This window comes from Adiantum capillus-veneris, chromosome 8 (assembly GCF_014529385.1).
Source record: "Adiantum capillus-veneris isolate H3 chromosome 8, ASM1452938v2, whole genome shotgun sequence".
Taxonomy (NCBI): Eukaryota; Viridiplantae; Streptophyta; class Polypodiopsida; order Polypodiales; family Pteridaceae; genus Adiantum; species Adiantum capillus-veneris.
The window spans coordinates 85,200,117-85,344,295 of NC_140938.1; positions in this window are offsets into that span (position 1 = coordinate 85,200,117).

Sequence of the window (144,179 nt, forward strand, 5' to 3'; positions counted from 1 at the left end):
ATGTTGTGAAAGATGTGGGTATAAGCAATTTGCTTATTGGCATTTGTTGGCGAGGCTTCCTATTCTAAGCAATGTAATGGTCTTTGAAGCTCCTGTATTGTTGCTTGATTGAAGCGACTTGATCTCTTCTAACTGTACTGTAATCGTAGGAAGAATTGTAAGAATTCAATCGGCGATGCACTGATAGCAGTTTTGTTGTTCTTCTTTGGGATCCATTTCTTTGCGATTATTGGTTGTTTTGCTGCTGGCTCTCGTTTGGGAACCCATACTTGCCTGTGCTTCGTTTGTGTTTGAAGAGATTTCTTTGGGATCCACCTTTTTGTTGTGTGAGTCAACAATGGTCTTTGCTTCAACCCTTGTACGCTTGGTTGGTGACGGGATTCAGGCTTTGAAAGTTGATACTGTGGTTGTTTTGGAATCCAAATGAATTCCTGAATTTTTTGTGCTTGAATCAACTTCTTTGGAGCCCAAACCTGAGTTGTGAAAGCTTGCGACTTTGTGATATTCTTACCCGTTCATGCACGCTTTCCTTGTTTTTGTTTTGGTGTTGGATGTGGTGATTTGTCATTAGAGATCTTTGTCTTCTTGATCCATATCTCTTTTTGGCCGATCTGGCTTTTTGGTATCCAGATTTGTCGAGCTTTTTGGCTTTGGCTTGTTGTCCTGTTCTTTTGACTTGTCATGGTTGTTGCTGAAGGGGTTGGTGATAGTGATGGCATGAGTTGATGATAGGAAGTTACTGTCTGTTTGCTCGTGGGTGGTAGTTTCTTGGAGGACTTTTCTAGCCCATTGATTAGAGCATTGTTAGCTCGTTGCTCTGGTCGTATTCCTCCTAGCTGAGTCTTTGCATCCTTATTAGGAGCCATGTATGAGGATGCTTGTGGTGGTTGTGTCTTCACCGAGGACTTTGGAATCCACTTTTGATGCACTTTATTCATGTAGCGATAACATTGATTCTCGGGTCGTTGATCTTCTTGAAGCTCGAAGTGTTCTAAAGAGTCATAGAACTCGTCGTCTTCTTCATCTTTTGATTCTCCACATTTCTTTGTTTGCTCCTTATTTCGAGAGCTTGTTGATGTCTGGTTCTCTTCGTTTTCCTGGATTACACTCACTGCAAAATAAGGAATGACATCATAGCCATGTTCATCACAAAACTTTGTTGTGGGAGCATCCTCCACGGCGCACACGTCCAGAGTAGCCAAGATGTGTTCCCATCCAAAAGGCTCTAACTCTTCTTCAGGAAATGGTTCTGGGATATAGTCCATATCCTCTATAACCCGTTCTAGGATACATTCCTCACGCTTCAAGCTACCACATTGTGAAGCTCCACACATCCACAGTTCTTTAGGCTTACCCAACCAAGCTGGAAGTTCTGATCCTGCTACTGTGGCGGAATCAAAATCCTCAACCGGTGTTCTCGTCACATCCCTATAGGTATGGTCCCTCAAGTTTACCTTTGTTATGGTTTCCATATGTCTCAGGTATATATGGTCATAACCCCAATCTTGGACCATTTTCAATTGTCGCATGAATGGTCTTCCCAGAATGATTTCATAGTTGTTTTTCTTGCCAAAGTCAACAACATCAAAAGTGTGTTCATATTCAATGCCACAAGAAGTAACAAGTACTTTTTCTAGTAGTCCTAGGGGCTTTTCCTTGTGTCCATCTGCAAGCTGCAGGGTCATTCGTGTGGATCTCAAGGCAGGTTTTCCCCACTTTTTCCAAACCTCTTTGGTTGCAACGGCCACACCAGCTCCACTGTCAAGGATTGCCATGGTTTTTACACCATTGAATTCCAAAGGAAGGGTGGTGTTTCCATCTTCTCCCTCGTAATACTCGCCTACCTTGTTTAATGGCACTGGCCTAGTATTTAGTTGAGGCATTTCAAGCTCTTTGATGCCTTCCTCGATTTGAGTCACATTAGACCCACATTAGCCCACATGTTTGGTATTATTCTCAGCAACTCGGCTAGCATTATTGTACAGGTGACTGGGGTAGATAGAATATCAACTAGCCCCTTTGAATCGATGGCCTTGTTGGGAGACAGTCCCTTTGATGGGACTGCAACCACATCTGACTTGGTCTCGTACTCTCCCATGTAGGACGGTAGTGTTCTTAGCGAATGGGGTTGACTATCCATAGATTGTACAGATCCTATGTCGCCCCAATTCGAGTGCACGTCTAGATTCATTTGAGATCCAGTCTCAAATTCCTCTATTAGTGGTAGAAACACTCCTTGTTCATCACCAGTCTTGTCTACTCATCTTCTTAGGTCATCGGCTTCATTGGCCTCTCTTACTTGTTTCCACAATTTGTCAAGACCATCTATCTCTTTACAATCCTCAGGTATAGCTTGGTGAAATCCCTCGAAAGATTAATTTGTGGTATTCAGTACTATCCTTGGTTCTAATGCTGGGTCTTTGAGGTTTGGTGTGTGCTCATGACTAGAATCTGGCTCTTTTAGTTCCTGGTTTGGTGGGATTACTTGTGTAGGCATGACACGGATCACATCCTTAGGTTTTGCAACTGGTGGTTCTAGTAAAGCTTGGGCTGTTTGAATCATTTTATGGCAAATTTCAAAGTTTTTCTTTTCTAGTTCCACATAGGGATATGTCATCCACCTTTGCTCTTGGGTTTGGTTGTTTTTGAGCCTCACATCATAGGCTTTCAAGAGGGCATCTAATGTCTCATTAACCTTCTCTGCCAACACAGATCCTCCTGAACTAGCACTTCTCGGTTTCTCATCCGTGGATGGTTCTTCTAGAGGTTTAACCATCTGTGTAAGAGAAGGTTCCTCCTTTTCCTCATGTTGTTTTATCTTCTTCTCAGCTTTGGTAAGCTTCTCAGCTAGGGATTTTTGCTCTCGTTCCCTGCGTGCTTTCATCCTAGTCTTTCTAGCTTTCCAACTATTTCGTTTGCTCTTGGTTTTCTGACTAGGTGCGTCTGTCTTTGGTCCATCATCTGTCTTTGGACTCGTGTCACTTTCCGTGTTCTTTTTCTCTAGATTCTCATCAGCTTTCTTTTGAGCTTGTGCTCTGATAACCACTTGCACTGGTACAACATTTTCATTTTCTGAGCTACTAGGTAGCTGAACAATCCCTGATACATTTTTCATGATTTTCCTGATTTGGTTTGGGTTTTTTGGGCAATCGGGGATCAAGTGAGTGATGCCACACTCAAGACAATAGGCATTTACTTCAGTGATCTTCGTATGAGGACATTGTTTGACCAAGTGGTTGTCACGACTTTTGTGACAATCTGTCTCTGGTTGAGGAGACTCTTTTAGCATTTCCTCTTGGCTATAAGCAAGCTCTGACCTAGATAAGCCGCTATTTGCAATGAATCGCAATGTCTTTTTGTCCATTTCATACCTTCTTTATTTTGATTGAAACCCAGGAGGTGGAGGTTGTACCGGCCTCACCACTCCATGTGTTTCTCTCACATTTTGTTGCTCCAAAGGGTAGTACCCACTTTGGTTGCTATACCACATTGTAGCTGGTACTGGCGTTGGGTTTATTTGATGCTTCCATCATTGGCATGTATCTCATGTCTACCGGAATTCTAGCACCTGGCCGCGGAGGTTGTTGTCCTAAGACAAGCTGTGCCCTTAAAACTTCTACTGGTCGTGGCGCATTCCCCGTAATGTATGTAGGTGGAGTAGGTGCTTCTGGAACAGGTTGTACATACCTCTCCCTAGCATTTTCCATGCTATAATAGCACTCTTCCCCCGTATGGTTCGTCCATTTTCTCTCAATTTCACACCACTTCGGCTCTCCCGAATCAGATTTTACAAGAGGAATCAACCTCTTGACCAAGTCGTCGATAAGCTTTTCTTGATCAATAGGTGCAGTTGGCTTGGCAATGGACTCACTTATCTGTGAAACACTGTGTTGAGAGGATGTGTCATCTCCTTGACTCTTTAAGTCCTTTTCTTTGTATGCCTCACAGTTATCCACTAGATAAAGAGCTTCTTTGATCAACTCGTTTAGCGTCATCCTCCTTATCATATGCAGATCCTTCTGAAGGCCCGCATCTCTCATTCCCTGGATAAAGATCAACATGAGTCGTGCTTGCGTAGGTAATTCCGCTCTCGGACAGAGATTAACATATCTCTTGAGCCGTAATGATGCTTTGCGTACTGATTCATCCTCTTTCTGTTTGAATCTATGGATTTGCGAGACCGTGTTGTGAGCAATGCCTTTTGGCAAGAATTCTTCAATAAACTCCTCAAACAGCTCATCTAGGGTCTCAAAATCCCATTTTTCCATCGAGTCAAACCATGTAGCTGCATCATCTTCTAGAGTCAATCCAAATCCCGCAAACTGTGTCGCAAAATCTGAAACTTCCTCTGCTCTAATCACTCTTCTAAAAGCCGCTACGTGATCTCTCGGATCTTTATCTCCGGAGTATTTTCTGTTTACCCATTTCTGGACTTGGGATGGTCTAACTCGTCGATTGTCTACAAGTCTAACCAGAGACTCTCCCAATCCTTCTCTCGTTATCGCTCTTGAAGGGAATCCTGGTGGGTCTCTTCTTGGAATTCCTATAGGAATTCTCGTGTTTGGTGGAGGCATTTGTGGTCCTTCATTGACCAAATATCCACCTCTTTCTAGTACAGTCTGTGGATTTGTTCTTTCTACAACTCTATATTCTCGTCCATACTTGTCGACAACTATAGATCTCCATTGACAGTTGACTCCGTACGTGTAAACATATAAGAGCTTGTAATCCGTTATCTCTTCTAGGTATGGATTTGAGCACCTATAAAGATTGACCTCATTGTCGTCAATGTATTTATATACTCCTTCACTCTCATGACCAATCATCCAAACTCTCTCAACAAGATGGGTCTTTATCAATTGCAAGTTTGGAAGATCCATTGTGGGAGGATATTCCTCTATCGTCGGGATCTCCAAGCTTGTGTAAGCTGCGTTTGAATCTAGGGTAGACATGATTTCTCGGCTTAAGAGCTTTTTCTTGGTTCAAGTAGACTTAGTCCACTGTGTTCAAGTTATTTGGTTAGGAAAAAGTCGAAACTATGTCCAATACCGCAACCGTTTCGTCACAATTCTCGCAAATTGTCGCTTTTAGACACCCCTAACTTGCGGATGAATTTTGAGGCCTTAAACGATGTTTATGGTTGCCGTAGGCATGCATTTAGATCAAGTTTTGCAGTAAGATCTGTAGAGCCACTCTCAAGCTACGTTTTGATATAAAAACTTTTCCGATCCGATACCGTTTGTGAAAGTTATGGCCAAAACAGTGAAATGCAGTTTGGACTGGTCAAAATGAGTCCAAATTCAATTTTGAAAAAATCTTTGGGATCTCTGTGACACTGTGAACACTCCTGTATGGTCAAAAGCACAGTTGGACCCTAAAACTGGCGTAGAGACATCCTACGCGTAGTTTGTCTATATGCTCAGAATTTAACAAAATTTGGTCCAGAGACCTATTTTTACAGCTATTTTTACTTTTTGATTCTGACACCTATAGGTTGGTCAAATGATCAAGAATCTGTTCCAGAAGCCCGATGTCTGTTCTGATGAATTCCTAAGTCAAATCAACTCCAAATTGGATCAAAATTGACTAGGAGGCTTGCTTAAGGCTATATGACAGCATGGTATGGTCACAGTAGAATTTTGGTTTCAGAATTATGCCTTAGACATCCTACGTGTAGGATGTCTAACTGCTCAGAATTGCTCCAAATTTGAACCACGGACTCTCCTTAAGGTGCTGATCACTGTGGTATGCTCAGAATTTTGTTTAGAGTCCAAAATCACACATAAGACATCCTACACGTAGGATGTCTTTTTGGCTTGTTTGATCCCAGACTTGTCCCACAGCTTCCCCTTGATGTCAGTAACCCAGTGGTATGCTTAGATTTTGGTTTGGATTTCAAAAGTCCCAAATTTTAGTTGTTCTTGCCTTTTTTCGTCAAAAATGCTAAAGTCTGTTCAATCTTCCTTTGACTGACCCAAATGAGATGAAATTTATCACATGCACTCAATACAACATTTAGATCATGCACATGAAGTCACCCTATGGTTTGGTCTCAAAAATTATGCCTTGGGCAGAATTTGGGTAGGATGTCTGGCAATTCTCGTCTTTTGGCTTTAATCAATTTCCACTTTCCAGGTGAAAATAGGCTAAAACTTACCTTCTAAACACACTGGTAACCTCAGATTTTCAAAATTTCCACCAAATCATCCTGTAGACATCCTACGCGTAGGATGTCTACTACTGATTTTTTCAGACTGAAGTGTCCCTGATGCTTCCTTATGCTCTCAGCAAGTGCAAGCATGCTTCACAATTGCAAAAACATGCAACAATCACTCAATTTAAACCTTTTTTGAATTTTTACGTTTTCTGACTCCGCCTTTTGGCTTTTGGTCAACAAAATTAGGAAAAAACACCCAAGTCAATATGTTACTAGGGTAAAACCTACCCTCTGAACACACTGGTGCAGTCAGAATTTTCAAATTTGGTCTCCAAAACTCCCTTGAGACATCCTACGCATAGGATGTCTATGTTTACAGAATTGCAGGTTTTCTTCACAGAACCCTTGCATATGCTCTTTTATATGCACAACATCAGTCAGTCATACAAAAATATCCACAAAAGCTTGTTTAATGCATTTTTACCCTCAAAAGCACACTTTTCCGTGATTTCAAATGCAATCAAGTACTTTAGCAAATAATTCAATGCTGAATAGCTCTAGATCAGAATCGGATCACTTACCTAAAGCTACTCCTACAAATCATATGGGGTTTTGCATCTATGAGTAGAAAAACGCTTCACTGTCACACACGGACTAGTAAATGCCTTTATCACCTCACAAATCACTCGACCACCAACAACTACTCTAATCCTCAGATCTTAACTAAACCTATCTACTCGCAGACCCTCGGCAAGACACACGCTTCCTGGCTATCCACTTGATTGCGGAATATCCTCTTCCGGATCCACTTAAGAAAAATGCTTTCTTTAGCTAAAACTAAATCAAGCAACCATCACACGAGTGTTAGTAGGAAACCTACTTAGGTCCTTGTGTCCCCGGCAGCGGCGCCAATGTTGGACGGGAGTGACTCACACACCCATGAAGTGCATGCAAACACTACCTAGATCAACATAATGTCAATCGAGGACAAAGATGACACGATAGGCACACAGAGGAAATCTCTTAAGCTTGTCAGGCTGAGACCATCCTACACATACAACACACAGGAAGGACAACTAAACCACAATCAAGAACTTCAGTGCTCTCAACTACACCACCTAGCCACATACACACATACGAAAGGTAACTCACCTAATCATGCCAGATTCCTACGAAACTTAAGGAACACCATCCCCTCACTAGGATGCACCTGTCCCTAAGCTTCTACACTCAAAATCCTCACTCTAAACCCATCTGCGGAAAATGCGTAGGATGACAGAGCTGAATTTTGAAAGTGCCCGAAACTGAAATTTATGAGTACCTATGCATAGCTTACGTCGCCACGATTCTATAGACTACTAGCACGCAGAAAACAGACATTGTTTGATACACTTACGGCCACAAATAGCTCGTAGATGCGTCGGCGTGTGCACTTCTTGTCGCGTGGAATGCTTGGCGTTGTCGCGTAGCTCTCCTTGAGCCTACAGCAATGGTGTAGTCGGATCTCCAATGCGTTGAGTGAGCCGGGCGTAGCGAGAGGATGAAGCTCACGCTCACTCTCTTTCTCTCTCTCACACAGTAGACGGCAGCGCTAAGTTTTGATTATGATAAAAGTCCTCTTTACAAAATGACCTAGGTACCTTATATACTAAGGCTACCTTAGGTTTAACCAAAAATGGGGTTGAAAGGGTCAAATGGATTTGTATTTACAATCTGGAAGTACCATTGCACCCCGGCTTCTGAAACTAGAATAACTACTCATTACAAATGACGTTTATAGCCATAATCCGCAGCATTTCATAACTCGCAAAAGATAAGACTTTGGTACGAAACTTGAGTTATGTTGTGTTGTTGACCCAACGGTCAACAGCTTCTTAAAAGGTCCCATAAAATCCAATCCCCATTTCATGAATACTCCCAATGGTTGTATTGGCATTAAGGGAGTCATGTCTGCAGCTGTTGGTCGGCCCATTCTCTGGCATATATCACAAATTTTACAAAAGCTTCTGACATCAGCAATCATTGTTTGCCACCACAGACCTGCTTGCAGAATCTTCTTGCAGGTTACTTCGTTGGAAAAGTGTCCACCAGACTCTCCATTATGTGCCTCTGAGATAACTTGCATTCTTCCCTCCATTGGAACACATCTCTGAAGTATACCATCCACACCCAATCGATAAAGTACTCCCCCAATGATGGTAAATTTCAGGCTTTTTATGATTAGAGCCTTCTTCTGATTTTGTTTCCAATCTTCTGGAAAGGCACCTTGGGAAAGGAACTGATAAATATCATACCATTCAGGATCCACTGATTCTTCTGCTTCTAGCTGAAATAAATCAGCATCCACTAGTTCATCTCTCAGAGGTGATTCTCAAAATCCTTCTGTACTTCTGGAAAGAAAGTCAGCTCCACAATGGTTTCGGCTAGGCTTATGGAAAATTCTGAACTGAAATTCCATAAGGAACATCATCCATCTTATCAGCCTGCCTTGAATAATGACTTTGTTAATCAGAAACAGAAGAGCTTGATGATCCACATAAAAATGGAATAATTTCCCCAATAGATAATGCCTGAACTTTGTAGCACTAAAAACCATTCCGAGGGCTTCTCTTTCAGTAGTCGTATAGCCTTGTTCAGCCTGACTGAATCTCCAACTAGCAAAATAGACCGGATAGTCTGTTCTGCCATCTGGCTGAGCCAATATTGCCCGCATTGCCAATCCCGAAGCATCAACATGTACATGAAAAATAATGTCCCAGTTCGGCTGCCTGAGGACTTTTACTGGTAATGGCTTTTTTCAGATTTTGGAAACTCTCCTCACACTCAGTAGTCCAATTGAACTTGCTGGTCTCCTTTTTAAGCTCATATAGTGGTACTGCTTGACAAGCAAATTTGTGTACAAATCTTCTATAAAAATTTACATACCCCAAAAAAGAACTCAACTCAGAAGCAGTTCTGGGTGCTTTAGCTTGCTGGACACACTGTATTTTGTCATTGGCCATTTCTATTCCGTTGCGGGAAACCACATGTCCCAGTAGCTGTCCCTTCCAAACCAGAAATACTGATTTAAATGGATTCAAGAAAATCCTTTTCTCTTGACAGCGTTTAAAAACCAGCTCTAGGAATAGAAGGTGCTGTTCCTCAGCTGAGTAAATAGTGAAGTCATCCATGAAAATGGTGAGGAACCGATGAAGAAATTCATTAAACATCTCCATCATACACCGCTGAAAAGTAGCTGGTGCATTGCATAGGCCAAAAGCATCACCAGATACATGAATGATCCCCACTCAGTGATGAAAGTGGTCTTGGACCTATCTTCCGGAGCAATCTGTAACTGGTTATAGCCGCTATAACCATCCATGAAACTATACATCTCATATCCTGCCATCTCATCAAGCAACATATCAGTAAAAGGTAAGGCAAATGGATCCTTAATGGTATGGGCATTTAGTTTCCTATAGTCGACACAAACCCTTAATTTTCCATTCTTCTTAGGAACGAAAACTATTGGAAATAACCAATCACTGCTTGCTACTTCCGTAATGAACCCAGCCTTGAGAAGATTATCAATCTCCTCCTTGACCTTCTTTGCATAGTTAGGGTTCATCCGGTATCTTTGTAGTCTGATTGGCCTAGCGTCCGGTTTTAGTGGTATTCGGTGCTGACAAACTTCAGGATCTACTCCCTTCAAATCTGTATGTTCCCAGGCAAATACATCTCTATAGTTCTGGAACATTTTCCGTGCCTTTTCCTTCATTACCGATTTCAGGTGCTTGTTGACTTTGATCATTCTGGGATTTTCCTTTGATGCTAGGTTCCATTCTTCTACTTCCTGATCATCTGGAAGCAACCAGTTGGGTCCTCCTCCTTTTCGTTTGGTCGACTCTTCAGCATAGTCCCAAGAAGGCCCATTCATTTTTGAATTATTATTATGATCAGGTGGATATTCTTCTGGACATGCTGATTCTTCCATTATATCAGTATCAGCTGGGTCCTCCATTCTTCCAGTTAGCTGAACGGTTCTTTCCCCTGTATTGACTTCAGTGAATTGGTCAGGGAATTGTTTCTTCTGCTTGTCAGCTTGCTCTTTGTTTAGTAGGAATGCATTCAAATCAATTTCTGCCAAAGGAAAGATGTTCATTGCTGCCAGCATTCGCTCAATTTTCTTAGCTCGGTATTTTTGACATGCACAACTCCTTTGGCCTCAGTTCCTTTTTCCAGCTCCTAGTGTTGTTGGTCTAGATTTTGATTCTGCCACTGGCCCCTTCTATGGTTAAAGTCTGGTTTGCGTAGTCATGAACAACATGTGCTGTTCTTAACCATGGGCGGCCTAATAGCATTCCATATGCGCCCTGCACATCCAAAACTAGGAAACTAGTTTTGAATTTTTCCCTCCCCACTCTTATCTGCATGTTTTCAATCATGCTCGTTGCTTGTACGACTCGATGATCTGCCATTCTTACTTTGAATGGTGCTGGTTTCATGTTGGTGATACCCATTCTTTGCTGAAGATGGGTTCCCATTCTATTGACTCCTGCTCCTCCATCCAGTATGACACTTGAGAGAGGTTCCCACTGCTTCCTGACCTTGTAATCTACCTGAATAAGTGGAACTTCATCATCCCGAACAGCCATCAGGTCTACTGTTCTGGCGTCTGCCTCAGTCTTCCTACGCTGCCTGATAAAGTTGGCCACCTTAGGTAAGGTCTTTCTTATATCCTCCAACTCTACAATCAGCTTCTGGATTCTATCACAAATTTTCACCTGAATTTCCTCTTGCTCCTGGTTAGACTGATTGTCAGAGCTTGAAGAGCTAGTGTTCTCATACTGCCATTCTTCTTTAGCAGTACTTCCACTCTTTCCTTCCTCTTCCATCTCACCAGCTAGTCTATGTACCACAGCCAGCATGGTCTCTGTCATGGCTGGTACTGACTGATCTTTATTAGTCGATTGGGCTGGTATCTTCTGAATGACTCTAGCCTCGAAACTTTCTGGCTGCTCTAGTAGCTTCTTAGGTATATCCTCTGTGATTTTAGCTGCTAGTTTCCGCTGCTCTTGCCACTCATCTACCACCTTTTCCTTACCCTTGGCCTTCCAAACTTCCCTTTGTTGGGCCCACTTGCTGCTGTTGGAGTTGGCTAGTACTTCTGAAATGTCTGGAATCTCTTCAATGATCACTCCTTTGCTCCTGGTAACTACTCTGACTGGGACTGGCTCTGGTGCCTTAGCCTCAGTAGCAGTTGTTACCAGTGCATCTGGACATTGGGCTGCAAAATGACCATACTTCCCACAGGTCTAGCAATTCATGCTTCTGGTCTGGAAGTTGCCTCTTCCTCTTCCTCTGCCCATTCCTGGTTGGTATCTGCCTCATCCTTGACCAGTACCACTGGTACCTGGTCCTTCTTCTTGGGCCACTTTGATTGGCTCTGTCTTCATTGGTTCAGTGTAGGCAACCACTGATAGATCCTTTCCTTTCTTAAAATGGTGAATTCGGATGCCACAATTATTCCATAGGTGACCGAAGGCCTTGCAGTAGGTACATTGTGAACATTCCGTGGAGATATGGTCCTTGGATTTACATCTTGAACACCAAGTCTCCATCTTCCGGACCGGCTGTCTTGTGTGGCTAATCTCTACAATCTGCCTAGCCATTTCTTCAAGTTTCTTGGTCCATGATCCTTTCTTTGATTTGTCCTTTGTCTGTTCATTGGAACTGCTCTCAGAACTACTGGACGTTGCACTAAAATCAGAAGCTTCAGTAGCCGAACTACTGCTACTCGTCCTTCGCTTCTTGTGGATTTTTTCTTTCTTAGCCTGCTGTTCCAGTTTTAATGCTCGTTGGACCAGGTCATTGAATTTCTTTGTAGGGGCTGGTACTTCCTGTTCTCTCAGCTTCTTGCTTCTGAACCCATTCAGAAACCATGCCCTTAATCTTTTCTCAGACGGTGGTTCTTGCAGTTGTCTGGTCAGTTCTTTGATCTTTTCTACATAGCTGCGGACTGACAAATTCCGTTGTTTGATCTGATCCAATTCACAGAGAATATCCTCATCTCCTCGATTGTCGGAATATTCCAACCTGAAGGCCTTAAGTAATTTATTATATGATCTCAGTTGGCATGCAGGGTAATGGTAATACCATTTCCTTGCTGCTTCCTTCAAGGTTTGTGGAAAGTATTCCCCTCAATCATCTTCATCAATGTTTTTTAGTTCAGCATACTGCTCAAAAGCTTGTATGTGAACATCAAGATCATCCTTTTTCCCTCCTTTGAACATGGGAAAGGAAATCTTCAGGGAAGCGGAGTAATCATGTCGATTACTGCTAATTCCACTAGTTCGCTTCTTGGCTTCAGACTGACGCTTGGGAGCCTTCTTGTAGTTGTCAGTGTCAGCATCCCAATAAATCTCAGTCTCTGTCTCAGTCTCAGCATCCTCTCTGTTTTGTTTGCTAGAAGTTCGGTGACTTCCCTGTCTGCCTTTGATATGCTCATCGTTCTGGAGAGACTGAGAACTCTTGGAACTCTTTGCCTTTCGTGCTTCCCGTTTTGCCCGTCTGCGTCGAGAATGACTGGAATGTTGTGAGTCCTGCGCCTCATCAGCCTGACTATGCTCCTCCTGAGCCTCAGTGTCAGTCATTTTCTCTTGCTTGGGATCAGACTCTCTTCCTGACTCCTCAGGAATGGGGTCCACACGATTGGTAGATTTCCGGCCACGATTGGATTTTGGTGCCATTGCTGAAAACTTCAACTGGGAGAAGAGTCTTTCAGTCAACGAGCTTCAGCTCTAGCCACCGTGATCGCCAAAATGGAATTGGAGCTGATCTCTTGAGACAGCTAATTCCAGTGTTGAAGGATTTCAGCTACTGAGAGTAGGAAGAGTTCAGACAGCAGACTAGACAGAAATCAGTGACTAGATTGAAATATGAATACTGAAATGAGAATCAGACTTAAAGACTGGAATAAATTTCAGATTCAGATTCAGAAAACTGTTGAGAAGTCAGCATCACTGGAATATATATATATCATGAGTGAGATTATAGTGAACATGATTACAGAGAGAGAAAGTGTAGCCGATGATACTGCCACTGATGCTTGAGTGCAATTATAGCCCAAAGCGCTAATGCAAGTGATAACAATGGCCAACCCGATATCAAAGTAATGGGCCCTATTTATATGCTTCGGGTTTACCGTAGTAATTACTTTAGTAATTACTAAGTGATTCACTGCCCATCTTCTAAGAACACGTTTCCACATGGTGACACGCCAACCGTCCACAATGCACTTGAAGGTGCCCTTCAAATACAGTGAATTTACCAGAGTGATGTATCGCTTGGATCAAGGGTGGAAAAGGCATCCCCTCCTGACATGCGACTAAGCTGGGAGAAGCTTGCCAAGGTCAAGGAGGTAGTGATGAATGTGCCCCACATTATGCATGCTCTTGTGGATGGCATGGCAGCCACACATATGGCGGGCATTATTTACACCGACCTACACCCATTCAATGTAGTGCTAGACTTCACTAAATATCTGAAGGCACGCATCGACATCATTGATTGGGGACTTCTGCTAGGAGTGTCCAAAATGCTATCTTCATTTAACTATGTGTATGAGGTAGAAAAAAATCCAGAAAAGGTGGCAGGGGCCCAATCCACTACTGAGTGAGAGCGACATAAGCAAGGATGGCTGGTGCCCAAGTTATATGATCCATTTCTTGAAGATGCCTATACTCCAGCAAGCGATGTTTTTGCTCAAGGATAATTACTACAAGTGCTATATGACTTTCAGAAGGCAATGCAAGAATTGTGGATGGGCAGCACTACCCACAAAAAAGCTACATGGAAGCGATACATTATAGAGTCAGAAACTGGATGTCCCTGCCGAATCACAAAGAGAGAAAATTTATGATGCAAGTGGCAGAGTTGTTTAGATCATTAAAGACCGAGCCAGTAAGGGTGCAACGCCCACTAGTCAAACTCTCTCTATCATTTAATCCAATTTTGAAATTGAGCATGGTTTTTGTATTTCTTTGAAGAAAGACTGATGTGCTTAAGATAATTTGAAATGTGGTTAAGATAATTTGTCTGGTCTAATATTTGAGGTGTAGTTGTCTTAATTGGATGCTTTCCAATGATTATTGCAGTCCATCTTTCAATCTTTGAGGGCAATGATCAGTTTGTCGTATGTACTAATCTTTTATTCACTGAGATCCTTATATCATCCATATTTTTGTAGATATGATGGCAGACGGACAAGATAACAAGCACCAGAAGTCTTCTAGAAAGGCATATGAGTGACTTAAAGCTCTTCCACAGGGTTTGACTACACGCTAGACAACTAGAACGACCTACAGATTGTCTAAATGGGCAAATCCCAGTCATGCCCAATGGTGACATAAGCAAACATGTTACAAAGGATATGATCAAAGAGATATAACCATTCCCATAAGGTGAGATTAAGAAGGGAAGATGGAATGCCAAAATAATGACATTAAACTTAACACCGAGAAAATCTTCCTGGAGGTGTACAGTCATCCGCACCATAATGTAGATGCACCTCTACTTTGCTAAAATTCTTTTTGTGAAATTTTTATCCTGGATAGACCAGTAACAGAGCCAATTTTGGAATCACCAATGTATTGAAGATTTGGCCTATGGACAAATCTCAAAGCGTTTTGAAATACCAAAGCCTTCCACAAGGTAGTACTTAAAAAGATCTTCTGAGCCATGCTCTCAAAATTTTGGCTAAAATTTGAATATAAGGTCTAATATTAAGCTCTTTTTGAAAGTGGAAATTGGGAAATTCCCAAATTCACTAATATGGTGTTCAATGGACTTCACATCGAAAGATGTCACCGTCAGCACCTATGAGGAGACAGGGACATTCACAAGATGAGAGCTTGCCCTTATGGTGGAAGGGGTTGGAATAATGGAGTTGAGAAAGTTCAAGGAAAGCTTGGGGGCAAGGGTTGCAGAGAAAGAGCAAGAAGCAGTGAGACTATCGCAAGCCCCCCCCCCCCCCCCCCCCCCCCCCCCCCCCCCCCCCCCCCCCCCCCCCCCCCCCCCAAAAAAAAACCATGGACCACCGCAAGGGTTGAAGGGCAACTTAACAATCTAAGTGAAGATGTGCATCAATGTTTAAATCCTATATGCCAAGGCAATCGCATCTCCCACTTTTTGATGCATCCTGAGGTTGTGGGAGTCTCAAATGTGGCCAACACTTCCTCCACCAACCACTGTCCCCTATGCTACAAAGTATTTTACAAATTCAATGAAACTGTTGCTTAATCTTCACTGCTGTCATCATTTTCCAACATTCTTTCAACTATGTCTACTTTGTCGCATGCTTGATTAAGCTCGTCTGAGTCAATATCAAGATTTTTCTCTATCTCAAGGCTTGCACAACACATGTCCAACGTCAAAGTGTTGGTCTTCTACATCATCACAATCATACATCCATAGATCTGGGCATCATATTCTTTGCTTTCAATGTGCTGCATCATTTTTCATTGCAATCCAAACAAGTTTATCTGGTCCATCTAGAAGAAGTCATTTGTGAGTAGTGCTGTGACTATATTTGCACATGCTCCAATTTCTTTTTGAGCTTGAATTTGAAGAACATTGGCTTAAAATCTTCATCGCAATGTTACACAACAAAGCATAGTATTCTCCACCATTCATCATCCACCATTTCCATGCAGGCTGCACTTTTGCAACGAGAAGGAAAAACATGCGCGTACCATCACTTCAAGATTTTACAGGCATTTTTGAAGTTCTTTGCATTGTCCATCACAATTTGGACTACATGTTTAGCAACCACTTCCTCTATCACAAAGGCAATTACATCAGCAATATAAATCCCAGACTTAATTGAGCTATGTGAATCCATAGCATGAATGAATGTTTTGCCTCTAGGTGAAAAAATCATTAAAATAATTAGTGGTTTTTGTTTGTACATTGGACCAGCCGTTGCTGACTATAGTACATCTTGAAAGCTCTATATTGCTAAGAATTACCCTTTTCACCCGTTCTTTTACGTGGGTATATAATTTCTCCAATAGATCATTTCGCATAGCATGGTACGTGGGCGGTGTTCACCACCATCATAGAACTCCTTGAAAAGTAAATTGCTTCAACAAGAGTGAGCTGTGCATCATCAAGTAGACCGCTATGTAAGATTTCTTGCAATGAAGTTTGATGCATAGACACCTTTCAAAGGTCAAAATGACGCTTCGATGAAGATGCATTGGGTAGATTTCTTTCTGGCTGCACATTGGGATTTAGAGTGCAAGCCATTGATGCTTCAAGAGTTTGTATATTGGAACCATGATGTTCAGGCATCCATGAAACATTAGTAGTAGATGTGTAATGTTTCCTAGATTCTTTTTTTTTTTTTGAATTTGTTCCCTCAAGTGTTTGACCACTGCAGTTGCACTGGGATGGGTACATATGCGACCCCATTTCTTGGGTCCACCAAGAAAATGTTCCCTTAGTCGAGGTGCCCCACCTGATTATTTTGTATGGCATAGCTTACACTCCCAATCTATGAATTGATCACCAATGTTAATTGCATATATCCACTCTATCCTAGGTGATTTCATTTTTTGCTATTTTGAATTTGGGTGCTATCACTAGGTCCAACGTTTTTATCGATCTCAAATAACCTATTCAAGAAAGCACGAAACAATGAATACATAACTAAAGTAACAACAAAGATACTCACGTACTACAAAAACGTACATCTCTACACAAAAATACATTGATTTTGATGATAAAATATAGCCACACAACAATTTAAAATTATTTTAAAAATTCGAGTGTTGTGTTTATTATGCTTTAACAAGAGATCCCCAAATGTGTTGTTTATTTTTTCTACTTTAACAAAGAATGACATCCATGACAACTCATGCTAACTCCAAAATATGGCTCAAAGTTTTAGATTATACAGTATTTTTCTTTTCAACTTACTTTACATGCATAGTCAAATATATAGGCCTACTTAATTGATAGTTTTGATGTTCTCTAAAATGTCCACATATCTTAGTGTTTTTCTTTTCAACTTACTTTACATGCATAGTCAAATATATAGGCCTACTTAATTGATAGTTTTGATGTTCTCTAAAATGTCCACATATCTTAATCTTTGTAGATTTACAAATATCAATTTTTATTAAGACCAAGCATCATAGCATGATAAATGCAAGTAATCTTTAAACCATACAAATGTGTGTTTTCAAATTAAGATACATGAAATTGATAGCATACATACAATGCACATTGCACACCCAATGAAGGATGTATTTTGTACCAAATTAATGATACTTTAAATCAGTCAAACCAAGGATCTATGTTTGCCCAATACTCTAGTATAAGAAAATAGACCCTTGTTTAATGTGGATCATATCAAATAACAAGAACCAATACTAGCCCCTAAGCAGGAGTCCTGCCCCATCAAATTGTTTATAAAACATCATAAGGGAGAAAGAAACATATAAATTATTTGGGATGCTCAAATGCAAACAAGTTCAAGTGACTCCAACTTTGTCCCCAAGTCTCCGCAAGTATTAGCTACAAAGCGCATTCTACCCACAATTCAAAGAACTGAAGACTGGTGGCTCAGGAGCCGTAAGCGAGCCTATAAGGAAATCTAATCATCCCTAAAATAAAGACGTTCTTCCCAAAAGGATGCTCCTAGCCAATTGAGAGTTCTAAACAAAGGCAGTCTTTCCCAAAAAGCTAAAAATTATGTCTAATCATCTGCTCTTTATTGTAATGACATAGCCCACTGGGACTTAAATATTCCTGGTGAGCCTTGTTGGGTATTTAAAATACCAGACCGACACCACCGAGAATATCTAAATCCTGGAGGGCTCATAGGCAGACCAAATTTAAGCTGATCATTGCAAAAGTTGTGTGAATTTAGATGTGATCACAACATAAATTATGTTATTAACGTGTTCACGCATTTGTAAACACGTTAATGAAATCCCTGTTAATAAACACTCCAAGTGTTTAACCATAGCCAAATATAGAGTGAAATCATCAAAAAATATTGCCATATGTTTTGTAAATATTCCTTAAAGATTTTTGTCTTGGCGTTACTAAGTACATGAATTTTTCCATATCTCTTATGAATGCCTTTTTTTTCTTCAACGTGCCAATGTAATCTAATTATATTTCTACTTGCTACTCTTGACTGTGGCTATAAACCTTATCTTTAAAAAATATTAATTAGTTATTCACCTTTAAATTAATAATGTACCTCTGCATCTTGATAGGCTTGTCATCAATCTTCAATAGAATCCCATACTGAGAAATAGTAGGATCTATACCTTTCATATCCGTATGATGCTGCACAAACATGTCATCAATGTATGCTGTGAACATGTCAATTAGTATTTCTCTGAACCCTCTTGGAATTTTCTTATTCACCTCGACTGCTTGTGAGTTCTATTCTATGCCTAGCTCTATCTCCTCAACTCCTCCTCAGTCACTTTGCCAATCAGTTTTCTCTCTTTGGGGGACTGCCATCTTTCTACTTGCTACTCTTGACTGTGGCTATAAACCCTACCTTTAACAAACTATTGATTACTTCTTCACCTTCAGATTAATAATGCACCTTTGCATCTTGATAGGCCTATCATCAATTTTCAATATAGAAACCCATATTGGAAAATAGTAGAATCTATGCCTTTCATATCCGTATGATGCCGCACAAACATGTCATTGTATGCTTTGAAAATGTCAAGTAGTATTTCTCTGAACCCTCTTGGAATTTTCTTATTCACCTCGACTACTTGTGAGTTCTCTTTTATGCTTACCTCTATCTCCTTGACTTGTCACTTTGCCACTCGGTTTCTCTCTTTGGGGGTTGCCATCTTTCTGGTGTCTTTGTGAATCTCTGTAAAATGAGACAGGAAACCCTTACTGATAATCCTCTAACTTCAAAGTAGTAGTGATTGTTTCAAATTTGATGTGGCCGAATGATATATATTGTTCTTAGCTCTCTTACCACATGTTTTGTGGACTGCTTGTGACAACCCAATTAAATTTCTTACAACAACTACCACTTTATTCCCCATTCATAGATTGATCTCATACATTTTCCAATCATGCAAATCTCTTGTTGCTATAAGACAAGGCCTCCCTAGTAACACAGTATAAGAATTTTCCACATCTAGCATGAAGAACACGAAAACTTCACTCCTTTGACTTTCAATGGTATTGAATCTACTGTCCCCCTGTGTGTTGGGCCTCTATTTGTAATTTATAAATGATGTAGTGACCATGATCAAGAATACTTTCATTTGGTGGCTTGAAACATGATATTTACACTAACTCCTCCATCTAGAGAGACATTCTCAATAATTTTTTAGTGCTTCTTGCTTTCTCTTTCAACATCAATAATGGGAGTGTGTTCAATGATTCTTGTATGATTCAATTCAAACATAGGAGTTGGTACCCCTTCCTTTGCCAACTCATTCTCCACATGAGGTAAGGCTTGAGAGAGTTTTCTTGACTCAACACTTGATTTAGTGACTCTCTTATCAATTTTTGTAAAGGGTACCTCAATTGGAGCTTTGAATGAATTGTGTTCTCCTTCAAAGTCTGTTAGTAATATTTTTGTGCTTGGAGTGCCAATCTTCCATGGATGCTCCCCCCATGACTACTACCACTTTTGCTTTCAGATCCGCCATGGGATTTCCAACATGTAAATCTGCAAATCACTCATTTGGAGATCTTGGAGGTCTTTTAAAGGCCCTTAGTGAAGAGGGAAAGAACGTGCCTCCAATGAGCAACAATTCTACATAGCATATAAAATACATGAAATAAATTAAAAATTAAGAAAAATATGCCCAAATCGGTAGAATCTCATATTCTTTGAAAGATAACTTCCTCTTTTTACAGAGTTGGCGATTCAATACGTGGGTTTGCTACCAAGAGAAGCTAATAGCTATCAAGTACAAAGAAATAGTGAATTTACTATAAATTGGAAGGTTATCTTTCTCCCTCCATCGAAAAGCTTTCAAAACACATTCTCCCTCCATTAACGGCTATCTTTCGTGTTAATCTTAGAAATATAACTTTTTCTTCTTCTCGCAAAAAAATTTCTAGGGGTTGCTTTACTCTCTCCCAACTAATCTGACAATGCATTTACTAGGCAAGCCATAGAATAAAAAAATCTCTATTTTCATTTCAAACTCCCTCACTACACATAATCAATGACAAGAGAAGACGATAACCAAAGGCTTTTGGGTTCTCATGCAACCAAGAAGAAGAAAAGGTTCTTGTGTAAAAAATATTTTTTATTCCACATGGGAAGAAAGAGTGATGAATTTTAAAGTGGAAGTTGGTAATAAAGAAGACTATAAAAGAGGTTTTAGTTCAACACATTTTCACTCACACTGATGTGATTTCTCATGGCAATAATGTCTCAATGGTATATCATCCATGATGCAACTTTAAGTGGATTCTTATATTAAGCTCTTTCATTTATAGATTCTTATCCTTCATTTTGTTCTCTTACATTTATAGATTCTTATCATTTCCCATATAGGGAATGGAAGCTTGTGGAGTGTATTATAGGCCTTATCTTTGTAACGGATACTCACAATGATATTTTATAGTATGCAAGAAGGACTAAAAAGAGCCTTGTAGATGAAGGAATATTCTTCTATTACCATTTCTATCAACTCAAGAAAAGGAATAAAAAAGAAACATTGGTAAAGGTTCCTCTACCAACAAAGTGGAACTTCATGGACTCGCTAGTTTTTAACACAACATTGAGTGAGGCATTGCGGAGTAATCTCCCTAGGAGTGTACAAAGGTCTCTCCAAAACTTTGTACCCACTAAATTGATGAAGCTTACAAATTTCTATCCCATTAGTATATCTCACACCTGTCACTAACACTATGTTATTCTATAAATTCCTTGATTCTTCCTTCTATAATAAGCTTCTCAATCGAGGTTGATATGTGAATGAGGGAGATGTAATATGCTTTGAGATTACACTTGACACTTTGGTTGTCAAATATATGATTTTCACTCAGTCGCTTATCACCTACTTTGGGTATAGGCGTTCTCACTTCGTAAGAAGTTGCTATGTGCCTATTGTTCTAGAGTTAGCAAGTTTAGAGAACACTGCTGATATAGATGTGAAAATGGTGGATAAATACCTCAATCTTGTGATAGTGATAACAATAAGAGAGCATTACAACTTGATCCAACTTGAGCATGATCCAATGGAGGAGATGGTGAATAACAACCCCTCAAAATTTTATTTTTTTATGGGAAAATGCAAAGTAATGCAACAAAGGGAAAAGAAAGTATTTTGTAGAGATCTTTGTGGAAAAGTTCAAATTGTGCAAATGTACTGCATCTTTGATGGATTTCACAAAAAAAATATCTTTTGGATAAATATAGATCTTTATTTCATGTGTGCATTAAGAGTGATAAGGATCCGATTCTCTCTCTCTCTCTCTCTCTCTCTCTCTACCTCTCTCTAACAGAACATTGAAACCATCTTGATAGTTATAAAGAATCATTTCAAATACAAAGGCACACAATGGACTTAAACACGATTGCTCCAAATATAGGATCAAAATGTCCTCTATGTAAAAATCATGAAGATACCCTTCAAATGAGGGTGGGAAGAGAGTTGTGCCAGGTGGATTAAGAAAATTCTTATGCAATGTATAATCTATCAATAAAGTATTTTTGGGAATCAAAGGCACATGGATTTGAAAAAAAAGTTTGTAAAATAGGTGTTCATTAGATTTTGTAGGGTGGTAGTGGCTCTCAATGACAACAAAATGTTTTTGGATATACACAATATTAAATTTTGAATTTTGCTTTTTGAATTCTTGCTTCTGTACAAAATATGGCTATCAACAGCTTGAGGTTTAGGGACTGCATTGAAGACCAAATTGCTACCCTGAATCGTAGAAGAAGAAAATAAAAAAATCCTTGGTGCCTACTGGACAAACAATAACCTTGCAATTGCCCATCTAGAAAGTATGCAACCCCATGTAGTCAACATCTTGTATATATGGATCTTGCAACAACAACACTCCATTGATGTCCAAAATAATCACTCTGTAAACATTGTGTGAATATATAAGTAGTTAGAAACTAAAATGACTCTTTTAATTCACTACATTGGATATCACCAAAATAACTATGTCTACTTGATTTAAATTATTTTGGACCAAGCTTACTTCTCAACTCATGTGGTACATGCACATAAGAAATATATCCGAATAATTTAAAATGTTATACATATGGTCTAAAGTTGCATTGTACATTATACAAGATACATATAATATGATTTAATTGGACGTTTTATACACAACAACCCCAATTATATGGACGTATAATATGGTGCCAATCCACAAAATCACCATTTTGTATAACTTCTTGGCAATTCGATCGTAGTATAGTTCAATCAAAACAAGTGTTCTATATTATAGTGATTTGCATGTCTTTTACCATTGTGGGCTTCTTTATTGAAAGGTTTGCCTTGAGTTCACCCCAAAATTGAACTCTAAAGCCTCAAAAACAAAAAAAGTTTTCTTTCATTCAATTTTCTTTTAATTAAAAATAAAGTCTATTCTAGTAAAAAATAATAATTTAAAATCTAGTTTAAATTGTGATATTTAGACATATTCGTTAATATATTTTGTGTAGAGTAAATTAATTAGAGTAAATTGAGTGGTTGCTTACCATTGTAGAAAACATTTAACACCTGGAAGTGATTTAATTTAACTTAAATTAATAGTTACTTCTTTGTGTAGATCCATGCTCACACTTAAAAGTAGCTTAGGTAGACTTAGCTCATGGTTGCTTGCCAAGCGTAGAGCAATGCTCACACTCGAGGGAAAAACCAGAAGTGTCACCATCAATCAACCTCTTGATGCCCTTCCTACTAGCACAACCAATGAACTTCCAAGCTCAAAAATAGCAGATGCATGACCATCATATGGAAAGAAGAGAGGATGAATAGTCATTGAAGAATTTGAGGAGTTCTCAGAAGAGAAGGAGAGTGAAAGGAGAAAATAGCAAGGTGGCAGTTTAGATTCTAAGTAGGGTGACTCCGAACGACACTCAAAATCATTTAGGTCGAGTCCATCTCGTGGTTTGAGATCCAATGTCTATCATATCCATCACTATTGGGAAAAGCGAGCATCCACCTACTTCCAACGAGGCCTTCTGGACCACTTGCTTCCTTTTGACTAGGTAAAAAACAAAACTAGAAGTTAATAAACTAATAAAAGGTATACATAAGGCTTCAAAATAAATATATCCATCACTATTGGGAAAATCAAGAGCATCCACCTGCTTCCAAGGAGGCCTTCTGGACCACTTGCTTCCTTTTGATTAGGTAAAAAACAAAACTAGAAGTTAATAAACTAATAAAAGGTATACATAAGGCTTCAAAATAAATATATTCACTACTTACATAGTGCAAGGACACTCTCAAGAGAAGAAAATCCTAAAGGAAAATTAAGCAAAGAGAAACACAAATGTAGTAATGTGCAGTGGATCATCTCTCTATATATAAACACAAAAGGTCTTTTGACTTTCCACTTTCGGTGTTCTTTTTGCTTCCTAAACTCACCCTTCACTTATTCTCTTTTGATGTTTTGAAAGCCTTTTTAATTTTCCAAGATCTGGGAGATCTAATGCATGATGTTTAAATGAAATTGGTTCCCAACAATTGATCGCATTTTGGATGTGAGACAATTTTGGAACCCTCCGACATAGAAATGGTAGAAAATGAGATTATTGGAGTGTTTCTTGTATATCTTGCAGTCCTCATTGATGTAGATCATCTACAAAAGGCGCTTATGGATCCAAAAAGAAGTCTTGAGTGAGTTTATAATGCTTTAGTATCTAATTTCTATTTTGCAGTCCTTGGACACTCATTCAATCTTCTTACACATGGTCTTATGCATCATAAGAGCCTTTGAGTGATCTATTTCTTGGTGGGGTCCCTCTCTCACACTAGCTTGGAGGGATGCGACTTGTGTGTGTGGACCTACCATCACATTACAAGCTTAGTGTTGGCATTGGTGGAATCCCCTAGTGGTTGAAGTCTCTATATATAGTTGTCATTGCATTGTCCACTAATGTACGTGTTATTCTATAGGTGGTTTTTTGCTACATTCACAAAGGTTGGAAACTATCTTGATAGATGTAGTGGCTTGGAAATGGAGTGTGACCATCTACAACAACATTGCATCAGCATCGAGCGAGACCAAAGATTATTTCTGGCACGTGTTTTACCACATAAGCGGCTTCCTAGTTGCTCGGGGAAGTCACCCAATAAAAATGTAACCTATCACGTGAGTTCAACAGAAGGGTATTTAAAGTTCTTGAAACTTACAAAATTATATATACAGAAGGGCATTATTTTTTCAAATTTGAAAAAAACTTACAGATTTTAAAAGAAAGGGGTACATTATATTCTTAACAAAATTCACAGATAAGGGGTTTTCCAAACATGTCTTGAACGCACGTGATATGGTAGTTTTACACATAGGGAACCCCCCGAGCCTAGTTGGCTAGGCTTCTTAGTGCGCTAGGGTCAACTCTTCATTTGGGCAACTTTTCACTTTGAGCACAATCACAACCACCCACATTGCCTTTATTACGTGCCCAGGAGTCCATGGTGCCATTTGTTCCACTCACGAGTAGACCACCACCTGTAGTACCAGGTTGGCCATACCATGATCAATCTGTCTACATGGCACTATTTCCCTTGCTACTCATGGGGCCCCCACCTACACGCACATCACCAACATAGCTACCAAAAAAACTATGAACACCAGGAACCTGAAACCCATCTTGTATTGTCTATTTCATATGTACTCATTTTCTATGTAATGCCACCTTCGCACTTGGTATTTGTTCTTCTCACTATATTTAAAATTTGCAAGGGTCGCTCTCTATTTTTTGATCAATGAGGTTAGTGCATTCATCAATAACCATTGGTTTGTATATAATTTAATAAAAGATGTTTAATCTTGAAGAGACATTTTTTTGAATGTTTTATTCTACTCAAAAAGCAGGTAGAGGACATGGTGTAAATGGTCTTGAAAGTACAGTCACTTAGGGTTTCCTACAAAAAGCCAAAAACTCACTAGTATCATTAATTACCAAGTTTCTCCGTACTCTTTTTCACGAGCTTCTCTTTCATTCAAAGAAGATGAAAGAGAAAATTCTTTGGAATCTTGCTAGTGAAGAGAAAAGGAGAGAGAGAGAATGAGGGAAACATTTGAACTATAAAATAGAGTCACCGTGTCTGCTAAACTAACATTGGAGGGAGGGTGGTTGCAATTGAGAGACCGTCAAAGAGCAAGAACTTTCTACATGCTATCACAACAAGAAGATAGATAGATAGATAGAGAGAGAGAGAGAGAGAGAGAGAGAGAGAGAGAGAGAGAGAGAGAGAGAGAGAGAGAGATAAGCTCTATTGCATAGCCTAAGAGAGAGAAGGAAGATCTCTGGTATAACAAGCAGTGAGTGAGAGAGAGAAATATTGCAAAATAAAAAAGGGGAAGAAAGGTTGATTATTACCTTTATGTATCAAGCCTATATCACCGCATACTCACCGCATACTCGAAGGACAAAAAACAAGGTAAAAATCCAAAAAAAAAGAAAAGTCACAAGCAAAAACAACAAGCCTATTAATAGAAAAAAAACAAGGCAGGGCTCTAACACTTGGGGCTCATAGTCTGCAGAGATGGTGTGGGAGGTGAAACACCACATAGGTGAGGACTCGAGGCAACAAAGGCAGCCCCACTGCATTGCTAGATTGTTGAGCAAGTGTACCATATGTCGAACGTAATTTTTTGATGAGCACATTTTTAAAATCTGACAAGCAGATTCTAAAAATATTCTCTCTCTCTCTCTCTTAACCTTTGATAGTTGAGGATCCACTCTTTTTTCCTCTCTTCATCCTCTCTCATCCTCATTCTCTCTCTCTCTCTCTCTCTCACACACACACACACACACACACACACACACACACACACACACACGCACACGCACACGCACACGCACACGCACACGCACACGCACACGCACACCCACACACGCACACACACACACACACACACACACACACACACAAACTCTCTCCCTCTCTCTCTCTCTAAATTTTTCCCTTGGCAAATACACCTTGATCAAACACTCATTATTTACAAATATCTCTCTTTTCTGCCTCTCTCATGTACACTCATATACAAGCAAAAAATACACCCAAATCATTACACACACATACTCTCTCTCTCTCAAACATTGCAACCTATGTCTAGAAACAAGTTTACCCACCAACCAAACAATGTTACAAGGCCCAATAATTCACAACAAGCAAAATCTAAGCGTGTTCAATACAAAATAACCCAATCCAGCTTTGTCTCGAAGAATCATGGGATGGACATCATTGAAATACTAGTGAAACATACCCATATAAATTAATATTGAAAATTGAAAGTGAACATATTAAAACAACTATAAAAAGATAGATATGGAGTGAAACAAAGAAGTACAATATTTTGATATGGATTCATGGGCTTTTTGGTCTAGCACTACCTACAATGGAAAAATTTAGTTGTTTTCATGGCTAGTGTCAATGTCCTCATTTTGGCTCCATTGGCTTGTCCTTGCAAAGCCATGTATGTCACCCACACTTCTACCCAAGCCTCCACATGTCTCTCGAAGGTTGCACACTCCTATGGGATGCGATATTCATGTTCCCCCGAAAGCATTATTGCATTATGGGAAAAAATAGCAACTTGCACAACATCCTCTTTAATTGGTTGTGAATTTTCATCAAGCTCATACATGGTGTTGAACAGGGACTTTTTGGCATCACCAACTACACAAAAAGCCTCCGTGTTGTTGCATGCACTTTGAGTTGTGCCTAAATTATTCATTGCATATACATTGTTAAGAATGTGATTATCATGCACATTGTTGATGGGTAAACATAGGGAGTAATGGACCACACTAAGAGCAAGTCTTACCATAGCCTGAGCGAGATTTTGCTGAGCAAACTAAAATTTGAGCAAAGATCTAAATAGAATGGACCCATGTTGTGCTATGTGGTAAAGTGAACCAATGTCAAAGAAGTCAACCCATCTCTTGCTCTCAACCCATCTTATCAACAACACGTGAGTATCCAAAAGTGTTCCAAAATAGATGAAGAGGATGGGCACATGCCGACACTATGCAAAGAAGAGGCTATCATCATCAAAACCACCACCACAAGTAATCCAGGTTCAGAAAGTGTGAAACCCTATTCTAGGAATAGCTCAATCAAAATATACCATTGTGAACATAAAAGACTCTTTCTTCATTGGGTAGAAAATGAAACATCTGATTGAACTTGAAAGCGTTCTCCTTGCCAGGAAGCTGCATGTTGTCGCTAACAAAGACAAACATACCACCACCTCGGAAGAAAGCTCGCAGTCTACTCTTGTGACATTGTGCCGTCAGTGCTACAAGGCAAGTCTTGTGAGCTTGCTCACAATGGTCTATGTTCCCATTAGCATCTACGTGCCCATGAGTTTATGCCCTCAATTGTTAGGAGCAATACCATCACAAAACTTCATGTTGTGAATCATCACAAGGTTCAGTTCAACATAACTATTCACCAAAAACTTCATGAAAGCATTGGTTAGCACATACCTTGTCTTCTTGTTTGATCCATACCTGATGTTTGGCATCAAAATGCATCCTTTTTATTTCCTCCTAACACGCAAATCGATACCCTTTGGTCTGTGCTAGTGTGGCTTGACACAAATATTGCAATCTCTTTAAACATGCTTGAACTTCCAAACTCACTTCTCCACAATTGTGACCATGGTTGCCGTTGTTTTATTTATCGCCTCCCACCTCTCACACCTATGCTAGCCTGTGTGTGTGTGTGTGTGTGCATCGCAACCCAGACATGTCACACACAAGAAGGAAAACCTTGTCCCCCCTTATCATTCACATCACATTGAACAATAGGAGGAAAATATCTTTTAGTTCTTCCATTATTGGCATTGTCATCAAAATATTCCCACATCATGTTCTTGAAGATTGATACCATTTTTATGAGCCGGTCAAGAAGATGAAGATCTTTCTCATTACAAATTTTCTTTTCATCGCCATGCCAGCCCAAGTTCCATAAAGATTGGAGTTCTTCCCACTCTGGCTTGTGGGAATTTAAGAGCAAAGCACAACAAAGCCTCCTCACCTCAGCATTACCATTAATATCAAGATTGAGTACGTGAAAACACATGCATAATGGAGCCAATTCCCTTGACCTATATGTCTCACTTTTCTTGAAGAAGCATTAGTGATTAGCTCTACAAAAATGTCCATGCCAACTGGTGGTCTTGCATTTAGGAAATCTTGGCAAGAGCCCATGAAAGATTCAGCCATTTTTCTACTAGATTTCTGCAATGATGCACTCCCCTTGCTAGAACTTCCCAAGATAGTTTTGGGTTTCTTGTGCTTGTTCTCTTATGCAAGAGAGAAAGCTTTTGAAGAGACCAAACAATGAATTTGGCGGCTTCCTTTGCATCATATGACCAAAATTCTCCTTTGAAAATTATGGGAGATCCATTTGCACCACCAAGCTCAAATAAAAAATTATGCAGCTCTGTGCACTCCTGCCCACTACTTGTGCAACGCCTTTGATAAAGATAATTTGAAATATAGGTAGCTACTAACTGCATAGGCGGGTTAATATCATTTGCACTTGAAAGTAATTGTGGTATATATAGTCTCTCTCTCTCTCTCTCTCTCTCTCTCTCTCTCTCTCTTTCTACACACAAACATGTATTGTCATAGTCACAATTGATGAACTCAATGTTACAATAACCAACTTCTAGATGACATCAAACATACAATATATACAGTTTTAACAAAAGCCTGCCAGTTAAGTCTTGATTGACACAATGAGTTAACGAAAAATTTAGCGAGATGCTGACAGTATAGAGACACCAACCTGATTGAAGATACCAAAGATTGGTGGTACAACCTCTATGCTATAGAGAGACACGACCCTAATATTCAGATCAAAGCCAAGAGTGGAAAAATATTTTGGGCTTGTTCTCTACAAATTTACCAGCATAGAGGGGCTAAGGGTTAGGGTTGGCAAATGAATCGCAAGCGATTGTAGCTTCGCCTCTAGTTAACAGTCTACACACAAGAGGGATGCATTTATTGGTGGGAGGATTCAAATTCAAGGGCATCTCAACCGGGTCTTGACGCACACGTCAAGCCTCCTCCATGGTAGCATCTACCTTGTCCTTCCTGATTTTCCTGAAGAAATCCCCAAAGATCAGAGAACGCACTTGCTTCACCATCACCTTATAAACACTAGTCATCTCTCTCTCTCTCTCTCTCTCTCTCTCTCTCTCTCTCTCTCTCTCTCTCTCTCTCTCTCTCTCTCTCTCTCTCTCTCTCTCTCTCTCTACTGCACAGGCCTATGTTTTCCTAATGAAGCATTCAAAAAAACAAATGACACCTTAAATATGAGCGCATGCCTCTATGGGAACCTAAAATTGAAAGGTCACTATCTGCGTTTCTTTGCACTGCACCTCCGTCACCACAGATGTTGCACCTGTCTCCACGAGCATAGTTGGCTCCTCCCTGCCTCCTCCTACCGTACCTCCCTCCTTCCTCGCCACACCTGCCTCCACGCCCGCATGCTGGCCTACCCTCGTGACTAATTGACATCACTTCTGTCAGGTGGGATCTACGGTCCCTATTAATTTGGGACAGCGGGATCGGTTTTGCACCGTCCGATGGCGGTTTAATCTCCAAGTGATCACCATGTGATCACAATTAAAGTGAACTCCAAGTAAATTCGATGTGAACATCAAGTGACCGCCAAGTGATCCCCATGTGAATCCCAATCGACATGTGATCACCTTGTGACCCCACCCATTACCAAGTGATTACAGTGTGACCCCCACTATCCCAAAGTGATTGCAGTGTGACCCCGTCCATCCCAAAGTGATCTCCAAGTGAAAACCATGTGATCTCCACCCCGTCATGTTTGCTATATGATTCTATGTTCACACCTCCATTTCAAGTGGCACGCGATAGCTTAATGGGAGAGTTGTGGCCTCCGGTTGTGTAGGTGGTGGGTTCGAGTCGTAGGGGCTCAACTGGCTGGAATCTTTTTATTCCTTAGAATAAATGGATGGTCCACATCGTTCGAAGATGCTGGACCGTAGATCCCACCTGACAAGGTGGTGTGAAATAGTCCCGTGGCCGGCCTACATTGCTATTTTGTTGTTCCATTGTTTTGCCAACAAGGCTCAAAATATGTTTTTTTTTTTTTTTTGGTAAACTTTGAAGAGTGAAATAAGAGGGTTTTCTCGTTCTCTGGTTGCTCCCTCTAAGACCTCGGAGCCAGATGATCCAAGAGGGCCTTGCGGCAGAGCAGGGGTCAAGATCGTATAGGATGTTGTGTGGGGTGATGGACAACGGCAGATCTGGGGTGGTCTGTCGAGCACGGTAGTTTGCTTCAATGATGCTCCTCCTTTGCTGGCACCCATCCCTTTTGGAACTTTGGGAGATGTCGCCTCTTTGTCTCCTCCTAGGGAGGGAAAAGGACATCATCATGATCTATTTTCTAGTCAGTTGGAGGGCCTATTTATGATCTTGCTTTGGACTCTTGTGGACACTGTTGAAGGCGGTGGCACTGCCTACTCCGATGGTGTGGAATCCAAGGTGTGTCGGCTAGTCTATTGTATGGTCTAATTCCTAGTGTTTTTTGTGGGTTTGGGGGCTCCCTATAAAACCCCATGAACGTTCTATGCTTTCGTGGGATGTTGATGCTATCTCTGGGAATTATTGATGCCTTGTATTGGAGTAGGGCTATACTTGTAATTCTTTTGGAGGTTTATTTTAACATAACACTCACACTCTGTGAGTTTTGAAAAAAATCGAAATAAGAGGTGTTTTGCCAAAATTTATAATTTTTTTCACCTTAAACGTTTTCTTGAAGGTAAATGTCAAATTTTGAAGTCGAGAGTACATTAAATCTAAGTATTTTTTAAGCTCTCTTTGCCAAGCAAAACTGATAATATTGTTCACGTCACAAAGAAGTCCCAAAAATTTCTTCGTGTGGACCTTTTCCAATCTTTGCACTGAATTCTAGATCTGCCATTTCATCTGTTTGCATAAAGGCTTAATTCCCACTTACATCGCTTGCCCATCTTTGACACAAGAGAATTTTCCACGGCACAATTGTGTTATTATGCTTAAAAAGGACCAATTGTGTTATTATGCCTAAAAGGCACAATGTTCAAACTATGTTGGTCCCGTTTTGGTCAACTCTCTTTTCCTCTCTCTTGTATGTGCCCTACTCTCCCTCTCATTACTTCTACTTCATGTGATGCTTTGAGCCTCTATACCTACCGAAGTCAGAACCTATCAAGGCTTATTGATAACTAAGCCTCACATGACATGCCTTTGTTGACTATGTCTTTAAGTTTTGGGCTTTGCATTGTAAGAGAACTCTAAGCAATAAAGTATTTAAACGAGGGTTCTCCATATTTTGAATTGCAAAGTTTGAGAGTTTATAAGATTCATATCTTAACGGCTAGTTTTGCCTTGTAAGAGACATGCTTAGGAAACTTTTGAGGATTAAAGTTGTGGATTTAAGTGCTATGTTCGATATCCCTTGACCCAAAATTGACAAGGAAAGGGTTGATTTCCTTAATGATGGTCAACCATATCACATGTCCATATCTTTTTATATTTGTTTGGCTCCGGTTATTGCTTGCTTGGAAATATTAGCTTGGGGGCCGGGATTCCTCGCTAAGAGACATGCCCACATTGAGCAGCTTGCCTATGCTGATTGCATTTTCCACATTTTCCCCTCAACATGGTGAATGTGTGAATGTTGCCAATATCTCTCTCTATTTCCTGCTCCTCCATCTTGTAGTTTTTTATTCTACAGAAACTCTCCCTCTTCTTGGTTTTGACAATTCACAAACTCTCTTCCCTCTATGATAACAATATGCTCAATCTCTCTTTAACTTTATTCTCTTCTTAACTTTGGTTCCAAAGCGAGACGCTCTCTCTCTACATCACACACACTACCACGCACATGTCTCTCTTGTCTCCTATTCAAATTGCAAAGATCTTTCTCTATCTCTCTTTCTTTTCTCCTGACTTCAATAAGAAACAGATTCATTTGTGCAGACATGAATGCATACACACATACCATAGTATGAGCTTGTGCTCACAGCTTCTCAAGAGCCCTCATAGTAACATGGGTTTCTCTCCCCTCTTTCTCTTCCATGAGCAAGCACAGCTTCAAAAGACACCCTTTCAATTCTCTTTTGAATACTGATTTTAAGAAAAAAAACCTTATATATTTTCCCCTTAACCAATGCTCTCATCAATAAAAAAATTGGTCCATCTATAAACAAATACTCTTTGGCACAAGATGTCTGGGGATTGATAGGATAAATTTGGTTCTCAAAATATTGCCTACCTATGTTGTCAGGATGCTTGAGCGGGTCATATATATAAAACATATATATCGCGTGCATTCAAGGACTATTTACAAAACACCTTAGCTATAAATTTTCCCCGGATAAAAGGGACCTTCATATTCAATCTATAAAGTTTGTTTCAAGTTCATTTTTCAACACCCTTCTGTATGTGAAAATATAGAAAAATAACTCCCTATTGTTGAACTGACTTAATAGGCATTTTTTATTGGAGTTACTCCCCAAGTCAAGCTCCCAAAGTTGTTGGTGGCACGTGTGGGAACTACAAAATGGAAAAAATCTTCCTTGAACAAGATTACGAGCATTGGTTTTATGCCAAAAGTAGTGCAGATAGTGATCAAATGTACACAAACAAAGACCACATTGCAAAAATACAGTATGTATGCAAACAAAATGCATGGAGTGGTATGGACATAAGGATAGTTCTGGCTCCAAGAAAAATGCAACATCTTCTTTGGAAAGTTTGATTGAACTTGGCAATTCATTTCTCAATCTATTTCAGATAAAAATCTTCCATAGCTTCTCTATTCATCTATAGGGCTTCAAGACAACTTCTCCTATCCTACAAAACATCTTTTTGAGTCATGTTAACTCACCATATACCTTTCAATGGGCCCAATTGTGCATTCACAAATAGGAATACCTCTTTGTCACCAACCAAATCAAATGGGGGAACTTTAGTATAAGAGGCTTTGTAAGCCCATAGAAACTTCATTAGACTAGTCTCACATTATTTTACCTACTTGTAAACATACTCCATGAGCATCTTGATGATCTGCCCATTTACACCCTCAACTAAACCATTGCACTAAGAATGGTAGGGTGAAAAAAATGTACGTTGGATGTGCAATTTTTCAATCAGAGCCTACATTGACTTGCTACAAAACCCTTGCTATCTATGAGAAATAAAAACCCAAGGTGTTCTAAAATGTAAAAGAATGTAGTCAAAGAAAATTTCTACTACTATGTGAGGGGTTACGTCTTTGAGTGCCTTTTCTTTGACCCACCCTATAATATGATCAATGTAAACAATAATGTACTTCTTACCACTAGATGAATTGGGAAGAGGACCTATGGCATCAAAACCCCACTTCCCAAACGCATTTTAAGTAATGATAGACCTCACTATTTCTCCTACTAGCCTTCTCTCTCCTATGATTTGGCACCTGTGGCAAGTATTACACCAATAATGAGCATATCATACAATATAAGGCACCAAAAACCTATTCTAAAAATATGTGAGAAGTATCTGATCCTTGCCTTGATGCTATAGAGTAAGCAGTGTGTGTAGAGTGCAAGGGAGAAGAAGAGTAGACACAAAAAGTGGGTAGAGTACAAAGTGAGTATAACAATGCCTCACTGCTCCTTACTCTATTCGCTATACAGAATAAGGTTAATGATGGGTTAGAAAGTTAGTGGGAATATGGCCAATTGGCATGAACTCTAACAATTTCCCACTTGAAGACCAATGTGTCCCAACTAGCCTATGTATGTAGAACCTCTACAACCATGAAGCACTTCAGTGGCTTCACCCTATGTAACATTTAATGCACTAGTAACTTGTGTGTAGCGGAGATTGATAACATAGTCAACATTTCATTGAGAACAAGTTCCTAATGAGCATAGAAAGAGTACTTAATTTGAGAAAGCAACATAGCAATTTACACCTAGCTAATTTGGCATTGACAATACTTGAAAAGAGAGAGAAATAGAACAATTGACAACAATTGAGGACCGGATTTACATGGAGCCGGCGCCCCCCCCTCCATAAAGGCTTTGTATTATAGCTTCTCCAATTAGGAGACTTTTGTACAATACAATTCTTGTGTTCCTTGACAAAACTTGTTATTGCAATGAAGATGAAAGATTCATGCACAAAATTATGCTTGAAAAACACACCTAGTGTCCCTAGCCTCAGTCCCAAGACCTCACACACCTTCAAAAATGGTGAGAGCTAGTAGGGAATGAGGAAAGATTGAGAGGAAGAAGGTGTATCTTACAAGAAATAAGTATTCTCCTCACATAATCACTCTGATAGCATATTTTAGCTTGGTAATTAGCATGGTAGAGGAGATGCGCATGCCATTGAAGCTTGTCTCTTGCTTGGATTTGCAATCCATAGCCAAGCGTTGTTGGTATAGGCCTCTACTTCTCAATGCTCAGATAAGGAGATGGAGTTCTTGCTCAACACATAACTTGTGCGTGTGTGTGTAGCAAAGCATGAGACTAAAAATGCCAAGCTTTCTCTCTCTTGGTCGACCCCTCTTGGTTTTTTCTCATGTTGAACTCTCATTGGCTCCTGCAAAGCTTAGGCAATCACAAATCAAAAGCATAATTGATATCCTTGTGACATGTGTCCCCCTTTCCCCTTTTGTGAGAGCTTTAAGTAATTAAATAATTCATCTAAACTCTCATTGGACCTTTTTATCTTTTGGCCAATAGAAATCAGGCAAGCCATTGGGCTGTTGGATGCTCATTAGACCCCTTGGTAGACTCTCCAATAGTCTTCTAAGGAGCTTAATTTCTATTGGTTCTTTTATCAAGCATTTTTAAGTTGATTAGACAAAATTTACTCTAGCCTAATTCTCATTGGTCCACCTCTATGGCCATCCAATAGGATTTGAGGAGCAACTGGGCTAGGAGCCTGACATGTGTCCAATATTCCTTTTGTGTAAAGGGGGAGCTTTGGAGAGTGTGTGTGTGTGTTTCTCTCTCATCCTCTACAATAAGGGCTCTCCCCCTCCTTCCTAGGGATGTGGGAAGACTTTTTAGTCTTCCCATGACCATCCAATATTTCCCCTACTTTATCCTTTGGAAAATACAATAAAATTAGGAACTTAAGTCTTAATGGGATTGAACCTTGGGTCTTGTGATCCCCATTGAAGCACATTGCTCTATTGCAGTCCCCCTTTGGATCCCTATTTTCCCTCCTTTGGATCCCTGACAGAGACAGGTCTGGCAACCTTACCAATATTCTAGCTTCTACTCCACTTGTACTTCCCCATATTAAATGATCAGTTTAACATGAGAAAATCATTTCGGAGTATTAGATATTAGCTTTTATGACATTACCTCTCTCTTGAGATCATAGTCGTCCTCAACTATGTGGTAGAAAAGATAAATCATAGTCATTAGTCCATTTGCTAGCGGGTAGAGGATGCCTATTTTACCCCACGACACCATTCCAGAATGGATGACTAGTCCATTTGGTGCTTGAGAGCATTAGCTTCCGCAAGCATGTCTGCACATTAGTCCGTATCAATCTTCCATAGTAGAGTGACAAGCTCTACTTGGTGTTCGGGAGATTTCGTCTCCACAAACATGATCCTAAGCATGCATACTCATTGACATTTGTGCACGATAAAGAAAAAGAGAGTCTTATAAGACAAAAAATTTGTTCATTTAAACATATTTACATTTGCTTAGTCTAGGGAATCATTGTAAGCATTGACAAGGTTATCCTTTGATTGTATGCCTTGCATCCATCTAGCATCTTCAAAAGGATAATTTATGAAATTGATAAGATATTTTCAGATAGTCTTATTGCCTCGTAATACCTTGTCTTCGTGTTGGAGAATGGACTCGGGCTACAACACATATTCTTGGTCCTCAATCTCTGGTGGGTCTTCAATGATTTCTTCTTGAGGTGGCTCTCGTTTGTAAGGCCTCAGTAGTTTCATGTGGAAAGCATTGTGTATGAGTGTTGGACGGAGAGAGACTCACACACCCATGAAGTGTATGCAAACACTACCTAGATCAACATAATGTCAATCGAGGACACAAATGACACGATAGGCACACGGAGGAAATCTCTTAAGCTTGTCAGGATGAGACCATCCTACACATACAACACTCTAGAAGGCCAACTAAACCACAATCAAGAACCTCACTGCTCTCAACTATACCACCTAGCCACATACACACATACGGTAGGTAACTCACCTAATCATGCCAGATTCATACGAAACTTAAGGAACACCATCCCCTCACTAGAATACACCTGTCCCTAAGCTTCTACACTCAAAACCCTCACTCTAAAGCCGTCTGCGGAAAACGCGTAGGATGACAGAGTCGAATTTTGAAAGTGCCCGAAACTGAAATTTATGAGTACCTATGCGTAGCCTTATGTCACCACGATTCTATAGACTACTAGCACGCAGAAAACAGACATCGTTTGATACACTTACGACCACAAACACCTCGTAGATGCGTCGGCGTGTGCGCTTCGTCTCGCGTGGAATGCTTGGCGTGGTCGCGTAGCTCTCCTCGAGCCTGCAGCAATGGTGCAGTCGGATCTCCAATGTGTTGAGCAAGCCAGGCATAGCGAGAGGATGAAGCTCATGCTCACTCTCTTTCTCTCTCACACACAGTAGATGGCAGCGCTAAGTTTTGATTATGATTAAAAGTCCTTTTACAAAATGACCTAGGTACCTTATATACTAAGGCTACCTTAGGTTTAACCAAAAATGGGGTTGAAAGGGTCAAATGGCTTTGTATTTACAATCTGGAAGTGCCATTGCACCCCGGCTTCTGAAACTTGAATAACCACTCATTACAAATGACGTTTATAGACATAATCCGCAGCATTTCATAACTCGCAAAAGATAATACTTTGGTACGAAACTTGAGTTATGTTGTGTATGTTGACCCAACGGTCAACATTGCCCCCTTCCGCGTTCATGTCGTCCCCGACATGACCTGATTCTCGATGGCGATGTGGTCTTTGCTGTCGTTTTGGCTTCATCTGTTGCACTCCTTGTAACCTTGTCCAGCCACAACAAGAACTATGATCCATTAGAGGGGACATCTATTAGCATAACCATTCATCTTTTGAGATCCTCTGACTACTTTTATGTTTGCTCTTCTTCATTGGGGACTTCTTTGTTCCTGTGCAATCATGTTGTTAGTGTTGTCTGCAGCGTTGTCATTGTAGGCCATTCTTCGACATGCCATTGAGGAGAAGTATGCTATGATCTGAAATTGGTGCTCCAATTCATTTGTCAATTGATTTGAGTAGCATTTCCTTATTGTTGATGTAGAAGGAATATGTACAAGAGGATGGTGATAGGTGTCTTTAAATTAGGGTCTAAAACCTGGATGACCAAAGGGAAAAAACCCGGTGGGAACAAAATGCCTTTGGTATACGCTATTATTGGAGTTGAGCAGTTGAACGTGAAGTACATGTTCATGAAAGGTGAGTACTTGGGTGAAACACGGAAAGAGTGCCTGATGCAAGTGCCAATTATGGGACACTCTATATGCATATGAGAAATTTGTCACCAAAAGCATGCAATGTGAAAGAAGGAGATGATGGGTGTTTCGAGGAATAAATGTAGCACATGTGACATCAAAAGATGTCTCAATAGCTTCCACCTTTCCAAGAAGGGTTTTCGATGTAGAAGTTTCTCCACTCGTATCTCACTGTGCTCAGTACGTGAGTGTCTTTTGGACCTTCTCCTTCACTTCACCAGACTTAAGTACTTAGACTTCGACTCTTTTGCTCACCTATACCAGCATGAGCGACACAACGTAAATATGCTCAACTCTTCCAGCTTGAGCAGTACCTAGAATAGCTAAGACGCTTAGACCACAGAGAATATTACTTGAAGCTTTGGGACTAACACCTCACTCATTTTGTGGCTTAGCTCGACTCTGACTTGTATGACTTGTTGGTTGCATGTTGACACTGCTTTGTGACAAGTTCTTTGGTTGTTGTAGTGGCTGCTGAGACATACTTCGTGAAGTTTCATCGTTTCCCTATACCTTCGTCTCTTTGTAGTGCTCAAACCTTTCGTCAGTCTTTTCTTCATGTGGATTATGGATTTTTATTTATTTTTCTTAATAATAAACAAAGAAAATCTTAAAACAACTCAACAAAAGAAAAATCATTCAAATAGAAATCTAAATGCTATGTACACTATACACATGTCCCTAGGGGCTCATATATGGATTTTGTCCCCCTACTCCTCTGTAACACTACTATGAGGGCATATACTCTAAATTTCGTCAAAAAAATTATCACAATAAAACGCAAGAATTCAATGCACCTCACAAAACATTGCCCTCTAATAGTCATAATATTAGGTCTGCATTCAGAATGCCTCCCCCCTTCCTATTTGGAGTCATCCTTTACGACAGGGTATCGCAAAGGGTATGTGTTGTGCTTGGGCAATTAAAAGTTGTGCCTATGCAGGCCTTGTAATTTAGCCCTATTATGCATACACAGTCAATGCATGGAAAAGATTTATGTTGTGCAAGATGTGGGTATAAGCAATTTGCTTATTGGCATTTGTTGGCGAGGCTTCCTATTCTAAGCAATGTAATGGTCTTTGAAGCTCTTGTATCGTTGCTTGATTGAAGAGAATTGATCTCTTCTAACTGTACTGTAATCGTAGGAAGAATTGTAAGAATTCAAGCGGCGATGCACTGACAACAGTTTTGTTGTCCTTCTTTGGGACCCATATCTTTGCGATTATTGGCTGTTTTGTTTTGCTGGCTCTCGTTTGGGAACCCATACTTGCTCGTGCTTCGTTTGTGTTTGAAGAGACTTCTTTGGGATCCACGTTTTTGTTGTGTGAGTCAACAGTGGTCTTTGCTTCAGCCCTTGTACGCTTGGTTGGGGATGGGATTTAGGCTTTGAAAATTGATACTGTGGTTGTTTTGGAATCCAAATGAATTCCTGACTTTTTTGTGCTTGAATCAACTTCTTTGGAGCCCAAACCTGAGTTGTGAAAGCTTGCGACTTTGTGATATTCTTACCCGTTCGTGCACGCTTTCCTTGCTTTTGTTTTGGTGTTGGATCTTGTGATTTGTCATTAGAGATCTTTGTCTTCTTGATCCATATCTGTTTTTGGCCGATCTGGCTTTTTGGTATCCAGATTTGTCGAGCTTTTTGGCTTTGACTTGTTGTCCTGTTCTTTTGACCTGTCAGGGTTGTTGCTGAAGGGGTTGGTGATAGTGATGGCCTGAGTTGATGATAGGAGATGTCGTAAGATTCATCACTATCGCTACTATCCTTAGCAAGGTTGACTTCTTGTACTTTCCCTTGATTTTTTGGCTGGTAGTGGAAAGTTACTGTCTGTTTGCTCGTGGGTGGTAGTTTCTTGGAGGACTTTTCTAGCCCATTCATTAGAGCATTGTTAGCTCGTTGCTCTGGTCGTATTCCTCCTAGCTGAGTCTTTGCATCCTTATTAGGAGCCATGCATGAGGATGCTTGTGGTGGCTCTGTCTTCACTGAGGACTTTGGAATCCACTTTTGATGCACTTTATTCGTGTAGCGATGACATTGATTCCCAGGTCGTTGATCTTCTTGAAGCTCGAAGTGTTCTACAGAGTCATAGAACTCGTTGTCTTCTTCATCTTTTGATTCTCCACATTTCTTTGTTTGTTCCTTATTTCGAGAGCTTGTTGATGTCTGGATCTCTTTGTTTTCCTGGATTACACTTACTGCAAAATAAGGAACGACATCATATCCATTTTCATCACAAAACTTTGTTGTGGGAGCATCCTCCACGGCCCACACGTCCAGAGTAGCCAAGATGTGTTCCCATCCAAAAGGCTCTAACTCTTCTTCAGGAAATGGTTCTGGGATATAGTCCTTATCCTCTATAACCCGCTCTAGGATACATTCCTCAAGTTTCAAGCTACCACATTGTGAAGCTCCACACATCCACAGGTCTTTAGGCTTACCTAACCAAGCTGGCAGTTCTGATCCTGCAACTGTGGCGGAATCAAACTCCTCAATCGGTGTTCTCGTCACATCCCTATAGCTATGGTCCCTCAAGTATACCTTTGTTATGGTTTCCATATGTCTCAGGTATATATGGTCATAACCCCAATCTTGAACCATTTTCAATTGTCGCATGAATGGTCTTCCCAGAATGATTTCATAGTTGTTCTTCTTGCCAAAGTCAACAGCAGCAAAAGTGTGTTCATATTCAATGCCACAAGAAGTAACAAGTACTTTTTCTAGCAGTCCTAGGGGCTTTTCCTTGTGTCCGTCTGCAAGCTGCAGGGTCATTCGTGTGGATATCAAGGCAGGTTTTCCCCACTTTTTCCAAACCTCTTTGGTTGCAATGGCCACACCAGCTCCACTGTCAAGGATTGCCATGGTTTTTACACTATTGAATTCCACAGAAGGGTGGTGTTTCCATCTTCTCTCTCGTAATACTCGCCTACCTTGTTTAATGGCACTGGCCTAGTATTTAGTTGAGGCATTTCAAGCTCTTCGATGCCTTCCTCGATTTGAGTCATTAGGGTTTTTACACCAAATTTCTCTAGACATTTACCCATATTAGCCCACATGTTTGGTCTTATTCTGAGCAACTCGGCTAACATTATTGTATAGGTGACTGGGGTAGATAGAATATCTACTAGCCCCTTTCAATCGATGGCCTTGCTGGGAGTCAGTCTCTGTGATGGGACTGCAACCACATCTGACTTGGTCTCGTACTCTTCCATGTAGGACGGTAGTGTTCTTAGCGAATGGGGTTGAGTATCCATAGATTGTACAGATCCTTTGTCGCCCCAACACGATTGCACGTCTAGATTCATTTGAGATCCAATCTCAAATTCCTCTATTGGTGGTAGAAACACTCCTCGTTCATCACCAGTCTTGTCTACTTGTCTTCTTAGGTCATCGGCTTCATTGGTCTCTCTAACTTGTTTCCACAATTCGTCAAAACCATCTATCTCTTTACAATCCTCAGGTATAGCTTGGTGAAATCCCTCGGAAGAGTTATCCATGGTATTCAGTACTATCCTTGGTTCTAATGCTGGGTCTCTGAGGTTTGGTCTGTGCTCATGACTAGAATTTGGCTCTTTTAGTTCCTGGTTTGGTGGGATTACTTGTGTAGGCATGACACGGATCACATCCTCAGGTTTTGCAACTGGTGGTTCTAGTAAAGCTTGGGCTGTTTGAATCATTTTATGGCACATTTCAAATCTTTGCTTTTCTAGTTCCTCATAGGGATATGTCATCCACCTTTGTTCTTGGGTTTGGTTGTTTTTTAGCCTCACATCATAGGCTTTCAAGAGGGCATCTAATGTCTCAATAACCTTCTCTACCAACACAGATCCTCCTGAACTAGCACTTCTCCGTTTCTCATCCGTGGATGGTTCTTCTAGAGGTTTAACCATCTGTGTAAGAGAAGGTGCCTCCTTTTCCTCATGTTGTTTTATCTTCTCCTCAGCTTTGATAAGCTTCTCAGCTAGGGATTTTTGCTCTCGTTCCCTGCGTGCTTTCATCTTAGTCTTTCTAGCTTTCCAACTATTTCATTTGCTCTTGGTTTTCTGACTAGGTACGTCTGTCTTTGGTCCATCATCTGTCTTTGGACTCATGTCACTTTCCGTGTTCTTTGTCTCTGGATTCTCAACAGCTTTCTTTTGAGCTTGTGCTCTCGTAACTACTTGAACTCGTACGACATTTTTATTTTCTGAGCTACTAGGTAGCTGAACAATCCTTGATATATTTGTCGTGATTTTCCCGATTTGGTTTGGGTTTTTTGGGCAATCCGGGATCAAGTGAGTGATGCCACACTCAAGACAATACGTATTTACTTCAGTGATCTCCGTATGAGGACATTGTTTGAGCAAGTGGTTGTCACGACTTTTGTGACAATCTGTCTGTGGTTGAGGAGATTCTTTTAGCATTTCCTCTTGGCTATAAGCAAGCTTTGACCTAGATAAGGCGCTATTTGCAATGAATCGCAATGTCCTTTCTTCCATTTCATACCTTCTTTCTTTCGACTGAAACCCAGGAGGTGGAGGTTGTACCGGCCTCACCACTCCATGTGTTTCGCTCACATTTTGTTTCTTCGAAGGGTAGTACCCACTTTGGTTGCTATACCACATTGTAGCTGGTACTGGCATTGGTTTATTTGATGCTTCCATCATTGGCATGTATCTCATGTCTACCGGCATTCTAGCACCTGGCAGCGGAGGTTGTTGTCCTAAGACAAGCTGTCGCCTTAAAACTCCTACTGGTCTTGGCGCATTCCCCGTAATGTATCTAGGTGGAGTAGGTGCTTCTGGAACAGGTTGTACATACCTCTCCCTAGCATTTTCCATGCTATAATAGCACTCTTCCTCTGTATGGTTCGTCTATTTTCTCTCAATTCCACACCACCTCGGCTCTCCCGAACCAGACCTTAGAAGAGGAATCAACCTCTTGACCAAGTCGTCGATAAGCTTTTCTTGATCAATAGGTGCGGTTGGCTTGGCAATGGACTCACTTATCTGTAAAACATTGTGCTGAGAGGATGTGTCATCTCCTTGACTCTTTAAGTCCTTTTCTTTGTATGCCTCACAGTTATCCACTAGATAAAGAGCTTCTTTGATCAACTCGTTTAGTGGCATCCTCCTTATCATATGAAGATCCTTCTGAAGGCCCGCATGTCTCATTCCCTGGATAAAGATCAACATCAGTCGTACTTGCGTAGGTAATTCCGCTCTCGGACAGAGCTTAACATATCTCTTGAGCCGTAATGATGCTTTGCGTACTGATTCATCCTCTTTCTGTTTGAATCTATGGATTTGCGAGACCGTGTTGTGAGCAATGCCTTTTGGCGAGAATTTTTCAATAAACTCCTCAAACAGCTCATCTAGGGTCTCAAAATCCCATTTTTCCACCGAGTCGAACCATGTAGCTGCATCATCTTCTAGAGTCAATCGAAATCCGGCAAACTGTGTCGCAGAATCTGAAACTTCCTCTGCTCTAATCACTCTTCTAAAAGCCGCTACGTGATCTCTCGGATCTTTATCTCCGGAGTATTTTCTGTTTACCCATTTCTGGACTTGGGATGGTCTAACTCGTCGATTGTCTACAAGTCTAACCAGAGACTCTCCCAATCCTTCTCTCGTTATCGCTCTTGAAGGGAATCCTGGTGGGTCTCTTCTTGGAATTCCTATAGGAATTCTCGTGTTTGGTGGAGGCATTTGTGGTCCTTCATTGACCAAATATCCACCTCTTTCTAGAATAGTATGTGGATTTGTGCTTTGTTGAGATGTCGAGCTCTACACCTTGAGCTGGCATCCACTACGGGTCTTGGCCGTTTACGGCATTTAATCACTGGCGCGTTAGGTGACCGACACGGAGGATCTCTGCCAGTGATTCTACAGCTGGACTACACTTATAGTGCCAGCCTAGTACGCTTCTAGCGAGTTCACACTTAGTGACCGCATGTACATATGTGCTACTTTTCAGCTTTAGCACTTAGTCATTTTGTACTCTCTTTTCAGTGAAGAAGAAGAAGAAGCTTTCCATCTCTGTGTGCTTTGTGCTTGTCTTGTGTAGCTCTCTTGCATCCTCATTCTTTACATGCTTTCTACAACTCTGTATTCTCGTCCATACTTGTCGATAACAATAGATATCCATTGACAGTAGACTCTGTATGTGTAGACATATAAGAGCTTGTAATCCGTTATCTCTTCTAGGTATGGATCTGAGCACCTATAAAGATTGACCTCATTGTCGTCAATGTATCTATATAGTCCTTCACTCTCATGACCAATCATCCAAACTCTCTCAACAAGATGGGTCTTTATCAATTGCAAGTTTGGAAGATCCATTGTGGGAGGATATTCCTCTATCGTCGGGATCTCCAAGCTTGTGTAATGTGCATTTGAATCTAGGGTAGACATGATTTCTGGGCTTAAGATCTTTTGCTTGGTTCAAGTAGACTTAGTCCACTGTGTTCAAGTTCTTTGGTTAGGGAAAAGTCGAAACTATGTCTAAAACCGCAACCGTTTCATCACAATTCTCGCAAATTGTCGCTTTTAGACACCCCTAACTTGCGGATGAATTTTGAGGCCTTAAACGATGTTTTTTTTCAAAGTTGAACCGCATGTAGTTTAAGTGTTGCTCTAAGATCTGTAGAGCCGCTCTCATGCTACGTTTTGATATAAAAACTTTTTCAATCCGATACCGTTTGTGAAAGTTATGACCAAAATAGTGAATTGCAGTTTAGAATGGTCAAAATGAGTCCAATTCAATTTTGAAAAAAGATTTGGGATCTCTGTGACACCGTGAACACTTCTGTATGGTCAAAAGTACAGTTGGACCCTAAAACTGGCCTAGAGACATCCTACGCGTAGGATGTCTTTTTGCTCAGAATTTAACAAAATTTGCTTCACAGACTCCCCTTGAGTCCAGAAACACAATGGTATGTTCAGAATTTCATTTGGACCTAAAAATGGCCTTGAGACATCCTACACGTAGGATGTCTTTTTGCTCAGAATGACTTGAAATTTTCACCTCAGCTTCTCCTTGATGTGCTGATCACAGTGGTGTGCTCCTAGGTTGGTTTGGAGTCCTAAATCAAGCTGGAGACATCCTACGCGTAGGATGTCTTTTTGCTCTGTTTCAGCTGAAACTTGCACTGTAGCTTCCCCTTGATGTGCTTAACTCACAGCTATTTTTACTTTTTGATTCTGACACCTATAGGTTGGTCAAATGATCCAGAATCTGCTCTAGAAGCCTGATGTCTCTTTTGATGGATTCCTAAGTCAAATCAACTCCAAATTGGACCAAAATTGACTAGGAGGCTTGCCTAAGGCTATACAACACCCTGCTATGTCCACAGTTTGAATTTGGTCTCTAAATCATGCCTTAGACATCCTACGCGTAGGATGTCTATATGCTCAGAATTGCCCCAAATTTGGACCACAGACTCTCCTTAAGGTGCTGATCACTGTGGTATGCTCAGAATTAAGTTTGGAGTGCAAAATCACACATATGACATCCTACGCGTAGGATGTCTTTTTGTCCTGTTTGACCCCAGACTTGACCCAAAGCTTCCCCTTGATGTCAGCAACCCAGTGGTATGCTGAGATTTGAGTTTGGATGTTAAAAGACCCCAAAACTAGCTATTCTGGCCTTTTTCAGTCAAAAATGCTAAAGTCTGTTCAATCTTCCCTTTCACTGACCCAAATGAGACGAAATTTATCACATGCACTCAATACAACATTTAGAACATGCCTTTGAAGTCACCCTATGGTTTGGTCTCAAAAATTATGCCTTGGCACAATTTGGGTAGGATGTCTGGCAATTCTCGTCTTTTGGCTTTATCTTGTCAAGATATTGTCAAATTTCCACTTTCCAAGTGAAAATAGGGTAAAACCTACCTTCTGAACACACTGGTAACCTCAGATTTTCAAAATTTCCACCAGATCACCCTGTAGACATTCTACACGTAGGATGTCTATTGCTGATTTTTTGAGACTGCAGTGTCCCTGATGCTTTCTCTTGCTCTCAGTAAGTGCAAGTATTCTTTACAATTGCAAAAACATGCAAAAATCACTGAATTAAGCCTTTGCTGAAATTTTACGTTTTCTGACTCTGCCTTTTGGCTTTTGGTCAATAAAAATAGGGAAAAACACCCAAGTCAATATGTTACTAGGGTAAAACCTACCCTCTGAACCCACTGGTAACCTCAGTTTTCCCAAATTCCTTGCCAAAAGTGCCCTGGAGACATCCTACGCGTAGGATGTCTACTGATGAAATTTTTGGCAGAATTCATCCACAGGCATCCCCAAGTCTTGAGCACTACTTTTCAAGTATTCCTAGCAGTTTTTATGCAAAATTGTGCTCACAATCTTAAGTTTCTTGTTTTCGCGTTTTTGACACTCTGTCTTTGGTCTTTTGGGTGTCAAGAGTTGGTCAAAACTCTAGTTTCAATGTATACTAAGGGTAAACCCCCCCTTCTGAACACACTGGTGGAGTCAGAATTTTCAAATTTGGTCTCCAGAACCCCCTTGAGACATCCTACGCGTAGGATGTCTATGTTTACAAAATTGCAGGTTTTCTTCATAGAACCCTTGCAAATGCTCTTTTATATGCACAGCAGTAGTCAGTCATACAAAAATGTCCACAAAAGCTTGTTTAATTAATTTTTACCCTCAAAAGCACACTTTTCCGTGATTTCAAATGCAATCAAGCACTTTAGCAAATAATTCAGTGCTGAATAGCTCTAGATCAGAATCCGATCGCTTACCTAAAGCTACTCCTACAAATCATATGGGGTTTTGCATCTATGAGTAGAAAAACGCTTCACTGCCACACACGGACTAGTAAACGCTTTTATCACCTCACAAATCACTCCACCACCAACAACTACTCTAATCCATAGATCCTAACTAAACCTATCTAGTCGCAGACCCTCGGCAAGAAACACGCTTCCTGGCTATCCACTTGATTGCGGAATATCCTCTTCCGGATCCACTTAAGAAAAACGCTTTCTTTAGCCGAAACTAAATCAAGCAACCATCACACGAGTGTTAGTAGGAAACCTACTTAGGTCCTTGTGTCCCCGGCAGCGGCGCCAATGTTGGACGGGGAGAGACTCACACCCATGAAGTGCATGCAAACACTACCTAGATCAACATAATGTCAATCGAGGACACATATGACACGATAGGCACACGGAGGAAATCTCTTCAGCTTGTCAAGCTGAGACCATCCTACACATACAACACTCTGGAAGGCCAACTAAACCACAATCAAGAACCTCACTGCTCTCAACTACACAACCTAGCCACATACACACATACGGTAGGTAACTCACCTAATCATGCCAGATTCGTACGAAACTTAAGGAACACCATCCCCTCACTAGGATACACCTGTCCCTAAGCTTCTACACTCAAAACCCTCACTCTAAACCCGTCTGCGGAAAACGCGTAGGATGACAGAGCCGAATTTTGAAAGTGCCCGAAATTGAAATTTATGAAAACCTATGGTAGCTTATGTCGCCACGATTCTATAGACTACTAGCACGCAAAAAACAGACATCATTTGATACACTTACGACCACAAACAGCTCATAGATGCGTCAGCGTGGGCGCTTCGTCTCGCGTGGAATGCTTGGCGTGGTCGCGTAGCTCTCCTCGAGACTGCAACAATGGTGCAGTCGGATCTCCAATGTGTTGAGCGAGCCGGGCATAGCGAGAGGATGAAGCTCACACTCACTCTCTTTCTCTCTCACACACAGTAGACGGCAGCGCTAAGTTTTGAGTATGATTAAAAGTCCTTTTACAAAATGACGTAGGTACCTTATATACTAAGGCTACCTTAGGTTTAACCAAAAATGGGGTTGAAAGGGTCAAATGGCTTTGTATTTACAATCTGGAAGTGCCATTGCACCCCAGCTTCTGAAACTTGAATAACTACTCATTACAAATGACGTTTATAGCCATAATTTGCAGCATTTCATAGCTCGCAAAAGATAAGACTTTGGTACGAAACTTGAGTTATGTTGTGTTGTTGACCCAGCGGTCAACAATGAGCCAATGGTTGGGAAACTTATGTTGATAGGTCATCTCATTGATTGGCCTTAGAATCTGAAAGGGACCATAGTACCTTTTTGCTGACTTAGCATGGGACTTTTGGTGTCCTGTAGGATTCTTGCATGTTGTGTGCCTTAATCGAGCCTTGGGAAACTTGAGCAAGACCCAATATATTTTTTAAAAGGTTAGGGCTCTTCTGTGCTGATCACCAGCAACCTTTTGCCTTTGTTGAGAGATGGATATAACATCCTTAATCTTTTGAAAAGATTCTTGCAGGTCCTGGCTATATTCATCTGCAGACAACAGTGAAGATCTTCCCATGTACCTTGAGTAGTAGGGGACTTTTTGATCTTCCCTCCATCACCTCAAAAGGTGCTTTTCCCATGGAAGTATGTACAGTGTTATTGTAAGCATACTCCACTAAGGGTAAGTACTTATCCCATTGGGACTTTTGATCTACTTCTGTGACATAATCTTTTAGTAGATCAAGAATTGTTAGGTTAGCTATTTCACTTTGGCCGTCCGTTTGGGGATGATAGACCAAAGAGAAGTTTAGCCTTGTATCTAAATTCTCAAAGATACCCTTCCAAAAATTACTGGTCGTTCTAGGATATCTATCCTACACTATAGACATTAGCAAGCCATGGTATTTGAAGATTTTTGATATAAAGAGGGCTGCCATTTGATGGTCCTTGATAGTCTTTTTGACAGGTATGAAATGTGCTTGTTTGCTTAACCTGTCTACTATTGTCCATATTCCCGTATTCCCATGGATAGACTTGGGCAATCCAAAGATAAAATCCATGGGTATGATCTCCCATGGTGAATTAGGGATTGGCAACGGTTGAAGCAATCCAGGTTGCTTTCCTCTATCAAACTTTGTCTTTTGTCATACCACACATTTTGAAACATACTCTTGTATGTTTTCTTTCATGGTAGGCCTAGAAATATGTTTCTATCCCTTTTAGGGTAGACTGAATCACTCTATGCCCCGCATAAGGAGGAACATGAGATTCATACATTACTTTCTCACATAGTGAGTTAGTAACACATAGTCTATTGCCATAAAGAAGATAACCATCTTGTAGGGTAAATGGTTCTTCTTCTTCACTAGTGCAAGGGATGAAATCACATCTCTAAAATTGAAATCGATAGCGTACTCATCTATCATAGAAGATAGATCATTGTGAGTTGCTATGGATACCGCATTTACTCTCGATCACCTTGAGAGTGAAAATGGCACTTGATTATGCTTGCCAGTAATGTGAGCAATATGAAAATGAAACTGCGAAAGGAAATTTGTCCACCTCATTTGTTTGTCGGAGAGCATGGTCTGTGTCATGAAGTACTTAAGGCTTTGGTGATCTGTTCCCAAAATGAAAGGAGTCCCCAAGAAATAGTGTTTCCACGAGTCTAGAGCATGTAGAACTGCTAAGAGTTCCTTCTCATATATGCCTAGAGCTTCCTCAACAGGGTCAAGCCTTTGACTTTCATAGGCTATAGCATGCCCTTATTGGAGCAAAACAGTTCCAAGGCAATCACCACAAGTGTCGCATTGGACCTCAAATGGATTTGAGAGATCCGGAAGTGTGAGCGCAGGTTCTCTTTAAGCTTTTTGAAAGCATTGTTCTCCTTGGTGGACCATATATACCTAGCATTTTTCTTTGTTAGGTCATGTAATGGTCCTATGCGAACTTTTCTATGAAGCGTCTATACTATGCACACATACCTATAAAGCTTCTTAGTTCATGCAGATTCCTTGGATTAGGTCATCCTTTTATTACCTCTAACTTTAATGGATCCATTTGGATGCCATCCTAAGAGATAATGTGATTTGAATACTAAATCTTTTGTAAGAAAAATTCACTTTTCTTTTAGTCAATAAAAAGTTTACTCTCTCGTAAAACTTGATATATTACCTGGAGGTGTTGCTTGTGTTTGCCTAATGAATAAGAGTAGATGATTATATCATCAAAGAACACTTTAGTAAAGGTTCAGTGAGTCCTGAATAGCTTATGCATCCAAGCGGTTAAATGTGACTGGTGCATTGGTCAAGCCAGGCATGACAATGTACTTGTAAAGACCACACGTAGTTCAAAATTCGGTGATGGTCAGAAATGACATGCCATATAGGGTGGCCTCTACACCACACATAGCCTGAACATCCCCAAGCATCTCATAAGAACTATCCATTTGATTGTGGATCAAAAAACCCTCAATTTTTGGCTTCATTTTGGATTTGTAATCTCTTGAAAGTAAGCTTATTAAGCATTTCCTATAATTGTGTGTGTGCATGCATGCAGGCATGTGTGTGTGTGAGCTTGTGATTGGCGGTGGGATGACCTCACCTAGATTCTATGCTTGAACAATTTTAGAGTGCACATGCTCTAGCCCCTCAAGGCTTGAATAGGTGCAACTAGTTGACCGATAATTTTTTCCACCTAAAACTTGCAAACCCTTGCACCTACACCTCACCATCACTGTCATCAATGACAACATCAAGCCTCACCATCTACTACCTACCAACTCAATTTCGTCATCCCAAAACTGGCCGTCAAGTTGTCTACAGTCACACCATAACTACGAAGGCTCCCAAACTGTCTACCATAGTTGTAATTACCCTCGTCATTGCCTCTCTACCTGTAGTAGCTGCCCAACCCCATTGGCTTCAACTTGTTGCAACTCACATACTTGGTGACTCCAAGCCTTGGCCATGTGTGCCCTCACATAACTTCATGCTCCATGCCATGCCTATTTCATATAGCTTGCCTACCAAATTAGCTTGGATAAACCTATCACAAGTAGGCTCCTCACGCTACACCATTGTCCTAGACATGTTGTTGCGACACCAGCACCTATGTGAAGTTTCACACTTGTTTCTATGTTTCCATTAGGCCCCACTATCCATGTTGTGCCACCCTATTCCCACGAAGATAAAACCATTAATATCCAAAAAACTTGACAAGATGGTCATTTCAAGCTATAAGGTAACTCACATAGAAGCCTATAGTGCTTCTTTATCATCAACAAGTAAGCCAATTTCGCAAAGCAAGAGAAAAGAGAGCATCACTAGAGTAGCACACCTTTTATGCATTTATGAACCACATTAAGTATCCTTACTTGGAACCCACACTTTATTTTGTGCACCCAAATCACAAAATGATTGCTAAAATTTAACACATATTTGATCTTGTATGATTTTAGGTGATGTATGGACATCTCCGATCTATGCCCAACCTTGTGAGAGGAGTAGACACTACTGTATGATAGAAAGACCTTCCTCGTGCACAAAAATAATGTGCATCATTGATAGGTATGTCATGCCTACATGGGCATTACTCCTTTATGACGAGCCACACTAGTCATTCCTACATGGGCATAATTCCTTTATGACAAGCCACACATGATTAGTCCAATAAAAACACACTACCAAATAATCAACAAACCAGATGTTCTTGTGTGAATTTAGAGAATTCCATTTTTTGTACATATGGTGATGCCATGAAGTGACATGAGAGGTCTTTATGAGTTTGTTTTGCGGTGTTTTTGGCTTGGCGTGTAAGGTACATGTACCATTAGGAAAAATTTGGGCTCTCAAAGGGGTCCTATAAGGACTTTGACTTTCTCTCTCTTATCCAAAACGGGTGCAAGGTAAAATTCTTATAAATGAAATCAAAACTTGTTGAACCTTTTGGATCTAGAATGTACTCACCGTGATCTATCCATTGATATATAGCATGCCGTCAGATTCCTTATGTTTTAGAAGATTCCATTTTTTCATGTGACAAGCCGTCTTATAAATAGAATCTCTCCCCACATTTCAACTTCTATGGGGAGTCCATAACTTCTACATATCAACTCAAAATTTGTCAAAGTTTATGGATTTATAACTTATTTTTTAAGATCTTTCCAATGATATGCTCGTTGAAAGGGTTTTGACAACACGTTTATCTACTTCACTGGGTTTCCCACTTTGCACAAGAAAGGAAAATTCAAATCTCCTTATAGGGTCCCTTTGAGAGTCCAAATTTTCCCTAAAGATACAAGGCAAGTTGCCTGTGTAGCGCCAGCTAGTAGATGTTTGTTCAGCTTGAAAGGTTTCTTGTATATGCATGATATGTGAGTTGTAAGAAAGGAAGGCGGTCACTTATTATCATAATTTTGTAGAAATTTGGCTGTTTTTCCTCCTCCATGCTTTGGAATGCAATTTTCTACCCTTGACTATCCTTCTCTCAGTGTAGTCGTGCTATGGAAGGTTGCTATTTGTGCCAATTTTTCACATAGCGGTACAAAGATTTGAAAATTGGTGTGCTCATAGCTTTTAATTCAAAAAACATAGATAAAATTTTAGGTTGAAATCACCCCATTTGAGGTTGTGGTTTGGAAGCTATAATCAATTTCTTGCAGTGGCAACTTGGAGGCAGTTTGTCTAGAGTACATTGTGAAAGCTTTCATGTTTTGTGGCATATGTATAGTTTGAAATTGTGGTTTTAAACAAGGTAATTCTTAAGGGGGTATCTTTTTCCTTGAGTTCATTGGTGGCATATGCTTTAATTCTATGCCAAGGCAATTGCTTTGTAGTTCCCATGGTGGTCTTGTGGGTGGGAGTGTGCTTGTAAATTCCCAAGGGATCACTTTCCTTTGAGTTGTGGTTTTGTGGATGCTCATCTTTTATGGTTTGTGGTTCTAAATTTGTTTCTTGAGCACTATTGAGATACTTTGGTATAGAGATGCCTCTTGTTCTTGTTTTCCCACAATGTTTTGGTGCCTCCCATTGAGGAGTGTTAACTTGTGTGAACAACCTTCAATATTTGTGGTTTATCCATAGAAGTAAAACCTTGGTCAAGATCAATGATGCATTGATTATAATGAGTGATGTGATGAATCAATTGAAACTAATAATCTTAGAAGAGTTGGACATGCATTACATAAAGTTTTTCTCTCTAAAGCAAGAGTTAGAGGTGCTTGAGGATATGGTTTTTGATGCAAAAGAAGAGAGGTTGTTATTCATTAGCATTCTTCCATTATGCTTACACATTGATGTTGCCTGCATACACAATTTGGATGTGAGAAGCAATGTTGATTTCTTAATGTAGGATGGATGTTTTGAAAATGTACATCAATCTTGTGCCTCTTCATGGTTTTCACATGACAAATCCTCTTTCAAAAATGATGATTGTAGCATTGATGTCGAGGTTGAGTTAATGATGCTTTTTATCTTGATGATGAAAACCTTAGTAAGGAGATATATGATGCTTGGACTAGTCCTCTATCATCTTGGGATATTTTGCATAGGGCTGCTCCACCTTCTTATGTGGAAGTAGATAATATTTTCTCTTTGGAACCTTATGAGAAGTCATGCTATCTAGATTTGTGGGCATGTGCGGGGAGCCATTTGGAAGGTTGAGATTGATATTAGTCATGTTGGTAATGCACAAAAAACATTGGCACAATCAATGACTTTTCCACCATGTGGCTCTCCTCATGCTGAGAGCGGCCAAGAAAAAACCTGTGTTGGTGCCCTCATTGGCACCAAAGTTTCTCCTACAAGATCCTCTCTTGAGATTTCCAAAATAGCCCCAAGAACTCCTCGTTGAGTTCTCCTTTGTCTTCTCCCCAAGAGAGAGACACCCCCCCCCCCCCCGCCCTCCCTCTCTCGCAAAAAAAGATCCCTTTAGGGCATGGGTATCCCCTCTTTTTTTGGTCGAACCTACTATTTTTGACTTGACGATGCCATCGATGCTCCCAACACTGTCTTCAAAAAACTTTTTCCCTCACCGGTGTGTGACCAAGTACCTATAAGACCCGCCATATCAGCGATTGCTCAACGCCCCATTAGCATCACCGTTTGCCACTGCCACCATCAAAACTAGTGCCATCAATGCCCTATGCAACCATCAACCTCACCATACACCGACAGAACAACGGCCTGCATGTCGGACACCATAGGCGCCTTTGCATGAGCTCCACGAGCTCACCTTATCCTTGTGATGCCTGAGGTGGGTGCACCCTCTAGAACATTTACCCCAAAATTGCGAGCATCGGCTCTGCATATGGGTTCACTAAGCCTACCACATGGCAGCCCAAGGATGATCCACCCCCAAAGCCCCACCAAAATCATTGAAAAAACTTTTTTCCTTCATTTTTCAAGTGCAGCTTGCCATTTATTGCCTGAGACTCCTACTGTCAAGCCACAAATTCCAACCAAAAGACCTGGTTCTCAGTTGTTGTAGGCATGAGTACGACCCCACTTCCATCTCATGGGGCCCTTGAACCGAGGCAATCAAAAGTGCAAAAAAACATATGGCAACTCTTGGCTAGCAGCATCTGCTGTCAATTTCAAATATCTGTATCTTCTCGACCCGGACTCCGGTTAACACACCGTCACTTCTTATGGCCTTCACTTGCCGCATAAAACTCAAAAAAATCCTGGAAAGGATCCAAAAATCTCAAATGGAACACCGACAGAGGCAACCCAACTGGCTCGAAATTGGCCCTCGCTGAAACTTCAGTTGACCATATCTTGGCATCCGAGACTCCAAATGACGATCTAAAAAGACTGACATGCTCCATATTTTTAGCTCTTTATAACTATCCACTAAATCCCACTTTGACCACCGGGCATCACCTGCCCAGTCTGTCTTAGATTTATAATGCATTGCAACTTCAAACTCAAATATCTTGGGATGTGTAGCTCTATTTGACGAACCGTCTGGACCTCACTTAGCGTTCCCAGCTCTACATTCCCAAGCAAATGTTTTTACCTTTAGACATCCTTCGCCTACCACCCCATCTGTACCATTTTTAATCTCTTTTGGTCTAAGAAACCACATAAAGCATACATCACAACAAGTGCCACTTGCTTGCCTAGGCTCTTCCCATCTTCACTAGCCCTCTGCCATGCATCCGTTAGCAAACATATCCATGCTTTTGCACTATGCTAGGATCAACAAACTTTCATTACACCATCATTGCCCAACCCCCTTGTTGAAAATTCAATGTTCAACCAAAAATTACCTTATTCCTCTACCAATTGCAAAAATTGGCAAACACTATTAGCATACCAAAAAACGCTACCATATGTGCTACCTCAAGTGGGTTACTCCACCCCCTTCATAGCATGACCTTTTGGATCAAACACTTGGACTTGTTCTCCTCCATCCATTTGCATCAATCTCCAATAGTACTTCACATAAGCATGTAACCAGCCATGTGTTAAGTATGGAGCTTGATTTACCCCATGTAATTTTTTGTATTAAAAACGCACATTTGTAAGGCCCTCGTTATGAGGAGAATCCATCATGAGTGAAGAAAAATCACTCGCCGAAAATAAAAATCACTCATCGGAATATTCCTTTTTGCCGGAATATTATGGTCGGGAAGGCGGGCGGAAAGTGGTCGGAAAACGACCGGCCAGTTGGTCGGTTGGCCGGTGGCTGAATTCAAAAGTGGACTTGTCTTCTCAAGGGCGGCCACACATGGGCGGATTGGAGGGTCCGATTTGGACTTATCTACACAAGGGCGGCTACACATGGCTGCCTCTCCTAAGAGAGGGCAGCCCTTTTGGCCTATAAAAGGAGGCCTCTTCTACACACAAAAATGGATTTGTGAAGCATTGTGGTGCATTGTGAAGTTGGTGTGAGGTGGTGAGAGTGCAAGGCGGGAGCTCTATTAAGGGTATAATCCCTTTGTAGCCTACTTCTTGTTTTGAAGTACTAAAGCCATTAAGTGGCTGCTTTCCCGTGGATGTAGCCTACATTGGGTGAACCACGTATATCATGTGTACTCTCTCTCTCTCTCTCTCTCTCTCTCTCTACTCTATAATCTCTTGTTTGTGAAAATTATCTCTCTCCATTAAGTAATCTACTCAATTATCTACTTAGCTACGTCATATTTCCTAACACCATGCACACAAAATGCCCAAAGCACTTCAACATCTCTTCATATATTTACCTTCCTTATCAACACACCTGGCCTTGAAAGCATACTATCCAAACCAAAAAATGCATCACATTCTGCAACCACATCGTCTGCTAACCCTCCCTCCCAACCATGTAAAGTAGAGCTCCTCTCCAAGGAACTCTATACTTGGCCGGATAGCAAACTGCACTGCCACAGAACCATGAATTACATATCTCTTTTGACAACTTGGACCCACTCTAGGCATCTCTTTCACTCTCATATGACATGCTTGATGCGGTGGAATTTCCACCTCCTCTGAATCCATGCTCTCCTCTTTGCCAGCACACTCTTTGCCAGCATCATCAAGCCCTTCTCCTTCAACCACCACCTCCTCCTCAAGGTTGATCCACTCCATCTATGTGTTACCTTCAGCTACGTGCTCTTCAATCACCTCTTCTACCGTTGCATCAGGCTCTGCCAAAGTAGAGAGAAACTCTCCCCACACTACATCACTCTAGTCCTCATTCATATACAAGGCCACCTCATCCCTTATGGAAAACTTTTGCATCATTACTCCTCCACTTGATACTCATCAAACATACGGGCTTGCATTGCTCCTTGCTCTTCACACATATCCACCGTATCTCCATGCACATGCAAAAGATCAAACTCTTCATACCTAAAATGGGTCCAGTCTTTTTCCCAGCTCGTATCTACATCCATAGAGCATCATTTGCTTGGCTCAACTTCATCTTCTGTCTCAAATTTGGAAATCTCCTCCTGCTTTATCACCTCCACTTCATCTACAAGTCATACCCTCTGATCTCTATCATTATTCAAAGGAGACCGAACAATTATACCTTGATTTGGTAGCACATCCCTTGCTTGATCGGGAACTATCTTCACCTCCTGCATAGCTGGAGCGGCCTTAACTAGCATTCTTGGCACAAGAATCACTCCATATCTTAGTAGCCACAAAACCATTGGTCCTTCTCGCATCAGTACATACATTTGCACCATCCTCTGCTCCACATTCACCTTTTGATTGGACTACACAACACATCATTTGATAGACGCTACTTGGATTTCCATTTCTTTAATATCTTCTTGGTCGGGCCTCTTGCCAACTCCACCACCTCAGCATACATCACAGGCCCATCCGTCTCCACTTTATTCCTGACCTCCTCGTGTAGGAAATAAAAAAACTTGCTTAATTTTAGAAAATCAACACTTTGGGTATCGGCGAGGTATCGGCTATCTCCAAAAGGCTTGTGATTCCCATATGAATGCCTAAAAATTCTCGTCTAGACTTTGATTCACACGATTCAACTTTCTCTTTACCTCATGTATTTGCAGCACTAGCAAATACTAACGTCCAAAAGTCACTTCCAAAGCTTCACAATCCATCTTTTCTTTGTTAGGTAGACCATCAAACCATCATTTTTCACTTCCATGACAGAACTAGAAAAATTTGTACCGCACCTTCTTCTCTTGTCAGCCTATTCTCCAACACGAACAAACCATAATCCTGCAGCCAGGTTGCCGCGTCTCCCACCCCAGTAAAAGTAGAAAAACTCGTCCAGTCCATCTTGCACAACATTTGCTCTTCAAAAATTGCACTTCATAAGCTCCAAAACAAGAATTTTGTCTTCAAATTGGAGCAATCAGATGCTCCTTCGTGGGGGCACCAAATGATGCATAGGGGGAAAGGGAACACACCCGAAACACAACACATATGCCTCTCTTATATAGCCCTGGATAATCACTTCACCCAAATCCACTAGAATTCACCTTGAAATCTCAAACAATTTGCATACAAATCACCGCATGTACACATACCAATGCATACATGCTTTTCACAATCGTCTGACAACACACCACAAAAAATTTTGCTGTTTATAGCAATCACGCAAAACACACTATTCTATCTTTCTCTCTCACACACAGAGTCTCGGGGAGGCACACACATCTCACACTAGCACCTAATGGTTAGAATAGAGCAAAGACGAGAAGGGGGGAAGGGGAGGAAACGGGAAAGAATCGGCTATGGTTTGCTTCAATTGCGATGAAAACACCTTCTACAAATTCCATGAAACCTCAACAGGCTTCATCAACATGACCACGAAGAGTGCAAAACATTGGGGAAGACACTCACTCCACCATTGTGTGGCTCTCGTCGTCACTCTAAGATCTACATTCCCAAGCAAAAAAACTACCCTTTGGACATCGTTCACCTACCATCTCATCTGGCCCTTTATGAAGCCCTTTTGGTGTAAGAAACCACATACATAATACATCACAACTGCCACTTGCCTACCCAAGCTCTTCCCATCTACTCTAGCACTATGACATGCATCTATTAACATACACATCCATGCTTGTTCCCTCTACATCATTCCACATTCAATGATGTGATGTACTCCGTTATGGTTTGCATGGAGCATTTTCCATTGATGAGCACATTGCATGTGCCATTGTGCATGGAAATTGAGCTTGCATTGCATGTTGTGTGTGTCATTGATGAGCTATTTAGCTATGTACATCATAGTGAATTCAATTATGTGATGTATGGCATGATGGTTTACACTGCATGGAGTATTTTCCATTGACAAGCACACCATTGCATGGAGTATGGGCTCGATTTGCATGTTGTGAGTGTCATTGAGATGAGATATTCATCTATGTTCAGCATGCTACATTCACATTTGTGATGTATTGCATGGTGGTTTAAAGTGAATGGATTATTAGCCAATCATGAGCACATCACATGTGCCATTTCATGGCTTATGGTAGATAGTATGTGTATTGTTGGAAAATAATATGTCCTATATGCCTTAGATATCTATTTATGTAATTTATTTCATAATGGTTTGCATTTCATGGAGTATGTATCATTGATGAGCACATTGGATGTGCCATTGCATGTAGTACGTGTAGATAATATCTAGTTTAAATTTTACTATCTTTATGCTACATAAAAGGCAAAATGTGCTATAAATTGACCCCCTGCTGTGTGAATAAAGTCTATAGGCTTGAATTTTGTTGTGTGCTATATAAGGATGCCTCATGTAGTATGATAGCTTGGTCATTAGTGTAGCTTGAGATGTTAATAAACTATTATAGGTCTATGTATGCATTAGCAAAAATACAAAATTTCTATGCATGAGTTATCTACCTTCCATACACTAATGTAGTAGACTATATGGTGCATGCTATATGGTTTATTGCTAAACTATGATAGCTATGTTGTACAATCCATGGTATATAGAACCATTATAGACTATCATAGTATTGCTATATGATGCATATGTACATTGTTGACGATCTATGATAGCTATAACTGTGTGTATACCACTTGATTATAAACTAAACTAATCCATTTGGGTGTGAGCAAGTGAACCCATCACACCTTTTAAAATTTCTAAGAAAATCTCAGCTAGCCAATAGTAAAGGTGTTGATGTTGGGAAAAAGGGGGGAGAGAGGTTGCTTAAAACAATTCAACACTTGCCCCCAACCATCAACATCAACCTCTCAACCTCTTTCCCCAATTTCCAAGCACACACTCACCTAGACTCTCTCTCTCTCTCTCTCTCTCTCTCTCTCTCTCACACACACACACACACACACACACACTCTCTAAAAGCATAGAATTAACAGAGACAAGCTGTAAGAGGGTGTAAGAACATGGAAGAGAAGATGTAGACTTAATTAAGGAGTACACAACAAATGCAAAATAGATTAAGAGAGGGGAGTTGGAAAAATTGAGAGCATCTACACAAGAAAGGCCTAAAATCATAGCCTCAAACTCCACGGCAACTCTCTTGTGGAGTTGATATTTGATATTTTGATTTATTGTCGGTGCCAAAATTGGAGACCCCTCTTTTACACTTTAGTTCCACTTTAGTTATGAGTGGTACACACTAGTTATTGAATGACCTGCTTAGGGTGGGTTCTCACTGTCCTATTTACAAGGAGCCATAGTGGTATATTTCTAAAATACTATGCTAGGATAAAAAGACTGAGAGAATTATTATTTTCCGACGCCTCCTCGTCAACTCCCAAAGTTTCAATCTACAAACCATCATGCACTTACTATTAGTAAAATTCAAATAGACATCACATAATTAACCATTAGGCTAGCTATCCAAATTGCACTTAACCACATGCAACAAGAGAGTGCCCAGTCTCGTAACATCCCTCCCACCAGGGATAGCAATTGTCCTGAGTTGCTCACTAAAGAGTCAACTAAACAGTGAGTGATGGAAAGTGTGGAGAAGGTCTGGGAAGTTGTGGAAAAATTTGAGGCATCCATTTGGCATGCTCTTGACAGTGTCCTTTGAAGGTCAAAAGATAGAAGCATTAACCATGCGAATGTGTATGGTGGTAGTCACATGATCAACCATTTGGTCATGGATGAATTTCTCTTATTGATCTACAAGTGTAGTTAGGGGTCCTCAAAAGATTCTACAAGCTTATGTGGAATGCATTGATTATGCCTTCGCATGAGCTAAGGTCACGAAGAAAATCTTAATAGTTTTAATGTGCAGTATAGCTATTTCAAAACCATAGAAGGTGGCACATAAGGTGGCCACAAGGTTGAACATCTGAAAAGAAAACTTCACCAAAAATTTAGTACCTCATAGGGCTAGGAAGCCCAATGTGTGGATGTAATTCAAGAGATGTGGTACACTTTTTGAAGAAAATAATTAAATACCATTATGGAACAATTTGTCTATTGCATTATACAAGCATCTTTGTATCTTTCAATTTAAGCTAGCACATAAGTAGTAAATTAATGATGCAATTTTATCACATGTCAATGACTTGGTATTTGGATTTTTGAAAAGAATATGAACCATTGTAAATTGGATACTTATCTAGAGTTTGAAGCTCACAATTCATGAGAGAATTTGGACTAACTAATAATTGCATTTTTGATTTATCAACAATAGGATTAAAAGTGGCCTTTGTGCCTTGATTAGTAGCATGAATATGAAAAAGATATTAGATGGAGTTAATAATGATAAACCACAATTGTCAAGTAATCATCCATAAATGATAATAAAAATAAATAAATTTTTCCATGACTCAGTTGGTTGTGATTGGCTAGTAAGCATGGTGGATGCAATAGTTTAGAAACAATGACATAAAATTTAAATGAATTTTGCCTATGAAGTGATAGAGAAGAGAGAGACTTGTACAATTCTAAGCATTTAGACTTTGACATAAAAACTATGAATTGAAACCCTTGTAAACTTCAAAGTAGGTCTTTTGGAAAATTTTGAAAGTTAGATTAGACACTTATCAATTTATTTGATATGTAAAGTCGTGTTGAAATGATCCTTGGTGTAGCATGATGAAACTTGGCAAATCGAGGGGCGTAGAGTTACTCAGAGTGAGTTGCCACTCTAGCATTATCTGAAAAATTTATCTAAAAAAACAGTTTTTGTCTTGACTATGAGTTAGTAATCAGCTAGTGAAATTGATGCTAAAAGGAAACATATATAAAATGTAGGAAAGAATAGAACTTATCAGTCTATAAATACATCTCGATTCACAAGCTACAATGTGATATCGGCACCTCTTCATCTTTGGATTGACTGTTGGAGGCGGCCAGTTTGTCCAAACAACTTCAAATATAGACATGAGAGAGGATTCTTGCACTATCTTCATGGTACCAACTTCGCAACTAACAACTAGAGAAAACTGCATGGAGAGTTAGTAGTGTAAAGTTCATATGATAAAACTTGTTTAAAATCATGGATAGAAGTACAATCCCATCAATAGCTGGGGAGTTATGTGCAAATTGGGCTCCAGATTGTGCTCAAAAGTTACGAGTTTCTACAAAAAATTTCAAGAAAATACAAGAAAAGGTAATAAATTAAAGTTAATTTAATTGATTACCAAAACTAGTAAGCCTCCTTGCGAGAAATTGAAAGTTTTCACTTTTGATGGTTGGGTGTCGTCCTGATGGTTAGACCCTAAACTCGCGACATCTAACCTTCCACCCACCTTTGTTCAAACCCCATTCATGCGGATGAAGGACTATAATATCTCAAGACGCACCTCCTTTTGTGAGGCGAGATGGATCGACCTTGGCTTCAAAGGCCTGGTTGGGTTGCCAAAAGAAATTTTAAACTGGTAGCTCTAAGAAATCAAGTCCGTGGTATTCAAAGAGTGAATTAACCCTTAAGTTAAGGGTCTTCACTTTAATGGATGGCCAAGATTTGGGAGAGATCGACCACAATCGCTAGGGTGAATAGGTCCTTGAGGTGATGACCATTGGATAATTTCATTGGGCGGCCGACCAAGAGGCAAAGCCAATTGGGGAATGGTCGCTTAAATGGAGGAATGAACATGGAGTGGGCGGCCAACCAAACTGGTTGTGTATGTGTATGTTTAAACCAAACCTTTTAAATAAAAAATAAAAAAAGGTGAAGTCTTGGATGGTCGATGGCTTGTTGTAGGGAAAGCCGACCGCGTGTTAGAGAAGAGAGTCGATAGCGACTGTGGGAGGACTTTTCCGCCTGCAAGGGAGAAGGATAAAATGCTTAGCATCCCCGGATGCACCTTTTGATGCAACCTGCACAAAATTTGGTTGAGGTCGACAATGCTATGACAGAGATGGCGATGGACTTACAGATGTCAACAACAACACGCATGAAGAGTTTGATGGCGTCTTGGGCGGGTCTTCTCGGCCTGCGTGCTTGAAGACAAAAATGCTCCCAATTTCCCAAAGCCAGGGTGCACGCAAATTTTACAGGTTTCAAGAGCATGCAAGCATTTGGCCCAGCCCGTAGGTGTTCAAATCTGTGCAGTCAATCGTTCGTTCGGCCTACTTTTGCACTGCATGTCTTATTACTGTTCCCACCTTGTAGGTTGACTAGCCCATCGGTTAAGAGCGGCCGATCATTGTTCCTTACTCTCTCGAGTCCCAATAGTATATATCAAACTTCACGATTGAGTATGATCTTGTAAGTGCACCATCTATACTATCGTACAATGTTGTCAATGCAATCAAGGTTGGATAGCTACCATCCGGCCTACTTGTAATTCGTGAGCACAGGTCTTTGACGACGTGAGAGCACCGTCAGGTCTCTATATGATGGACAACGCCCTTTTGAGGCTTGGTCCAAAAGGAGGTAGCGTTCAAGTAGCGTTTTTTTTGCTTTCAATTATCCTATCTTTTGCCCATATTTACACTATTTTACTAATGCAATCCCTGATATGCCTTTTGTATCCTAGAGCATAAACAATATTTTGAACTATATTAGCACTATTTTTCTTGCAAGAGTCCCACTAGAATTTTTTGCTCACTCTCCTCTATTTCAAATCTACACCCAGGTCAATGCTATGCTTAAGACACTTTTCCCTTACATTGTTGGCAAGGTTATGAGCAATCCCTTTTGAAGGGCTGAAGGCTTTGCGAGAAAGCTTGTATACATAATTATACCATTGCACCTTTTGAGAATAATACCTAAAAAAGTTTTCCATGTAGTGGAATTTGCCAAGTATTGATAAAACCCATTCTCTCTCTAAGCTTGTCTTGACCTTCTTGATAGCTTCTTGATCTCCAATTAATTGCTGATTAATCTGTGGTTTGTAAATGCAATGTTTCTGACTTGGAACTCTTTCAAAAATTTGAATTCCCGTGCCAATTAACTTGAATTTGATTGCTATTATGATACCATTGTTGGGAAAAAGGGGGGGATTGGTTGCTTAAAACATTTCAACAATTGCTCACAACCATCACCATCAACCTGTGAACCTCTTTCCCTAATTTCTAAGTGCGCATGCGTGCAGACACACACACACACACACACACACACACACACACACATTAAAAGCATAGAATTGACAGAGACAAGATGTAAGAGGGTGTAAGAACATGGAAGAGAAGATGTAGACTTAAATAAGAAATACACAACAAACGTAGAATAGCTTAAGAGAGGGGAGATGGAAAACTTGAGAGCGTCCACACAAGAAAGGCATAAAATCATAGCCCCAAACTCCACGGCACCTCTCTTGTGGATTGATGTCAAAATTGGAGGCTCTTCTTTTACAATTTAGTTCCACTTTATTTATGAGTGGTACACACTAGTTATTGCATGACCCTCTTAGGGTGGGTTATCACTGTCCTATTTACAAGGAGCCATAGTGGTTTATTTCTAAAATACTGTGCTAGGATAAAATGATTGCGAGAATTATTATTTGCCGACGCCTCCTCGTCAACTCGCAGAGCTTCAATCTACAAACCATCATGAGCTCACTGTTAGTAAAATTCAAATAGACAGCACATAATTAACCATTAAGCCAACTATCAGAATTGCAATTAACCACATGCAACAGGAGGGTGCCAAGTCTCATAACAAATTGAAAAAGTTATCTCTTACTCAATGTTTATAGATTTAATGGGAAAAACCCATGGTACTAAGGAGTTTGCAAATTTTAGCCATAGCTTGAAAAAAACAATAAATGGTTTGTGAAGAGGAAGTACTCTTAATGATATTCATTTGAAGCAAGGTGAGAGAAGACACAAGTATGAAAGACCAATAGAGGGCACTATAACACTATTCTCTTTCTTTCCCACTCATAATCTTTAATTTAAAAGAAAGGCATAACAAGAAAAGACCGATGCTAAGTGAGGGATGAAAAATACCCACCTTACATAGAGGTAGAAGACATGAAGGTGTGAGCCCAAACTGTTGTTCCTATGATAGACAAATTGAAATCCAAGGTCAAAGTATTTCATTGGGGAGAATCTCAATAACAAAGTTTTGATGCACTTAAGGTTGCTCTAGCTATTTTACAATCTTAGCTATTGTGGATCCAATGAAACCTTTTGTGCTCAAGAAAGATGCTAGTAATTGAGCTATTGGAGTAGTTCTTTCGCACGAAGGCCAGCCAATTTCATTTGATCAAGAAACTCGATCCTGCACAACAAAACTATTGTATTTATGAAAGATAGTCCCATGCAATAGTGTCTTGCTCTAGCTATTGTACCTATCTTAGCTATTTTTGATCCAATGAAACCTTTTGTGCTCAAGAAAGATGCCAGTAATTGAGCTATTGGAGCAATTCTTCTACACAAAGACTAGTCAATTGCATTTGAAAAAAGCAAGAAAGACGATCCTACATAGCAAAATTATTTTGTTTATGAAAGAGATCTATATGTAATAGTGTCCTCTCGACAAACATGGTGACATTACTTATATGGTGCTCAATCTGAAATAGTATTGGACCGTGAAAGTATAAAAACTACTTTACAAAGAAATCCAAATTGAAGGGTCAAAATTAGGCCAGATGGGGTGAGACTCTTCAAGATAGATTATGATGGCAAGATCCAATATCATCAAGGCCAATACAATACACTACGTGATGCTTTTAGTAGAATGCTTGAGATCAATTCTCTTATTTTCACAAAACTTAAAAGTGAGTTTCTAAAATCTGTACAGGGTACATGAGAGCATGATCATGCATACTCCAAGGAGTGATGTTATGTTAAAAAGAGGGATCCTTCTCACTCCAATGATAGCTGTGTGTATACTTTCTCCACAGCCGATTCTCCTGTTTTGAGTGATGACTTTATAGATGAACTACGCGTCTCTCCTACTCGCTCCGCTCTCTTTTGATTCATTCATTATTAAGATGCTTCCATTTTCAAGGGCATCTTTGCCCTTAGCCTTAGAGAAAGGCTCCCTACTCAAAAATATCTCCGCTCACAGAAGTCGAGCGCAACCCCCTGGAACTTCGACCATCTCGAGAATATCGTAGCCAACTCGAACACTCAACTTTTTGACAACATCGATCTAAGGTTAAAAAAAAAGACACCCCCCCCGCCCCCCGCACGGGCGTGTTACTTGCAGCTGATTGGCTCACCCCTGTCGTGGTCGTGGATGGCTCAGGGATTGATGCTAATCTCTCTCCATGCGTGCTACCAACCTGAAGCACTTTCTACTCCCTCTCTCACGCGGGCTACAATCAGCCTCCTACTCACAAATTTCATGAGGAGAATCTGTGTTGATTCTCCTCTTCTTTTCTTTTACAAAAATTGTAGCACCTACTTGCTCCATTGATGATGGGTACCTAATCCATGAGGGGAGAGTTTGTGTATCAATCGATGCAGACATTTGGCTCTAAATTCTTTATAAATTTTATGTCAGTTCTAGTGCAGGTCACTCAAGTATTTAAAAAACCTGTGCACTTGTACTACTACATTTCTATTGTATGTTATACAATGTATGTATAATTTTCTTTAAATGGATGTATTATACGACACTTTTCATTATTTGTACGTATTATATGGTGCCACATCAGCAAAATCACCGTATCATATAATCTCTCAGAATTTCGATCAAAATAATATTACGATCAAAATATAGCTCTTTATATACCATGAAAACGGACTGTTTTCCTCACTCTATAGATCTCTCTTCCCTTATCTCATCTATAGGTGAGCTTTACAACATCAAGAAAACTATAAAAAAACCAGTTTAAAATTAGTCATATGAGTTTTTTAGTAAAATTTAGAGCTTTGGATAAAAAGATTTTTTAGGCTTTGGGGTTTTGAGTCTTTATCTGCTCTGTGTGAAGTATATCTTACACCGGGAGGTAAGTTACGTAAGGTAGTTAATCATTAGTTGTCTTGTGTAGAGGAAACTCACACATGGAGGCGATTTAAGATAGTTAAAGTTAGCAATTATTTGCTTTGTGTTGAACTATGTTAACACTTAGAAGTAACTTTAGTTAGATAGTTAAAGTTAAGAGTTACTTGTTGTGTGTTGAACTATGTTCACACCTGGAAGTAACTTAGGTTAGATTTATCTAATGATTGTCAGTCATGTGTAGAGTAATACTCACACTGAAAACAATTTAGGTAGATTAAATAATAATCTCTCTCTTTGTGTAGAGGTATTCTCACATCTAGAAGAGATTTAGAGAAGTAATGAATTTTGATTGTTTGCCATGTGTAGAGTTACACTCACACTTAGAGGTAATTTAGATAGGTTTTTTAAAGATATCTTGCTTTGTGTAGAGTTTACTCACACTTGGAAGTTATTGAGATAGATTAAGCAATTTATTTATCATGATTCAGGTGTAAAGTGAAAGCTCACACTTGAATTTTTTTATATTTTTGGTCTTTATAATTTAAAGAGGTTGAAAAATCTAATGAATAATGTAAATGGTATTAGAGTTTGATTTTAGATGTGTATTTAGTAATTAGTTTTGTTTGAGTTTGCACATTTTAAGAAGATGGTGAAAGGATACAAGTGGAACTACGTAGATGAATTGTTCAATGGAAACACTACATCAAAGTTGAGGTGTAAGACCTATTGGAATTTGGGTTGCAGAGAAATGCACACAGCTTGGAGAAGATGAAGGAAGCTCAAGGCACACAATAGAGAGTGTATTTCTTAGTGTGCAATGGAAAGATGGATAGCCCTACAGTGATGGGCGTATATACAATGCATGGGGGAAAAACCTCCTAAAGAGGGAAAAAATGCCCCGATGGTCCTAGTGTGTTCACACACATCACTGCCACATGTATATGATAAAAAATCCCCCCTAGAGTGATGCGGTGAACAAGAGCTCGCACATGAGTAAAGGGAAGTGCCATGCCTTGAGGACATGATCAGTCCACAAAGGGGAGTAAGCCCAAAGCTTTGCAGAAAGATTTGAGCTTCTCACGAGATAATGTCTTTATGAAAATATCTGCAAGGTTGTCCTACGTTGGCACATAAGCCAAGCTCATTTCTCCTGCTGAGAGCCTTTCCCTGACATAGTGGTAATGCACCTCAATGTGCTTTATGTGAGCATGAAAAAATGGGTTCCTCGCAAAGTCTGCCAATGAGCTCTGACTATCAGTGTAGATAGTGTTGGCAATATCCTGTCCAACACCCAAATCAACCATAATGCGTTTGAGCCATACACACTCAACCGTAGCTGTGAAGACTTCCGTGTACTCAGCCTTACAACTAGAAGTGGCCACAGTAGGTTACTTCTTGCTCAACCATGATATACATGAACTGCCAAGAATGAAACAAAAACCACTTGTGGACACTTGCGTGCCAAAACAACCAACCCAATATGAGTCCAAAAAAGCATGTACGTTTGTACAAGATAAAAGTCACGTCAAGCAGCACATATAGAGACACAAAGGCATTGAAGTTGCTCAAAGATATTAAAGAACTTGCATCAATTCAATTGTATACATAGGGTTATTAGACTTTCAAAGATTCTTGAAAATACACATTGTACCTTATGGAGTGATAGCTCCTGAAAAACGAATTTTGTAAACTTTGATAATTGTTAATATAACAGTGAATGTATATGGTGCTGTGGGTTTTTCCCTTGTACCCCCAAGGGTTTTTTCATCCACAATTAGGGACTCCTATTTGAGTGGGGATGCTGGATCTATATATACCAATCCCTATGCTATATATAGCTAGGAGTCCCCACTATATATGTGTACTCAGTGTGTGATCTACGTGCACTCTGGGGCTTGCGGATCTGGAGTCGTCTCGCTATCTCTCCCCTGTCTTGCGCATGGTTGTTCAACAGTGTCTACATACATGTATAAACAAATATACATGTACACATAAATATATATACAATTACGTAAATGTAGCCATCATTTTGAGTAGAGATAAAGAGTTATGGTTGTAAATGTAGCCATCATTTTGTGTTGTGCATAGTGCGAGCGTGCTTCTAGTTCTGTAGAGTGCTACGAAGAAGAACTTATTTACTGTGCTTCTTGCGCAACATCTCTTCACAACAGCTCCTTGTTTGAAGGATTACCATGCACATTGCATGCCTGCCTCCATTTTGAGGTACGGTATTGTTAAAAGCTGTCCAACCTAATGCCCTTTCCGTGGAGAGAAAGAGATAGGAAGAGAGAGAGAAAGATAGAGAAGCTAAGGAGAAGAGAGTAGAAAGTAATTTCTAAATTCCATGGGATTCACATAAAGAATTTCTTTTACATAGCACTCTAGAGAAGCAGAAGCATACCCGCACTTTGCACTCTACAAAATGGTTGCTTCGCCTACAACCATTGCTCTTTATCTCCCTCTTTCCCTCTCTCTCTCTCTCTCTCTCTCATTCTCTTTCCCTCTCTCTATCTATCACTTTCGCCCCACGAATATCTCTATTTCTCTCTGTCCCTCTATCTCTCTCTCTCTCTCTCTCTCTCTCTCTCTCTCTCTCTCTCCCTCTTTCTCTCTATCTCTATCTTTCTCTCTCTCTCTCTCTCTCTCTCTCTCTCTCTCTCTATATATATATATATATATATATATATCTTTCTCTCTTTCCCTCTCTCTCTCTCTCTCTCTCTCTCTCTCTCCCTCTATCTCTCTCTCCCTCTTCCCCCCCCCCCCCCCCCCCCTCCTCTCTCTATCCCTCTTTATCTCTATCTCTCTCTTTCCCTCTCTCTATCTATATCTCTCTATCTATATCTCTCTCTCTTCCTCTTTCCTTCTTTCCCTCTGTCTCTCGCTCTCTCTCTCTCTCTCTCTCTCTCTCTCATGATGCAAAAGAATTGGATCACTATGGAAAGTCACTTCTACATATGTGCAATAGTACCGGAATTCTCATGGAAAATGGTGTATCTTTATGACAAGGCACCAATGGATTTACATTTAGAAAGCACAATGGTGATAGTCTAATCGACTATATGTTGTTTTTGGAAGCCACTTTAGAGTGCATACAAAAATTTACACTTGGTGAATGGAATCCGGAATTGGATCATAGGATGCTATGTATTGACCTCAAGTGTGGTAAAAGACCCGAGCATGTAGCTTCCAATCATGATGTGAATCATTTGTACTTACGGCTAGACTTCAAACGAGCACTTATATATGTTGATATGGTGGACCAAATGTTAAGCGTGACAGAGCATCGAGAGAGTCCAACATTAGAATGCAAGTGGAAAGTTTTCAAAGAAGCAATTTTCTCTTGTGCGAGGGAATTCTTTTCTGTGAAACACATGTCTTGCGAAAGATATAAGAAGGGTAGCACCAAGAAGAAATGGTTTGACATGGAATGTAGTGAAGCCCGAAAACACTTGCTAAGGTTGGATGCAAGCAAAGACAAGGAAAGTTACTTGGAACATTCACACACATACAAAGCACTTGTTCAAAAAAAGAGGACAAGGTGGGAAGTCAAAAAACAAATTCTTTTAGCGCAAGAGAAAGCACACACATGTGGCAAGTTTTGGCAAAATCTAAAAGGCAAGCATGTTGAGAGCTTTGGTGACTTGACTCTTGAGCATATGTATATGCATTGCAAGAACCTCTATGAGCAACCCAATGTTGATAAGATGGAGTGTTGTAGCTCCCTTGTATTTATGCCTCCCTTCTTTACCATTGAAGATGTATGTTGCGCACTTGAGAAACTTGCTACCCGCAAGGCAAGGGACCTTCAAGGTGTCAAGGCTGAAATGATTAAATGGACAAGCAAGAAAAAACGATATTGGATATGCCATATGTTTAATGTTGCACTTCAGCATGGCATGCCTCATCATTGGAGTGAAAATTGGATCAAACCTTTGCACAAAGGAGGAGATGTAAACAATGTGAAAAACTATCGCACTATAATGGTTGGTTCTTTGATGGAAAAGTTATTTGGATGTATCATGGAGATAAAGATAAGTGAATGGGCTGAAAAGAACGACAAACGTGCACTAGGCCAAGTAGGTTTTCAAAAGCATGATAGCACTATTGATCACCTTGTCACTCTTCGAGTTCTTATGGAAGCGTCTCAATTGAAAGGAAAAAAGTTGTATTGTTGCTTTGTGGATTTCAAGAAAGCTTTTGACATGGTACCGCGAGGAAATCTTTGAAGACGTATGCAAAGCCTACAAGTACCAAGAGAATTTATGCATGCAGTCTTTCGCATCTACCAAAAAGTGATATGTTGACTACGTATGGGAGATGGAATTTCAGATTTTTTTGCAAGCACCATTGGTGTCAAACAAGGATTCCCACTTTCCCCAACTCTCTTTGGGCTACTCATTGATGAATTGGAATGCATGGTTCTTGATTTTATGCAACAAGAAGGCATAGAAGATGTTAAGATTGGAAATGCGATGACGGGAGAAAGCAAGACACGAACCCCGACGGCCTCCAAAATGCCGGGAGCCGATGGCACGCCTCGAACCGGTCACGTTAAAGGGAACATGGGGCACCACCTAGCTTTGAGCGGCTAGGACGCAGACCACGGTGATGTGAACACCGCAAACTTACACACACACACACACACACACACACACGCAGATTGATAAATGATGAAAACCCTCGGGGGTGTGAGGGAGAATTATTTCTTACAGTATTTACAATGACTTTCCTTCCGGCGAGGTGGCACACCATGGTGATAGAGAGGTAGGGAGAAGAGATGGTGAATCTACTTGGTGCGTTCTCTAAAGACGACTCGATGATGTGAAACTTGCTCCCAAGAAGGTGTATGTGTGTGTACATCGACCATTGGAGTCGGGAGGTGGATGTAGCTTCCTTCACATGGTGCAATTCCGGAAACAAACCATCACACAAGTCCCCTCCCCGTAATGCCAATAGTGTCAATTCCTCCCACTAAAACTCTACCAAGTGCTGACCTCTCATGAACCGTCCCCCCCCCCCCCCCCCCCGATAGTGACCTCTCAGTGCCCTTTTATAGGTGTTGGCTACTTGGATTAGTGTAGTCCCGGTTTGATTAGGGTAAGCTAATCGAGGAGACAAAGCAAGGTGGTGGGCCCAGTGTGGTTGACCCTTGCTTTGTCTTGGGAGTTATTAAAATGAAAACCTCTAGGTGGTCCTTTGTGACCATCACCTAGAGAAAGAGAAATTACAAATTGGGAATTTACAATGCTTGGGTGAAAACTGAAAAATGATGATGATGATAACCTACGGTTTACTGAAAATGGTGTCGTGGTTGCGTGATGTTGATGATTGGTTGCTTGCTGGTGCATCGCTGTAGCATGTACGTCTCTTTGGGGTCGGTTGGGGCATGCCTTCGACGCCTTTGTTCCTTTTGTTGTCGGTGTCGCGTGATTCGGGGTGCCTCCTTCTTTTGTCGAGGTCGTCGACGTTGTAGGATCCTCTTTTTTTCTATTTTATCATGTGTGTGCGTTTGTGCGTGTGCGTGTATGTATGGGTGCATGTGGGCAGGTGTGTGTAAATATGTATATGTATAGGTGTGTGTGTGTATATCTTCTATGTGTGTGTGTGAGCGTGCATGGGAACGGAGGGGTGGAAAGCCTATTATGTATATATAATATTTATATTAATTTTCTTTTAGTTTTTTTTGGTGGTTTTCTGTTGGCGACGCAGAGGGGGGGGGGGTGTGGTGTGTGTGTGTGTGTGTGTGTGTGTGTGAATGAGTGTGTGTGTGTGTGTGTGTGTGTGAGAGAGAGAGAGAGAGAGAGAGAGAGAGAGAGAGAGAGAGAGAGAGCGCATAACGCTAGGGTGTGTGTGTGATAGAGAGAGAGAGAGAGAGAGAGAGAGAGAGAGAGAGAGAGAGAGAGAGAGAGAGAGAGAGAGAGAGAGAGAGAGAGAGAGAGAGAGACATGGGCCGGTTAGGGCTGTGTGCACAATGCGAGAGAGAGAGAGGGAGATGGGGTGAGGTGGTGAGGTGGTGAGGGAGGAAGAGGGTGAGGTGAGCGGGGGAGTGTGTGTGTGTGTGGATAAGAGGGAGAGAGAGTGTTTTGGATGCGCGCCTTCACAGGCTAGAACGAGAGAGAGAGAGAGAGAGAGAGAGAGAGAGAGAGAGAGAGAGAGAGAGAGAGAGAGAGAGAGAGAGAGATAGAGAGAGAGAGAGAGAGAGATGGCTAATGAGATGGGGGGGGGGGGGGGGGGGGGGTCTGCACCTTGTGGGTCGCCGACAAGAGAGCGAGGGAAGGGGAAGGGATTTTTGGCAATGGAATGGGGTAAGGGGGGTGTGTGGTGAGAGAGAGAAAGAGGGAATATTATCTGCTGCTTTGTATGGTGGCTCAAGGACGAGAGGAGGGGAGAGAGTCAATGGGGTGGGGGAGAGGGAGGAGAGTAGCGGGCCAGGGGAGGGAGAAAGTGAGGCCGAGGGAAGGGTGAGGGGTGTGTGGGTGAGAGAGGGAGATAATATCGGGCTATTGGCTTGCATAGAGAGCGAGGGAGGGAGAAAGGGTGAGAGAGGTGGTGAGCATGTGGATAAGAATACGAGAGAGAGAGAGAGAGAGTTCATATGTTGCTAAGGGCTCGACACAGAGGGAGTGCAAGAGAGAAAGCGAGAGAGAGGGGCGGGGGGGGGGGGGGGAACGCGAGTCCGCTCCTGGCCGAGGGTGGCAAATAAGGTGGGGGGTCATTGAGGGTCAATGGGGTGTGGGTAAGAGAGAGAGGATATTAGAGAGAGAGAGAGTGTGTGTTCGGCCTCTTGTAGGCCATGAGGGAGATAGAGAGAGAGGATTGTCGGGCCACCTGCAGCCATACGACCGCGACAAGAGCTAAAGAGAGCGAGTTGTCAGCGAGAGAGAAGGAGTGGATGAGGGAGGGCAAGCGGGTGCCGAGAAGGGAGAGAGGGGAAGAGGGAGGTGTGTAGGAAAAAATGAGAGAGAGAGAGGGATATTTTATTCGATGCCTGCGGGGCCTTTGCTTGGAGAGAGGAAAAGAGAGCTGGATCGGGAGGGGGAAGAGAGAAGAGAGATAGTGAAAAAGAGAGTTAGAATTACGACGGCCCACCAGGGAAATAAAACAAGAGGGAGAGAGAGAGATGGCAGCCTGTGAAACCGAGGCAGCTTGTTATACTGGGGTATGGACGAGCGAGGGCATGAGAGTGATATTGTCGAGCCTTCCAACGGTGTCGCCAAGGCTCCAGCAGAGGAAAACTAAACCTTTTTCTTTTTTTTTTCTTTGATTTCCAAAAATTGACTATCAGTAGGACCATTGCATGACTTAACAATGAAGAACATTAAGTACTCATGGACTGCTAAAGAACAAAATGCTATTGACAAGCTCAAAGAGAAGCTTACCTCCCAACAAGTCCTTATACTTCTGGATCTCTCAAAGCCATTTGAGGTCCAATGTGATGCTTGTGGTGATTGCCTTGGAGTAGTTTTGCTTCAAGAAGGGCATGCCATAGTATATGAGAGCCGAAGGCTCAATGCTAATGAACGAGTCTTGGGCATATACGAAAAAGAGCTTTTAGCTATTCTACATGCCCTAGACACATGGAAGCACTATCTCTTGGGGGACTCCATTCATCCTACAAATGGATCACAAAGCCTCAAGCACTTCATGACACAAACCAAGCTTTCCGACAAACAAATGATTATGATAGATGAGTATGCTACTGACCAAGACTTTAAGTAGGTAGTTACATCCTTTGCATTAGGGAAGAAAAAAGAACCATTTACCTTGAAGGATGGTTATCTTCCAAACGGCAATAGGCTATGTGTTACTCACCAATACAATAAGAAAGTCACGTATGGATCCCATGCTTCTCCTTATGCGGGGCAAAGAGGAATTCCATAATCTACTCTTCGAGGAGTAGAAATGTATTTCTATTGGTCTACCAAGAAAAGTAAGCATACAACAGTATGTTTCAAAATGTGTGGTATACCAAAAATTGAAATTTGAACGAGGGAAGCAACTTGGATTGTTTCAGTGTCGACAGGCTTAGCAAGAAAACACACTCTATTCCTGTCAAAAATACTATTGTGACACATCAAACGGCAACCCTCTTTAGATCTCAAATTTTAAAGTATCATGGCGTGCCAACATCCATAGTGTCAGACAAAGATCCTAGAGTGACCAGTAATTTCTAGAAGGGTCTCTTTGAGAATCTAGGAAAGAGATTAAATTTCTCTTTTGGCCTATCATCCACAAACGGATGACTGTTAGAAGCTGGACACACCCCATGGCATCTAACTACTCGGCAGACTATTATTTCCCAAACATTTAAAGTTTCATGGCGTGCCAACATCCATAGTGTCAGACAAAGATCCTAGAGTGACCAGTAATTTCTAGAAGGGTCTCTTTGAGAATCTAGGAAAGAGATTAAATTTCTCTTTTGGCCTATCATCCACAAACGGATGACTGTTAGAAGCTGGACACACCCCATGGCATCTAACTACTCGGCAGACTATTATTTTTGTAATTATTCATTCATTGAGGAAAACCCGATTTTTCACATTGTACATATTGGGACTTACAGAAGTTTCCAGTTAGATTGAGTAGATGGTTGATTTTGGAACTTTAGGGTTTGAGAAGTTGTAAGGTATATATACCACTTTTTGACCTTAATGAAAAACCTTTTGTCATTTTAAACAAGTTTTAAGTCTGTGAGTGAGCGTACTGTGTACGTGAGAGAGAGTGTGAGCTTCGTCTTGACGCTACATGTGCTACGGTGGTCGGAATTGAGTGTGGAAGAGTGCAGCGTGTTTCCCCCGACTAGAGCTACGAGCCGATACTAACATTGCGCGCGTACGTTCCGGCTTTGGGAGCTCCTTCTACGAGCTTCATCGGTTGTTTGGGTGAGCATACGTTATCTGATTTCGCATTGCAGCATATCCACACGTTCACATTGAGTAGAGCTACACATTAGGCACTTCAGATTTTGAGGACCTGCAGATTTTGGCCAGACATCCTACGTGTTTCTGCATCGGGTGTTTTGGGTCATGATTTTGGTTTATAGACCTTAGGGAGAGCGGTCTATAGGTATTAGTAAGGTCTCCTTCAAGTTCTATGGTGTTTTGAAAGTGTTTGATGGGTGTTCGGCTCTAGCAAGCGTTGTAGGAAGATTCCTCTTTTGCACTTTTGAAGACTGTGACTTAAACAATTGGTAGGGACCTCTGTAGGAATTAGTTAGGATTCGGTCGAGTGTAGGTTGACACCTTATGCTTGCTTCCACGCGCCTGCGGGTCGATCTTCGTCCTTAGCTGACATTACTTGTTAGGTGAGTTCTCGATGTGCTGACGTCCGTCGCGGCGTATCCGTCCAACATTGGCGCCACTGCCGGGGACAAAAACCTTAGGTAGGTGACCGAGACTAATCCTTGAGGATTGGGATTTTTGGCTTGCCAAGAGTCTCGCTTTACATTTAGACAGGATTAGAGGGTGGAGGACTCTCTAGGTCTTAGAGGGAGTCTAGGAAGTGTGTGTCTGGCCTAGATCCTTCGACTTAGGTAGACTTAGGTAGTTTTAGGTAGTAGTCGAGTTCTAGAGTAGGAGTTGGAGTGGTAGAAGCGGTGAGAGGTGAGCTTGAGAGTCCGGAGAGGCCAAAAAGCAACCAAAAACACCATTATCACCATTTCTTCATGATAGGTAGGAGTAGAATAAGTAGGACATCATGATTCAGATCTAGAGCATTTCATGCATGTACACTTGCTTGGTAGAATCATTACAAGTTTGTAAAAGACGCAAAAGTGTGGTTGAAAGCCTAATTGAAGTCCAAAAGTTACTGTGAGTGTTTCTGATAGGTCTACAGTGCATCAGGGGCATTCCTGTCAGAAATTTTTTTAATTTTAAGCCAGGAGACATCGTACACGTAGGATGTCTACAGGCCAATCTGGGAGAAATTTTGGGATTTTGAGTTGACCAGTGTGTTCAGAAGGTAGGATTTACCCTAATTTCAACTAGAAAGTGGAAATTTGGCCATATCTTGACAGGATAAGTCCGGATAGACTGAAATTGCTAGACATCCTACCCAAATAGTGCCAAAACATTAACTTGAGACCAAAACCATAAGATGGCTGCATGAGTGTTTCTTGCATGATATATTGAGTGACTGAAAGTGGTTTCACCTCATTTGGGCAAGAAAATTGGGTTCAAAGTGGACTTTAGCACTTTTGACTGAAAAAGCAAAAAATAGCTGAAGTTTGGGACTTTTGACATCCAAATCAAAATCTAAGCATACCACTGGGATACCGACTTCAAGGGGCAGCTGTGGAAAAAATCTGGGGTCAAACAGGCCAAAAAGACATCCTACGCGTAGGATGTCTTCTGAGTGATTTGGGACTCAAAACTGAAATCTGAGTATACCAAGGTGATCAGCAACTCAAGGGGAGCTTGAGCCTTTAGTTTGAAGCCATTCTGAAGAAAAAAACATCCTACGCGTAGGATGTCTAATGCAAGCAAATAAAGCCAGAATTTGACTTTGAGCATTGTAAGGTGTTATATGGCCTAAGGCAAGCCTGCTAGTCAATTTTGGTCCAATTTGGAGTTGATTAGACTGAACAATACCATCAACAGACCGTCGGAACAGATTTCTGACTCATTGACCAGCTTATAGAAGTCCAAATCAAAAAGTAAAAGCAGCTGTAAGCTCAGCACAACAAGGGGAAACAACAGTGCAAAAATCCAGGAAAAATACAGTAGGAGACATCCTACGCGTAGGATGTCTATTGAGGCAGACTGCAGAGAAAATTTAACCTGGCCTAGACAGTGAGGTTCCATTTGGCTTAAGGGTTCCAGAACTTCTTTCAGAAGTGAATTTGGACCTTGGTTGCCCATTTGACAAAGCAAAGACTGAATTCAGACTTTTTCGCGTAAATTGGCCAACATTAGAAGGAAGTACTGTTCAGATTAGCAACCTAATCCAGAGCATCAACAGTGTATAAAATACAGTAGTGGTTGAGATTAACTCTCCAGTTATACCAATCATTACTAAGATAACCTCTAGCAGATAAATGCTTTGATTCAATTGCTGAAATTAAAACGCTTGTGTACAGGTATATTCAGCAACAAAGCAAGAAGTTGTGCAGAAACTGACCCGCTGCCAGGTGAGTGGTTGAATTTGTGCTAAATTGCATTAATAAGTTTGATGAATTTAGATACATTGTTAGAGACCAGAAGGTGGCAGGTGACCAAGGTAGCTTAGTTTCCACCGAAGAGAGTGTAACTCAGGCCAGGCTAGATCCGCTAGCACCGATTATTGAGGAAGGTAGTGATACTGACACTTCGTCAGACAAATCTTTCTTCATGATGGGTAGTCAACAGCCAGGAGGTTTCACCTATGATGGACCTATGCAAGGAGGAAGCACCTCCCAAAATCCTTTGAATGATTCCAGGCTTATGGTGATCTTCTTAGAGGGAACAAACTCAAGAGGAGCCCTAGTCTATTCTGACTATCGAGGCCGCAAGTGCATTTGTATCGAAGAGAGGCCAGCACAAAGATTGGAGATAATCTGCGTGTATGATGATGGAGATAGATTCCGAGACGAAAAGGGGAACCACTATTTAATAGTTAGCAACCTTGAAGATTACAACAGATATGGAGATAACGTGGCTAAAGTGAAAATGGTTTTAGAAACTCAAGAGCCGCCACCAAACATTGATCGGCATGGAGCTATTTTTATGTACGATAAGAAAACAATCAGGATTCCAACTTATAACGAGAATGTGGGAATCTACAAACATGAGAGCGAGGGTATTGTCTCTTACTTTCGCAACAAAGAACCATACGTAAACGAACTAAGCAAAGACAAGGTTCTTTACTTATTCTCTTATGAAACTGCTACGGGGAAGGGCATAGTTTTTGTTGATAGATACGGGCGAGAATACCAACGTATTCTCCCAGAGGAAGTAGAAAGAGCAACAGGTCCAGGAGCATCAGCACATGCCCCTGAGGAAATGCTGAGAGCCTCCCACACCCCAAGCAAGTCAACAAATCCATTTTCAGATGAGTATGACACTACCTCACATTCCACCAGACCGCAAGCATTCAACAACCAAGACCAACCAGCAAACCAGCCATCATTGCAGGCATGGCTTCGACACAGTGCAACAATGGAACCAGACCGAAACCGAGATGGTTATCCAGCCGCACGAGGGCTCAGGGATTTGCAAGAAACACCACACTATTCAAGGTATCAAGCAGAGAGTAAGCCAAAGACACAAGGGTCGACCAAGCTTGGAGGACCACCCATCGAACGAGTTCGAAGAGAAGAACCACCTCCAGTGAGAACCGTTAGAAATTATGGCTTGGGAGCACCGTTGGGAGAAGAACCAGCCTATTACAGAAGGCCTGAGGAGGTGTATAGACTTGGACGGGGTGATCCAATGATGAGGTTTGTAGACCATTGCAGAATTAGACCTTCTCAAGTGCAAAAATGGGTAAACAAGAAATACATAGGAAACAGAGACCCAAGAGATCATGTAGCAGCCTTTGTGCGTGTAATTAGAGCCAAAGAGGTGTTAGACTTTCCTACCCAATTTGCAGGGTTTGGACTAACCCTTGAAGATGATGCTGCAACTTGGTTTGACTCTGTGGAGCGTAGAGACTTTGAGTCGATGGAGGAAGTGTTTGACAAGCTTATTGAGGAATTCTCTCAAAGGGGAATAGCTCATAATACCGTCTCACAAATCCATAAATTCAAACAGAGAGATGGAGAATCTGTACGAAAGGCAGCCCTAAGACTAAAAAGATATGTTAAGTTCTGTCTTGTTGAAGTCTAGAAAAATTTGGAGTGAAAGACACCACCTTGAAGCTACAAGAAAGAATCAGGGAGTTGAACAGGCCTAACCTAAACACTAGGATGGTACCATTGAATAAGGTTGGAGAATATTGCGAGGGAGAAGACAGAAACACGACGCTATCGGTCGAATTCCAAGGAGTAGTTTCCAAAGCTATTCTTGACAGTGGAGTAGGAGTTGCTATCGCCACCAAGGAAATCTGGAAAAAATGGGAAAAACCAGCTTTGAGGGCTACCAGAATGAAGTTGCAGTTGGCAGATGGGTTCATGGAGAAGCCTCTAGGACTCTTAGAAAAAGTAATTGTCACTTCGTGCGGAATCGAGTACGAGCATACATTTGCAATAGTCGATTTTGACAAAAAGAACAATTATGAGATAATCTTGGGACGACCATTCATGCGACAACTGAAGATGGTCCAAGATTGGGGTTATGACTACATATACCTCATACATGGCGAGACGACAACTAAAATACACCTGAAAGACCATAGTTACAAAGATGTAAACCAAACACCAGTGGAAGAGTTTGATTCGGCTATAATAGCAGGATCAAAACTACCAGCATGGTTAGGGCAACCAAAAGAGCTATGGATGTGCGGAGCTTCACATTGTGGAAGCTTAAGAAAAAAGGAATGCGTCTTAGAAAGAGCAATTGAGGACAAGGAGTATATTCCGGAACCTTTCCTTGAAGATGCCTTGGAACCTCTAGAATGGGAACACATACTGGCAACATTAGATGTATGTACCATTACTGACAGTCCAACAACAAAACTTTGCGATAAGGATGGCTACGACGTGCTACCCTATTACATGGTAAGCGTTATACCAGAGAAAGAGACGGTAGAACCTCCAGAACAAGAAGAGTTTTACAACTCCTCTGAACAATTGGAAGTAAATGATGAGGTAGATAATGAGTGTTCAGACACCTCAAGTGAGCGTGGAATGACGAGAATATCAAGTTTTATGATTTTGCTAATCAATACCCTAGACGCCAAGAACTCTATAGGAGGAAAAGAGCAGGAAGGAAAGCGAGAGAGAACCTGATGCCAAGGATAAAAGGTAAAACTCACTATTTGATGCTTGTAAAAGCAGAGGTTGTGTGAAGGATCAAATATCAAGGAAATTCTTAGAAAATCGAAAAGAACAAACGCGAGAGGAAATAAAGCAGGTAAGAAAAGTTAAACCGAAACAAAATCACAAAAATCTGAAAAATCAAAAAAAGAAACAACAAAAGACCAAGAGTGGACCAAACTGGAGCGTAAACAGAAATACCAAGAACTGAAAAGCGAGATATGGAACTACTGAAGAAGATAGATGATGGTAAAGGGGAGTCAGAAAAGAGCAACATGAGACATGTACCAGCACACTATCAAAAATTTACTATCCAAGATAGAAAAATCATCATGACACCACCAATCAGGGAGAGGACCAACCAAGAATCTTACGATGGGCCTGAAAATGCAAAGAGAATAGACCTCGCAGAACCAGGTGAAAAGCCTCAGCCAGTCTATATAACTAACGATTTAGAACCTGAGGAGGAAGCACAGCTAACACAACTTCTCACGAAGTATAAAGATGTGTTCGCTTGGTCCTATAAAGACCTCAAAGGAGTTGATCCATTGATATGCCAACATACAATTCCTTTGAAATCGGATGCAAAACCTAGCAAACAACGTCCTTGTACATATAATGACACATTTGCCAAATGAATCAAAGAAGAGATTGATAAACTGTTGGAAGCAGAGTTCATCTAGGAAATTGAACATACAGATTGGGTGTCACCCATTGTGGTAGTTCCCAAGAAGAATGGAAAACTGCGGGTGTGTGTAAACCTCAAAAAGGTGAATGCAGCAACCATAAGGGATAATTATCCCTTGCCAATTACAGAACATGTCATTGAGCGAGTGGCCGGGAAACGGGCTTATTCCTTTCTGGATGGGTTTTCAGGATACAACCAACTGGCAATAGCAAGAGAGGATCAACACAAAACAGCGTTTGCCACAGAATGGGGGATTTATGCATATCGAGTTATGCCATTTGGCTTAACAAATGCGCCAGCCACTTTCCAGAGGTTAATGACTCACGCTTTCAAGGAATATCTAAGAATATTCTTAGAAATTTACATGGATGACCTGTGTGTACACTCTCTTCTGCGAGAGGAACATATTGACCATTTGCAAAAGGTCTTTGAAAAGTGCAGAACATATCGAATCTGTTTGAACCCGGAAAAGTGTGTATTTATGGTCAAGCAAGGACGAATCTTAGGACACATTGTCTCAAGAAATGGCATAACCACAGACCTAGACAAAGTCAAAGTCATTGTAGACCTGCCCAGACCTACTAATGCGAAACAAGTGCAATCCTTCATGGGGCACTGCGGATATTATCGAAGATTCATATACATGTATGCGGTTATCGCACAACCTCTGTATCGTTTGCTAGTCAATTTCGAATGGACCAAGGAGTGTGAAACCTCATTCCAAAGGCTGAAGGAAAACCTTATATTAGCACATGTACTAAAGGCACCAGATTGGGAAAAGATATTCCATGTGCACATTGATGCTTCAGCATATGCCATTGGAAGTATTCTAGCTCAACCTGGAGACGGAACAATGGATTTTCCGGTTTGCTATGCGAGCCGACAGTTAAATAGTGCAAAAAAGAACTACACAACCACCGAGAGGGAAGAGTTAGGAATGATTTATGCTGTGAAGAAATTTCGGCATTATTTGCTTGCAAACAAATTTGTGTTCTTCACAGATCATCAAGCTCTTTTATACCTAGTGAATAAACCTTGCAATACAGGTGGTACCCAAATGGTCTTAGGAAATAGTTAGCATTCTCTCCTTCGGAAGTGAGTTTGATAATACAAGAAGTAGATCCAAACAGCAAACAATTCGACAAACAAAAAACATCCAGTTGATAGCAGGATGGCCTAATCCTACGATTATGTATAAATCCGAAAGAATTAGAGTGCTACCTTGAAGAGGCACATGTTCAGGGTTGTGCACTTCATTATTCGACAATGAAAACACACAAGAGACTGAAACAGTTAGGGGTTTATTGGGCAACTGTGTATGTGGATACACATTCTTATGTTACCAATTGTACAGTATGTAGTGCCAAACGACAAGTGGATCACGCAACTTTGTTTCGGGTGAACATAGCACCTGCATGGAGTCAATATATCATTGACTTCCTAACCACTAGAACGTTCCCTGAGAACATTACAAGAGCACGGGAAAAAGCTATAGAGCTAAAAGCTCATGACTTTCAGTTAATTGAAAATCAACTCTATAAGCGGGGAAAGGACAATCAACTTAGAATCTGTGCAAGTGAAAGCGAATACCTGCTGATTCTAGAACATGCACATAGCGGAGTAAGTGGAGGCCATTTTTCGGGCGATAAAATAGCAAAAATTGTCTTAACCGTAGGAATTTGGTGGCCTACATTGCACATGGATGCCGATGAGTTTGTAAAGTGTTGTGATGCATGTGAACGCACCAAGATACCAATAAAAAGAGATGAGATTCCATTACGGCCAATGATGGGGGCAAGAGCATTTGCAAAATGGGGCATTGATTTTGTGGGACCTATATCACCCCCTGCATATCGCACCCATACCCAATATATCATTGTGGCTACGGACTATCTCACAAAATGGGTCGAAGCCAAAGCAACACAAAAAGTTGATGCACGCACCACGGCTCAATTTTTGTATGAGAATGTTTTTGTACGTTACGGGTTACCAATAGAAATTGTCAGTGACCGTGGAACACACTTCCTCAATGAAGTCATTGAATATCTACTAGAGGAATTCATGGTCATACATAGGAAATCAGCACCATACCATCCACAGGCCAATGGGCAAGTTGAGGCCACAAATAAAACACTATGCACGGTTCTCACTAAAATAGTGTCAGAATCAAGAACCGATTGGGATCAACAACTACACTCAACACTATGGGCATACAGGGTAGCTTACAAAACATCAATAGGAACAACACCATACAACATGGTGTTTGGGCTAAATGCTATACTACCTATAGAGTTTTTAATCCCAACTCTACAAGTAGCAACAAGTTTGGAATGAACAGGGCATGAACTCTCTTTAAGAATTAATGATCTTGAAAAGCTAGATGAACTCCGCTTACGAGCTGTCGCTTCAATCTATGCTAAAAAGAGAAGACAAAAGGAATTTTTTGACAAACATGTGCGTACCAAAGAGTTAAAAACAGGTGATTACGTACTTGTTTATACCTTGAAGCAACATGCCAAGAAACTTAAAAAGCGAGGGATGGGACCATTTGTGATTAGTGATCTATCACAAAGTGCAGTTGTCAAGCTTGCTACATTAGCAGGTGAAGAAATGCCAAACTGGATTAGTGGGTGTCGACTGAGGAGATATCTTCTACCCCTCACATAGGAGATGCTCCAACAGATTCATCAAGGAAAGCAAAGAATGAAGGAAAAAGAGAGAGTACGGGAGGAAGCTCAAGCCGAAGCACAAGAACGCATTGCAAAAAGACGGCTTCTGCGACAACAACAACAGAGTAAACCACCATTGAGAGTCAATGCCATTCGACTGATGAACTTGGAGGAGGCAACAATAGAGCCAATAATTACAGTCAAAGTGGGCAACAATCAAGTTGAATCAACAGCCTTGATTGATTCGGGTGCTCAAGCAAATTTGATCTCTTACGGATTATACCAACAACTCAAAGTCACAGATCAACTTCATCCTACTCCCCAAGTGCTGGAAAGTAGCACATCACACCCATTGAAAACATTAGGATAGACTATATTGCATGTACAGATACATCAATATATTTACCCACACAAATTATATGTGGTGACAGATGAAAGCACACAACACCCAATGATGCTAGGGCAACCTTGGCAAAAAGCATACAATGTCCAGATAGATTGGAAAGCAGAGGCGGTCAAAATTCAGTACGAACATGAACAACAGGTGATAGCTTTTGCTCAGAAATACCATTATGATCAACTGCAAGCCATGCAATCACTGGCAACAAAGACAAAAGAACAAATACCATCAAAGACAACCATGCAACCTAAGACCAACAACCAGGTAAAAGCCAACACTGCTAATCATAGACAACTGAACACACTGGCCACAATGCACAAATCTAGGTTACCAAAACAAGGTAAACAAGTATGGATGCGGAAGGATAGAAATGCCATGGCGGGAAAGAAACAATGTAAAAACCGGATTCCAACAAAACAGACGGTGCAACCCAAAACCAAGGTCATAAAACAGATATGGATCCCAAAGCAAAAGCCAAAGGAAATCCTTACGGTACAAGCAACAATGGAAAGTAGACATCTGCAGGTCAACAAGGAGAACAGATATATGTGGATGCCGATGACAGACAAACCAGTGGCAAACAAGAAAGTGCCAAACCATCTACAAAAGTTGGTAGCACCAAAGTACCAATGGAAAGCCAAGGCCATAAGGCCCATAGCTATCACATCCCAGCCAATTCTATCCTCAGAAACAACTACGACTCCATCAACCGTGTCGGCAAAGCAATTGCCTCTTGCCAAAAAGACAATTAAAGAGAGAGCAGTAGAATTACAGCTGCTACTTGCAAACAAAGCAGGAAGCCTCGATGGCGAATGCCAATAAGCATCTTGCTTATTCCCTTCTCTTGCACAACATTAATTTTTCCATGCATTAACCGAGTATGCATAAAATAGGGCCACATTAATCGGCCAGGCATTAGCACAACTTTTTCAACCTATGCACGGCACATACTCTGAGGGGAAACCTTGTCGTCCGGGAGGACTCCGACTAGGAGGGGGGGAGGCATTCTCAATGCGGAACCAATAACAGAAACAACAAAAAAGGGCATGATTTTCGACTATTTTAAGGGTTGACGTTTGATTGTGGAATTTCTTGGAGTAACCCAAGTATATATGCCCTTGTACAGCATGAAGCTACAGGTATAGGGGGCCAAACACCAAATCAAGCCCCTAGGTGTGTGTATATAAGTAGAAATAGCCATTTTTCAGGCAAAATATTGGTAAAACGGAGAAATCCGGCCATTAAAATTGCATGTGAGTGTATATAATGTGTTGCGGTGATGTTTGTGATCTATTATGAATTTTGGGGATTTTTTGGGTTTGATTTGCTATTTTCCTTTTAATTTTGTTAATTTTCGGCACAAAAACTTCAAAAATACAAAAAGCATGTGAAAAAAAGTCGTAATGAAAAACAAAAAATATGGGGATGACCAGTGACTAAAGGACAACCTATGGTACAGTGGGGATGCAATTATGAGACTGGAGCGGAAAGCGTGTTTTGGCCAGGTTTGGATCGAAATGACAAATTTCTGGTAAACAGAGCAAATGGAGTCCAAATCAAGAAATTTTTGAGCCTGAACTGCATCTCGCAGGAAGATAGGAGCACATGTCAAATTTCATGAAAAGTGGTTCGGGGACCTCCATTATAAGAAATTTCCACCCCATTTTTAGCTCATTCTCACTATTGACTTTGTGGAGAGAGCTTGTGCCACCTAGAGCGGACCTACCTTCCAGCAGCTTCTACGACGCGCACGTCTACCCGACCAGCTCTAGACATGAGAGGTAGGCTCACCACCTTGAGCTTTTCGCGCATGTTTGTCATTATGTTGCGAAAGCTAGCGTAGAGGTCACACACAAAGCGAGCGGTAGAGACCTGCAAGTAGAGACGGCGGCCTAACGGCTAACCCGAAAGCAACAAGACTTCATCGTTAGCTTACCCTAGTCTAGGAGACCAGTCCTGGATAGCCAAAGGCAGTGGGAGACCATCGGGAAAAACCCTAATTCCCAGAAACCCGCAAGAGGCCACCAAATGGGAAATCGGCAAAACGGCGACCAAATGCTACCAAAAATTATGGGTAGGAGCATCTCGACATGCTCGACAAGTCCATATGATCTGCATGACCAAAAAGTGACCTGAAGCGGTACTAAACCTCAGAAACGGCATCAGACACACAAAGCATCAAAATGCACTTGCGGCCAAACCACAAGTCCATTTGCCACCAAACTTCACGAGCGGCTTTCCTAGACCATCAACAACCAATTCCTATGGTGGTAGACCACCACAAATCATCAAAGGCATGTAAACGCAACCACGGGTGCTTCTAGAGCGACAAATTGACAAATGGAGCTCCGGTGAAGCCAACGTCAACAAAAACCATACGGCAATGATCCCCAAGGGATTGGGAAGCCATGGAGACCAACATCGAGAAATTTCATCGCCAAAAAGCACTCCAAAATTCAGAAAACGGCTCGGAGGCTCTGAAGTCCACACAGGGAGTTATACTCTATCCATTTGACTTTTTTGTTGAAATTAGGCTCAAAAGGGACTTAAGGGGGCAAAGGGCAAGCATTGGGAACACTAATAGTGAAAAAATCATCAGGAGACATCCTACGCATAGGATGTCTCAAGGGCACTTTTTGGCACAAAACCCAACAATTTTTGTCATGCACATGTTCTGAATGACATTTGCAAGACCTACACCAAGTTTCATCACATTTGGATCAAATTTGACCTCATATGCATGGAAAAACGCAAAGTTAAGGCATAGAGGCAATAATGGGCCATTGACCTACCAAATCTTGTCCAAATCTGATGAAACTTGTACAACACATTCACATGCACATCAGCAAACCATCTGTGTGGTCAGGGAGGAAAAATGATGAATTAGACATCCTATGCATAGGATGTCTAATGGACCTTTTTGGCATGGAAGGGAAGCTTTGTCATTCTAGATGTGATTACCTCATCAGCAAGAGCCCATATGTCAAGTTTGAAGCCATTCTAATGACTTTTGACCCCCAACACCTTCAAGATACATTTTTGGGCCCAAAAACACCTCACAGAGTCCTACAGGCATCAAATCTTATCCAAATTCAAATCCAAGAACAGGGCCATGTTCCATAGGCCAAGGACAACCCACAGAACAAGTTTCATGCAATTCTGATGAAAAAGACATCCTACACGTAGGATGTCTTCAGCATCAATTTATCCTTCTGTGCAAGAAATGACATCATAGGAGCCAATACCATGATGCATTGAGCCCATATACCAATTTTCAACCCATTTGGACATCAATTGCTACCCATGATGGACAATCTACCCAAATTGTGACCTAAAGCCTAAATCAGCCCAAAAATCCACTTTTTGTCATCCAAATTCAAATCCAAGCTTATACCCATGTTCCATGAGCCTTACACTACCTGCATGTCAAGTATGAACCAATTCTGAAGAAAAAGACATCCTACGCATAGGATGTCTAGATGGAATTTTTTGGCCAGATTTGCATTGTGAGCACATGCACAGCTTCACAAGTTCCTTTTAAGCTATAATTTCAATTTTCAAGTCATTTGGATAAGTAAAACTCAGTTTAGCAGCTGATATGGAAAAAACGCTAACTTTGGACTGCTGAGTGCAACAGGATCTATGGCAGCCTTGAAGTCACCGGCAAAGAAGAAGAGAATGACAATCAAAGATTATCTGGACGAGGTGGACCCTTTTGTCATTCCAGAGGGAACACTAAAGCCCACCAACACCTGGATACAGGAAGATCTGTTAGAGTCAAACGACCTAAAGATCTACCAGGGGGTGTTCAAAGACAATGAGGGCAATGTAATAGAGCTGCCAATGCTGCCAAGAGAGCTCAACAAATTTGTCCGAAGCAAAATGGCCGGCTACTTGGAGAAAATTGACCTCCATAACTATTTCGAAGCAGATCCAGCAGGGGCGGACGTCAAAAGAGTATGGGAGTTTGTAACAAGCATAAAAGAGGATGGAGTGGCCAAGGTGACAGATTTGCACGGCAGACCCGTTACAGAGATCATTATCACGGAGCGGGTTGTAGCCCATGCACTAGATCTCTCCAATCAGGGAGACAGTGTGACAAAAAGAAGGGATGAAGTCAAGGTGTACAAAGAGAAAAAGGCCAATTACACCTTTGAATACATCGCCAACCCAAAGGTGGCGATCATGAGCCAATTGTACAACCAGTACTTCCACATGTGCACGAAGAGGCCACAGAAGTACAGGATTCCGCCAGGTGCAATTGCCACAACGTTTACTTGGGCAATGACAAAAGGCACCCCAAAGATAATCAACTATGCGGCATACATACATGACAGCTTGGTAAAAATGGGCAACAAAAAGCCAACCTACATAGTTCCAGGAGAAATGATAACCAAGGTAATTTATGAAGCACTACACGCCAAGGGAAGGTGGCATGACCCCCCATCTCAGAATGATTGGCTAAGGGTAAAGGAAGACAAAGAAGACGAGCCACAACGAGCACCAAGGGTGGCTACAAGGTTGAAGAGACGGCTAGAGCCAGTTGCAGACGAGCAACCTGAGCAGAAGAAAGGAAAAAAGGAATCTTCTCAAGTGCCGGCCAAAGAGACAAGATCACAAAAAGCGGCTAGACTCGAGAGGTTGATGGAGAGTTTCCGAGCAGAAAGATCCCTCAAGGGTGATTTAAACGAATTATGGAAGCCATCGCTCGAGTCTATGTCCGGATCATCTAGAAGAGTGCAGAGGGACCGCTTTGAAGACTATATCAAGAATTTCGAGATTCTTGATGCTGCAGTGGAAAACATTCCCCATGTCCCTTTCACCGAGGCAGAAGTGGAGCAGATAAGGCAGACATTGCTAGATGAACAAGACAGCCAAGAAAGGGAAAGAAAAGTGAAAGCAGACAGAGACTTAAAGGGAAAAAATGCAGCTTTACCAGATAGCCCTAAACCCAGCCTACAGCCATCACCGCCACCATCACCACCTCCTAGCAGCCCTCCACCAGAAGATAAGGAGGCTGAGGACAATCAAGAAGAACACAAGGCTGAGGATCAAGAGCAAAGGCAAGAACCTGAGCCCAAAGAAAAGGCCAAGCCTGCGTCTAAGCAAAAAGAACTAGAGGAGGTATATTATGCATTTTTGGACCTGCTAGCTACAGGCTATACAAGGGAAGAAGCCGCCACAGTCGCATTTGACTTGGCAAGGACAGGGCATAAAGAACAGATGCCAGGCATCCGGCTAGTTGAGCTAAAGGAAATTGCTACCGACACGGTAGACCTGCACCCACCCTCTAATGATTGGGACGTGGTGATGACAATGCTAGCTGGAATAAGAGCACAATCTGTGGCATCAGACGAATAATTGATAACTCTAAAGGCCACCGAACAAAAGACCAAGATGGAGAGGGATACTCTGCAGGCACAAAGCCAAGGACAAAAAGAGAGAGAAGCTGACCTCCAGGCTAGCTTGGCAATAGCTCTACAAAACTGCCAAGCAAAGGAAGAAGCAAATGAGGCAGCAACAGAAAGATTAGAAGCAGCTGAAGAAGAGTGTCTGCAACTCAGCAAGTCATTGCGAGATGCCGAAAAAGAACGGGATAATCTGACGCTCCAGCTAGCAGAAGAAACTAAAGAAGTAGAGGCCATGAGGAATGCCAAGGAAAAGGCGGAGATAGAACAAGAAGCAAGCTTGGATGAAGTCCTTGAGCTCAAGGACCAATTAAAAGTCAAAGATCAAACCATCCATAGGCTGCGAGCATCACCCGCTAGAGTTAGAGCTACGAGCTCTACTCAAATCATTTCCGAGAGTCAAATACATGAAGAGCAGATGCAAGAACTCTAGAAGGAGCTGACATTCGAGAAGAAGCAGAGGTTGATGATGGCTGAAGGTTCTATCGCAATGCAAACCATAATGGAGGATAGCCAAAAAGCCCTACAAGAAGAATTGGAGAGCATAAAGATAAAGCTCGAGGAGGCTGAAAAAGTAAACGCTGAACTCAATGACCTCCTCGTGACTATGGGCGGCGAAGCCAAAGCGGAAAAGCAGACACTCCTCAAGCAAATTGAGGAGTTGAAAGGCCGACAATAAGCAGAAGCAGAAAGCTCAGGGCCAGCTGCCAATGAGGGCATCGACCTCGAAAATGTGGCAGAACCTGTGGACACACCCATGCTAGAGGTAAGCACAGCAAGATCCTCTCAAGAGCCACAGAATCTAACACAAGAAGAGGAGGAAGAATTGCATAAAGCAATAGAGGCAGAGCTCAGAGAAAGCACAAAGGAAGCCTTGGAATGGGAACATAGGGTTTTCAAATCTATGACAATTCAAAAAATCGATGCCAGCAATCTCATGCGTGAATGGCTTCAACCCTCTCTCCCATATCCATTGCTGAAATATGAGGTGGCAACAATAAACAGGCGAATAAGAGAAGAGCCTACGGTCTCTCTCTACAACGCAGACACCTTGAGGCCAGAAGGAGTAAAGCTCATAGTGGATTCTCAGCCAAAGTGGAGGAAGGCTTGGCTTACCAAGTACCCACAATACCTAATACACTTGGTAGAGGCACCTAAACACATCAGAGAAAACCTCAGATTCTATCCTCTACCAAGGGTTAGGACGTGGAAAGCACAAGAAATCTTACAAACAAGCCAACCCACTTGGCTGAACTACCCAAAGCTGCCGAGTGTGAAGGCAGGTGAGAGAATAAGTGTACAATACATGGTGAAAACCCTAACGGGCGCCATAAAGTTGTTCACTGGCTCACTTGACCTTACATGCATTATGATGAGAAAGATCTGCAGAACCATCCTAGCAGTGTTCGAGACCTTCAAGCTAGGCTAGGTGACTGACAGCATATTCTTCTTCCAGGATACATACAGATGTGCTTATGATATGTCAGGTCAGCCTTCCAAGGAGGTGATACATGCGTTGTATCAAAGAATTATGTTTCTACCATCCTATCACCTCCAGGCTTTTGAAGAAGCATTCTACACGGGGTTCTTCACCATGCATACAGATATCTTTGGCGCAACAATGCTAAATCTAAATGCACGGTACGAATCACTGCTAAAGATACGAGAGACCATAAGATGAAGCAAAGGATCAAGGCCATGTCGGGGACGACATGCACAAGGAGGGGGGGATGTTAGAAGCTGGACACACCTCACGGCATCTAACTACTCGGTGGACTATTATTTTTGTAATTATTCATTCATTGAGGAAAACCCGATTTTTCACATTGTACATATTGGGACTTAATGAAGTTTCCAGATTGTATCCCAGTTTTGATAGTTAGATTGAGTAGATGGTTGATTTTGGAACTTTAGGGTTTGAGAAGTTGTAAGGTATATATACCACTTTTTGACCTTAATGAAAAACCTTTTGTCATTTTAAACAAGTTTTAAGTCTGTGAGTGAGCGTACTGTGTACGTGAGAGAGAGTGTGAGCTTCGTCTTGACGCTACGTGTGCTACGGTAGTCGGAATCGAGTGTGGAAGAGTGCAGCATGTTGCCCCCGACTAGAGCTACGAGCCGATACTAACATTGTGCGCGTACGGTCCGGCTTTGGGAGCTCCTTCTACGAGCTTCATCGGTTGTTTGGGTGAGCATACATTATCTGATTTCGCATTGCAGCATATCCACGCGTTCACATTGAGTAGAGCTACACATTAGGCACTTCAAATTTTGGAAACAAGGACCTGCAGATTTCGGCCACACATCCTACGTGTTTCTGCACCGCGTGTTTTGGGTCGTGGTTTTGGTTTATAGACGTTAGGGAGAGCGGCCTATAGGTATTAGTAGGGTCTCCTTCAAGTTCTATGGTGTTTCGAAAGTGTTTGATGGGTGTTCGGCTCTAGCAAGCGTTGTAGGAAGATTCCTCTTTTGCACTTTTAAAGATTGTGACTTAGACAATTGGTAGGGACCTCTGTAGGAATTAGTTAGGAGTCGGTCGAGTGTAGGTTGACACCTTATGATTTCTTCCACGCGCCTACGGGTCGAGCTTCGTCCTTAGCTGACATTACTTATTAGGTGAGTTCTCGCTGTGCTGACATCCGTCGTGGCGTATCCGTCCAACAATGACCAAAGTGAAATAACTAATCTAACAATTCTTGAATCTACTAAAAACCTATGTCATGGAAGTAGATCAACGTTATCAATAAGAGAAGTACCTACCTCTTATAGAGAAGGCGTACAATGACATTGTACATACTTCTATGGGGAAAGCACCTTTCGAGGTTAAAGAGGGAAGATCCAAAAGTCCCTTACTACTTAAAGTATATGGGAAGATCTTCGTTGTTACTGATGAATATAGCGGAGCTCACAAGATCTTTTCCAAAGATTAAAGAGATTATATCTATCTCAAAGAAAAGGCAAAAAGGGCTGCTGCTAATAAGCACAGAAGAGCCTTAGCCTTCAAGGAAAATGATTGGGTCTTGCTAAAGTTTCTCAAGGCTCATCTAAGGCATATTATGGGCAAGAATCCTACGAGCCACCAAGAGTATTATGCTAAACTAGCAAAAAGATACTATGGTACTTTCTTTTAAAATTATTAAGACAATCAATGAGATGGCTTATTAGTTAAAGTTGTCCAACCATTGCTCATTCACAATGCTAACCATGTGAGCCTACTCAAGCCTTACAAAGGAGAGCCACCAAAAGAACCAATAATGGAGGACCTGCCAGAGATTAAAGATCAAGAAGAGGTGTTGTAGCCCGAATCAATTCTTCAACACGAAGACAAGGTACTAAGAAATGGTAAGATTATCCAATGTTATCTTGTTAATTTTAAGAATTATCCTTTTAAAGATGCTAGATGGATGAAAGGAACCTAGCTTAAGGATAATATGAACCTTGTCAATGCTTACAATGCTAAACTAGAGTAAGCAAATGAAACTGCATTTTAAATGAACAACATTTTTGTCTTATAAGACTCATTCTCTTTTTTTTATTGTGCACAAAATCTAAGAAGTATGCATGCTTAGAATCATGTTTGTGGTGATGACCTCTCCCAAACACCAAGTAGAACTTTTCACTCTACTTTGGAAGTATATTATGGACTAAAGAGCATAAATACTTGTGGCAACTAAGTCTCTCCAGCACCAAATGGATTAGTCATCCATTCTAGAATAATGTCGTAGGGTAAAAAGGGATCCTCTACCCGCTAAAAAACATGGACTAATGACTAGGCTTTATCTTGTCTACCTCATAGTCGAGGATGACTATAATTTCAAGAGAGAGGTAATGTCATAAAATATAATATCTAACTTTACCAAATGATTTTCTTATATTAAAGTAATCACTTAGTATGGGAAGATTAAAGGGGAACAAGAGTTAGGATACATATGTGCTTCTAGACCTATCTCAACAGGGGACCAAAATGAGAAATGGTTGCATTTCAATAAGGATCCAAAAGGAGACGGTCTACCAAAGATCAACGTGCAATAAGTGCTTCTAGATTTACCTCAGAAAAGGACCAAGAGGAGAGATGGTTGCACCTCAAAAGAGGTCCAAATGGAGGTAGTCTATCAAAGAGCAACGTGCATCTAATGAAGCTTCAAAACCCTTAGGGTTAGCTTCATTAAATACCTCCAAAAGTTTGTATTAAAGTCCTTTGACCTTACGCAAGATAGGGCTAACCTCGAGGTGGGAATCCTACCCAAGCATGAGGTGGTAAGATGCTTAAAGTGGTTGTGGAAACCTTGCCCAAATCTTGAGGTGATTTTTATGCATAAAATGACTAAGGTTCTTGAAATGTTGAGTTCAAAGATAAAGCCTCAAGAGGCATATAACGTTCCATTCTTGATTGTCTAAGGCTTGAAGTATTCAATTAAAACTGAGAAAATGACTTGAGAAGCGTAAAAGACACATGCTTGCTTGATTGACTAAGTCCTTGAAGTATTCCATTCAAGCAAAATGACTTAATAAGCATAAAAGACACATGTTCAAATGATCCTCCACATGGGCCCTCATGATGTGCTTGAATACTATTGGTTAGGTTTTAAAGGGGTCCAATGAAAATGTAGATACATAAAAATAAATAGTTAAGTTCTTTCTCTCAAAGAGAAAAAAGAGGACACATGTCCAAATGAAATAATAATATAATACAAGAGAGAGAGAGAGAGAGAGAGAGAGAGAGAGAGAGAGAGAGAGAGAGAGAGAGAGAGGTATGGACCAAGCATGAGAGGGAGGCATACTCTCCCACACACACACATTCTCTCATTGTATGGAGTGCAAAGTGCAAGAGCTCTATCTAATTCTCCAAGTTTGTTGAGAAGTGGAAAAACCTCACCAACACTCTTGGCTATGGAATGAAAATCCAACCAAGAGCCATGCTTCAATGCTTAAGCTTGTCATCTTCTTCATCTTCATTACTATGCTATTATGCTATGCTAAGCAAGAAGAGTGATGATAAGTGAGGAACTATTTCTTTTTCCTATGGAATGTTTCTTCTTCTTCTTCCCTACCCTCATTCCCTGCTAGCTCTCTCCACCTTCGAAGTTGTTTGAGTCCTTGGGACTGAGGCTTGGGATAGTTTATGCTTTTTACAAAGTTTATGTTAAGCTCGTGATGCATAAAGCTTTCCATCTTCATAGTATTAGCAGCAAGGTCACAAGGAACACAAAGATTGTATTGTAACAAAGTCTCTCTTGATGGAAGAATCTATAATACAAATGCCTTTTGGAGGGGGCCCTTGGAGGGGGCCCCGGCTCCAAGTAAATCCGGTCCTCAACTATTGTCATATTCTCTAATACTCTCTCTCTCTCTCTCTTGAAGGTATTGTTCATGCCAAGTTAATTAAGTACTATGTTCATGTAAATGCTACCATCAATTAAGTTCGCTCTTTATGTTCTCAAAGTAATCTCACAAAAAATGTTCACTCTAATTCTCTTAATTTTGCTATTCTCAAAGTTCATAGGCCATTCCCATTACAAATGGCCCGTAAGTAGGACATGCATTGTGACCGGATGTGGACAACCCTGCATACATGTCATATTTCTAGAGAGATAGAAAGCTAAAGGAGAGAGAGATAGAGAGAGAGAGAGAGAGAGAGAGAGAGAAGAAAGGATATACTAGAAATCTCTCCAAGCCCAGGATAGTTGTGCATAGTTCACATAAGGATTCCCCTCACAATGGCTTCTCTCCCCCCCTTTGCAAGTGAGACATGTACAACAGGAATGCCTCTCCATAACTCCTAAAACTCCTCGATAAAGGGCCCGCGATAGACGTCAATATTTGTCACTTTGTACTTCCTTGGCACAAGCAAGGAAAGAATTATATCGCCCTTCTTGGTTGTCTCCCATGGTGGAATATTGTAGTTGACAATCACCACAGGCCAAGAGCTCCATGAAGTAGACTTAGTTCCGATGGGGTTGACACTATCACTTTCTAACCCAAGCCTCAAGTGTTGAGGCTCCAACCCAAACTCTTGCCATTGAGTTTCAATGTGCCTCCATGAAGGTGAATCAACAGGGACACACATCATTCCATCATTTGAGGAGTGGTTGGCGTGCCACGCAAGAAGCTCCACGGTAGACGTGCTTTAAAACATGCGTTGAATGCGAGGAGTTAAAGAAAAATGTCTCAATATCTTGTGGGGTAGGTGCGCCACGCTCACTCTGGTCTTGTATCGAGCTTCTCCGCACACGGGACATGAGGTAGCATGTGTGTGTTCATTACGGTATAGCATGCAATCGTTGACGCACGCATGGATGCGTTCATACTCCATTTCAAGTGCAATGACATACGATCTAGCTCATCGATGATCTAGACACATGTGGTGATCTTTTGGCAACATTTTGCCCATCAAACTATAGCAAACAGGCATATTAATACAATTGCAAAGAGGCGGCACCATAAAGAGAGAGATGTATAAAAAGTCAAATTTCAAACTTATCCAAGGAGTGCATCAACACTTGCATTGCTCCAACTAAATCTCGCTTGCAATTTGAGGACTTCCAACGATTCCTGGAGCACCGAGTACTGTGCACTGTCGTAAAGAGGTGTTAGTACACTTGCCATCAATTTGTCCTCCATTGCCGCTACCTGTTGAGTGAATGGCTGGCAATCCTCCTCGCACATGTCACGTTTATGAGCCAATAACTCATCACACATGTCAAACATGTGCTCATCCTCTGCCTCAAAGTGCAATAATGAGAGGGAAAAGGAGCTGTCAAAATAGAGCTAATGGGAGGATCACCATGAGGTGCACCCAATTCGTCCAATAGCTCTTGTCTCTGCCATTTGGCTTTGCACGCCGGTGCACCACCACTGAACACAGACCAATGGGGCACCTCCTCAAGCAAGGGGTGACTGGTGCTCTCATCTCTTCGAGCTCTTTTTCAAGGATTCCAAAGCCCTTCGTTCTCCACGTGCTGCAATGCAATGCGCCTCAAGCGAGGGATTGCCGTTTTCCACTTGGCGCAAGGACAAAGGAGTTTTTCCTTGAGCCACCGATCGCGTTCAGGCCCTCCAGGGGGGCCACGATCATCCTAGTCGACATCCTGCACCCGCGACAAATTTTCTACTTAGTCATATGGAGCCCTAAAAAATAAACAATTAATTAAAAAATTGATATATTTCAATTTAAAAAAATGACTATATAGTCAAAAAGAATAAAGTGCAATGAGTGCCTTTATTTTTTTAAAATAAAGTACAATTGGTGTGCATACTAAATGGCTTAATTTTTTAATCGTAAATATCTAAAAGAACCTTAAAAATGCACTTAAAAAATATCTAAAAGTACTACAAAAATAAGTACTCATAAGAAAATTAATAGTCTTCCCAAAAAACTCAAAAGGCTAAAAAAAAAATTATTGATATCTAAGGGTAGAGGGGGTGGTTTGTACCCCCCCACCCCCCCTCCCCCGCCCTGCAACCTCGGATATGTTTGTATCCGTTGAAATGACGTTGCACGGCAATAATAGCGGTAATGATCATGTTCATATATCCGCGATAATGCTTGGCGTCTAAAAAAAGAACAAGGGCATAGTATACTACGTTTTTGGAGCATACCTGCCTTCTTCCTCTCCGCCATCACGCATGCTTCAAGATTCCCCGCCCCCCCCCCCCCCCCCCCCCCCCCCTCTCTTACACCTCCCACACCCTCACTCTCTCTCCCTTGTCAATCTCTCTCCACCTTCTCCCTCAAACAAATACAACAACACACACTCACACACACACACACATTCCGTTCAAGGAGGAGCTTCGGTTTGTTTAGGAAAACTTCATTCAAGGGGATTTACCACTTTTGTCTTTGGAAGCTCAACCTAATAGGCAACCTTTCTACAACCTAAGGTAATCACTAAACAACCCCCCTCCCCTCTTTCCCTAATGGCTTCTACTCCACACACACACACACACACACACACACACAAAAACACGCATATGAGAAACACACACACACACACACACACATACATTTACATGCATAAATGAAGAAACAAAGCAAGAGAGAGAGAGAGAGAGAGAGATACCTCGTTCATTTTCCGTAGGTTGCTTAGTGACGTTTATGCAATCTTTTTACACGTTGTTGTAATATGTAAGCTTTGTTTGCAAATGAATGTGAGTTGTAGATTGGTTAGGAAATGGATTAAGAGAGAGAGAGAGAGAGAGAGAGAGAGAGAGAGAGAGAGAGAGAGAGAGAGAGAGAGAGAGGGAGAGGAAAAGAGGGAAAGATAGAGAGAAATAGATAGAGAGAGAGAGAGAGAGAGGGAGAGAGGGAAATAGAGAGATAAATAGATACAGAGGGAGATAGAGATAGAGAGATAGTTCTATTATCGTCCTCGGAGGTCAAATATGACCTATGGGACCAAATGAAAATGTCATGTGGTGTGAGTGGAGGTCATAAGTGACTCTTGATGCTCAAAAATGGCTGAAATGAGTGTCGCAATAGAGAGTCCACATTGTGGTTAGGAGAGGAAGGTATGTAGGGAGAGCTCATGGCTGAATATATGGGGAAAAGAGGACCTAATGTGGTCAAAAGCTGAGCAGCACCGAAGTAGTGTGTGGTACTCACTCTCCGCACTTGACAAGGGCATAAAGTGCAAAGTCAATGAGACTCCTTGCCAGTGCCCCAACGTTCTGTCTCGCAGCGTAGAGAATGGGAGCTAAGACAAACGGAGGCAATGGTGCGGATTGCACTCAATGGGATGGGCTTAAGGATGTAGGGATAGGTTCGGTTACCGTGTTCGGAGAAGAAGAGAGATTTGTAGTTTGGGGCAATGTGTGTGGTGTAATGGTTGAAGCGATAACCTCCGGATTTCTCCCAAGCCATGATACATTGGTGTTCTAAGAAGGCCTCATTAACTTGGGAGTCGATCGACGCATCCTTGACCAAGTGAGATGCATCCCATCTTCCAAACCATTTCTTGATGTCAAGCATCCACCCCAAACTTAGTATTTTGCTCTTGCATGTCTTTCCAGGACCTTTTGACTTGCTTCATATGCAATTCTAGGAACTCGATACAAAGGGCTACATTGTGTCTTAAGAATGTACTTCACAACCCTTTGCATGCCCAAGACCTCAATGGGAAGCGATCCGGACTCAAGAAGTAAGAGCATCTAGGGTGTTTGTGTCTTGACTTGGAGAAAGTTGGTGGAAAAACGATTTTGGACATTCTCAAACTCTTTCCAAGTAGACTTCCCTATGCTACCACCCCACACCTCCACCCCATAGAGAAGCACTGGTGTCACCAATGTGTCAAAGAGGTACTTTTTGAGAGCCCAACACTTGATCTCTCTAGCATTGCACACGTTCTCAAATGCATAACAAGCCCTCTTTCCGTCTTCCAAGTGACGCATTGCGCAATCCTTCCATCTATGATTGGATGGAACCTCAAGGACAAGGTACTTGAAGCTATCTACCACTTCAAGTTGCTCATTGTTGTATACAATGCATAGATTTTCATCATTGAGGGTCTTTACAAGCATAACCTTGGTTTTGGATCCATTCACGATCAGCCCACTATGTAGGTAAAAGCGTTCCAAGACACGAGTCATAAGCTTTTGTGCATCTTCTAAGGTATGTGCCAAGAGCACTACATCATCGGCATAAAGTCATCAATCATGGACAAATGGCTGAAGGAATTTTCTAACTGGAGGACGAAAGAAGAGGAGACTAAGGAGGCACTAGCCGCCTTCATTGAAGTACTACTGCCAGGCTATAGTTTCGTCAGTATTCAAGAGGTAAGCTTCCCATCTCATGTTGCTCATTCTAACCACAAATTGAGAGCATCAGGTGGGAGGCCTATGAAGTGCCATCACTGCTGTCAACCACAGCATTCTGTCAATGAGTGCTGACAGAGGAAGTGAAGAAAGAACAGTGAGTTTTGCTTTTAAAAACTGCGGCACTCTCACGACAGTCATATTTTCTGTAGCACCAAGTGTTTTCTCTCTAATGCTTCAAGAGGAGTCGTCAACTACATCAACCACAAAGTCTAAGTCAGAAAGGCTAAAGCATTTGGTGGACGCAAGTGGGCCTACACTCTCTCTAGGCCTGGAAAGTTCAAATGAGGTTCGACCACCCAAGCGCCGTTGCCGCATGTAGAATGGAAAGCTGATTGAGGTAGACTCTTCTCGCCCAATCTATTTTGAACCTAATGTGGAGGATTGTGCAGACTACTACAAGAGGTAGGAGCATGTGGTGAAGGTGTCACCTCGCCAACACTTGAGGTATGCAACCCTAGTGGTCAAGATCCTTGCCCTACACCGGAAATGGATAATAACAATAGGCCAAAAGTATTTCCTTTCCGTTTCTTGCAACACATGCGTGTAAACGTGTATATTGATAGGAAGATATTCTACCAGCAAAAAATTGTTTTCTTATTCGGAGCCAAGATGATTGATGAAATCCTGAGATCTCCACGCTCCATCATCTTGCCCCTCCTGGACTACTACCACTCTTTTGATGTAAGCATCTTTATTCTGTTCTAGCTTTGTGATCCATTCTCTATCCTGTTTTAATCTATCCACCCAACCCTGTAAAAAGCCGCTATGAGCCACTACTATCATTAATCTATTAGAAAAAAAAAAGTTTGTAATTTCCTAAGTCACTACCATGGCAAGTGTTTCTTTCCCCACGTTCACTGAAAAGAAGGGAGAAGATCCCACCACCGACTTTCTGGATGATTTCGACATCGCTTGTGTGGTTTCCAACAAGGATGACGACGCTTCACGACTTCGAATTTTTCCTCTACTAATGAAAGTAGAGGCCAGGTATTGGTACAATGCATTGCCCCAGGCTACCAAGAATGCATGGGATGTGTTACGGGCTGCCTTTGTAAAGACGTTCGGTGGAGGCACAACTTCGGAGAAGCTATGGCAGCTACTACTGACGGAATTGAAGCAGGGAGGTCTGCTAGAGTATGCCACCTACGAGTCCAAGTTTGTGGACTTATGGGAGAGATATGATGACTCAATGGAGGAAGGCGAAGGAGTGCCAAATTTCCTAAAGAAGGACCATTTCATTACTGGTGTGTGGTCGCCGTTTAGAGAGAAGGTGAAGGGAAGGTTTCCTGCAACATATGAGTTGGCATTAGAAGTAGCCTGCCTTAAAGACAAGAAGTTGCACATGCAAGCAAGAGTAAACGAGTCAGAGAAAACAAGCTCAGTCCGACCAACCCCAGTGACTGCAACAGCCAGTCATAGAGCCCAACCACAAGAGGCATCAGAGGAGGAGCAAGACCTGCTAAGTCTCATCACTACCCAACTAGAGAGTTTATCCATGCATCTGGTGCAGCAAAGGCATGCACCTGTCAGAAATCCAGAACAAGGAAGAGGACAATGAAGGAAGAACCAAGAGTACCACTGCTATAATTGTGGGGAAGACGGCCATGGTATGTACTATTGCCCACATCCAAGGAGGCAGAATTTGAATAGAGGGGGGAGACAGAATCAGATCTCTTCGCCAAGGGCGAGACCACCGCCACCCAGGCAACCAATCTCACCTGTTCAAATCCCACCATCAGCAGTGCAACCACATCTAGCCCCACCAGTTCAATTCCTTTAGCCACCGATGCAACCACCGCCACAATCACCACTAACACTCATCCTAAGCCCACCACCAATTGGTACCCGCGCACCAAGTATCATTGGTCTTGCATAAGAGGTCAAGATGAAGATAATAGAAGAGGGATCAAGTGAGAAGTTTATTCAAGGGACTGAAGCAGTGGAACAAGAAGTTAAAGAATCAAAAGATGCTACCCCAGTGGGGGAGGTAAGTCAAGAAAATTGTGTTACAAAGGTGAGTACATCTTTAACCCTGGATGAAATAGGCACCAAAGCAATCAATCGATAGCATTGGGCAATAAGGGTAGGAAGGCGTAAAGTGTTGATCAGGCCGCGTCAGAGTAAGAGGAATGCAAAGATCATGGAAGAAACAAGAGAAGAGGAAGACCAACCTGCTAGCAAGGCTTTGCAGGAGATGAAAAACATATCAAGCAAAGGGCTCGTCAGAGTAAGAGGAATGTAGAGACCATGGAAGAAACAAGAGAAGAGGAAGTCCAGCCTGCTAGCAAGGCTTTGCAGAAGATGAACACCATATCAAGCAAAGGGGAGGGCTTTGAAAACGGAAGCTTGTGCACTAGCATGGACCAAGTATAGTGTAGCAAGCTAAAGGAATCTTGCATCATGGAAGTTTCACTAAAGGACCATAACAAGGAGGTAAGTAAGACTGAAGGTTTTGATTTGGATATTGCTCTAGAGGCTTGGCAGCCGAGCAAGACTTTATTGGGTAGTGTCATAGACTTAGAGATGGATAATGCCTCTAGTCTACTGAAAGGTGTTATAAACTTGGAGATGGGTAATGCCTCCAGTTTATGTGAGGGTGTTCAGAGTAAGTTTGATGATCAATATGTTGCCAACCTTTTAAGGATGTTCCAGACTCCTCCACAACACAACATTGTGTTTGCATGGGATGCATCAGACCTATGGCTATGGCTAGCCGCTATAACATATAGAGGTAAGATCAGCATGGAGATAAGAGTTAAGGAGCCATGGATAGACAAAAGGCTGATAGAATGCAAGAATGAAGGCCTCATTCCCACTTTGGTGAAATTTTTTACAAATAGTGTATCATCTCTATGGAGAGAGTCAAGTGGGTTATGCTTGTATTTAAGCCGCAAGGTAGGTGGCTTATTAGCATCAAAAAAGACAACTGACATGTTTGAGCACACCCAAAAGGAGCATGATATGCTTGCAGGTTTTTCCAATCACGACAGTAAGCAGGATTCTGAAGACAACTAGAGCACGCCACACCAACAAGGCGTCCATATATGGTGGATTCTTGGCACACTCTTGGGAATCATAATTTTCAGTTCTGTCTTTGCAGGAGCCGAGATGCTCATTTCCCCTCTCCCTACTGGTGGTTACAAATTTGGGCCTATTTGGCATGCAAGATTTATTGTTCGGACACTGTAGACAATGATCCTTTTTTTCACTTGGGATCTAGGAAGACACTGGCACAAAGTTTTGGAAGCCATGGGCCTCCCATTTAATCAACCGACACTATTCCAAGGAATAGGCTATCACCCGGACCTATTGCAGATTCATGAATATCCCAAAAATCTCACCAATGGCCAAATAGAGTGGCTAGTTCAGAAGGCAACTTGATATCGGCTCCTACACCTTAGCTGAAGAAGAATCAGAGTCAGGGCTAGAGACATGAATGCCTCTAGCCAAAAGGGGAGGGCTAATGATATCCGATTTTCGGAAATCAAAGAAAAAAAAAGAAAAAGGTTTATTTTTCCTTTACTGGAGCCTTGGCAACACCATTGGAAGGCTCGGCAATTCTTAGTCAACCTCACGGCCTTGGATTTTACTGGCATGGCCTCGTCACATGGCCCCCCCTTGATTGGCCAATTTTATCACTCTCATGCCCTCGCTCGTCCATACCCCAGCATAACAAGCTGCCCTCGGTTTCACAGGCCGCCATCTCTCTCTCTCCCCCTTGTTTTATTTCCCTGGTGGGCCGTCGTAATTCTCTCTCTCTTTTTCACTATCTCTCTCTCTCTCTCTCTCTCTCTCTCCATCTCCCCCCCTGATCCAGCTCTCATCCCCTCTCTCCGAGCAAAGGCCCCGCGAGCATCGAATAAAATATCCCTCTCTCTCTCTCTCTCATTTTTTCCTACACACCTCCCTCTTCCCCTCTCTCCCTTCTCGGCACCCACTTTATCTCCCTCATCCACTCGTTCTCTCTTGCTGGCAACTCCCTCTCTCTAGCTCTTGTCGAAGCCGCATGGCCGCTGGTGGCCCGACAATCCTCTCTCTCTATCTCCCTCGTGGCCTACAAGAGGCCGAACACTCTCTCTCTCTCTCTAATATCCTCTCTCTCTTACCCACACCCGTTGACCCTCAATGACCCCCCACCTTATTTGCCACCCTTGGCTAGGAGAGGACTCGCGTCCCCCCCCCCCCCCCCCCCCCCCCCCCCCCCCCCCCCTCTCTCTTGCTTTCTCTCTTGCACTTCCTCTGTGTCGAGCCCATAGCCACATACGAACTCTCTCTCTTCGTATTCTTATCCACACACTCACCACCTCTCTCTCGCTTTCTCCCTCCCTCGCTCTCTATGCAAGCCAATAGCCAGATATTATCTCTCTCTCTCTCTCACCCACACACCCCTCACCCTTCCCTCGGCCTCACTTTATCCCTCCCCTGGCCCGCTACTCCCTCTCCCTCTCCCCCACCCCATTGACTCTCTCCACTCCTCTCGTCCTTGAGCCACCATGCAAAGCAGCAGATAATATTCCCACTCTCTCTCTCTCACCACACACCCCCCTTACCCCACTCCATTGCCAAAAATCCCTTCCCCTTCCCTCGCTCTCTTGTCGGGGCGACCCACAAGGTGCAGACCCCGCCTGCCATCTCATTAGCCTCTCTCTCTCTCTCTCTCTCTCTCTCTCTCTCTCTCTCTCTCTCTCTCTCTCTCTCTCTCTCTCTCTCTCTCTCTCTCTCTCTCTCTCCTTCCAGCCTGTGAAGGCACGCATCCGAAACACTCTCTCTCCCTCTTATCCACACACACGCACACTCGCTCACCTCACCCTCTTCCTCCCTCACCACCTCACCACATCACTCCATCTCCCTCTCTCTCTCTCGCGCGCTTTGCACACAGCCCCAGCCGGCCCATTTCTCTCTCTCTCTCTCTCTCTCTCTCTCTCTCTCTCTCTCTCTCTCTCTCTCTCTCTCTCTCTCTCTCTCTATCACACACACACAACCTAGCATTATGCGCTCTCGCGCGCGTACACACACACACACACACTCATTCACACACACACACACACACCACACCCCCCCCCCCGCCTCTGCGTCGCCACCAACAGAAAACCACCAGAAAAAACTCAAAAAAATTTAATATATATATTATATATACATAATAGGCTTTCCACCCCCCCGTTCCCACGCATGCTCCTCCACACACATAGAAGATATACACACACACACACACCTATACATATACGTATTCACACACACACCTACACACACACCTGCCCACATGCACCCATACACACACACACACATGCACAAACACACAGACATGATAAAATCCAAAAAAAAGAGGATCCTACGACGCCGACGACCTCGAATAAAGAAGGAGGCACCCCGAATCACACAACACCGACAACAAAAGGAACAAAGGCGCCGAAGGCATGCCCCGACTGACACAATTTTCAGTAAACCGTAGGTTATTATCATCATCATTTTTTAGTTTCACCCAAGCCTTGTAAATTCCCAATTTGTAATTTCCGTCTCTCTAGGTGATGGTCACAAAGGCCCACCTAGAGGTTTTCATTTTAATAACTCCCAAGACAAAGCAAGGGTCAACCACAGCGGGCCCACCGCCTTGCTTTGTCTCCCCAATTAGCTTACCCTAATCAAACCGGGATTACCCTAATCCAAGCAGCCAACACGTATAAAAGGGCACTGAGAGGTCACTATCGGGGGGGGGGCAGTTCATGAGAGGTCAGCACTTGGTAGAGTTTTAGTGGTAGGAATTGACACTATTGGCATTACGGGGAGGGGACTTGTGTGATGGTTTGTTTCGGGAATTGCACCATGTGAAGGGAGCTACGTCCACCTCTCGACTCCAATGGTGGATGCACACACACATACACCTTCTTGGTAGCAAGTTTTACATCATCAAGTCGTCTTTAGAGAACGCACCAAGTAGATTCACCATCTCTTCTCCCTACCTCTCTATCACCACGGTGTGCCACCTCGCCGGAAGGAAGGTCATTGTAAATACTGTAAGAAATATTTCTCCCTCACACCCCTGAGGGTTTTCATCATTTGTCAATCTGTGTGTGTGTGTGTGTGTGTAAGTTTGCGGTGTTCACATCACCGTGGTCTGCGTCCTAGCCGCTCAAAGCTAGGTGGTGCCCCCTGTTCGCTTTAACGTGACCGGTTCGAGGCGTGCCATAGGCTCCCGGCGTTTTAGAGGCCGTCGGGGTTTGTGTCTCGCCTTGCTCCCGTCACTACTATTTGAGAGAATTTTTCTATGAAGCATCTATGGTATGCACACATACCAATAAAGCTTCTTATCTCATGTAGATTCCTTGGATTAGGCCATGCTTTTATTACCTGCAACTCTGATGGATTCATACATATACCATCTTGGGAGATAATGTGACTTAAATATTGAATCTCTTGTAGGAAAATTTCACTTTTCTTTTGATTAATGAAAAGCGTATTCTCTCTCACAACTTGAAAGATTACCTAGAGGTGTCACTTGTACTCCTCAAGAGAATTGAGTGGCCTGAAGATTTTTGTCCATCGTGAGTTTGAATGCGGTTGGAGAATTTGTTAGGCCAAAACTTGCAAATAGATCTTCTAGCCACGGCACGGGAAATATTTTTTTTATAAAGTGATCCTATTTATTGCTCTATAGTCAACACACATGTGATATGTGTCATCTTTCTTTTGCACTAAAAATACTATTGAATAGAATGGAGAGAAGCTAGGCCTCACCATCCCTTTTTCCACCAATTCATGCACTTGCCTTATGATCTCCTCTTGTTGAGCTTGTGAAACTTAAGAAGGAGGTTTATTAGGTGGTGAGCTTCATAGTAGAAGCTCTATCGCATGGTCATCATCCCCTCGTTTTGGAGGTAGCTCACTAGGGATGTCATTAATGAAAACATCTTGGAATCCATTTAGGAAATTAGAAAACTCGAATTCCTCTTCATTCCCTTTATTTCTACTTGTGAAAACATTAGAATCATTTAGAGATTCTCTAAGAAAAGTCATATACGCAAAAATAGAGCTTTTCATTGACTTATCAAAAGCAAGCGTATTTACTAGGGATATGGTGTTCCCAAAATCATTAGTATGTATGTACATGCTCTTTTCCCTGTAGGTGAAATAGATTCTCCTTTTAGGGAACTTTATGTTTGCAGCCATGCGGTTGAACCATGGTGCCCCTAGGATAACATCCTCATGTTGGAGAGGAGAGATAGAAAAAGTCTTCTTTGTTGACATAGCTTTGGATATGAAGCCTCAACTTCCCAATCAATGGAGTAATGGAGGCTTATTGACCTTGAAAGCTGCGTCAGTAGTTATAGTATCTCCCATCTCAAAATCTTGAATGCCCAACTAGGTGGCCAACCCCGTGGATATGAAGTTGTGAGTAGAGCTATGGTCAAACAAGATGAAGGCATCATGCCCCTTTACTTTTCCCCAAGCATATGAGAGGTATGAGCCTTTGCAATGAGTATCCTCTTTTGGAGCTTCAACCATGGAAGCTCTAGGAGTGTCATTGCGAACATTTCTTTTGGGCAAGAATGATAACCATGTCCTTGCTCCCCACACTTTAAGCATTTATGGTCTTTACGAAAGTCCTCTCATTCTTTGGGAGAGAGATTTAAAAAAGAAAACTTTGTAAGATCCTTTCTCCTTGGCCTTGTTGTTGTCGGTGCTGGTGTTGCCTTGGGAAGAGTTTTGAGCATTGCTCTTCCCTTTACATTCATTTCAATCCATGTTTTCCATGGGCTTTTCTCGCCCCTTGTTGGAAATTGATCCTTGAAGCAACCATAGTGTGGTGGATGGCTTCGGTCATAGTGATAGACCGTTGTGAGTTGACAAACTCGCCATTTCTTCAAGTAATACCACACAAAATTGTTGGTTTTGTTTGACGAACTCTATCCTTTGAAAGACTATAGCTTTGAAATGTAAAACCCAAAACTTGTCTACATATTTGTGGGTAGAGTAGCTTCAAACTTCGCCAATCGGTGAGCACTTTGTCTTTGGCATCGCTTGCAATGAATTTTTTCATGATGGAAACTCGTAGAGTTTTCCAAGTCTTTGGGGCCTCACCGTTGCCGCAAAGGCTAGCCCACCATTAATGAGTAGATTTTTGGGAGTGCATAGCTACATGGCATAACTTGGAGGACTCCGTGAAGCCCTCGTCTCCAAAGGTCTCATCAAATTGTTGGATGAAGGCCAATATTTTGTTAGTGGCACCAAAAGTGCCATCATAGGTGAGAAAAGAGATACTCTTTCCTCCCCCTTTGAATTTCTTAAGCTTTTGGGACCTTCGCCATGCAGGGTAAGTTTTGCAATGTCCTCTCCTCTTGTATTCTCTAGGAGAATAACTATTGCTTTCGTCGGAAGAGGAGGAAGGTGAAGAAGAAGGAGAACAGGGTGACCTCTTTCTTGCATTTTTCTTCCTTTGTTTCCTCTCTTCCCTTTTGGAATGACGAGGAGAAGGACTATGGGTTGACCATTTCCTCTGGGAGGAGTTGACGATAGTCTAGACCGCCATCTTCATGGAGCCACATCTTTAGAGGAACTTAGGGATTCACTTCTTTCTCATTATTTGGATTCCTTCTCTCTTATGAGAGAGAGTCTTCTTTCGGGAGTCTCATCAAGAGGCCTCCTAAACTCTCTCTCCTCTTGGAGGGGAAGAGAAATCCCATAAGCACGAAGTTGTTGGGTAACTTCGTCTTGCAAACTAGGGTTTCCCATAGCTTGATGCAACCTAGTAACAAGATAATTGATAAACATGGGGGCATCATCATTAGCACCTTCATGTGCAAAATCAAAGTTATCAATGTTCATTCTACTCTCTTGGTTATTGTCAGCCATGCTATTTATACTTATGTGTTTACTTAGTGTATCCTTTGGCAATTCAAATCCTTAGTTGCTACTCCTCTTAGCCTTTGAAAATAAGCACTTAAGTATCTACACCCACAGCTCGAACTGGTTAATTATAGAGAGTAGTGGGGTGGGTCCAACATAGCAAAATTGTCGAGGGATAGCTCCTTTTGGACTTCTTATGGCTCAATAATGGTAAATCCGTAGGCAAGTCTAAAAAGACCCCATTATGAAGACCAAAGATTTCAAGGTGTGCACCATATCCCACATAGTGGGCTCAAAAAAATCGATAATAGATCCCAGTCCCACTTACTCTATTAATATAATTAACAAAATCAATCATTAATAGGCTACTTAAGTACCTCTCTTCTTAAGCAAGAAAAGAGAAACCAAATGCTCTGATACCAACGTAATGGGAATGGCCTATGAACTTTGAGAATTGTGGAATTAAGAGAATTAGAAGACCATATTAGGTAAAGTGGGAAAATCCCAATTCCCAAGTTGGACAAATTTCAATATATCATGTACAAAATATAGAGATTTTGTCAAAAATTTGAGTTTTCTTAAGGTCTCATTCCACTTTATGCACATACAATACACAATGAAAACAACTAAAATACCATGGTTTCAATCAATTGGATTATTAGGAGACGAGTATATTGCATCCATTATCATTGTCTATGTTCTACTGTCCTACCTACAACTTATCTCAACATGGAGAGCTTGGTTTCTAGGTCCACCACTTGTCCAAGTTAATGTAAAAGTGACTCAAGGTTCACAACTTGTGAAAGCAAGGATCCATTGAGGAATATAATCCACTTGGCTATTTTTCCTTAATTTATTGCATGCAACATTCAAGCAAGGTCCACTTCTAATCTAGAACTTCTTAATTTGAGGCATTGGGCATACATAAAATATGTAACATATGATCTATTGCCTCATAGGAAGGTTGGTTTCAAGGTGCAGTTATCCAGGCTAGCCTATCTTGTAGAAATGATGGAGCTTTCTTCTCTCCTTGTTTCAATGGAGACTAGCTTGGACAAGTGGTGGACCTTTGCTTCTCTCTATGTTTCAATAGAGTTAGCTTGGACAAGTGGTGACCTTGGAACAAAACCCCCTTCCAAGTGATTAGAAAGATTACCATTTAAGATATAACCTTATAGGTTGGACAGCTGGAGCCTAGCTTGGAGAAATGGTGGACCTTTGATTCTCTCCATGTTTCAATGGAGCCTATCTTGGAGAAATGGTGGAGCTTTCTTCTGTCCATGTTTCAATGGAGCCTAGCTTGGACAATTGGTGGACCTTTGCTTCTCTCTATGTTTCAATAGAGTTAGCTTAGACAGGTGATGGATCTTCAAACTAAACCAACTACTATTAATGTTTCCTAGCTTGGACAAGCGGTGGAGTGTTTCTCCTCTCCATGTTTCAATGAATCTTAGCTTGGACAAGTGTTGGACCTTAAAACAAAACCCCCATGTACAACATAGCATGGATTTTCTAGATTTCAATGGAGTATAGCTTTAACAAATGGTGGAGCTTGCTTTCATCCATGTTTCAATGAAACTAGCTTGGACAAGTGGTGGACCTTGTAACAAACCCCCCCATGTACAACATATCATTGGTTTTCTAAGTGATAGGAAGGAATACCATTCAAGATATAAACTTATAGCTTAGATAAGTAGTTGACCTTAAAACCAAATTCATCATAATACAATGAAATACAGGTCATCCAATTCCTAAATCTTGAGACCAAACCTCCCATGCTATTAGAGACAATATATTGGATAAGTGGTGGACCTTCTATTATTTTCCCATGCCTAGTTTAGACAACCGGTACACTTTGCAGCTATAAAGGTTGGACGAGTGCTGGAGCCTTGTTTCTATCCATGTTTTAATGGATCCTAGCTTGAACAAGTGGTGGAAGTTGGAAAAAAGCTTCCATGTACAACATATATGAGGTTTTCCATGTTTTAATGGAACCTATCTTTGACAAATGGTGAAGCTTTCTTCTCTCCATGTTGATTTTGGAACTACCTTAGACAAGTGGTGGAGCTTTGCTTTTCTACTCTTCATAATACAATGAAGTATAGGCTGGTTACATGGTGAATCTTAAGGCCAAACCTCCCATTTTACTAGAGATGATAGGTTGGACAAGTGGATCAACCTTCTATCATTTCTCCATGACTATATTAGACAATTAGTAGACCTAGCATCTCTCTATGTTGTCTAGAGATGAGCTTGGACAAGTGATGGGCCCTGCTTCTCTCTTCCCTTGGTTTACTAGTTTGAAGACTCAATATATATACTTTCTTAGATCTAGCTTGAACAAGTGGTGGACCTTGTATCCACAATCTTAATCCATTACAAAAAAGTATATGAAAAAATAACATAGGAATCTTGGTTTGAAGGTCAAGCAATTAGGTTCCAAATGCACATAATAATATATTTTCCACCCATAAGAAAAGAAAGTTAAATATGTTATTTCATACCAAATTGACAAAGGTAAAGTCCAAGAATTCTAGCTTTGCATCTTGTTAGATCTAGACCTTCATCAAGGCGACATGCATGTATACATCAACTTTCAAGCCATTCAAAAATACATGCACTTAGATTCCATAGTTTTCTTTTAAAAGTCTTTTAGGTTCTAAAACTCTTTCACATAAAGGATGTAATGATAAAATTCTTGAAGCAAACATTTGTGCCCAAGAAAAAAATCACTCTCACATATTCAAAGTCCATGAATTCTTTGATCCACACTTACAAGTTTTATTTTGACATCAAACATCAATTCTCTCCTAGTTACAAATAAATGCAACCTCGATATGAATTGACAAAAAATGAATTTCTTTTACTATATGATCCAACATAGGCCCCAATCAAATAAAAAATGAGTCCCCAAAAATTTGGGTGCACTCTAGCAATACATCAGAGTCCCCTTACAATAGGATGCACTCTAATAGTACATTGAAGTCCCCTTAGAGTAGGGTGCACTCCATTGAAGTGTTCATAAAATTGACACACCTTTGTTTTTAAAAAAAAAAGACTATATCAAATTATACAAATGTTGAAAGATACACACTAGATAAAAAAAGCATCTTATGGCCATATTTATTCAATGCTTTCGTGTTGACAAGTACACACCAAGGACATAATTTGTCTCAGAATCACTGTACTGATTTACAATTGTGTTGTATGTATAGACTCTCTTATCCCTTGCATACAACCATCCTACCAACCATGGAATTATTGTTCTCTGCAAGAAGTTTTGAAGTTGCTCGGAAGTTTGCCTCCACATCTTTGGAAATATAAGATATGTCCTTGGCATGTTCCACATCACCCTATATGGAGTGTCATAAAAAATTAAGGTATTGTTTGCATCCAAATCCTCAAATATCACTCAAATTTTTGTGATAAACCCTTGTAAATCCTAACATGATATTTGGATTTTGGAAATTTTTGTTACTCATAAACACCTTGAAATTGGTATATTGCTCAGGAAAACATTTTTGTGTGATGCGTTGCACCCTTGTTAAGTTATAGCAACTCCATATCCATAGCTCAAAGTATTCAACACAAAAATCCAAAAAACTTTGTGCGTCTGGTCGCACCACATAATAAACTTCATCTTTATCCTCCACAAGCTGCATGTGTTGAGCCCAAGCTGGCATAGAATCTCCATGTTTCATTTCAATTGTCTTGAGAAGTAACTCCTCTAGATCCAAGATAAGTACTTTTTTGATGTCCTTGAAAGCAAGTGGTAGGTGATAAGGAGGTGGTTGATTCCTTGGACAAGGTCTTGGAGGAGGTTGGATGGGTAATTCAATAGTTTTCTTCAATTTATGCCAGCATATAGCCAATCCATTTTTCTGTAATGATTCTGAAATTAAAGAACAAGAACACTTAATGCAAACACAACAATAGACATGAGTTTTACATTGTCTACCCTAAGGCTTTATTAGATACCAAAATCCATCTATGATCTACTCATTAATAGAAGGAAAGTCAAATTAAAATCCTGACTCTCTTTTATGCTACACTCTCTCTTAGTCTCAATACCATGGAGTTCAACTAGACTTAAGTCAACTAATAACTACTACTTGTTGTTAAAGGTATGCTTGAATTGGATAAGGCTTAACCAATGCTCTAGTGTAGAATGGGTATTTAGGTCTCAAGGTCTACCACTTATCCAAGCAAAAATCCATTTAGATATGGAAACCCAATTTTTCTTAATATAATGATATAGAGTGGACAAGTGGTGAATCCTGAAACCAAACCACTCATGCTACTAGGGATAGTCGGTTGGACAAGTGGTGGACCTTGAATGTAAACCCCCCATGTATAAAGTATCATGGGTTTTGGGTATTTCAATGGACTCTAGCATCTTGGAGACATGGTGGAGCTTACCTTTCTCCACGTTTCAATGGAGCCTATCTTGGATAAATGGTGGAGCATCATTCTCTCCATGCTTCAATGGAGCCTAGCTTGGACAAGTGGTGGACCTTTGTTTCTCTCTATGTTTGAATAGATTTAGCTTGGACAAGTGGTGGACCTTGGAAAAAACCCCCCATGTAAAACATATCATGGAAATTACAAGTGGTGAGAAAAATTACCATTCAATATATAACCTTATAGGTTGGACAAGTGGTGGACCTTAACACCCAATTATTCTTAATATAATGACATAGAGTGGATAAGTGGTGAATCTTGGGACCAAACCTACTAGGAAAAGTAGGTTGGACAAGTGGTGGACCTTGAATGCAAACCCCCCATGTAAAAAATATCACTCATGCTACTAGGAATAATTTGGTATTAGGCTCCATGTTTCAATGGAGCCTAGCTTGGACAAGTGGTGGACCTTTGTTTCTCTCTATGTTTCAATAGAATTAGCCTGGACAAGTAGTGAACCTTGGAACAAAACCCCCATGTAAAGCATGTCATGGGCATTACAAGTGGTGAGAAAAAATACCATTCAAGGTATAACCTTATAGGCTGGACAAGCGGTGGACCTTAACACCCAATTCCTCTTAATATAATGACATAGAGTGGAAAAGTGTTGAATCGTGAGACCAAACCTACTAGGGATAATAGGTTGGACAAGTGGTTGATCTTGAATGTAAATCCCCCATGTACAAAATATCATGGATTTTGCGTATTTCAATGGAGCCGAGCATCTTGGAGACATGGTGGAACTTACTTCTCTCCATGTTTTAATGGAGCCTATCTAGGAGAAATGGTGGAGGTTTCTTCTCTCCATGTTTCAATGGAGCCTAGCTTGGACAAGTCGTGGACCTTTGTTTCTCTCTATGTTTGAATATGGTTAGCTTGGAAAAGTGGTGGATCTTGGAATGAAACTCCCATGTAAAATATATTATGGACATTTCAAGTGGCGAGAAAGGATACCATTTAAGCTATAACCTTATAGGTTGGACAAGTGGTGGACCTTAACACATTGTTCTTCTTAATATAATGACATACAGTGTACAAGTGGTGAATCTTGAAACCAAACCACTCATGCTACTAGGGATAATAGGTTAAACAAGTGGTGGGCTTGAAATAAAAACCCCTAGAGTGTTTCAATGGAGCCTAGCTTGGAAACATGGTAAAGCTTGCTTCTCTCCATGTTTCAATGGAGCCTATCTTGGATAAATGGTGGAGCATCATTCTCTCCATGTTTCAATGGAGCCTAGCTTGGACAAGTGGTTGACCTTTGTTTCTCTCTATGTTTGAATAGAGTTATCTTGGAAAAGTGGTGGACCTTGGAACAAATTCCCCATGTAAAACATATCATGGGCATTACAAGTGGTGATAAAAAATACCATTAAATATATAACCTTATAAGTTGGACAAGTGGTGGACCTTAACACTAGGTTGGTAACCTAACAGGACATAAAAGTGTCCTTTCAGGGTTTTGAAAAAAACCTCCAAAACCATAGTAGATCCTCTCATTTTGTAAAATCCTGTCATGAGGTTATATTTCAAGGCCTACTACACATTGAAAAAATAAGAAACTTGTAAAATTTCTCATATTTTGGTTACACCAAGTCTCCAAAGTTGATGGACCAGTACATTATCATCAAAATAGTCGTTTCTTACGTTTTGTTGCATAAATATAAGATTAGGGATTTTTGTAGGACTTCAGATAAATTCCCTGCTTAACTTCAATGGGTTGGTAATCAGAACATATGATTGCTTCTCACTCACTATTTTTTGTTTTGCCAAAAGAAATAGGTACAAAAAAGTTGAATTTTTACCATTCTACAAACATATCATCAAAGTTTCTATAGACACGCTCAATACAAATAATATGTGCATGTTTTCTTAGTTCCCTGTTGTCCTTTAGGTTCATAAGGAGCCATGGAGCATGTCAAAAGAATAATAAATCTCTTTTCAAGGGGAATCTTGGGGACAATGATGACGTGCTAAATACAACAAACATGAAAAAACTGGGTTCAACCTTATGAGTTGTAGAGTCCCATAGAAATTATTCAATATCTACCCAAATTTGATCCTTATGACTAGATATGGTTACTACCTACAAAATGCATATAGTTGTCACAAGAAACTAGCAATATTGAAAAAGCTATACTTGATATACTAGAATGTTTCGTTTTCTTTTATAATTGAAAAAAATCAACCATCGTTGTGTACTATGAAAAATAGGGTATTAGGTGCCCCAAAACTCAAGGAATATTAGTTTTATGTTAGAATATGCGGCATAGAAAATCAAAAGTGCATTTGGATATCATAGAAGCCACCAAAAAAATCATAGAAGAGCCAAAATTGGCTAAAAAACAAGATTTGACAATTTTTGTTATTTGCTCATAACTTACAACTTTAACATTTATTTCTCCCTAGAAGCATCAGGACATGTTGAGGACTACTAAAGATAGTTCTCTAGCATTATAGACCTCACAAACATGAATTCTAGAGTGGTATAGTTGCAAAAAGTTGAAAAAAGCCAAAAACAGGACCGGTTTTTTCACACAGTTTAGGTTCCGAAATGTTGTGCAAGGACAAGGTTAAAGATGGAATTGATATTTCAAAAAAATGTCAAGTTTTTTTCAGCTCATGAGACAACTTTCCAGATAGATAGCTCCTCAACATCCATTTTGAAATTCTTGACATAATTCAAGGAAAATGGTCATTTAACAGGACATAAAAATGTCCTAGGACATAAAAGTGTCCCATTACCAACCTAGTGTTAACACCCAATTATTGTTAATATCATGACAGAGAGTGGACAAGTGGTGAACTCGGGACCAAACCTACTAGGGAAAATAGGTTGGCCAAGTGGTGAACCTTGAATGTAAACCCCCCATGTACATAATATCACTCATGCTACTAGGAATAATTTGGTATTAAAGTCCATGTTTCAGTGGAGCCTAGCTTGGAAAAGTGGTGGACCTTTGTTTCTCTCTATGTTTCAATAGAGTTAGCTTGGACAAGTGGTGGACCTTGGAACAAAACCCCCATGTAAATCATGTCATGGACATTACAGGTGGTGAGAAAAAATACCATTCAAGCTATAACATTATAGGTTGGACAAGTGGTGGACCTTAACACCCAACTCCTCTTAATATAATGACATAGAGTGGACAAGTGGCGAATCATGAGACCAAACCTACTAGGGATAATAGGTTGGACAAGTGGTGGACCTTGAATGTACACCCCCCATGTACAAAATATAATGGGTATTGGGTATTTCAATGGAGCTTAGCATCTTGGAGACATGGTGGAGCTTACTTCTCTCCATGTTTCAATGGAGCCTATCTAGGAGAAATGGTGGAGGTTCTTTCTCTCCATGTTTCAATGAGACTAGCTTGGACAAGTGGTGGACCTTGGAATGAAACCCCATGTAAAAAATATCATGGGCATTTCAAGTGGTGAGAAAGCATACAATTTAAGATATAACTTTATAGGTTGGACAAGTGGTGGACCTTAACACATAGTTCTTCTTAATATAATGACATAGAGTGTGCAAGTGGTGAATCTTGAGACCAAACCACTCGTGCTACTAGGGATAATAGGTTGGACAAGTGGTGGACCTTGAATGTAAACCCCTCATGTACAAAATATTATGGGTTTAGGGTATTTCAATGGAGCCTAGTTTGGAGACATGGTGGAGATTTCTTCTCTCAATGTTTCAATGAAACCTATCTTGGAGAAATGGTGAAGCATCCTTCTCTCCATGTTTCAATGGAACCTATCTTGGACAAGTGGTGGACCTTTGCTTCTCTCTATGTTTCAATAGAGTTAGCTTGGACAGGTGGTGGATCTTGGAACCAAACCCCTTTGTAAAACATAGCATGGGTATTTCAAGTGATGAGAAAAAATATCATTCAAGATATAACCTTATAGGTTGTAAAAGTGGTGATGGACCTTAACAAGTGGTGAAGGATACCATTTAAGATATAACCTTATAGGTTGGAAAAGTGGTGGTGGACCTTCACAAGTGGTGAAGGATACCATTTAAGATATAACCTTATAGGTTGGACAAGTGGTGGACCTTAACACTAGGTTGGTAATGGGACACTTTTATGTCCTAGGATACTTTTATGTCCTGTTAAGTGACCATTTTCCTTGAATTATGTCAGGAGTTTCAAAATGGATTTTGAGGTGCTTTCTATCTAGAAATTTGTCTCATGAGCTGAAAAAAACTCGACATTTTTTTTGGAATATCAATTACATCTTTAACCTTGTCCTTGCACAACATTTCACAACCTAAACTGTATGAAAAAACAGGTCCTGTTTTTGGCTTTTTCAAATTTTTGCAACTATACCACTCTAGAATTCATGTTTGTGAGGTCTATAATGCTAGAGAACTATCTTTAGTAGTCCTCAACATGTTCTGATGCTTCTAGGGAGAAATAAATGTTAAAGTTGTAAGTTATGACCAAATTACAAAAATTGTCAAATCCTATTTTTTAGCCAATTTTAGCTCTTCTATGATTGTTATGGTGGCTTTCATGATATCCAAATGCAGTTTTGATTTTCTATGTCGCATATTGTGACATAAATCTAATATTCCTTGAGTTTTGGGGCACCTAATACCCTATTTTGCATAGTAGACAACGATGGTTGATTTTTTCAATTATAGAAGAAAACGAAACATTCTATTATATCAAGTATAGCTTTTTCAATATTGTTAGTTTCTTGTGACAACTACATGCATTTTGTAGGTAGTAACCATATCTAGTCATAAGGATCAAATTTGGCTAGATATTGAATAGTTTCTATGGGATTCTACAACTCATAATGTTGAACCTAGTTTTTTCATGTTTGCTGTATTTAGCACTTCATCTTTCTCCCCAAGACTCCCCGTGGTAAGAGATGTATTATTCTTTTGACATGCTCCATGGATCCTTATGAACCTAAAAGACAATAGGGAACTAAGAAAACATGCATATATTATTTGTATTGAGCGTGGCTATAGAAACTTTGATGATAGGTTTGCAGAATGGTCAAAATTCAACTTTTTTGTACCTATTTCTTTTGGCAAAAAAAGAATAGTGAGTGAGAAGCAATCATATGTTCTGATCACCAACCCATTGAAGTTAACTAGGGAATTTATCTCAAGTCCTACAAAAATCCCTAATCTTATTTTTATGCAACAAAATGTAAGAAATGACTGTTTTGATGAAAATGTACTGGTCCGTCAACTTTGGAAGCTTGGTGTGACCAAAAGATGAGAAATTTTACAAGTTTCTTATTTTTTCCATGCGTAGCAGGCGTTGAACTATAACCTCATGAAAGGATTTTACAAAATGAGTGGATCTACTGTGGTTTTGGAGGTTTTTTTCAAAACCCTGAAAGGACACTTTTATGTCCTGTTAGGTTACCAACATAGTGTTAACACCCAGTTCTTCTTAATATAATGACATAGAGTGGATAAGTGGTGAATCTTAAGACCAAACCAATCATGCTACTAGGTATAATAGGTTAGACAAGTGGTAGACCTTGAATGTAAACACCCCATGTAGAAAAGATCATGGTTTTAGGGTGTTTCAATGGAGCATAGCATCTTGGAGACATGGTAGATCTTGATTCTCTCCATGTTTGAATGGCACCTATCTTGGAAAAATGATGCAGGTTACTTCTCTCCATGTTTCAACGGAGCCTAGATTTGACAAGTGGTGAACCTTTTGTTCTCTCTATGTTTGAATAGAGTTAGCTTGGACAAGTGGTGGACCTTTGCTTCTCTCTATGTTTGAATAGAGTTATCTTGGACAAGTGGTGGACCTTGGAATGAAACCCCCATATAAAAAATATCATGGGCATTTCAAGTGGTGATGAAGGAGACCATTTAAGATATAACCTTATAGGTTGGACAAGTGGTGTACCTTAACACGTAGTTCTTCTTAATATAATGACATAGAGTGTATAAGTGGTGTATCTTGAGACCAAACCACTCGTGCTACTAGGAATAATAGGTTAGACAAGTGGTGGGCCTTGAAATAAAACCCCCCATGTACAAAATAAAATGGGTTTAGTGTATTTAAATGGATCCTAGCTTGGAGACATGGTGGAGCTTGCTTCTCTCCATGTTTCAATGAAGCCTATCTTGGAGAAATGGTGGAGCATCCTTCTCTCCATGTTTCAATATAGCCTAGCTTGGACAAGTGGTGGACCTTTGGTTCTCTCTATGTTTCAATAGAGTCAGTTTGGACAAGTGGCGGACATTGAAACAAAACCCACATGTAAAACATATCATGGGTAGTTCAAGTTGTGAGAAAAAATACCATTTAAAATATAACCTTATAGGTTGGATAAGTGGTGGATCTTAACACCCAATCCTTTTTAATACAATGACATAGAGTGGACAAGTGGTGAATCTTGAGACCAAACCTATCAAGCTACTAGAGATACTAGGTTGGACAAGTGGTGGACCTTGAATGTACATCCCCTATGTAAAAAATATCATGGGTTTATGGTGTTTCAATGGAGTCTAGCATATTGGAGACATGGTGGAGCTTTCTTCTCTCCATGTTTCAAGTGGTGGACCTTCAATTATTTTCCCATACCTAGTTTAGACAACCCATACACTTTGCAACTCTAAAGGTTGGGACGAGTGGTGAAGCTTTGTTTATTTCCATGTTTTAATGGATCCTAGCTTGGACAAGTGGTGGAACTTGAAAAAAAAAGCCCCCTTGTACAACATAGCTGAGTTTTTTCATGTTTTAATGGAAGAGAGCTTCGATTAATGGTGGAGCTTGCTTATCTCCATGTGGATTTTAGAACTAGCTTGGACAAGTGGTGGAGCTTTGCTTTTCTACTCTTCATAATACAATGATGTATAGGTTGGTTACATGGTGAATCTTAAGGCCAAACCTCCCATCTTATTAGAGATGATAGGTTGGACAAGTGGTCAACCTTCTATCATTTCTCCATGCCTATAATTAGACAACTAGTAGAACTAACATCTTTCTATGTTATATAGAGATGAGCTTGGACAAGTAGTGGACCTTGCTACTCTCTTACCTTGGTTTATTAGTTTGAAGAATCATTATATATACTTTCTTAGATCTATATACTTACTCATTAGTTAGGTTACAAGTAGGTATGTAATTTGTTAGCCTCAAGGGACTTTGAATATTGAATAGTAAGAAAGTCAAGTGCTAGTTTGAAGATCTTTTGCTTATCTAAACTAGAATCTAACTCAATAATAAGTTTCTTAAGTTCCACGAATTGTCCTATCTAGGTTCCAAAAGAGTCTTAATTGGTTTGTGCTAGATTCTAACTCTCTTGATGCGGTAGAATCCTAGAAAAATGAGGCACTATAAGTTTTACCTTAGCTCAAATGGATTTTCACTTGAACTAGACTGCAATTTGGCACTCTAGTATCTTCGTCTCGATGGAGTTTAACACTAGATACATAGTAGTGATATTTAAGCTTCATGTCTCTTCATGTGATCGAAATATGAGACCATACTTTCAAGGTCACCACTTGTCTTACCTAAAGACCAATGTGAGACATGGGAGCAAGAAAGCCATCCGATATTTTTTTATGGACTATTACATAGACAATCAATAACTTAGGTAAAGAAAAAGGACTTCGATATTTCACAACAATTAATAACTTAAGTAAATCCCAAAAGACTTGGATCTTTGACAGTTTTTTTCAAACTACAAAAGCACAATCTAATGCTAACAAAACTATAAATCACAATTGAAAGTTTTGAACAAGAAAACGATCAGCAATCTTAATAAGAAGGATACTTTTCATTTCATTTGATGATTACAAATTAAAAGAAAGTCTCTCAAGAAATTGATAAACAAAAAATGTAGGTGGCTGCTTCATTATTTTGAGCAAAAATATCAAAATCTCTATTGATTGAGCTCCATCTAGTAGTATCCTTTGTAAGATCCTGCAGGAAGGAATAAAAAGAAAGATTTGTTAGATACCATGCACATGAGTGTTCAAGCATGTGTATCAAGAATATATGACATGTCACTAGTACCTTAGGGTTGGTTTCTATCCAACCTTAGAAGATTGTTCTCAGCTTTCACATTATTTATATAAGCCTTTGTTGTGGCTGCCTTCAAAACTCCTTTTGTGTTACAACCCAATTGCCTAGCTAAAGTGGTCAATTGTGATGCCTTCATGCTTTCAATGGGTGTACGTTCCTTTGCCAAGATCTCTTGTATTTGGGGTCTTCTCATTTCATTGCGGTGGCTTGTGTCACTTGCGTCTTCAATGATAGTTTCATCTCTATCATCTTTTGCAGGTGGTATTCTTCTTGTAAGGAATACCTTAGCTAACCAAACATCATTTTTTTGCTTCCAATACTCCATGATTTGTTTGTATTCACTATCATTTGTCACTATAGGTTGTCCATAACGATTAGAAGCAATTAAATCACGCACATCCCTTCTCTCATCAAGCTGAAACAAGTATGGCAGTAGCTCCTCCAAGAGCATATTGTCAACCATCTTCTCAGCATCACATTGTGGTGGAAAAATGCAATTGTTGGCTGGTGAAATACATCCCTTGTAAGGAGATTCATCAATAAGCATTGTTCTTTGTGGATCACATTCAAACCCCATGGCAATTTTGGCTAGAGGCTTGAACATTGCCTCAATGTTTGGATTGTCGGATCTAAACAATTTTTGAGTTTGAGCGGTGTAGCAAACATCTTGCGACCAAATTGCAAAGAAAGGCAATGTATCCTCAGCTAAGTTGTTTAGTGCTGCAAGGATTTGATACACATTATTCCTAGTAGCTGTCGACCAAATTGCAACATTAAACCTTTGTAAAATAGTCTTCAAGAATTGGATGCAACCTAGCCTGAGTATAATATATCTTTTTGAATCCATTTGCACTGAGTTGTGGTGTGAGGATGGTTGAGGGGAACATTTCAACAATAGACCATTTAAATCCAATATAATTGTAAGCATGGATTTCTCAACATCTACACTACATGAAGTAGTAGCAATTGGCAATAGCTCGTGAGTGGACTTTTCAGTCTCTTTTGATGTATGTTGCATTTTGGAAGCATCGATTTCTTGGTTCTCATTATTGCAAGCTTGCTCAAGTTACACAACACTAGACTCTAGTATAGAAATATCATCCATCTTGGGCACTTCAGAAACCATAGAATCTATGGATTCTATAGTTGTTGATGACTGAACCATAGGAGCATTATCCATCCCAGTTTGTGAATCTAAGAAAACACACACACAAATGGTATCTCAAAACCACTAGAATTGTATTCACCATATTTACATGTAGAACTCCTAGTAAGAAATTTATTTAAGGTAAAGTCGTTGTTAGAATCCTTGCAACCATTTTCAACATTCGTACACAAAACACCACTTGTTTAAAATACAATCTACTAACTCAACATTTTCCATCCTACACTTTATTAAAGATGAGTACTTAAAGTGAAAACTAAAAGCCACAAATTGTTGAGGAAACATGGATACAAGGTCCACCAAATTTCCAACCTAGACTACAAGCAAACAATTAGAGATTTGGCTTAGATTTGGATTCAAAGGCCACCACTTATTCAAGTAAGATAACTCCACTTGTTTAAGACAGTAATGTTTGAAGCCCCACCACTTGTCCAACCTAGACATTGATTAAATTTTGGTAAGATTTATCACAAATCTAGAGTAGAATCAAGATTCTATGGGCAAGGTAATCAAATAAGTTAGACAACACACAAAGCATAAGAGCACTCTAGATTCTCGTTGAGCATAAACTAAACATAATCAAATGTTATATTCACTTGAGATTTCATCCATGAAAAATGAAAACGATGCATGTACTGTACTGTGAGAACTATTTATATAGCCCGACACGTTTCCTTCTTATACACAACCAATAATGTATGATTGATATTCCTCTTCTTCTATGTTTGGATCTTCTAGAAGAGAATATTTATAAGCTCTTGGAAATATTTTGCATATCTTTTTCCAGTCTTGAAATCTATACTTATGCTCTCCATAGTCTAGAATAGTCACACCACTTTCCAGGGTAGTATGCACAAATAGCCCATTACCAGCTCCTTGAATACATGAAAGTCGTACTTCAAAATCCACACCGTTAATATGGAAAATTACATCTTTCGGAATAGGAAAAATTGGTGTCCCAAAGGGATCTTCATGCCAATCATAGTGTGAAATACATCTAGTTTTTATATCACTTAACTCCTTTGTGTCTGCAAAAAGAAGAAAATATTATTCATAAAATAATGACAAGATCAAAGAAAGATATCATTATTTTATAGTCCAATAGGTCCATTGTATGGAATACTTAGAGTGCCTCTTACATGGTGCCTCCAAGGTTTCCAAAAAATAAAATCATTAAAAAAAAAGGCCACTGTGTCTCCAATCTATTGCCCATTTGAAGCATAGAGAGAACCAAGGTCCACCACTTGTCCAAGCTAGACATGGAGCATTGACACAAGATCCAACACTTATCCAAGAACCCTATAGTATATGTGGTAACACGGGATGCACTGATGCAACAAAAGTAGTCTAGCCTCCTCATCCATCTCTTTTTTATTGTAGCCTAGAGGGATTATTTCAAGGTCTATCACTAGTCAAAAACTACACATAGAACATTGATACAAGGTTCCACCACATGTGAAACCTATCATCTCTAGTAGCATGGATGGTTTGATATCAACGTTCACCACGTGTCCTACCTATACTCTATTGTAGCATAGAGATTCTGGTTTGGTGGTACTACACTTGTCCAAACTTGGCCTGTTGTTGATATTTGGAGGTAATCAAGGGTCCTCCACTTGTCCAAGTTTGGCATATAAAACAATTTCAAGGTCCACTATGTGTACAACATATGATTGATTATAGCATGCATGGTCTTATTTCATGGGCAACCATCTTCTCTCCAACATCGGTCCAACCTCGGCTCCATTGAAGCATGGAGAGAAGCAAGGTCCACCACTTATCAAAGCTATTATTTTCTCCCAGTGCTTTCAAAACCCATGATACGTTGTACACGGGGAGGGGGGGGGGGGGGGGGGGGTCTTGTTTCAAGGTCCACCACTTGGCTAAGATTGGATCCATTGAAACATGAAGAAAAGCAAGCTCTACCATTTGTCCAAGCTAGGTGGCATTGAAACATGAAAACCCCATAATATGTTGTATACAGAGGGTGTTTTTCAAGGTCCACCACTTGTCTAAGCTATGGTCCATTGGAGCATGGAGAGAATCAAAGCTCCACCACTTTTCTAAGCTAGGATCCATTGAAACATGGAGAGAAGCAAGATCCATTGTTTGTCTAAGCTAGCCTCCATTGGAACATGGAGAAAACAAGCTCCACCACTTGGCTATTATTGCATAGAGATTTTGGTTTGAAGGTCCACCACTTGTCCAATCTTGCCTTCATGTATGGAGATAATCAAGGGTGCAATGCTTCTCTAAGCTAGGGACATAAAAGAGTTTCAAGGTCCACTACATATAGAATATATGATGGGTTGTAGCATGGGATCAACCACTTGTCCAACCTTACCTTCATGTATGGAGATAATCAAGGGTGCAATGCTTCTCTAATCTAGGGACATAAAAGAGTTTCAAGGTCCACTACATATAGGATCTATGATGGGTTGTAGCATGGGAGGTTTCATTTTACGGTTGACCAGTTCTCCAGCTCCGCTTGCCCAGCCTCAGATCCATTTAAGCATGGAGAAGATAGGTCTACCAACTCTCCAAAATAGGCAATAAAATCTCTATAAAACCCATGAATTGTTAATATATGCTATGCTGTGGAGTTTTGTTTAAAGGTCCACTCCTTATCCAAGCTAGAATCCATTGAAGCATGGAAATAAGTAAGATGTATCTCTAGTCCAAGATAGAATCCATTGAAACATAGAGAGAATCAAGGTCCACCACTTGTCCAAGCTATGCATGGGTAATTGATATAAGGACCACTACGTTTTCACCTATACTATGCTCTATCATGGATGGTTTCATATCCCACCAATTTTCCAACCTATTTAATATGTTGTATTATGGGGGTTTGGTTTCAAGGTACTTCACTTGTCTAAGGTGGGTTCCATTGAAGCATGGAGAGAAACAATGTCTACCACTTGTCCAAAATATGCTCCTTTGAAACATAAAAGCAAGGTCCACCACTTGTCCAAGCTAATGTTTCTCTCCATTGAAGCATGGAGAGAAACAAGGTCTACCACCTGTCCAAAATATGCTCCAGTGAAACATAAAAGCAATATCCACCACTTATCCAAGCTAATGTAACAAATGGGTGTTGGTTAAAAGGTGCACCACACTCGTCTAAACTAGTCTCCATGCAAGGTCCACCACATGTCCAAGCTATATGAGCTTGGTTTGAAGGTCTACCACACCTCTTGAAATTAGGATCCATGTAAGGTCCACCTTTTGTCAAGCTATGCCTTAATCTATGCTCTAATTGAATACTTATGCTAGTTCTTAAAGTCCAAACATAAGCTCCCTCCTAGCAAGGTTAGTTTAAATTTAGGCTCCAGCACCTCTCTAAGCTAGGTTCAATTTATGAAGCATCACCATTTAACCATGCCAGGATCTAATGTATCATATCAAGGGGGTATTGATAAAAGGTCCAAAACTTATTGAGTTCAAGCTCTTAAGTAATTAAGTCTTCGTGAGTATTAAATGTTATAGTTTTAGTTTAAAGATCCACCATTCAAAAACTCAAGTAATTTACTATTTACATTCAAACCTTGAATGCTTGAGATAAAAAATACAAAATCAATCAATACTATATAAAACAAAATCTAACATTAAGAGTATCAAATCAGCAACAAGAAACACTACATGCACAAGAAACTCAAAACATACGTGTCTCCATTTTCAAAAAGTCCTCCATTGACAGAGGATGTTGTTGTTGTTCTTCTTCTTCTCTTCGTGAAGAGCACTCCTTTGTAATAGGCACAGTGTCATCTGATTGCAAAGTGGATTGTTGAAGTCCAACCCATTTTTCTATATCTTTATGAGACTTAACAAAGTCTAGCAGCATGGTCTCCACGTCTTTTGCCTCCTCCACACTGTCAACTAAGCATATAACTTATTTTTTCTGTTGTATTCCTTCTTGTGCAACCAAGGAGCCATCACTAAAAACATCAACAAGCTTGCAGTCTTCAAAACAATATGTACGAATGTAGTGCTTGACCAAAGATCTTTTTTTGGCCTCCAAATATTGCAAATCTGACATATCTTTATGTGATACTTGAAGAAGAGAACAATCAATTGGCATGGGATATTCCTCTGATCTTCTTCTCAAGTCTTCAAATGCATTGCCTTGTCTCAAGAAGGCAATAACTGTTAGGAATTGAATTGCTCCTTTGCAAGGAGCTGATGGAAAGTGATGCAATGCACCACAATAATGGTAGCTCAGATTATCTCCCATGGCATGAAAGGCACATTGCAATTTTGTGAAGTTAGTGAAATCCACAAATGCAAGAAAGACAAAAACAGGATCTGTTGACCCTCCAACAATAGCCAAGATCCCATCCAAAGCATTGTTAAATGTCACCTCACTCCACTTCAAATTGCCTCCAACGTTTTTTGTCATATCTAAAACACATAAGCCAATAGGCACTTTATTATTGAAGTGGCGCATGAAGTAGAGATTGCCTTCCATTTGTAGGCTCACCACATAGATTGACCATGGCAAATCTCTAGGCTCAATTTTCTCCTTTTGAAGGTGAATTGCCCATTGCATGTATTTTATTGCTCCATCAGGAAAAGCCATTTTCTTTGTTCCACGCTTCAAACTAGATTTGAGCCATTCCTCGCATAGCATTAAAAGTGTTTTATAAACAACATCATTGATGTTATACATTTTGACCACCTCCTCCTAATCTTTACATGGTGAAGACTCATTCAATTGTTGAAGCCTTCAAGAAGTGCATCTTGAATGAATTTGTCTTGCTTCAACTGCTTGATTCGATCATACATGTCAGTTGCATCACCATCCTTTGCACTGACAGTAAAATTTTCTCATCTATAATCTCTTCTTGAATAGTCTTTACCTCTGATTCCTCAAGGCCACAAAGGTATCTAAATACAGTTGTTGGAGGTTTCTTAGTCTCCTCTTCTAGACTTTTAATGATTTTTATCCAGCAATCATAAATTGAATCAAAGTACGTGATCATGTGTGCCTGTTTAGCAATCCAACTTGCTGCTTCACTCATTCTTGCCAATCGAAGAAAAGCCTAAAAAGAAATAGAGAAATAATTAAACTATTGAGAAAGATTTGTTAATTAAACACTATCAAAAAGACAAAGAAAATAACTTACATCCCATCCGGCACGAGATGCATGTCCCTCTGCAATTCCACTTGCTGCCTTTGGTGGTCGTCCTGAGAAGATCCATTGACTCCGTAAATGTCTCAATATTTGGCTATAAGGTTGCTTGACATACAATGCCTGAGCCTCCTCATTTGCAATGGCATATATAGCAGTTGCAACAAATGGAGGAGCATTCACAACAATGCGAGCCTTTCTAAATTTATACACGCTAATCAGTCTTTCAAATATCTCTTTGTTGTTTTGTTCATTGTGAAGCAAAACTTTTGCAGCATAGATTGAATGCTGCCCATCAAGAATCCAATAATGATAATCTTTAATTTTTTGCTCTTCTACCTCTTCTACTGCCAAAGGAGTCCCCTTCTTTGACTTTGCATTTCGAACATGCATCAAATATGCACATGCTGCAAGCTTGTTCGTAATCCGTGAAAATCCAAATAACACACTTTCAGCGTGTTTTTTATCCATAATACGTGCATTATAGTGATCAGGATCAAGCCAACAATTTGAATTGGGATATCAAATTCCCTATATTGGAAAGGAAAATAGTTTATGTACTTATTCATTCGACCTATATCTTTTTCTTGTCCTTTCATGGCCTCAGCTTCTAAAACATCTGGATCCATAATTCTCATCTTTGACATTGAACCCTCTGTTGATGAGGATGCCAAAGATGCCTTGTCTACATCCAAAATGGAACTAGTTCGCTTAGCTGCTACTTTCTGCACTTTTGCTTGCTTCTTTGTGGATGGTGGTCATGAAGCTTTCAACCTTTTTCATTGTAGCGTGGCAATGATGGAGCTTTGAAGTTGATCTGCTATGATATTTGGATTTGATTCTGCAAAATTCCATCCTGGAGAAAACATTGTCTCTTCTTTGTTTCTAGACATGCGCTCCAATGCATATGCTCCTGGAGATACTTGAAATTCTAGATTCATTGGAACTAGAATGTCAATGCATTCCACCTCTGGATGACTATCAACTATAGAGACAAATGCTTCCACAACTTGTCCAACATATTCAAACAAGCTGTCATTCTCCTTTTTGGCAATAAATAGATGCACCTTATGAAATTGTGCACCCTCTATACCATGTATGTCCAAATACCATTTCCTAAGATCATTGCAAGTATAGTCAACTGAAATAGTAACCCTTGCAACCTATTTTTTTGGAGCCATCTTTCTTGAAACAAAAAAAAACCGAATGTTATTTTAACATATACTTTTTTGTAATGGATTAAGTTTGTGTGAATACAAGGTCCACCACTTGTTCAAGCTAGATCTAAGCAAGTATACATAGTGATCCTTTAAGCTAGTAAACTAAGGGAAGAGAGAAGCAAGGTCCACCACTTATCCAAGCTCAGCTCTAGACAACATGAGAGATTCGAGGTCTACTAATCGTCTAATATAGGCTAACTCTATTGAAACATAGAGAGAAGAAAAGGTCCACCACTTGTCCAAGCTAGGGTCCATTGAAACATGGAGAGAAGGATGCTCCACCATTTGTCCAAAATAGGCTCCATTGAAACATAAAGAGAAGCAAGATGCACCATGTCTCCAAGATGCTAGGATCCATTGAAATACCTTAAACCCACGATATTTTGTATATGTGGGGTTTAAACTCAAGGTCCACCACTTGTCCAACCTATTATCCCTAGTAGCATGAGTGGTTTGGTCTCAAGATTTACAACTTTTTCACTCTATGTCATTATATTAAGAATATCTGGGTGTTAACGTCCACCACTTGTCCAACCTATAACGCTATATCTTAAATGGAATTATTTCCCACCACTTGAAATTCACATGATAGGTTTCACATAGGGGTTTGGTTCCAAGGTCCACCACTTGTCCAAGCTAACTCTTTTGAAACATAGAGAGAAACAAAGGTACACCACTTGTCCAAGCTAGGGTCCATTGAAACATGGAGAGAAGGATGCTCCACCATTTGTCCAAGATAGGCTCCATTGAACCATGAAGAGAAGCAAGATGCACCATGTCTCCAAGATGCTACGCTCCATCGAAATACCTTAAACCCACGATATTTCATACATGGGGGGTTTACATTCAAGGTCCACCACTTGTCCAACCTATTATCGCTAGTAGCATGAGTGGTTTGGTCTCAAGATTCACCACTTTTTCACTCTATGTCATTATATTAAGAAGATCTCGGTGTTAAGGTCCACCACTTGTCCAACCTATAAGGCTCTATCTTAAAGGTTATTCTTTCTCACCACTTGTAGTGACCATGATAGGTTTTACATGGGGGTTTGGTTCCAAGGTCCACCACTTGTCCAAGCTAACTCTATTGAAACATAGAGAGAAGCAAAGGTCCACCACTTGTCTAAGCTAGGGTCCATCGAAACATGGAGAGAAGGATGCTTCACCATTTTTCCAAGATAGGATCCATTCAAACATGAAGAGAAGCAAGATGCACCATGTCTCCAAGATGCTAGGCTCCATCAAAATACCTTAAACCCATGATATTTTGTACATGGGGGGTTTACATTCAAGGTCCACCACTTGTCCAACCTAGTATCGCTAGTAGCATGAGTGGTTTGGTCTCAAGATTCACCACGTTTTCACTCTATGTCATCATATTAAGAATATGTGGGTGTTAAGGTCCACCACTTGTCCAACCTATAAGGCTATATCTTAAAGGGTATTCCTTCTCCCCACTTGGAGTGACCATAATAGGTTTTACTTGGGGGTTTGGTTCCAAGGTCCACCACTTGTCCATATAACTCTATTGAAACATAGAGAGAAGCAAAGGTCCACCACTAGTCCAAGCTAGGGTCCATTGAAACATGGAGAGAAGGATGCTCCGCCATTTGTCCAACATAGGCTCCATTCAAACATGAAGAGAAGCAAGCTGCACCATGTCTCCAAGATGCTAGGCTCCATCGAAATACCTTAAACCCACGATATTTCGTACATGGGGGGTTTACATTCAACGTCCACCACTTGTCCAACCTATTATCGCTAGTAGCATGAGTGGTTTGGTCTCAAGATTCACTACTTTTTCACTCTGTTTCATCGTATTAAGAAGATCTCGGTGGTAACGTCCACCACTTGTCCAAACTATAAAGCTATATCTAAAGGTTATTCTTTCTCCCCATTTGGAGTGACCATGATAGGTTTTACATGGGGGTTTGGTTCCAAGGTCCACCACTTGTCCAAGCTAACTCTATTGAAACATAGAGAGAAGCAAAGGTCCACCACTTGTCCAAGATAGGGGCCATTGAAACATGGAGAGAAGTATGCTCCACCATTTGTCCAAGATAGGCTCCATTTAAACATGAAGAGAAGCAAGATGCACCATGTCTCCAAGATGCTAGGCTCCATCGAAATACCTTAAACCCACGATATTTCGTACATGGGGGGTTTACATTCAACATCCACCACTTGTCCAACCTATTATCGCTAGTAGCATGAGTGGTTTGGTCTCAATATTCACCACTTTTCCACTCTATGTCATTATATTAAGAATATCTGGGTGTTAAGGTCCACCACTTTTCCAACCTATAAGGCTATATCTTAAAGGTTATTCTTTCTCCCCACTTGGAGTGACCATGATAGGTTTTACATGGGGGTTTGGTTCCAAGGTCCACCACTTGTCCAAGCTAACTCTATTGAAACATAGAGAGAAGCAAAGGTCCACCACTCGTCCAAGCTAGGGTCCATTGAAACATGGAAAGAAGGATTCTCCACCATTTGTCGAAGATAGGCTCCATTCAAACATGAAGAGAAGCAAGATGCACCATGTCTCCAAGATGCTAGGCTCCATCGAAATACCTTAAACCCACGATATTTCGTACATGGGGGGTTTACATTAAAGGTCCACCACTTGTCCAACCTATTATCGCTAGTAGCATGAGTGGTTTGGTCTCAAGATTCACCACTTTTTCACTCTATGTCATTATATTAAGAAGATCTCGGTGTTAAGGTCCACCACTTGTCCAACCTATAAGGCTATATCTTAAAGGTTATTATTTCTCACCACTTGTAGTGACCATGATAGGTTTTACATGGGGGTTTGGTTCCAAGGTCCACCACTTGTCCAAGCTAACTCTATTGAAACATAGAGAGAAGCAAAGGTCCACCACTTGTCTAAGCTAGGGTCCATCAAAACATGGAGAGAAGGATGCTTCACCATTTTTCCAAGATAGGATCCATTCAAACATGAAGAGAAGCAAGATGCACCATGTCTCCAAGATGCTAGGCTCCATCAAAATACCTTAAACCCATGATATTTTGTACATGGGGGGTTTACATTCAAGGTCCACCACTTGTCCAACCTAGTATCGCTAGTAGCATGAGTGGTTTGGTCTCAAGATTCACCACTTTTTCACTCTATGTCATTATATTAAGAAGATGTGGGTGTTAAGGTCCACCACTTGTCCAACCTATAAGGCTATATCTTAAAGGGTATTCTTTCTCCCCACTTGGAGTGACCATAATAGGTTTTACTTGGGGGTTTGGTTCCAAGGTCCACCACTTGTCCATATAACTCTATTGAAACATAGAGAGAAGCAAAGGACCACCACTAGTCCAAGCTAGGGTCCATTGAAACATGGAGAGAAGGATGCTCCACCATTTGTCCAACATAGGCTCCATTCAAACATGAAGAGAAGCAAGCTGCACCATGGCTCCAAGATGCTAGGCTCCATCAAAATACCTTAAACCCACGATATTTCGTACATGGGGGGTTTACACTCAACGTCCACCACTTTTCCAACCTATTATCGCTAGTAGCATGAGTGGTTTGGTCTCAAGAATCACTACTTTTTCACTCTATTTCATCATATTAAGAAGATCTCGGTGGTAACGTCCACCACTTGTCCAAACTATAAAGCTATATCTAAAGGTTATTCTTTCTCCCCATTTGGAGTGACCATGATAGTTTTTACATGGGGGTTTGGTTCCAAGGTCCACCACTTGTCCAAGCTAACTCTATTGAAACATAGAGAGAAGCAAAGGTCCACCACTTGTCCAAGATAGGGGCCATTGAAACATGGAGAGAAGTATGCTCCACCATTTGTCCAAGATAGGCTCCATTTAAACATGAAGAGAAGCAAGATGCACCATGTCTCCAAGATGCTAGGCTCCATCGAAATACCTTAAACCCACGATATTTCGTACATGGGGGATTTACATTCAACGTCCACCACTTGTCCAACCTATTATCGCTAGTAGCATGAGTGGTTTGGTCTCAATATTCACCACTTTTCCACTCTATGTCATTATATTAAGAATATCTGGGTGTTAAGGTCCACCACTTGTCCAACCTATAAGGCTATATCTTAAAGGTTATTCTTTCTCCCCACTTGGAGTGACCATGATAGGTTTTACATGGGGGTTTGGTTCCAAGGTCCACCACTTGTCCAAGCTAACTCTATTGAAACATAGAGAGAAGCAAAGGTCCACCACTCGTCCAAGCTAGGGTCCATTGAAACATGGAAAGAATGATTCTCCACCATTTGTCGAAGATAGGCTCCATTCAAACATGAAGAGAAGCAAGATGCACCATGTCTCCAAGATGCTAGGCTCCATCGAAATACCTTAAACCCACGATATTTCGTACATGGGGGGTTTACATTGAAGGTCCACCACTTGTCCAACCTATTATCGCTAGTAGCATGAGTGGTTTGGTCTCAAGATTCACCACTTTTTCACTCTATGTCATTATATTAAGAAGATATCGGTGTTAAGGTCCACCACTTGTCCAACCTATAAGGCTATATCTTAAAGGTTATTCTTTCTCCCCACTTAGAGTGACCATGATAGGTTTTACATGGGGGTTTGGTTCCAAGGTCCACCACTTGTCCAAGCTAACTCTATTGAAACATAGAGAGAAGCAAAGGTCCACCACTTGTCCAAGCTAAGGTCCATTGAAACATGGAGAAAAGGATGCTCCACCATTTGTCCAAGATAGGCTCCATTGAAACATGAAGAGAAGCAAGCTGCACCATGGCTCCAAGATGCTAGGCTCCATCGAAATACCTTAAACCCACGATATTTCATACATGGGGGTTTACATTCAACGTCCACCACTTGTCCAACCTATTATCGCTAGTAGCATGAGTGGTTTGGTCTCAATATTCACCACTTTTCCACTCTATGTCATTATATTAAGAAGATCTGGGTGTTAAGGTCCACCACTTGTCCAACCTATAAGGCTATATCTTAAAGGGTATTCTTTCTCCCACTTGGAGTGACCATGATAGGTGGTATATGGGGGTTTGGTTCCAAAGGTCCACCACTTGTCCAAGCTAACTGTATTGAAACATAGAGAGAAGCAAAGTTCCTCCACTCGGCCAAGCTAGGGTCCATTGAAACTTGGAGATTCACCAGTTTTCCACTCTATGTCATTATAGTAAGAAGGTTTGGGTGTTAAGGTCCACCACTTGTCCAACCTATAAGGCTATATCCTAAATGATATTGTTTCTCACCACTTGGAATGTGCATGATATGTTTTACATGGGGTTTTGTTTCAAGGTCCACCACTTGTCCAAGCTGGATTCAACTAGCACCTATCAACTAGCATACATACAATATTCACCTAGATTCCCTACCTATCGTGTCCAGTAGCATGGATGCTCTGGCTTTAAGGTCCACCACTTGTCCAACCTATACTCTCTTATGTAAGGGAGATCGTGCTATAAATTCAAAACCTTCCCGCCTAAATTTAAAATTCAAAATCTTATCGCCTAAATTTAAATTATCCCTCCCAAATTTTAAATATCCCGCCTAAATTTTAAAATATCTCGCCCAAATTTTAAAATTCAAACTTTTTATAAAACGTAAATTTTACCGCTTAAATTTAAAATATTCCACGTGAAATTGATTTTAAATTCAAGTTTACCACAAAAAGATGTGATTATCCCACCTAAATTCAAATATGCAAACCTCAAATCATTATAGTGTACATAAATTCAAACAAATTCAAATTAACAAGCCTAAACTGATATTATTTTGCATAGATATGAATTTATCACACCTAAATTATGTCACCATGTTAGAGAGAGTGGTTAGAGAATTTGAACAAGGTCCACCACTTGTCTAACCTAGATACCAAGAAGGATTGAGTGTACAAGGTATTGTTTGGAGGTCCTTATAGTCCACTGGTCTCAAGGTCCACCACTTGTGGTAAGGGTCACCAAAAAGTGTATATATTCATCCAACAAAATACACGTATTTTTGGTCTACATGTCCTAGTTTCAATCATATCTACAAATGGATTAGAGAAAAATCAGCTCCGCATACATCTAGAACTCGCTACAAGAATCGACTTTAACAGATCACGCAAGTCTTCCATTCAAGTTTACTAGTACTACAATGTGTTAGTTATCTGTGATATTTATGTATGTATATATAATATGTATGCATATCGTAATTAAGTGTAATTGTGTATCTACATTATGTATGAGTATTACAATGAAACAACACAAATATACATACATACACATAGATAACACAGACGCACACACACATGAGCATGTATTTTCAAGAGAGAGATAGCAAGATACAAAGATAGATAGATAGATAGATAGAGAGAGAGAGAAATACATGTTTTCTAGAGAGAGGAGAAAGAGAAAGATAACAGATTTCACTGTGTTTATGTATATGGAAGAGAGGAAGACGATGTATGGGAGTATTTTCAAGAGAGAGACAACAAGATAACAGATTTCACTGTGGTTATGTATGTGGAAGAGAGGAAGACGATGTGTGGGAATATGTGCATGTATTTTCAAGAGAGAAACAGCAAGATAACAGATTTCACTGTGGTTATGTATGTGGAAGAGAGGAAGACGATGTGTGGGAATATGTGTATGTGTGTGGGAATACTTTTAAACTATGTATCTCTGTCTTTTGACGAGAGAGTGTGTGTGCAAGAAAGAGTTACAGAGAACAATCTTCTCTATATGGAGAAAGACAGAGAGTGAGAGAGAGAGAAATACCTGTTTTTCCTCTATTCGTGAGGTGTGCAATGTCTCCTTAGAAGAAGTTATGCCCGATCCTGCCCTTCTGGAAAGCGTTGCGTACGATGCTGTTTCTTTATCTTGTGCGTGAACTGTCAATCCTGTGCGTTGTGTACGATGACGGGTTTGCTTCTCTATGCGCACGTATCTCCAACTGTGTGCGATCCGCGTGCGCTTTCTGTGTGTTTGTTGCTTGCCTGCTTTCTCTGTGTGCGTTGCTCATGCGCTCTCTCTGTGCCTAATCTTGATAGGGTTTATTAGAATTCCACGTAAGCTACAAGTCCACGTTTTATCATAGGATTAAAAAAAACAAAAGCAGTATAAAACATTAACCAATTCACACGACCAAAATTAAAGAAATCATCCCAAGCCCTGCCATCAAGAGCGCTATATTCCACATCCCCATCAAGAGCGCTACCCCCAAACCTCACGTGAAAGCGCTGCCTCATCGGATGCACCCCATTGTGGCATTGCCCTAAGACCCCGCATCTGGAGTGCTAAATGGGAACATTCTTCATTAGTGAAAGTGAACATAAATTGTATTTAGCATATACTTAAATATAATACAAATATTTAACATATTAACTATACTATAGTAATTTACTATAGCACTTCTCGATTATGTCCCATACTATATTTAAGGTGCTAAAGGTTTGGCCTTATGGTCCTAGATTTAGCCAAGTGGTCAACACATATAGGACTAAAAAGTGCACAATGTGCCAAAAAACTTGGCCATCACTTCACTTGCCAAAGTTTAGGCCACATGGTCAATCCTAAGTTTCCAATGTTCTTATTATGTCATAAGAGACAACAGTTCTTTGTTGTCACCTTTTGTCTCGTGGAAAACCTAGGCTTGTTTTCACACACTCAAGCACTTCAAGCCACAATAAATTTTCATTACTCTTTGGCAACCCTTTTGTTCAAGTCTTTGAAAAAACATTGTTTAAGGCCATCCTAAACCATTTTCATTTAGGGGTGTCTAAAACTAGCTTTTTGGCAATTCGGGAAGAAAATGGTTAAAGTTTTATACTTAGTTTTAACCACTTGACCAATTCAAATTATATTGGAAAGCAAGGTCTTGTAATACTTTCCTTTGGACATCACACATTAAAACTAGGTCCCTCACTTGTCCAAGCTATGCTCTAATACAATAAAGGGCTTTTGGTTTCAAGATGCACCACTTTCCTAACCTTGATTCCATTAAAGAAGCTAGATCTACTTAGACATTTAATAGCAAGGTCCTGTAGCAATTCACATTGAACATTTTCCATGACAGCTAGGTCCACCACTTGTCTAAGCTATGCTCTAATAGAGCAAGGGGGTTTCGGTTTAAAGATCCACCACTTGTCCAAACTTGATTTGGGAAGCAAGGTCCTATAATAGTTTGCTTTGGACATTCACCATTACAACTAAGTCCACCACTTGTCCAAGCTATGTTCTAATACACTAAGGAGGTTTTGGTTTCAAGGAGAACCACTTGTACGACTTTGTTTTTGAAAGTAAGGTCTTTACATAGTTCACCTTGGACCTTGGACATTGGATACTACAACTAAGCCCACCACTTGTCCAAGCTATCCTCTATATATAGCCAAAGGGTTTCGGTTCCAAGATTCACCACTTTTCCAAACTTGCTTCCATTAAAGAAAGGAGGGGCATTATAACTAGGTGGCACCACTTGTCCAAGCTATGCTCTTATATAGAAAGGGGATTTTGGTTTCAAGAATCCACCACGTGTTCAACCTTGGAAGACTCAAGGGATACTTGGACATTGGAAAGCATAGTCCTATAGTAGCTGATAGGTGCCAGTGGGTATTACAACTAGATCCAACCTATGCTCTCATATAGCAAAGAGGCTTTGGTTTCAAGGTCCAGCACTTGTCCAACCTTGCTTCCATTAAAGAAATGAGGGGCTACGTAAACATTGGCAAGCAAGGTAGCAAGGTCCTAAGGTATTTCACCTTGGATATTGGGCATTATAACTAGGTCCACCACTTGTCCAAGCTATGCTCTGATATAGAAAGGGGATTTTTGTTTCAAGATCTACCACCTGTTCAACCTTGCAAGACTCAAGGGATACTTGGACATTGGAAAGCATAGTCCTATAGTAGTTGATAGGTGGCAGTGGGTATTACAACTAGGTCCAACCTATGATCTAATATAGCAAAGAGGCTTTGGTTTCAAGGTCCACCACTAGTCCAACCTTGCTTCCATTAAAGAAATGAGGGGCTACGTAAAAATTGGCAAGCAAGGTAGCAAGGTTCTAAGGTATTTCACCTTGGATATTGGGCATTATAACTAGGTCCACCACTTGTCCAAGCTATGCTCTGATATAGAAAGGGGATTTTAGTTTCAAGATCCACCACGTGTTCAACCTTGCAAAACTCAAGGGATACTTGGACATTGGAAAGCATAGTCCTATAGTAGTTGATAGGTGGCAGTGGGTATTACAACTAGGTCCACCACTTGTCCAACCTATGCTCTAATATAGCAAGGATTCTTTGGTTTCAAGATCCACCATAATTTTCAACCTTGCTTCCATGAATATAGCAAGGAGGATTTGGTCTCAAGGTTCACCACTTGTCCAACCTATGCAAACCATTTTCATGTTGTAGCATGACTTTTTGTTTGAAGAGTATTTTAATATAACTATGGATTTAACAATGTAATCTTTTTCACTTACAGGATGGACTTCAAATCTGGGGAGAAAGTACATATGATAATTGACAATGAAATTGATGGTATTGGTTGTGTGTGTAGAACAAATCCAGATTCCACTTGTGGTGGTACAAAGATAGGGCAAGGAAATGTCTCCATACTAGTGGATTAATGCTTGAAGGATGTGGTCCTACCTTTTCCTACAATGGATACTTCATCTCTCCAAGGCTCATTATGGAGTGTTGTTCGATGGTCAAAGCTTTTTTTGCGATCTTTTATATTAAATGGTAACTTAATTGATCCACATGAAAGCTACAATGGCGATGAAGAACATGATCATTATGATCCTTTAGTTACAGATGCAATACCTATGACAAGTCCAGAATTTGAAGCAGTGATTCAAGAGTCTTGGAGAAATCAGAGGGTCCTTTTAAAAGATGACACAATGATGCAAACCATGAATGAAGGGACCGACTTATATGTATTTCCACATGATTATGTCAACTTTCAGGAACTTGGTCATGATTGTGTGGGTGTGGGTATTGAAAGAGAAAATGCAAGCATTGATGATGTGGTTGAAGTGGGTAGCATCACTTTGCTAAAGTGGCCCATCAAGCAGACAACAATGTTGAATGGGATCCCATTACAACGCTTTGTTCCTGTTGATGGCATGCATGCTACATATGAGGATGTATCCAATGATGACAATGTTGGAAAAAAACTTGATGGGAGTAATGTTGTCCAATTGTCAAGCAAGAGACGATACACTTTCATGAACAAGACTCAGAAATCAAAAGTAGCACCAGCTTCCACTTTTTACCTTTCAAACAAATCAATTCAAAGGATATCATGCATTGATTATTGTTGTGCACAAAAATGTTGCCAGTTTGCAGATCGTGATATGGTGACAAGGTTACGACAACAATTTTGGGGAGAGTCTCAAAAATCACGCACTAATTATGTTTATGATGTTCTTTCTATATGTTATCAGAAAGATGAGAAGTCATGATACCAATTCAGGCTAAATGGCTCTATTGTTTGTTGTAGAGCATGGTATGAGCTGCATGGAATACCAAAGACATCATTTTATCGATACAAGGAGAACTTTGAAAATGGTGTGCGCCAATATGTACATGGGAACACGTGTACATTGAGAAGGGGACTTCAACATACTAGTTTAGCAAGAGCACTACTAAATGAGTTTGTGGAAAACAACTCTGAGAAGATGCCACATAGAAGTAGAACACGGCTAGATGGCTCAAGAGAGACTCAATTGGTGATTCCATCAACATACAAACAAGTGGATATTTTATGTGAAATCAACACGACACTTGACCAAATGGGCTATGAGAAGAAGCTATCCCAATCTTCCTTTGGTAGAATTTGGAACAAAGAGTACCCACATGTCACTTTAACAAAGACGAGTGAGTTCTCTAAGTGCAATATTTGTAGCTCAATCAAGGCAAGGTTAGAAGCTAAACCTTCTCTTGAAGAGAGAGCTCTTCTCTTGAGGGAGAGAGAAGTTCACATGGCACACCAAAAGAGTTTCAGAAGCCTATATTATGCATGGCACATGTATTTAGAAACTCAACCACAAAAATATGTATGCATAATCCATGATAAGATGGATCAAAAGAAGACTGCCATTCCTAGATTACGCATTGTTCCTAAGGGTGTGGATTCACGATATAATCTACAGGTGGCATTGATTAGCATGATCACTGGAGAAGGTCATTACAGACACTTTGTCTTGAATGGTTTGTGGCCAGTTGATCCAAATCTTACAATTGGCTCAATTGATAATTGTTTACATAACCTAGAGAGGATAGATAAGCATCCTCTTGGTGATCTAGTAACAAATGGACTTCCAAGGAGCAATATCTCACTACTACATGATTTGAACTCAAGGAATGCTTTGGACTACCATAACTTGAGTGATGGAAAAGAGCCCATTGTGCAGTCATCAGAAATTGCAGAAGAGGAATTGGGGTCAACATTTCGCAAGTTGCCAGAGAACTTGTTGCTACAATTGGATAATTGTGCAGGGGAAAACAAAAATCGATAATTATTTGCCTATTTGTCAATGCTTGTTGCAAGGGGTGTTTTCAAAACCATCCAGCTAGGATTTTTAATGGTTGGGCATACACATGAGGACATAGACGCCATGTTTAATAGGTTTTCAAAGAAGTTGAGAGTTACACAAACCTATACTTTGCCACATTTGATGGATACATTACGAAATATCTCATCTTCATCTCCAACTCCATTTTTTCTCACAAAGATCCTCGATTTCAAGCAATATTGTGATGGCTATCTTTGTGATGGACAAGACATACTTGTTGGACATTCCAAACCGCTTCAGTTCAGGTTCTTTATGTAGGATGAGACACCAATGATGCAATATAAAGCACATGTAGGTGTATCAAGTTGGAGTGGAAGTATTCGCCTTTGGAAAACAGACACAGAAGGCAAGCCAATGTTACCACATGGAGATCCACCTCTAGTACCAATGGCGGAGTATGTCAAGGCCCACGAAGAAGTCATTTTGGGGCTAAAGAACTATATAAAATTTTGGAAAAATTTAGGGAATGGTTCAAGTATTCCGCGATATTATAGACCCGTGATAGATTATTGGAGTAAGGTAATTGAAGAGATTGGAAAAGAAATCATATCAGAGGGAGTCTTGTATGAAATGTTTTGGCCAAAAAATCAAGAATATTCTCACCTACAAAGCACTACAATGAATTTGCAACAAGGAGTAGAAAGATTCCTAGGCCTTGAAGAGTTGAACGATCATTTTTGTGGGCCTCAACGAGATAGGCCAAGGGAAGAGTTTGACCCTATGTCTGATGTGCACCAAGGTGAATTTCTTATGCTTGTTCCGAGTGACATAGAAATCTATCCAGTGTGGCTTGCAATGGCTTTATCTGACATTGATAATGAGCCTACATCACCAAACTACAGAAAACTCTTGATTCAATATTGGGCACCTTGCACGAGAAAAAGTGGGATGATAGATACTCAAGCTTACAATAATTGTTGGAATGGTTATTGGGCTATCAACTATAAGGACCCACAAGTGTGGGAAACTGTAGACACAATTTTTTGGTTCTAGAGACCCAACAAAGAAGGACCATTTTCTAGAATAAAGATTCCAGAAAGGCATGCTCTAAAAGCCAAAGAAGGCCTCACTCGTGCACATCAACCACGCTTGGATCAAAGTTTAGATATGGTATCAAATGTGGAGTAGAATTATGTGGAGCTTCTATTGTGACTATACTAGTCAATTTTGTAAACAAAATCTTTTTTGTATCTTCCTTTGTTTTATGTAATTCGTAGTTATTATTCAAATCCATGTGTTGTACATCCTCTTGATTTTTGGTGTTTATCAACAACACAATCCTATGAGATTTTCACTTTATTTACTAACCACACACCTCAATTTTTCCCACTTTAAGTGGAAAATTCCCAAATTACATGAATTTAGTTGATTTGGAGATTCCCATAATGTGAGATTTTTACCAAAATACCTAATATGGTCTTTTAGAGTGATCATTTTTTGTGAGATTACTTTGAGAACATAGAGGGTGGACTTAATTGATGGTAGCGACATGAACATAGTACTTAATTAACTTGGAATGAACAATACTTTTGCAAGAGAGAGAGAGAGAGAGAGAGAGTATTAGAGAACATGACAATAGTTGAGGATTAGATTTTCTTGGAGCCGGTCCCCCCTCCAAAAGGTGTTTGTATTATAGGTTCTCCCATCAAGAGAGACTTTGTTACAATACAATCTTTGTGTTCCTTGTGACCTTGGTGATGCTATGAAGATGAAAAGCTTCAACTTAACCTAAACTTTGCAAAAAGAATTAACTATCCCAAGCCTCCGTCCCAAGGCCTCAAACACCTTTGAAGGTGGAGACGGCTAGCGGGGAATGAGGACAGGAAAGAGGAAGAAGAAACATTCCATAGGAGAAAGAAATAGTTCCTCACTTATCATCACTCTTCTTGATTAGCATAGCATAGTAGCATAGTAATGAAGATGAAGAAGATGGCAAGCTTAAGCATTGAAGCATGGCTCTTGGTTGGATTTGCATTCCATAGACAAGAGTGTTGGTGTAGACTCTCCACTTCTCAACAAACTTGGAGAAGGAGATGGAGCTCTTGCACTTTACACTCCACACAATGAGAGAATGTGTGTGTGTGTGTGTGTGTGTGTATGTGTTGAAAGGACGCTCTTTCAACAACGTTTCCATAAAGATTCCATTAAAGATTCTGTAAAGATTCCACATGAAGATGGTGATGAAGTAATGAAGATGAAGATAGATGCTGCAACTGAAGATACGAGTTCATGGACGTCATCGAATATCCCGTTATTATTATTTTAAGCCATTACGGCCACTTTTGTAATGTTTACGGGAACCTCATATTTTAAATCGGCACTTGTATTTTGGCCGTAGATGCTTGTATAATGAGTAAATCCAACTCAGTTTCTTGTAATTAAGCTTGTAGAAGCCTAAGGAAAATTCAGGTCATCTGGCCGGACATTAGGTTTAAAGGCTTTGTATATAAGCTAAAACCTAAGGCTTTGTAAAAAACACATTACGTTATCTCAATTAATATACAGTCGTGGGTTCTGCAGCACACAGTAGTAAGCTTCACGTACACACTCCGTCGCGCACACTAATCACATTGCAGATATGAGCGTAGGAGCGTGTTATCATCGAGGAGCTCTCCGCGTCGACGCAAGCAATGCAAGCCGAGGACCACATCGCGAGCCCTCCTGCTACGAGCTATATTTGGTCGTAAGTACCTCAAACGACATCCGTTCTGAATGATTTAGTAGTCGTTAGAATGAGGACGAGAGGCTCTTTGTGTTGATGTCTTTGTAGATCAGTTCCGAACACTTTGGAAATTGCTATTTTGAGTCTATCGCGACAGCGATTAGAGATCTTACAGTTATGGTTTTCAGGGTTTAGGTGTTTGGCCATATAGGATATATCCTTGTGAGTCTTGCCCTTGGATTTCGAGTCATTCTGATATGATTTGAGACTGTTTCGAGCTTGTAGTGTTTTGTAGGATGCGCTGTCTGTTTCTTTGCTTTATGGTAGTGTTGTGGTAGGATTAGTGATTGTAGAGTGTTGTTTGTGTCTAGCTCAGGGTTGACAACCCAAAGATTTCCTCCATGTCCTAGTCGGGTCAGCTACGTCCTCGGATTGACAGTTTGTTGGTTTGTGTTCTCGCTGTGCTCCATCGTCCGTCGCGGCGAACCCGCTAACATTGGCGACACTGCCGGGGACGAAGCGCCTAAACTAGCGTAGACCGCATCACTCGTGTTTGATAATATAGCGTTTCTCTAGAGTTTTCTATAGTGTTGTCACCATTTCCCTTCTTAGTGGGAAGTCAGAGAGCGGATCTCTTGACTGAGGGATAGCCAGGGAGCTTGCGTCTCGCAGAGGTGGTCCACCATGAGGTTGAGGTATGGTTATATTATTTTGTTGTGTATTTAGATTAGGTTTTATGGTTTGTGTGTTTGGTTGTGACTTATAGTTGTGAAGAACTTGAAAAAAAAAAAAAAAAACGCAAAGAAAAACGCAAAAGGTAAGCAGGAGGTTGTTTGCTTGCCAGAAAGCAAAAACAACCATTCAACCATCCAAAGTAGGACTTTAGGTAGTGTAGGACATCTGATGTTGATCTAGAGCAATTTTGACATGAAAATGTGCTTGAAAACACAAAAGGTGGAATTGTGCTGATTATGGTAAAAGTGCTCTAAAATGGTCGTTTGAAAGCTGATTTTAGTGCTTGTTTTTGCATTGGAGACCTAAAGGTAGGGGGAAAACATAGATTTGGTCCAATCCAAAAAAAAAAACCCCTAAAAAACCTCCAAAAAAAATGAAACCAAATCTGTAATTTTCAAAAAAAAAAATGCATATGACCTTGTTTTGCATATGCTCTAGAGCTTGTATGTGAAATTTCAAAGCATTTGCATCAGTGCTTGTGCATCTAAGTGGGAATTTGCTTTTTCTAAGTGTAAGGAAGTGAATTGTGAAATGCTTGAATCCAAAGGAAAAGAAGTCCAAATTGAATGAAACTTTGGGGTTAGGCTTCTAAGGGCATTGGGAACCAAACTGTCCAAAAACAAAGAAAAAAATCACTTCCCAGTGGCTCTCTGCCCAGTCTATCGTGATAGACTGATGAATTGGAGATAGACTCACAAACAGGCAAAACCCCTCATACCATAGGTAAAACACATCAATACAAGGCTGTTCCCAAAAATTGAGTGTACTTGGACACCTGCTTAACCACTAAACCTCAAGTCTGGTGTTTAGAGTCAGACTTCAGAGACAAATTGGGTAAAGGGACTTGACCAAATATCCAAACCTTGTGAAACTTGGTATACATGATCTACAGAGGGTAAGGAACACATCTGTGAAGAGAAAATTTGAAAAAAGTGTCATTTAGCATACTTGGTGAGTCTATCGCGATAGACTAAGAACCCAGTGAGTAGAAACTGAATTTTTCAAAACTCTGTGTGGCATAGCTTGGAAAGGTGCTATCAAGGACACATAAAAATTTTGA